The 144179-nt window shown below is 43.6% G+C and overlaps 1 protein-coding gene across 2 annotated transcripts; it reads right to left on the bottom strand.

Annotated features, from left to right (window-relative positions):
- Positions 1–37498: 37498 nt before the first annotated feature.
- Positions 37499–114091, bottom strand: SH2D4B (SH2 domain containing 4B). Of its 2 annotated transcripts, none has more exons than XM_033148773.1 (8): positions 113315–114089; positions 91036–91195; positions 89881–90028; positions 80668–80815; positions 73366–73576; positions 69441–69568; positions 43396–43616; positions 37499–37858 (listed from the first exon to the last, which is right to left on the bottom strand). In XM_033148773.1, the coding sequence occupies exons 1-8, from the start codon at positions 113499–113501 to the stop codon at positions 37766–37768; spliced, it is 1296 nt and encodes a 431-aa protein (XP_033004664.1). In that variant the 5' UTR covers positions 113502–114089; the 3' UTR covers positions 37499–37765. The 2 variants fall into 2 exon arrangements, with proteins under 2 accessions (XP_033004664.1, XP_033004665.1); XM_033148774.1 differs by lacking the exon at positions 37499–37858 and adding an exon at positions 40747–41080 and having other exon boundaries at positions 113315–114091.
- Between the last annotated feature and the right edge of the window lie 30088 nt (positions 114092–144179).

The raw sequence follows: 144179 nt of genomic DNA, 5'->3' as shown, positions 1-144179 counted from the left end.
CTTATATAGGTCCCGCGTTGCTGCTCTTTCTCAGCACCCCATTGGTCAGATTGCACCCCAGCAACACAGGACCCACCTATCAAGGGTTGTGGCTTATCCAAGATTACCCACCCACAACACCGGGTCAGGTGACCAGGTCACACCGCAACACGTGCCCTCTTCTATGGAGGACACGCTTTACCAAAAACGAAAGAGAACCGTGTTGAGGGTGAAGGAAGTCAATTGGAAGAAAAGAAGAAATGAAGTATGGTATATATATTGATGCTGATTTGTTTGTATAAATTTTGTAAGTAGCAATGTTTTAGTTGTATTTCTCAGGGGTTTTTTGTTTTTGTTTTCTGTAAGTTTTAGTCATGATTATGTATGATTATTTTTGTGTTTAATGTGTGTATGTGTGTCGTAAAATAAATTCGGGGGGAGAGAAGAAGAAACAACAAACACTATCTGAGGCCTCCAGCTGGCCACCTCTGACATAAATGGAAACTAAAAATTACACACAGATCAAAATCTGTGTTGGCTCAGAGAGGGGTGGGGAATCCAAAAGCCACAATTACTTCAAAAGTTCAGGGTTATTTTTCTTGGCTTTTGTGGTTCTAAACTAGACCTTTCCTATTATGTACATAATGCCGACTTACAGCTGCAAAACTCAATAATAATCTGCTTGTATGTCAGTCAGTGCAATAATAGATTTTTAGCTACCTTTGTTACTTTCCGGTATGTTTCTGAATGACAAATCCATTTGTCGCTGTCAAATAAATCCAGTATTCCTATTGAAGTATTTAAAGCCACTCAACGAGGAAGGTAAAGAAAGAAATCACATGCAATTGTGGTTTTTTAAATTACTTTTTAGGGGAATTATGCTAACAACCCCAAACTCTATTAGGTAATGGTGTGATATTATAGGACTATAAGGAGCTCCTTCATAGTGTCTTTCCACCTTCTGCCACTTTTAGAACTGGGCATCTTCTATTGGTGTAGATGGCCAATAGAAACAATAGTTTATACTGTGATGCAATGAGTGAGGGGGGTGGCGATAAAGCCCCTATAAATGTTTGGCTAAGCTCCCCTGCTGAGGTAAGCCATCCATAGAAATTCTGTTTTAATAAGGTGATGAAATTTTATTTATTTTAATAGCTCATCTCTGTTGTGAACAATTTTTGTTTAAAGTGAAATTTGAAGTGAATGTTTGATTATGCATTTGGATTCATTGTAACGTGTTTCTCTATCTAAGATGCTGAGGTTTTAACAAACAAATGTTTGCTTTGACCTATCAGAAAACAAATAATGATTAAAAAAATGTTTTCTTGATGGGAAGACTTTATTGGAAACTGGTAATTGACGGTTGAGTGATAGGGGGGGAACCTCATTTTTTTTTCTAAAATTGCTGCTTTGTGTCAATAGTGTGTGTGTGTGTGTGTGTGTGTTCCTCTCAACATCAGTTTTGTAATGTTGTTTATTTTTTGCCACTGCTGCTGGCTTTTGTCATGCAAATACTAATCTTGTAGGGAAATGTCAGCCTATGCATCTTTTATACAGGCTTGATTTATTTCATGTAATAGAGAGTAACATGTCATTCTGTTAAAAATTAAATGTGTTTTTAAGGCAATGCTCAGGCTTATGCAATATTCTTAAAGGAACACATTCCCAATGCAATCCTTTTATGTGTCTACTCTACTCAGAAGTCAGCCCAAGCCATTGAACTAATTACAATTTATTCTCATGAAATTGTGTACAAGATTTCACAGTCACTTTTATTGGATATCTTTCTCTCACAATGCATTTTTCCCAAAGCCAAGTCCTTTCCTGCACCCCTTAATATGTAAGACTCCAGGTCAAAGTGGATAAAGCTTTTGAGAGACTTCTGAGAAAATAACCTCCACCAATGAATGCTGAATGGGTGTGAATAGGATAACAGAGAGACACCCCATTCGTTATTCTTTGTTTTTCTTTTGTAGCCAGTCCCAGACATTGATTCAGATTTTCATTTCTTTCTCGTTACCAAAACAAAATACTTATTTTTATTGTGAAATTGAAAAAAACAGAAAAGGTGAAACGGTCTCTCAATTTCCTCCACCAAAAAAAAAGAGGAAACCTCTTTAGTCTCCATCTCAGTCCACTAGGGGAGTGTGTATTAATCAATAAATAACCATGTGTGTGAGGTGAATTACATGTGACTTCCTCATCCAATCAGCATCACCCACTCCTCAGGAGGGTGCTGATTGGGCAAGAATGACCCAGGTGATTTGCCTTACCTACAGGATTAATTCATGGACAATTCAAGGAGCTCGACCATGAGGAAGGGAGTCCCATGTCAGTGTGTATAGGGAAAGGCAATGGGGTCTTTGTAGAGTTCCTTGTGGAATGATGTTATGATAAAAAAATGTGCTAGCTTGAATTTAGTAAGCCTCAGGTTTTCATAACTCATGTACGTCCACTCTCATGAACCTACTTTTATGTGGAAGTCTAGTCACAAAGTCACATCCTGGTGGAAAATTCTCCGTTAGTTCATCTTTAATAGTAGCCAGATGGGTGTGAATCTTTCCTGTTTCATCTTGCAGCGCTACATACTGCTGGGCAGAGTAAAATAATGAGCATGAAAAATTATTCACCTTCGTGAGTGAGTAAGGGTTCCTGTTCAGGTGCCATATATTCACTTTCAGCCGCATGCCAGGGACACATATGATCTTGTGCAAGGTTGTTGAGAATAAGCATCGCCTTGCATTTCAAAAACCTGGTGAAGCAATCATCACAGCAGCAAGGCTCACTTTCCAGAATCCAGATTTAACCCTCTCCACCGGAGAGATCCATTCCTCACCCACACCTCAATTGATGTGCACTTTCTGGAGCTGTTCGCGCCAAGAGGTGCTGAACTGCAAATAAGGCTTCTAATTCTTCAGAATCAAAGGCTGCCTCAGTAATGACAAAGCAAACACAGGGTAATTTTAGTGGCTGCCAGTCTTGTTAGATGATTTTATACATCGCTTGAAGCCCCTGCATTAGTCTGTTTAGAATGACATGGCAACTTGTGATTAGATAGTAAATTTACTGTTTGAATAGGATGAGCGTCAGGAGGGTAAAAGAAAAAGAAAAAGAGGAAAGAGGCCAACAGTCGAGTTCCAATTTCCAATATAGTCTGGCACGCTCCATTGCTCCTGAACATCTCTGAAGCAAAGCACTATAGTTAAGCTTTTGCCTGGTATGAAGGGCTAAAATTCACAAGAAGAATTGGAAGCGAATTATCACCAGAGGCCCAACTATTCACATTATTTTCAGCTTTGTCCCTTGATGACAAAATATGCTTTTGGTACTTTCTGATAATGGAAGGAAAGGCAGAAACAGAGAAATAATTATTCCTACCTCCTAACTGTAAAAATATTTACATTTCTAAGAATATATTTTTTTAAAAATGTGAATTTTTCAATTTATGTGTTACATTGTTAGTTTTATCCTGCAGCATGTCTAATGGCAGCATGCTTGATGTCTATCCCCAGACTTCTGTTTATCTCACACACAACTCTTGAGAGATAGTGATTTGCTCAAAGTCAACCAGTGAGATTTATGGCTGACCTAAAATTTAAACCTTGTTCTCCCCAATTCAAGTCCAACATTCTCGTCACTGTGCTATTCTGGCTCTTTAATACTTAGGGCCAGATTCAACCAGCTGGTGCCTTAGCAGAAGCCAGTGCAAGGACTCCCATTAGCATAACAGGGCTTCCCCTCTGGAAGGGAAAGAGCTTGGGTAGATTTGAGGGGTTATTTGATTGGTTATTTGGGGTGCATGAGGAGAGGGGAGTGTGGACTTTTCATTTCAACAGGACAAGATGGAATAGGAAGGCAGAATCTTGACTGGAAAGTTGCTTTTATTTTATATTTTACACAACACAATTATTTTTAAGCTGTCAGCATTAGGGGGTGTAAGAAAGTGGTAGGAGAAGCCAAAGAGAAGGAAAGGATAATTGTTTGTGTTATTTTAATATTATTCTATGCTACTTTGAAAATAAGCATCAAGGCAGATTATGCAATAAAAGAATAAAACAAATTTCATAACAGAAAACATTAGCAACTGAAAAAATAAAAAAAATAAAAGAGCAGATTAAAAGCTAGCAGCAATGAGTTTAAACATTTAAGAAGCCTGGAAGAATAAATGTTATTCAGCTGCCACTGAATAAATAGTAATGTAGGTGTCAGGTGAGAATTTCATAAGCAGGTACCACCACAGAGATGAGCCTGTTCCCCTTATTCACCAGCCATGTTACCACCCACCCTGTTCAACAGAGATGTAGCTTGGGCTTCATTTTCAACCTCTGTCTCCTGTGTTCCTCACAATCAACCTTTCAACAAGCAATGTTGCATCTTCCTCCAACGCATTGCAAAGAATATGGCCTTGCATCAGCATGAGCTCCACTCTCATTTAGTCTACTGCAAGTTTCTCCTCCCTTGACTTCCATTTTCTTGCCTTGTTTCCCTTTTGATTTCCCAGCCATCCATCTTCCTCTCATCCCTCTGACCCAAAATAAATCCCTGCATTGGTTTCCTGACTGCTTCTGGATCCAAGTACAACAGAAATCACCAATGAAGGCCTCTAGATGTTGTTGGACTATGACTCCCATAATTCCTGCCCATAGACCATGCTGGCTGGGGCTCATGAGAGTTTGTAATACAACAGCTGGGAGGCACCATGCTGGCTATCCCTGTGGATTTCCTAAACATGGGTCTCCTGCTGTTTTTGGACTACAGCTCCCATCATCCCTAGCTAGCAGGACCAGTTGCCAGGGATGATGGGAACTGTAGTTCAAAAACAGCTGGAGACCAAAGTTTGAGAAATGCTACTATAGTACAAGCTCCTTGTTCTTGCATTCAAAGTCCTCCATACCCCTGTCTCTCATCTCCCCACTCTTATTCTCAATATACCCCTGCCTCTGACCTTCACTCCCTGAACTCTACCACCACCAGTTGCTAAAAGGTCTCCTGCTTCTTCAAAAGACTCTGTTATTTCTCCTTACTACCTTCCCACCCTTCAAAATGATGGGTGTTTTACTAGTAAACATAAAAATTCCACCCATTGGGTGTCTCTCCCCCCCCCATATTTTTGTAGACATTTTTCTTCTGTGTTATTTTTGACAATTGGAAATAGCAGTAAGCCCCAGCTACCCTTTGTCTGCCACAAAGGAGGTCAGGAAGTCTCGGAGAATTCATTGCCCTGCTATTTCTGCTACACGAAGCTGCCAAGCTGGCCCGTTGATTTGTAGTTCTTGACCTAGGTTCTGCATTGAGCTGAGCATTTTTACAACCTGAGCCTTCAGTTAAGCTCATGAGTGGGGCAGCTTCTCTTCAGTAGCCCAGTCATAAATGAGTCAGAAGCAGAGAACTGGGGAGGGAGCATTCGTTTATGTTTTCATTGGTGGTGACAGTGGGGCTTCCAGAGGTCCCACAGTGCCTGACAACATCAAATATACATATTTGCTAGCTGTTCAGAAGTACTGCTTTGCCTCTATGCACAGTTTTTCTTCTTTGTGTGATCTCAGCCAATAAGGGAACACGTTGTGAACAAAGCCCTCTCTCTGAATAAGAGGGGATTACAGGGAACATATTCATCTATGGCTGAAACAACCTTGCTGAAGTGCCTGTATTTCTGCAGTGGTTACAAGGAGTATCAGCCTTGTTTTATTTGGCAGTGAGCCAATGTATTTCCTTCCCTTCCACCATGAAAAATTTTGCACACTGTTCCACACTCCCTCCCAGAAGGAAGTCGCAAAAAGGAGCACCTTTTCAGGGGTCATGCTAACATTTGCAAAGTTGAAACACATCTAGATTGGCACTCTTTGGTTTCCAGAAGCCTTGGAGGCTGACTCTTAAAAGAAACTCAAAAGCACATTTGCTTCATCTTTCTCCTTTGCATGAGCATTTTTTCCCAAAAAGAAAACAGACAAGAAAACTATCATGGGGGCTACACAAGCAATGCCATGAACCTTGCTTGTTCTATTAAGGTGCCACTAAAATATCAAAGGGACAGCTTTGAAGTCATGGCATCTGTGGAGCCCTGGCCACGTTATCTCACCTGCTCTGTTACAAGGGACTTATGAAGCTCCTAGACAAGGTATGAGAAACTTGGGGCCCTTTGGATGTGATTTGGACTCCAACTTGCATCAGCCCCAGCTAGTATACCCAATGGCCTGGGATGATGGGAGTTTTAGTCCAGCAGTGTCTGTAGAGCCACAGATTCTGCACCCTTGTCCTAGACAAACCAGGCCCACTCATTAAATAGAGTGTAATTTTCCTGAGAAATCCTTCCCTGGCTTAGAATGAAAACCAAATTCTAAACATGTGCAAAGAGCTCTGGAAGATGTTTTCCTGGGTACCTAAGTTTTTAAATAGGGATATTGGGCATCCTGGAAGTGCATGTTCCTGGAAACCTTGCATCCAGGACACTGCTATGAGCATGCTCAGCAGTATTCCATACAAACAGAGTCTTCGGTTTCCAGGGTGTCTCAGATTCTTACCAGTACTCAGATGTCCTGGAAAACTACATGACCTGGGATCTCCAGCACCTAGCACCCTGCCATTTCATTTAAACAGGTACCAAAGGGAAAGAGAAGCCTCACACGGAGGCCTCCTGGTTCCATTCACTGCTAGGTATGTTTTGGGTGAAGGTTGCACTGTGAGGACAGAAGCTCAATGGGGTTGAGAGACACATAAAGGACTATCAGTGTTTGAAGACCATGTAAAATGACATTTGCCTGGCACCTGCTTCATATAATATAGGCAGGTGGTTAAAAAACTGTTTTATTTTCTTGGGTTTTAATCAACACATTGTGGATGTTTTTTTGAGCTGCCTTGGAACTGCTATCATTATACTATGTATTACTTTGTGTTGTATTATCTGCTTTATTGAATGTGTACATAGTCATTTCACTGTATTTTTAATTAAGAATGAAAACAAAAGAGACACACATAAAGGTCCCATCGTGCTACCGATAATTTTGTTGAGAACACAACAGAGTTTCTGGATTTTTGAATTGTGCTTGGGGAGAAAACCAGAAACATTTTTCTGTAAGAAAAAAAATTGCATTGCTAAACAATCCCTATACTTGTTCGCTTGGATAACTGTCCCATTGAGCTCAATGCAGTTTGCTGCCTAGTAAGTGCACTCCAGATAAGAGCCTTAAACACCCTTCACACATTAGTCACATGATGAAGGGGAAACAGAGCCACACCACTGCTCCTGCCACTCAAATCATACAGCTTCACTGGCCCTGCCTCCAATGTCTATGTATTGTGAATGTCTGCAAGAGTGAAGATTACAGTAGAGGGCCCCACCTCAGGTGGAAAGTCTATGAGTGTCCTGGAGGTGTGGCCAAAGGAGCAGCATGATTGGTGTGCCCTTGGAGGCAGGGGCAGTGGTGCAGCCCAGATGCCCAATAATCACTTGAAGCCGCCTTTGCATATTTAACATGTAAAAAGAGCTTTAGCTGAGCCCAATTCTGAATCAAACTGAGAGTTTGGCCTTCTGTACCCATTTCAGCTGTATGTAGCCTGATAGTGAAGAGTAAGTGGCAACATAGTCCGGGTGGTTTCTTTTCTTTCTTTGCGCAAACTGGTTTGCTTAGCTGTGGCAGAGGCTTAATGTGTGCAAAATGCCTGGAAGACACAGGCTGTGATTGTCACAGCCATCTTTGGAAATCTCATCTTGCAAGGATCACATCCCTGCTAAGTGCATGATTATTTTTCACCCGCTCGAGAAATCAAGAAATGCTTTAGGCAAAATGACCTTTCATGGGAAACAGAGCTTGCTGGCGTGTATGTGTAGACAGAGAGGTAAAAGCATAGCTGTGGATATTTCCACCTATGTGGTTTTCACAGTGCAGTGATCAAAACGATTGTTGCAGTTTGTATAAGCATCATTATCTGCAGCTGGCTTAATGGCTCATCATCATGCTCCCCTTTCACAAGCACAGACGCTTCCCGCCTAAGAGCTAACGCAAATGAGTGGAAGACCCGTGGATTGTATTTGTTGCTGGGCTGGGCTATTTCTTATACTCAGACCATATTAGTATGGAGGAGAAAAACTAGACAAATACCTTTTCCTCTCAAAGGGAAAAACAGAGATATCTATCAATTGACTTTTCCGTAAGTAAGATGCTCCCTCCACACCCTAAACTAAGAAGGAAAAGTGTTTCAGGCTACAATCCTATAGATTTGACTCAAAGTAGTATACCATGAAAATCAGCGTTATTGTTCTTTATTCAAAAGCACATATCAATCCTTTGGAAGATCAAGCATTACTGGGAAGCATGATCCTGATGGTGTACATCAGGTGTGTATGGGGTGTTAGGGGAGAGATGGTACCTCTGATGAGGGACATGTACTTCTTCTGAGGAAGTTCATCCACCTTTGGTCTCTACCCTGAAATTACCGGTAGCTCTCACCTGTGGCTTCCAGAAGCTGACAGCGTGCAACAGCGGCCACAGTCCAGGAATGGTTTTGACTGGCTGGCTAAACCAGGTGAGGGTAGCCAATGGTCTCAAACCCTTGGTGAGTCAGGGACTTTCCCTGCATGTGAAGACAGGCTCTGATGGATTGAGTGGACAAGGCCAATGGTGGGTCCAATGGTCAAGAAGGCAGTTTCTGCACATGATACAGAGGGTAGTGGGAGGCAGATAGGGCTTGTCAACCTGGGAAGGTAGCCCACCTTGGAGAAGGAATACTCTGCTCCTAAACCTCTGCTGTCTTGTGGGATACCTCCTGGAAAAGAAAACACTAAGGAGTAAACCCTACACAAATCTGGAGTAGAGTGCCTAAGACAGTTGGATGCCGCCTTGTACACCTCCTTCCTCCAGCCAAGCTGGTGCTAAACTACATGAGCGAGATTGAGAACAGGGTCTTGTCATCTAGGCAGCCCAGGACCTCCATAAACACTGCATGGGCTTGTGCCCCAGGGAGGTCATTTCAGTGCTGCAAACACAGCAGTTTTGACTTCACTCCCCGGGTTGCACTCCATTGTTTCTCAAGACAGATGAATGGCTGCAACAACAACAATATCCAGCCACCGCCACTGGTTATTTACAGCATCTCTGTACCTAGCAATAAGAATGCTCAGTGCTTCTGCTGACTATCTGTAGGGACATCTACAAACTTGGTGGGTGAGGACAGCAATAAGGCAGTACGGTCCAAGTTCTGCAGCTCATCCTCAAAAGCAGAGGGCTAGCCCAATACCCATGTGGCATGATTTCGATGGATAGAAGGGAATATATCCCCACTTTCAATCTATTACCAAAGAAATCCTCTAGTGTTGCATGAAGTGAAGAGATGACTGCCTTTTGGATCACTTGCTTTCTTTTTCTTTTTAAAGATTTTTTATTATTTTACAATAAAACAAAGAAAGAAAGAAAACATTGCATAGACATAAACACAATAAAAACACAATACATAATAAACAGTAATCAAAATAGAAATAATCACAATAGCAACAAACAAAAAAGAACATATACAAACCTTAACAAACATCTATCTTTGTACTTTTCTTATTTCTAACTTATCTGTTAGGGGACTTCCCCTGTTCCCTCCACTGCCTTTAAAATCATATATACTCTTTAGGTAGCTTTATATCTTTTTCCAATAACATTTACCAAATCTCTTAATACTCTTTAAAATTATTTAATCTAGTATAAATCATCACTTATAGTCAATATCTTAAAGTGTTCTTGCACCATTAAATCATTCACATCATAAATTTCTTCTGAACAATTTTCCTAATATTAATCTGCTAAAGCCGATTCTTCTAGTTAGTTCTGCTCAAATATTCAAATGTTCAGTTTTACACACTTAAGTAAATAGTCCTTAAATTTCCTGCGACACCTTCTCCTCCCTCTGGTCTCGGATTCTAGCGGTCAGTTCAGCGAGTTCCATAAAATCCATTAACTTCATCTGCCATTCTTCCACTGTTGGAATCTCTTCACCCTTCCAGGTTCTTGCCAATAAAATTCTAGCAGCTGTTGTGGCATACATGAAAAATACTCTATCCTGACTGGGAATCTCTTCATTGGTCATGCTCAAAAGGAATGCCTCTGGTTTCTTACTAAAGGTAATTTTCATTACCTTCTTTAACTCATTATAAATCTTATCCCAGAAAGCATTTACCCCAGGACATGACCACCACATATGAAAAAGGTACCTTTCGTAGATTTACATTTCCAACACACATCAGACATTTTCGAATTCATCTTAGCTATCTTAACTGGTGTCAGATACCATCTATACAACATTTTCATTATATTCTCTCTTAAACTATTACAAGCAGTAAATTTGATACCTTTCTGCCACAATCTCTCCCAGTCATCCATCATGATATTATGACCCACGTCTTTCGCCCAATCTATCATTGTCGATTTAACCAATTCATCTTTCGTATGCCACTCTAGCAACAAGTTGTACATCTTGGAAAGGTTTTTAGAGTTCGATTCGATCAGTTCTGTTTCCAGTTTTGATTTTTCCATTTGAAAACCAATTTTCTTGTCTGATTTAAATGTTTCATGAACCTGATGATATTGCAGCCAGTCGGGGACTTGACTTTTGACTTGATCATAGCTTTTTAACTTAATTGAGTCTCCTTCTCGCTGCAATATATCCACATATCTTAACCAGCTTGCAGACATGTTCGGTCTCTTATAGGCCTTGGCCTCCACTGGTGAAATCCATCTAGGAGTCTTTCTCTCTAACAAATCTTTATACCTAATCCAAACCTGATACAAAGCTTTCCTAACTATATGATTCTTAAAAGTTTTGTGGATTTTTACCTTGTCATACCAAAGGTATGCATGCCAACCAAACATATTGTCATGTCCTTCCAAGTCCAACACGTCCACGTTCTCCAATTTAAACCAATCCTTCAACCAGCAAAAGGCCGCTGCTTCAAAATAAATCTTTAAATCCGGCAGGGCAAAGCCTCCTCTTTCTTTAGAGTCTGTCAGAATCTTAAATTTAATTCTAGGCTTTTTTCCCTGCCATATAAACTTTGATAGGTCCCTTTGCCATATCTTAAAACAATCCAATTTATCCAAAATTGGTATGGCTTGGAATAAAAACAGCATCCTTGGTAGGATCACTTGCTTTCTCCCTAGGGAATACTGATTGTGTTTCTAGAGCTGACTGAAGATGCTTTCTCAACAGCACTTGATGGTTAGGAGATGTTTATTTACAAAGCAAGCCAACTCTGGCCAGGGAATTGTGGGTGAAAGCTGCCATAGGAAGCTATTAGGTGACTGGTCCATCTAGGCTAGTGTCTCTGCACTAACCAGCAGCAACTCAGAGAGGGTCTCTCCAAGCTATACCTGGAGATTGAACCTAGAAGATTCTGCGTGCAAAACAGATGCTCTACCATTGAGTTTCAGCCCTACAACCAGGCTACCCCTGCTGCAAGAAATGTGTGCGCATAGCCCCTCAGCATCACCCCACAATTTAATGGGTTTCTTCTTCTTCTTTTGACTTGTTTAGGTCTGTAGCAGCATGAGGCTCACAGTGGACGCAGGCACTTTCCCTGTCAAGCATTCAGTACCTTGGACAGCTCCTGTGAAACTCCCTGGTAAGTTATCTCTACAAGGAACTAGGGTCAATGGAAGCCTTACACTGATCAGACCTGGACTGTGGTAGTGTGTGTCTCCTTTTCAAAGCTTAACAACCACACATAACTTGATGGGCACTATTACTATGCAATACAGTTCACAAGTCTGTGTACATCAGCAGCTAATACCAGTTCTGCAGAATTTCAGTTGTCATAAGCCACATTTGCACCACACATATAAAGCTCTCATCAGAGGTGGATTTAGGGGAGCACAACTGGTTCAGTCACACTGGGCACAGAGAGTTGTGGGCACCGCAACTGTGATGCAGAAGCAAAGGCGAGGGGGGGGCAAATTTTGGTGTCGCACAGGGTGCTGCTGAAATTTGAGACCCCAAGGTCTGCCACTGCTCTCATATACCACTTTAACAGTCAGGGCTTCCCTAAAGGAATCCTGGGAACTGCAGTTTGTGGGGCTTTTTTAAAAAAAAAATAGAATATTTCAATTGAACAAACTGAAAGTGAAAGTGAATAAACAAAACAAAACCCTGTAATTTGTTGAGTGCCAAATGTTGGTAGGAGACGCCTGTGCCCCTCACTGAGTTTCCAGAGTGGTTTAATAACCATTCCCACTTCACGGGGAACTCTGCAAGGTGCATATGTGGTCCTAGAGTCCCACAAAGAAAGAAGCAAACAGAATTTCAAGCATGCTGAGAATCCTCTGTTGGATATTCTTAACCCACCCCTGAACTACAATTCCCAGAGTTCACTGGGGGGAAGAGAATGATTATTAAACCAGTTTTTATGCAGATATAGTCCCAGAATTTCAGTGGACCCACCCAAACACATCTATGAACCCCAAGCTCAAAATCCATACCTGCTTTGGGAATCAGAAAGAAGTGCTAAGGCGAGGGCTTGTTTTTGATAGTAAAGAAAACATTGCACATACTGCAGCCAAGTACAAAAACTGTGATCTCTATTTAAAAAAACGTTAATCATGGAAAATCCAGGCATAATTCATGTTTGTAAAAGGAGGGGGCAAAACCCAAGAGCTAATGAGAAGCAAATTGGCCAGAGCAAGTTTAGCAGTGGCATTCCCTTTTAATGTTCCAGCTGCCATCCTTTCTTACAGCTGTGCAGCTGTATCAAATAATGACCTGCAATTTGTAATATGGGTGCTTATTATTATTATTTTCTTTCTATGTTTTTCCCCTTAAATTAATAAGGTATCTCTTGTAATAAAACTGGTCTGCTGGGAAGGTTAGCTCAATTGCACCACCCACTGGGACAAAAGCACACAGCGTTATAAACCTTGATCCAATCAGGAAGACATTCATTCTGTGCAGAATGTCTCTCTTTACACTGCCTGTGCAGTTTGCGGCTGTCGTTCCTCTCTCCTTATTCCCACTTTGCATAAGATGCACAAAGGAAAATGTCTCAAGCCACCGCCATCTGTATTCTTCTATAGCTGAAAAAGGCAGGTTAAGACACAGCGTGAAAGGCTGCCTCCTGGATGTATTTGGATTGAGGAATGAAGAAGGAGAGCAGTTCTGCTTTTATCGGAGGGTATATACCCTCCCCCCCTTTCTTCCTCACATAACAATGAAGGGCTTAAGTGATCTAACTGCAGATCATTTTTTATTTATTGGCGAGAAGGCTTCCCTTTCTGGCTTCTGTCATCTCCGATTAGTAAACACCAACGGCTCCAGGAATATGTTGTCTGTTCCATCACCGCAACCCACAGAATCGAGCCATTTGAGAGACAGAGCGAGGGAGCTGTAGCATGGAGGGAGCAGAAGAGAGGAAGGCAAGCAGACACGGATGTTCACCCTGTCAAACTTAGAAAATTGAAAGGACCACAAGGCATGCCTAATGAAAAAATCCTGCTCACTCTACACAGGTGGGATGCTTTCATGTAAAAAGAGGTTGCCCCTCCCAATATGTCTTGCTTCCGGATCATCTTAACACAAGTATATGTAGCATGCATCTGTAATATTACCCTCCCTCCAAAAAAAACAACAACAATGAAAGGCAAGATTTCAAGGTCACAAAGCAGGGAAGAGAAGTGAGCTTTGAAATTAAATCCTACAGTAAGGAGAATGGTTCCTTTTTAGCATCCATGTGTTGCTCTCTGGGTTAGGGATATGGGACTCAGTTTGCATTTAAATGCAAATTGATCTAATATGTGGACCCAAACACAGCTGCCCTTCAAAATTCACGCTTCCCCACGTTTGGGAATGCAGTTATCCCACGAAGTAACGTGCACAAAATGTGTTGTACAGGCAACTTCCCTTTTCCATGGAGGTTGTGTCAAAGCATGCATTGACCAAGTGTGCATAAGCCCATCCTGCCCCATTTCTCCCTCTTCCAGGTCCAAAAGGAGCCACACATTGACAGTTGTATGTCAATCGGACACAACTAAAATGGTTGCCCCCCCCCGTATTAGCATAAAATGCAGATATTCGTGAAAATAACAAACATACATTGTTCTGGGGAAAATGTTTTGCAAAAAAATGTGTATACTGCATACAAAAATCTGTGCATTAGCAGAAACTTACACAAAAATGTTGAAAAAAATCGATTTTTTTAAAAAAAAAATACAAATTGTCATGGAAATATGGAGAATCGTTCTTTAGGGTGGAAAAATGAGAAACTTAAATTGATCGATTTGCCCATCCCTTATCTCAGATACATCACAATAGAAGCCCACTCATCTTCTCAAGAGCTGCATGCACAAGCCCCTATTTATTTATTTTTACTTTTCTTTTTATGTATCTTGTGATTGAAAGGGACCATAGGAAGCGTTGGATCTTCCTCTCTGAGCTTTGAGAGGGAGACCCAATGTTGGATGCTGCATCTCAGCCACTGCAAAAATATCTGTGGCCCCTGCCCTGCTAATGTCAGAGCTCTGGTGTCAGTAAGGCAGAAAAGGGGACATGCTTGGGGCTGGCTACAGAAAAGTATTGGATTCTAAAGTAGGGCCCAAACTATGCCAGTTTCAGCTGGCATCGTTTATTTCCTTCCCATTGAGAACAATGGGAATTATTAAAAAATATATATAGAATGTGGAAAAGGAGAAAGGGACACACAAGTGCTCCTGTGCTCCTACTTCTATGAAAGCCTGGCAGAGTGTTGGATGAGGTGGCTCAATGGCTTTGGTTTCCACCACCACACCCTTTAGGATTGCCTCCATACTCACTTTTCTATTATGAAAAACAGGTTACAGTACAGGAGAGGAGCATAACACTGACCAGGCGAACATCAATAATCAACAGGTCAACATACCACCATCCTACAGTGATACAATGAAGTGATACAATGAAGCTGCCTTTCAGATCAGGCTCTAAATAATAGTGATAGTTTTCCAAAATGACTTGTTAATTATTATTTTTAAAGGATTTCACCTTCTGGGGGGATTGTCTTTTATGACCGCTGGGTGGTGACCCCACTGAGCACGGTAACCCAGTCGGGGGGGGGGGAGAGGCAGATTATGTCTAGAGCACCTTTTCTAGCACTTCCCCCCTTTTGGGGGTAGGCAGTGTGGATCCTAAATAGGGCTGCTCAGTCATGGATACCAAGGTCATCTTTCAAGAGAATGAATTACCAAATCAACACAATCATTGATCCTGATCTTGATTCGCAAAGATGGCGATTAGAGAAGCCATGTTTGGTGGCAGATTTCATGTGCCCTCTTCAATCCCATGTAGGGGCATGCTGAAGTTAATCTGTAATTAACAGAATCTATGGAAGGTATGAAATGAATACAGTTAGGCCCAGGCACAATCATCACCCTGCAGTAAGCCAGCAAGATCACCAGCGTATGTCATGGGATGCAAGCCTCTGAAAAGTCTGTATTTATTTTTTAATTATTCAGTGTTCGATTGCATCTTCCCCATCAATCTCATGAACCCTGCAGAACAATCTGGGGTAGGGAGTGTGGCAAAAATGGTATGCCTGCTGCTTGAAGCTCAGACCACCTGCCAGAACAGGGGAACAATGTTTTCCACTATGCCGAGAGAGTCACATAGAATCTGAGTAGCCTGCACAATGCACATTGGCTGTTGGTTTGTCCAGCCAGCTAGCTCTGAAATGCTATGCATGCCAACTCAGAAGTAAACCCATTGTGTCTGATGGGTAGGTGTGTACAGGTTTGCAACCTAAATGATCTGAGGGTAAGGGAAAGCCAGATATAGGACATACTGTAAATCGGGTCCTCCATTAAAAGAGGGCACATGTTGCGGTGCGACCTGCAACCCGACCCAGTGTTGTGGGGGTAATTGGAAAGTAAGGCCACACCACCTGATAGGTCACTTCCGTGTTGCTGGGGTGAAATTTGGCCAATGGGGCATCGTAAAATACAGCAACGCGAGACCTATATAAGCCCATGTGAGGCTACTGACCTTCCTCTTTGGGGCTATCGCATTGGAACACCAGCCCACCTCTCCCTATATTTAGGGCTTGCGTTTGACCTTGCTATGCTGTCGTGTGTCATCTGTCGTTGGGACAGGAGCAAGGTAGGAATTTTCCCCACTTGGCTGATAGCTGGTGCCATTTGGGTTTCACCTACCGCATAGCAATTAGTCACAACTTGTAAGTTGCGGATAGGCTCTGGTTCAGGTGAAAAGCATGGCACATGATGTGGCCACACCTATGGAAATACAGGATATTCCAGTACAGGAATCCAGGGACTCAATGGTTGTTGGTCCCTGAAGGGGGTCCGGCCAGTGGCCGAGACCCGGGGACATCAGAACAGCTGATTGGTGAACCTTCCATCAGCTGTCCCTGGTGTTCATCCTTGTCTGTCCCACAACGTGGCTCTGGGACAGGGCTGCCTGCACGGGTGCAGGGAGATAGTCGAACCAGAAACTATGCAACCACTCACTTGGTTGTAATCAATAAAGTTGTGGCCTAAATTCTGCCAAAAACCAAACCAAATATTTGAGTCATGTGTGAATTCATTTTGGGGGAAGGTTAAAGGTCTAAACATGCAACTGACCATCAGTGCCTATAAGCAGCCACAGACTGGTCTGCAAATTAATTACGGGTACAAATCTCAGATGATTGCTGCTGTCCCAATTTATACATTGGGTGTATTCTTATCGGTTTGAATATAAGCCCTCCCTGATTCCCTGGGGGGTGTGGGGAGCAGGAAACTAGAGTAATCTCTAAGGAGAAGGATGCTCTTTCTTCAATTAATACAGCAAGCCATTTCTACAGAACTTTGGCAAACTCCTGCCGTGCTGTTGCTCTGATCATAAACACTGAGTGACCTAATGGGGACAGGAAGTATCAGGAAATGCTGTACAAGTCACAGATTTCAGGAGCTTATGCTGATCTCTTGGATTCTAGTATCTTGGGGGGGGGGGGAATTGCAGCAGAGTATTTCTTTTTCTTTTTCGAGTGGTTCATAACACTTTCAAATAAGCCAAAGAGCATTCCTCCCTGATCTGATCATATCCTACCCCTCACATCCCATTTTTCTCCCACCCAAATAAACAATCCATAGTATTAAATAAATATAAAAAAGGGTTGCTAATCTTCTGGCAGCAGAAACACTGAAATACCAATGGAATTGCAAAAGCGATTCTTTCTGTACAAATCCCAACTTGAACGATTATTAAATTCTGCTTACCTATCATTCCTCCTTTAGCTTCAAGGGGAAAACATTATGTTTTTAAATTCTTGGCCTGAAATCTGTTGTGTGGCATTATGGATGCTGGAGCTTACATGTTCAGCATTCTAAGTAGGAAGACAAGTCACTCATAAGCTAGTGTTAAAAACAGAAGTTGCTAGTCCTTTCTTCCCCCTTCTGTTTTGTGCAACACTTTTATCCCAAAATACACTACAGTGCCTGTGTTCTTTTGAAAAGAAAAAAAGTAAACACTCATAGGGTCCTGCTTTAAACACTGCACATTTAGGCTGTTCGCGCACACTGTCCCTTTCGTGTTCCAAGTGGTGTGTTGTAGTGATGGTGGTCCTTCAGATGGAATTAAGCTACAACTGCCATCCTCTCTGCCCACTGGTCATAATGGCTGGAGCTGATGAGGGTGGTTGGAACCCAACAACATCCGGAGGACACAATTCCTGGTTTAACATTTAGAGATCATTTCTAGCTGCCATAGGAAATTTGTGGCAGTGCCAGTGTTCTTCTGGGCCACCTTGCCTAGAATGTTTTGCTCTGAGGGAAGACCCTCTCATGACATCATTATCAGTGGAGGCAAAACTCTTTAAAAGTAAGCAGCACCAGCAATGGGGTGCTGACAGTATCATGTATTGCACCCATTCTGCTGTGTTCAGTGCTGGCCCTCCCAGAGAAAGCCCGCCTTCCTGACATCAAAGACCATTTTCTTTTCCCCAGGCCTTTCAAACCTGACCTGTTTTCAGCCTTGTCTTCCCCATGTGTTTTCAAGCTGCTGTGGTCTAAACCACTGTGCCTAGGGCTTGCCGGTCGTAAGGTCGGCGGTTCGAATCCCCGCGACGGGATGAGCTCCCATTCTTCAGTCCCAGCTGCTGCCCACCTAGCAGTTCGAAAGCACATCAAATTGCAAGTAGATAAATAGGTACCGCTCTGGCGAGAAGGTAAACGGCGTTTCCGTGTGCTGCTCTGCTTCGCCAGAAGCGGCTTAGTCGTGCTGGCCACATGACTCGGAAGCTGTCTGCGGACAAACGCCGGCTCCCTCGGCCTATAGAGCAAGGTGGGCACGCAAGCCCAGAGTCATCCGCAACTGGACCTAATGGTCAGGGGTACCTTTACCTTTACTTTTTATTTCATTGCTAATTTGCTTTATAATGCCGTTGTAAGCTGCCCAGGTAACTTTTTTATTATACGACAGGAGTAAATAAATAGAAGAAAATCCCTAAATAAAATCCACCTTTTCTATGAAAAGTCTGACTTAACGATTAGTCCTCACCCCCATGGTGCAATCCTCTGCATGTTTACTCATAAGTAAATCCAAGTGACTTCAGTTGGCTTGCTCCCAAGCATTGTGCAGCTGCATTCATTTGTATCCCCCCTTTGTCCCCCCTTTTCATGAAAACTCAGGGCAGGGACTTCTTCCACACCCACCAAAATCACAGTAATATATTTCAATGTGGAGTCCAAATACCCATTGCTCCGCTGTAAGGTCTATACTAGTCATTTGCAAACTGTCTAGCTTCAGGAAATCATTTCTATCTCAACTTATCTGCTGTGGAATACCTGCCAGGAGTACTCTGCTTGTTGCAGAGGGCTCTGGGGAACACTCTAGTAGCATGGTTCACACAGTGAGCATTGACCAAACCCATGCTGCAGTGAACAACGGCAAGGGAAGATTGACAGCGGTGGCCCACCTATCCTTGCCTACCATTCTGATCTTCTAATTGAGGAAGCCTATGGAACACAGATTGAAAGCCGTTCCTCTGTGTATTACATGCTTTGATTCCAAGGTTTTACCAGCAACCAAGTCTAGGATAATTCACTGCTTAGCAATGTTTTCATGGTGTACCTCCACAATTTCCCAACTCACTAACCACAGAATTAACCAGAGGTCTGTTGAGCATTATTAGTCTATAGGTATCATTCTGAATGATTACTCATATTGAATGGGTGCTTAGCCAGGTGTAAGAAACAGAATCTAAGAGGCTGCAGCATGCCAAAGCAGAGAACTGCCACTTTTTATATTAATTCAACACCAGGGATTTTATGCACACACCATTTCCCATCTGTATTAAACACTAACATTATCCGCTAGGTTATACATTTCTAACCCCCACCCCCCACCCCCCCGTTAATTTTAAGAATATGAGATACCATTTTCAGCTCAGTTCTCTGGGAATACATTTTCCTGTTCACTACAGGAAAACAATTAATGAGATTCAAGGAATTTATCTATGCACTCACAGAGAAGCCAAATTAACTGTATCTCTAATAATTCATTCTGCTTTTTTTTTAATTGACTGAAGCTGTATCAACAGACTAGACCACTTTTTTGCCAATACTCATATAAGCAGCACTAAAGCAGAGAATTACATCTGATTTACAGCCTCATGCTAGGCATATATCCAAGGTGGCAAGGTCTGGAGCAATTCACCACTGGTAAGCATGCAAAGAGGCGGTGTGATTCGAACTATATACTATAATGGGTTTCATGTCATGTTCCTAACACATGAGATCTTATACCTGTTTCAAAAGAAATATATTTCTGGAGATGTAACACTGCCAATTGCTTAACATGGTTCAACAATGATCTTTCCTTTTTTTATAAGAATTTATTGGATTTTCATAATAAAAATACACAAAATACAAATACATACACTACACAAACTACACAAAATACACACAAACAAAACAATTATTTACTCATCCTTATCTTCTTTATAAACCAACAATGATCTTTCCAATCCCTCTCAGAGAGCATAAATTCTCTGCATTAGATCATTATGTCAGCACTTAGAACTAAACTGGATTACTACTTAGTCAGGGTTTGAAACCATATTCAAATTTATGGGAATTCATAATCCAGGAGGGATGGCATAATCTGGTTTAGGAACATAGGAACCAAGTCAAAGCACTTGTCAATTTAGTGTGATCTTCTACACCAGGCATCCCCAAGCTTGGCCCTCCAGATGTTTTGGGACAACTATTCCCATCATCCCTGACCACTGGTCCTGTTAGCTAGGGATGTTGGGAGTTGTAGTCCCAAAACATCTGGAGGGCCAAGTTTGGGGATGCCTGTTCTACACCAGTGATGGCCAAACTTGGCCCTCCAGCTGCTTTGGGACTACAACTCCCATCATCCCTAGCTAACAGGACCAGTGGTCAGGGATGATGGGAATTGTAGTCCCAAAACAGCTGGAGAGCCAAGTTAGGCCATCACTGTTCTACGCCAACTGAAACTTCCCAGAGTTTCAGCTAGAAGACTTTCCCATCCCTACCTGACAATGCAAGGAATCAAACCACACAATGCATGTTCTCTACCACTGAGCTACAAACCCTCCTGTTAGCAGTGATTAAGCAATCAAGAGTTGAATTTTCACCATCTCCTGTGTCCTGAACACCTGGCCTGCCTGGCAGCAAGTTGGTATGTTAAGTCCCCAGTCCGGGGTCAATCCATGTGTCCAAAGTCCATACAGAAGCAGAGTCTCACAAGCTGAGGGCCATCAACATGGGCAGTTCAACAGAAAGAGAACCTTTGCGCTGCTGCCCTTCTGTACTTTGAATGCCTGTTACAGCATCTCGGCCTGATGAGACATGTGACCCTCACCTGTTCTAAACCTACTCCACCTGAGTTATCACACACCTCCTCCCAGAGCTAGCGAGCCAGCCCCACCTGGCCAGTTAGGGAGCTGGGCTGTGGGCCCTTGCTTGCCTCAAGCTCCTAGAGCACCCCACCCTCTGCTCCCTAAACCGCGGAGCCCACAAGTAAAGTAGGAGATAGTAGTTGCTAGCATTCTGTTTATTTATGTGAGGTTTCTTTTTTTTCATTCATGTTAATCAAGCCTGAGGATGCTGATCTTGTGCAAGTACAACTTTCTCAGTTCCATCGTCATTTTATTCTTTCTGGTTAGTTACCACTGCAATATTTTATCTATTTTTGATGGCAAATTACCGTTTGGGGTGAATATGCTTTCTTACAAACAGCCCAGAGAAGTTAAATATACAACAATAATGGGATTGGCTAACAAGACCTCCAAGCAACATTAATCAATCTCTGCTTTGAACTGATGAGCCTTGTCAATTAAAAAAAAAAAGAGGATTTTGCACCAAAATTACCATTTTTAATGTAATTTTCTAATTGCAATAAAGCATGATTTTTAGTGGGAAATGGTTCAATGTTCTTTATCCTTCAGGCTTTTTGTAGTTGTTGTTCAGTCATTCAGTCGTGTCCGACTCTTCGTGACCCAATGGACCAGAGCACGCCAGGCACGCCTATCCTTCACTGCCTCTCGCAGTTTGGCCAAACTCATGCCAGTCGCTTCGAGAACACTGTCCAACCATCTCATCCTCTGTCGTCCCCTTCTCCTTGTGCCCTCCATCTTTCCCAACATCAGGGTCTTTTCTAGGGAGTCTTCTCTTCTCATGAGGTGGCCAAAGTACTGGAGCCTCAACTTCAGGATCTGTCCTTCTAGTGAGCACTCAGGGCTGATTTCTTTGAGAATGGATAGGTTTGATCTTCTTGCAGTCCATGGGACTCTCAAGAGTCTCCTGCAGCACCATAATTCAAAAGCATCAATTCTTCGGCGATCAGCCTTCTTTATGGTCCAGCTCTTACTTCCGTACATTACTACTGGGAAAACCATAGCTTTAACTATACGGACCTTTGTCGGCAAGGTGATGTCTTTGCTTTTTAAGGTGCTGTCTAGGTTTGTCGTTGCTTTTCTCCCAAGAAGCAGGCGTCTTCTAATTTCGTGACTGCTGTCACCATCTGCATTGATCATGGAACCCAATAAAGTGAAATCTCTCACTGCCTCCATTTCTTCCCCTTCTATTTGCCAGGAGGTGATGGGACCAGTGGCCATGATCTTAGTTTTTTTGATGTTGAGCTTCAGACCATATTTTGCGCTCTCCTCTTTCACCCTCATTAAAAGGTTATTTAATTCCTCCTCACTTTCTGCCATCAAGGTAGTATCATCAGCTTATGAGTCTGAATTAATTAAGCAAAACCATAAATGCTGATTAATCCTTTCATGGTTGACAGGAATATCAGACAAGGCTTGGGAATCTCAGACCCACAGGTCAGATGTGGCCCTTCAGGCCTCTCTCTTTCTGTGGCTTTTGGGACTCTCTGCAGGCCAAATTTCTCCCTCAGCCACTCCCGCTCTTCTCATGCCACACCTAGCTCCCTAGCAGTGGTCACTGAGGAAACAGCCATCAAAAACCAAGCACCTTCAGCTAAGTCTGGAAAGCATCAGGTGACCATTAGTAAGCAACTGACTTGAACAGAAGACAGCTGTCTTTTCACTTGATGCCACAAGACAGCATTTATTTTACAATAAGTGATCAGAATAGCATTAGACCAGATTGTGCATGAGCTCAAATGGCACGAAGGTTACATCTGATTTAGTCCACAGAGGTTGAGGTCAATAACTGTCTGTGTTCCACTGCGAGACACTTTTCACTTCAAAATACATGGGAAACCTAAGGTGGAAGCAGTTTATTCCTTCCTAATGAAGACTTGTTTCCCAAAAAGGGATTTTAATCTCTTTTGTGATGTTTAGACATAAGGAAAGCAAGGAACACCCCAGGCACATTTTCATAGAACTCAATTAAAATCAAGTTCATTTGTGCAAGAGGAGTCCCTGCAACTTAATCATTAATAAAACCCAAGATCCCACATGTATTAGACCTGTGTTTCGCTTGGGTCTGAGGGATTGCTACTGACTAAAATGTTTGATGCGATATGGATTTGCAAGTATCATATATGCCTTTGTGCTGTATATCAATGCCATGATATTGATAATAAGGGATTTGCTGGCTATTTACCACTGACATTTTCAGAAGCTGCTTTGTAATCCACAATGATCTCCCCCTGTATTACATTCCTTTTTGTAAACTAGGCTTCCAGGGTTTTAGAAAGAAAGGCACAGTATTGTACAACCTGACATTTGGATGCTTTCTCAAGAGATATTAAGAACTTAACATCTTTATTCCACACTTCTGCCAGAGTAGATTAAAAACTATAGAAGGACATTTTTTTATTAGAGTCTAGTTAATCTCCAAAAGTTCATGAGTTCATTTATTCACAAAACCATACAGATGCTTCTTGGAAACTTTTCCAAAAACTACAAGCCTCTTCAATCTAGCAAAATTGCTATAAAGACCTACAGAAGAAGTAGGTATTCAGCTGCCATTTTCTGCTTTTACCATTTCTTGTTTGGTCATAAATGTATCTTGAACAACAAAACCAAAAGTGTTTGATTGAACTTGAGCAAATTCAATGGATGGTATCCCACAGCTGCAGAGTCTTCAAATTGAAAATAGAGATTTCATTGGGGTAGAAAACGACTAAATTACGTAAAAACTCAACTATTTTTCATCCAGATCATTGTCACTGTTTCCTATGGCTACTGCTATGACACCATTTCTCCCTGACTGCTGTTGATGCTTTATCCTTCCTGGTTCTGTCACATGAACCCATATTCCAATCAGGATTCACAGAGTGAATGTGATGTCCTCATGGTGCACCGTATCCAGTCAGGTTTAGACTACATGATGATGTCATTGAGAGCAACAGGGTGGCAACTGAGGGAGAATATTGTTGTTTTTATCAGTCACATAGGCAAGTCCAATTAGCTTAAAAAGGGTGTGTGTGTGAAAAATTAAAGCATTTCTTGATAATGGCAATAATTTTCATGAGCAACTTCATCCAAGCCCTGCTTGTATTGAATCAGTGCAGCCTAATTTAAATTTTCCACGCTTCCTCTCATAGTTTTCTTTTGCTCATGAAATGTTAAAATGGAATGGAGGGAGAGAATGGTGTGGGAATTAAAACTTAAAGAGAGAGTTTGATTTGAAGGATACATGAATATAATATTCTTGGCCTGATCTCATTTTTATTGCTAACACACTTCTACCTGTCTATTAGCCCATTAGCAATATTAAAAGCTTACAAAAAAACCTATTCAATGCAACATTTAAATGGCCTTGGCAGACATCAAGAATGTGTTGAATTTAGATGTTTGAGGAGAATCAGAGCATCTTAGGAGTTGGATTTAATTCATAAGAGCACCAGTGCTGGATCAAACCAAAGTTTCATCTAGTCCAACAAGATTCCCTGTGTATTGGCAGTGCAGTTTTTACACCAGAACTAGAATGGACACAAAGGTGATTTGAAAATTATTGTATTGGCCATTGCCCTGTTCGCATTGCTATGACGGCCTTATAGCGTTCAACGCACAACCATACACCACCACTATAAGCATATGGGGTGGGCAGTATAATTCAGATGAGAACATGGAACTATATCTCTCCAACCTCAGATTATGCACACTTAAGAGCTCACAAGGGAGAACTTTAATGACAGGAAACAAGGAGAAAGGGCACTTTGCACAAAGCAGTATGTCTCCACAACAACATTGGGAATTTGAACACTTCTCTGCCTAGAACAGGAGTGGGGAACCTTTTTCAGTCTGAGGGCCACATTCCCTCCTGGCCAACCTTCTGAGAGTCAACATACCATTGGTTGCTGAGGCCAGAGGCAAAAGTGGATGGAGCAATGAATATGAATTTTGCCTTTGTGCAGTAGGCTAGTTTCTTGACACTCAAGACATTTTTTTCTCTCCTCCATTCATGCAAGAAGCATCAGCTGTCAGGAACCGGGTCAGCAATAAACCACCTGGTGTCGGTGAAATTAACTCTTTATTCAAAGAAGCCAAAAACAGCACAGGCCTAGTACTCACAGCAACTTTCCCGGTAGGTCTTGCCCCAATGAGGCAGTTTCAAGGACTGAAGTCCCCTGCCTTCCCACCACTCTCTAAGGCTCCTCTGCTGATTCCTTCCCCATCAGGCTAAGGCTTCGTCATCTTGTCTCTCCTTGCCCTTTTCATTCCTCTGTGTGTTTTGGGAGACCAGGGCACAGGGGAGCTGGTGAAAGCAGGACCAGGAAACTCTGTGACTTCTTCAGCAGCCTGCCTCCTCTCTGCCTCTTGCCCTCCTCCCCCCTCCTCTCCAGCATCCACTTCTGCTTCTGCATCTGGACGTCAACCAGCCTCTTCCTGCTCACTCAACCCTGTTGCCTCTTCAGCTTCTGACACCTCCTCCTCCTCCCAGTCTGCTCCCTCTTCTCCTTCTGATCACTCATTGCCATCCCACCACCAATCCCCTGGTTCTGAGCCTTCCTCCCCTGGGGGTTTCCTTGGGGCTTCCCCAGCTGGTGCCTCCCACCACTCCATTGCATCCAGCCAGTCCATAATATCATCTGAGTTCAGGGACACATTCCAGCCATTCAAAAGAACTCAAGGAAGATGAAAAGCAGGACAGGTGAACAGTGTGGCCTGTGGAGAGTCGTGAGGATCAGAGAGTGGTCTCAAGGGGTATTTAGTCTCCAGGCCTGAAGTTCCCCATCCCTGGACTAGAAACTTAACAGGAAGTCCAACCGTACTCCTACCATCTGAAGACAAGCATGTGAAGGTTCTTTTGCTCCCAGGCTTGGAAGTGTGGGCTTCATAATGAAACAGAGAAAAGGGCATTAATTCAGACTGAAGCTTCACTTGCATCAAAGTTCCATCGATTCACTGTTGATATAAAATGAAACATGCAGGAAATTGATTTCTTTAAAAAAAATTATAAGAGACAATGCAAGTGATCATCAATTACAAAAGAGAGAGAAAAGAATGAAGTGAAAAGTTCCTCAGGCAGGCAGGCAAAGACAGTATTACATTTACAAACTGTACATTAGCCAGCAGGCAAGTTTCTCCTTTATTGTTGTGAACGTCTTTCATTATTAATAGATTGGGAGAGTGGGAGAGAGGGATAGAAAGTATGTCTCTTAATTCATCTGTAAATCGTAACCTACAGATCAAGCAGCCAAGCCTTTCCAATCCACCTTGACTGTCTCCTTGATGGCTAGAATATTTTTAGGCTCTTAGACTCTCAACAAGTTCTGCAAACTGCGGGCTCATGCCCTCAAGTACTGGACCAAATATGTATTCCACATCTCCATCAGCTTGAGAAAGTTCCCCCCCAAAAATATCAAATCATAGTTAAATATACACGTCTTTTAATATTTTTAAAAAAATGAATCACATCATTAAGCTGCATTACAACCATCACTACAATATGACATCCCGGTCTGCAGGCCAAAAAACTTTCTTGACAAATGTGTTTTGCTGCCTTCCCTAAAAACAGTAGGAAATGCTCTATTTTTTTTGGTGATGGTGATATCCGGATCAAGGCTTTTGCAAAAGAGGGCTGTAGCAGAGGATAATTAATTGGGGGGGGCAGGTCCAAGACATATTGGTGCCTGTAACAGAAGCCCCTCCTCATTAAAACATATTGTGATGCAATTCAGATACACATGCCAGCCTTCATCTTTTCCTTCACCTTTGTTGTGTCATCCCAAACAAATCACCTCAACATGGTATGGCCAACCCTGATGTCTATAAAGATGAAGGGCCACAGCCTAGTGATAGGGCACACATTTTGCATGTCCAGGAACCTTTGAGAGCCACTGTCTGTTAATGTCAACAATACAGAGCTAGATGCACCAATAGTGTGACTTGGTATAGTTTCCTGTGTTCCTAAGTAGCTCTTTCAATCCCAGCTGAAATATGGAGCTATATGACCACACCCTATAGCAGGAGTCACCAATGCAGTGCTTGCAGTCACCAGTGTGCCCCCCAGTACCTCGTATAGCACCCATGAAAGTAAATAGGCTAAATATCCACAATGCATGAGTGACTGTTTCTTCCTTCCTGCTCATTTCATGTGAACACTTGCTCAGCTTCTCATATGCACCCCAGAGCATCCATTTTGTGTTACAACACACCTCCACGGAAGCCATTTCATGACTGTTGTCCAAGGCACTTTTTCAAAAATCCAGATGTGCCTACTGGCCCCAAATTTTTGGAACCTGTCCAACTCTACAAGATATATTAATCCAGCAAACTTGTGACCCACCAAGCCAAATGCGCAGCTCATCACCTATGTATGGAGACCACCAGGAGAAGAATTAACTTCCTGTTATTCTGCCTTCCTGGATCTGCAAGAAAAAGAAAAGAAAAAAGAAGCACTTAACAGGCTATACAATGTGTGGCTGATGGTCTATGTTTGGCAATTACACACACACACACACACGGCATTTCAAAGCAATCATGACCGCCAAACATAGCCTAATGTGTATGAGTGCACAGATACTAATTTATTATTATGTTTCATCTGCAAACTAATAATGTAGTTTGTCTAGTCATACTCTGTCAGCTGATATTATTACAGGGAGCCCCAGGGAGAAATTAATTTTGCATACTACAAATGTGTGTGAGTGATCACACATACCACCAATTAAAGTTTCTCAGTGAGCATAGTGACAAACAAGAAAAGAACACGCTCCAGGAATCGTGGCCTTTTGTAAGGATCTGCCATATATTACAATGTGGTGGAAACAGACTTTTGCTCCTGTCTTGTTCCTACTCCTCTGTGTGTGTTTGTGCAAATGGTACAACTAGACTACATCATCAAGAACCCCTAAACTGGGGTTACATGTACAGAACCTACACATGTACAGTTCTTATTACCAGATCTCAAACCATTGAGGAAGCATGTCTTGGAAGTTTCCACAAGGGTCAGGGAATATCACATGGCCTACTCTGGTTTTATGATGCAAGGAGGTCTCTTGAACTATAGCAGATGGTCTCTTTGCAGTTCTCTACAGGGCTTGGTAATGACACTTATGATGAAACCTCACCAGACATCTGTTAAATCGATGACTTGATTCCCCACTCTGGGCTGAAATTCTGACACTCTTGTTGGCATCAGCGAAGCCTACACCCACTTAGTTAGTTGCTGTGGTCTAAACCATTGAGCATCTTGGGCTTGCCGATCAGAAGGTCAGCAGTTTGAATTCACACAATGGGGTGAGCTCTGCCCCAACTCCTGCTAATCTAGCAGTTTGAAAGCACACCAGTGGAAGTAGATAAATAGGTACTGCTGCAGCAGGAAGGTAAACAGCATTTCCATGCGCTCTGACACTCATCACGGTGTTGTGTTGTGCCAGAAGCAGTTTAGTCATGCTGGCCACATGACCTGGAAAGTTGCCTGTGGACAAACACCAGCTCCCTTGGCCTGAAGTGAGATGAGCGCCGCACCCCATAGTTACCTTTGATTAGACTTAACTGTCCAAGGGTCCTTTACTTTTACCTTTTTTACCTACACCCATTTAAATAGCATATGAGAAGCTCAAGGGCAGCTTAAGTCTCATGCAGAAAAAGTCCTATGTAGGGTCTTCTTGATAGCAACACCACAGCTCTGGAATGTGTTGTTCCCTGAGATTAGATAATCACAGACACCAGGTGGGTTCCAACAGTTGGTTCCAACAGGCCTTTGCCTAACAACGCTAGTTTATTTAATTTGAATTGGATATGTTGTTTGTATTTTGTCATTTTATTATTTTAACTGAGTGTGTAACCCATTCTGAGATCATATGGGATATAAATTTTTCTAATACTTTCCCACTCAAAGAATTCTGGGCACTGTAGTTTGTTAAGGCTTGCTGGGAGTTCTAAATCTGTGAGGGATAAACTTTAGTGCCCAGAAATCTTTGGAGGGAGGGATGTGGTTCAAAGGTATAGTGTGTACACGGGACAAAAGAATGTCAAGCTTTTGCAATTCTGGAAACAACAGGTAACAGCCCATGAATAAAATAAGAGGGAGGAAGAGATCATTCTTTGAAAATTAAAGAGAGGCACTTTTCACCTTAACACAAATCTGTGATGCAACAGAATATAAAATCTTAGGAGAGAAGGATTTATTAGGTGAGACTTAAGGCCACAATGATATATGGGGATTCCATTAGAATGTATTACTCTATAAAGGCCTGTGTTTGTATAACAGAAACCATTATCTATAGAGACTCAGTTGATTCAAGCTGAGGTAATTTCAGCTATAAATTAAGGAAGTGTAAGCAAATTTACATCAATTGTGAATGCATCCTTTTATCTTTTTTCTTTGGCTCTATGGCTTTGCTGTTGTGGATCTATTGTCTCCATTTCCAAGTTCTAATCTGGGATATGGACTTTGTCCATGTGGTATTTGTCCACAGGGAGGCTGTTATTTTCCTGTCAACCAGGCTGCCATCACCCAAGCCCTAATGTAGAGGTCACCACTGTGGAGTGCTTCAGACGTAGGACTTCAATTCCCATCTGCCCCATCCAGCATGGCTGAAAGTGAGGGATTATGAGAGTTGTAGTCCATAATATTTGGAGTCCAAATATTGGCTACCCCTGCTCTAGTGTGTTGTTTTCTTATTCAATCAATCAATCAATCAATCATCAATTCATTTAAAATGGGGTGGATCAAAAGCTGCTCATCTGAAACTTTTCCAATGACCCACCATGTGAGTCTCTGTCAGTAGAAGCCAGTCTGTGGAACTCAGTGAAAGACAGTGAGAATTAGGCTGGCTCCTTTCCATACCCTCCAAAAATTTCTCTGATGAAAATAAGGATGTCCTAAGGAAAAATGGGACATTCCAGAATCAAATCAGAAACTGGGATAGCATCTGTAAATCCGGGACAGTCCCTGGAAGATAGGAACACTTGGAGGGTCGGCCTTTCTAAATAGCTCTGCACTCAGTTCTGATTATGGGTTATACTAGATCAGAGTAAGGAACCTCTGGCCTGTAGACCTCATTGCCAGGCCTCCCCATTTGGACCACTATGCCATTTTGTCCAAGCCATGCCTACCTGCCAATATGTAGGCAGGTAAAAAGGCAACTGGGCCGGGCCAAAAGGAGCTTTTGGAGTGCTGCCAATCTTCAAGAGCCCCTTGTGCAATGCTTCTGAAATTCTGATGATCAGCTGGTTGGCAGGACTTTAAAGTGTCATGCCAGCTTACAAAGAGCCTTGCACTGTGTTTTGAAGTCCAACAACTAGGTGATGTCATTGTAATGTTAAGGATTGACAGGTGAGCAGCCCCACCCATCTGTCAAATTTGGCCTGTGGGAGGTAGGGGAAACTGACTTTTATATAGGCTGGTTAGCTGATGAAGCTCAATAGCTATTAATCACACACACATACACACACAAAATGATTTATGTAAGTACAGAGCTTCTCTTCACTCCCTTGCCCAAGCAGGTATTGCCCCACAGATACAAAAGATGCCATAAACATGGATGAGCTGCTAACCACCATCTGCTATAACCCTAGTAAAGAATAACTTGTTGTTGTTGTTGTATTTATATGCTGCCCATCTGAATGGGTTGCCTCCATCTACTCTGGGTGGCTCTCAACAAAATATTGAAATCACATCTCAATAGTGTACATGTCAGTGGGGCAACCCTGGTTTTTATATTTACGAGCTTCCTATTACACACATAAAATTGGAAGTGGATAGTCCGCGCCTATCAGAATTAACAAATTTCCCTTTTTGACTGGGGTCTGTTTTCCAATAAAAATAAAACTACATAAAGTGTCTAGTAATAAGTTCCCAGAGATGTCAGTGACAAGCTCTTTTGGCAGGGAGGCGCCTGTGACGGTAACATGAAGGTGCTGGAGGTGAAATAGTTAAACCAGGTTACCAATCAGAACCCAGAGGGGGTGGAGTCAGAGTGACAGTTAGTTGGCAGTTGAGAGAGGGGGGGAGTTAGTTGTGGGAGTGGGTTGGAATTGGGAGGTTGGTTGGAGTGGGAGTGAGTTAGGAAAGAGTGTGCATAGGTGAAGTTAATGTAACAGGAAAACTGAGTCAAGGCCAGTTAGGAGAATAGAAGCCAAGTAAATAGCTGAGAAGTGGTTAAGTGAGGGAGAGCTAGTAGAGGGAGTTATAGGTCTGGGAAGACACCCATGTTTGACATTGTTGGCAATCGTTTATGAAACCACATGGTTGTTATTCTGTAATAAATAAACATACGTTTGATTTTACAGTTTAACCCTGACTGGACTCAATAGATTTACCAGGTAGGGCCTGGTTGGTGGCAGCGAGAGAGGAGAGCGTGGTGGCACAGGGATCAATCAACCGTGAAACGTCTGGGGACCCTGTGTGCGATCGCCACAGCGCCTAATGGAAATCCACAGAATGCAAAGCCCCTGGAACGCAATGCTAACTATAGCCGGGGTAGTAAATTATGAACATGGATGCATTGGCCATTGCCATAATATTGTAAAACCAGACAATGAAGGAAATGAAACAACAATGAACAGGTAGGCACAAAATTCAATGCAAGGGCGTGGAATTTATGCAAGGATCCCTCGTGAACTGCAGCTGATTCTTTCTGGGCCCTGGTGATGAACTCTTAACTTCTGTGTTTGAAAAACCAAACTTCTGACATCTATGACCCATTGAGGCTCTATTGAAATTTATGACGAACAGCCCAAAGCAAATCCATGGAGTGCAACCACACTTGGGTAACTTTCCCATGTAATCTTCAGAAGCCTTCCACCCCAGAGAGAAAGTAGAACTAGCAGTTATACTCACCAATATGATAAAGAGGGGTGGGAAAGTGGCTTTCTTCCTGGTTGGGGATAAAGGTTGCCAGTAGAGTATACAACTGGGACTGGTGACAAAATGTTGCTTCGTATCTTTGCCCTCCTGTTCAGGACTGCTTTCAGCTATGTCCTCCGCCGGATGCTGTAAGGTTCTGAAGCAGACTAATTATTGATAAAAGTGCCGTGGGTGCCAGTACAAAATGGTACCTCTGTTTACGAATGCCTCGAGTTATGTTTTTTTTGGGGGGGTGGGGGTTATGAACGTTTTTAACCTGGAAGTGAGTGTTCCAAGCTCTTGGAGGCCTCGCCGCTGCCCAGAGCCAACCCAAACATCTGCAGGGCCTATGGAGGCTCCACAGTTCCAGCAGCGGGTTCTCTTGGAGGCCTCCACGATTGCCCAGAGCCAGGCACCAATATCCGCAGGATGCCCAGCAGGTCGCATCCCAGCCCCAAAGTTAGGTAAGGAACACTTACCTAACGAAGACCTAGAGCAGTGAAGATGTTAAGAAAACAAAGATGAGTCTGGGCCGAAAAGCCCTGTACCAACCCTTGCCCCCCCCCCCAGCTGTAACAAGATGGGTGGCATCTAGCCAGGTAAGCCCACCTACCCTGTGGGGTGTGTGGAAAATTTTGGGATTCTGCAAGGGATTTTGGGATTTGTTTATGTGAGTCTGCCCTGTGCCTTTGTCTCTGCTTTGCTCCGTTTGGGGAACGTCTGGGGGACTCTGCCTTCTTCCATTGTTTTGGGGATCGTGTGGAGCCCAGTTCAGCTACAGGTTGATTGTGTGACTGCAGAAATGGATAAAAGCCCCCCATCCAAACAATGACTATCATCAGTGCATGTAAGAGGAAAAAATGTTATTTTTTAAAAAAATCTACAATACTGTCGTATTTATTTTATAGTACAATACATTGATTATTGCCTTCATTTTATGGATCAATGGTCTCGTTAGACAGTAAAATTCATGTTAAATTGCTGTTTTAGGGGGTATTTTTCATCATCTGGAATGGATCAATCATTTTTCCATTACTTTCAATGGGAAAGTGTATTTCAGGTTAAGAATGCTTCAGGTTAAGAACGGACTTCCGTAACCAATTAAGTACTTATCCTGAGGTACCACTGTAAAATAAATAAATAAAGGTATTCCACACAGGTGAGTACCATCACAAAAAGCACTGTGTGTGTTTCTGTTTCTGTGTGTGTGTGTGTGTGTGTGTGTGTGTGCATGTATCTCACAGAGAGACATATCACAAAGTCTCTGGTAAACTCAGGTAAAACTTTGCAAAATCATTTTCCTACCTGTTTACCTCCTACACACTGTTTAGCTTTTAAGGGCTTGTTTGTTTTCTCAGATTCAACAATACACACATATAATCTTAGTAAAATGCACCCCCTTCTAATTTTCTCCCAACCCACCCCCAGAGTATTAGCAGTGGCTCTACATCTTTTCCAAGTAAGGCTTCTGCTGTTTTAAATTCTTCCTTGCTATGATCTCTTTTTGTTTCCTTTGAAATTTATCTTCGGTTAAGTTCCACTTTATTATATGGCTGCTGTTTCTGGTTATATATTGTCGAGGTTTTCCTTTCTGGTACTCTATGAGTTGGCTGGCTGTTTTTCATTAATTCTTTGGGACTCTGGAAAAAAAAAGCAATTCCTTTATTTGAGAATCCTGACATTTATTAGCATAATAAAACTCTCAAGATGAAATTGCAGTTTTCCAGCTGGTAATTTCATTTGCCAGAGAACTTACAAGGAATTTATTTTAAAGCCAGGTAAAACCTAAAATATGAGGCATGCATGAAATGCAGACTGGGGAAAAATGAAAATGGATTACCAAGTGAAAAATCACACTGCTGTCCCATATATGTTCATTAGGAAATGGCAAAGAAGATGGGATGGAGACCAAACTTTCTGCAAGCTGTTCTCTGTTTGGGGGTTACTCTTGACCTCTGCTCTGATCATGGCACGTCAACAAGCATCTCTTGGTAGAGATGCCTTTTACTACCTTCAGTTACCGTATTTTTCGCTCCATAAGACACACTTTTTTCCTCCTAAAAAGTAAGGGGAAATATCTGTGCGTCTTATGGAGCGAATGGTGGTCCCTGGAGCTGAATTGCCCATGGGGGCAAAAGAGGATCATGCTTTTTATTTTACAAAGAGAAAAGGGGGGGTTGAAATGACCCCGCTCAGCAGCTGATCAGCAAGAGATCGGGAGAGAGATAAGAGTCCCAGCTCCCTTTCAGCCCCGCCCTCTTGCCCCGCCCTCCATTGTTGAATGTGCTGCAGAGGGAGGTTGTTTGTTTCTCCAGTGACATGTGACTGGCTAATTAGATTATCTGTCTGGAAAATGTAGAAAAGGCTCCCTTTCCTTTAGAAGCTGCAGAAATGTGAGTTGAACCCCATAAAAACGGGCCTTTTCCTCTTTGCTTTCCCCCCTTTGCAAAAAAGCTGCAAAACTTTTAGCTGATCCTCAAAAAAACAGGGTTTTTCCCTTTGCAAAAAAAACCTGCAAAACTTTTAGCTGATCCTCAAAGAACCAGGGCTTTTCCCTTTGCAAAAAAAGCTTCAAAACTTTTAGCTGATCCTAAAAAAAACCAGGGCTTTTAGAGGAGGAAACGCGAATAAAAAAAAAAACTAACTGGGTTTCCTCCTCTAAAAACCAGGTGCGCCCTATGGTCCGGTGCGCCCTATGGAGCGAAAAATACGGTAAGTGGTCATCAGTGCCCTCTCCTGAAGAATGATTCAGTCACTGTCATGTATCCTTTGGTTTCTTCCTGCTGGAAGTTTTCTACATGAAGCCATCTCTGAAGAGCATCCAGAATGCAGAAGATGCCTAATTATTAACCAGGATTGGCTGCAGGAAGCCTGGAACATCAAGTCTGAAGGAGATCCTCTGCCATCCAGTTGGTTTCTTAGCCCAATGCCAATTGCTCTGGTAAGGTAAAGGTAAAGGGACCCCTGACCATTAGGTCCAGTTGTGCCCGACTCAGGGGTTGTGGTGCTCACCTCGCATTACTGGCCAAGGGAGCTGGCGTACAGCTTCCAGGTCATGTGGCCAGCATGACTAAGCCGCTTCTGGCGAACCAGAGCAGCGCACGGAAACGCCGTTTACCTTCCCGCCGGAGCGGTACCTATTTATCTACTTGCACTTTGACGTGCTTTCGAACTGCTAGGTCGGCAGGAGCAGGGACTGAGCAATGGGAGCTCACCCCATCGTGGGGATTCGAACCGCCGACCTTCTGATCAGCAAGCCCTAGGCTCTGTGGTTTAACCCACAGCGCCACCCCTGCTCTGGTGTTGACCGTCAACTTTCTAAATCAGATTGGCAACCTTTGATTCTCCCGGTGTTGCTGGACTACAACTCCCATTATCTCTCATCATTGGCCATGCTGGCTGGGGCTGAGAGGAATTCATACGCAACAACTTGGTTCCCATTCATGCTCTTGCCTTTCCCCCTTCAATACTTCCCTTCCCATGTACTCAAGCCATCTTATGAGGGAGTGCTCTGAATATCTCAGCCTTCAGAAAGGAGACTCATGCTCAAGGAGGTTTCTTCAGCTGTGGCTTAAGGTGGTGAAAGTCTTTTTATTTGGGGGGATCTTGGGAGTAGCAGAAATTTGATTTGTCCACTTTTCATTATGCTTTTACGGTTTTTGTTAACATCTTGCTGATATTTCTTCTTTTTTAATGCTTTGGTATAAGAGATGCTTGCTTGTTGTTCCTAATGTTATTTTAATGTTTAATGTTTAATGCAGGTCACCTAGGTGGCCTTTATTTAAAACCTAAAGTTGGGATATAAATAATATTTCCCAGTTCGAACAGAAAAAAGCCAAGGATGATGGGAATTATGGTCAAACATATGGAGGGCCACAGGTTCCTCGGCCCTGATTTAGGCTAAATAGAAAGTATTTGGGTTGACATTTAAGACCTAATCAGTTGTAGTGAACCAGTAACTATGGATGGAATTTGCAATCCAGCAGCATCTGAAGGGTCACATATTTCCTATTCCTGCCCTAAATGGCCTGAAACTGGAGAAATATAGACTGCCTTTTCCACCATGAGTTTACAGATTTTGAGATTCTCAAATGGGTTTTTGCTGAAGGTGCATTTCTTGTCCAGATTTATGCTGTGTTGCAGAAGCAGGGTCTTCTTTGTGGTGACCCCTTGTCAAATGCCTTCCCTTGGAAGTCCAAAATGTTAGTTCCTGCTGATAACTTTTTAGAAAACAAGCTAAAGCCCTTTTTCTGCTCTCTTTTAGGCTGCTGTGTCAGTCCTTTCCTTTCTCACTATTTGTGCTGCCAATGTTTTAGTTTTATTATTTTCTCAGTTTTTAATAGTCAGATTGTTCTAACGATTTTTATTGGGTAAATCTGAGGAGGGGAGAAGATGGAAATACTTATATACTTGAGTATAAGCCTAGTTTTTCAGCACATTTTTTGTGCTGAAAAAGCTGCCCTCGGCTTATACTCGAGTGAGGCGGGCGGTGGGGTGGCGAGAAAGAAGCCCTTTCTCTCCTCTCGTGCCACCACCCGCTCTCCCCAGTCAACCATTCCTTAAGAAGTGTACAAGAACGGCGGTTCTTTACTCTCCCCAGGCAACTTGTTTCATTCCTGAACTGCTCGCATAAATGCAAACTTGGCAAAGGAAGAAGAGGAAGGAGCAGCCCAAAGGGCTGCTTTTGGGCTGCTCGTTCCTCCTCCTCCTCCACAGCGGCAAAGGTGAACCGGCTTATACTCGAGTCAATAAGCTTTCCCAGGTTTTTGTAGGAAAATTAGGTACCTCGGTTTATATTCAGGTCGGCTTATGCTCGGGTATATACGGTAAATCAGATCCTTTCATATTCCAATGAAAAACTTACCACAGTCATAATGTTATTTGTCATCATAACTGAGGCTTGGTACAAAATGTAAAAATGCATGAGTATAGTTGCCCACATAGGCTTGTAATTGAAAACGGAGGGACAGAAGGAAGAGATTTTCCTAGCTAAATAAAAACAAAAGCAAAAATATCCATAACACGCCAATGTTTCGCAAGTGTTTATTGCTCCTTATAAAAAGTTGGTAATGAGTGCAACTTAGAAGTTGGTATGTTTTATCCTCCAATATTTGCCAGGTGGCAATATGTACACTTTACACTTGACAATTCAATCCAGCATACAAGTCAAGGCCTGTTATAAGGAAAATCCCTCTTTATAATGGGATGGTAGGCAAGCAGTGTGAGGAAGCCAATCTAGGAAAGGGGAGGAGGGTCTAATGGCTGTAACACCCCTGCCAAAGGACTGTGAAATGTATAAATGTTGGTCTCCCTTTCCACTCTCTGTATAGGCTCAAGGTACATGCAACAGCCACTGCCCCATTGGTTTCAGCCAGGAGCTGCCCCAGGTACTTAACCCCTTCCCCATAGCCTACCTTTGACTCCACCCCCAATACTTTTCTCTTCAACCAAGCTGTGATGCCAGAATTGAGCTTGGCTGGAAGAAAAGTTATGGAAAGAAAAGTGGCGGGTGCAAGGATGGTTTTGCTCTCCTTACTGAGGCACCCCTTTTGGTAAAAATAAAAAAATAAAAATCAGACCCCACCCCACCCCCCACTTTATGCATACCTGGGGATGACGAGGTTTAAGCAAATGGGGCTGCTAACATAATGCATAGTTTGAAGATTAGAAAACACCTATCTCTACCTAGCCATACCACAAATCTGCATCTTTCCCAGTTGCATACATCTAGCTCCTGAATGCTACCATTTTGAGAATTTCATAACTCACTATATGCTAAATAAGTTCCGTTACCAACCATATCTTTTGCTACAACTATTAGGGGAATTTTTTGCGGGGGGGGGGGGTGATTTTTGATCATCATTGGTGGTTTAACCCTATTCTGAAGGACAATTGTAGAGGAATTGTTTTCACGTGCTTCCAGTTTTAAATGGCTAATAAGATAAATAATGGCTGCGAATTAAAAGTTGGATTGCCTATATAAGACTTGTTCTTGGTTAACATTTGCCATTCATTAGCTGGTGATAAGCTGCTGTCTTATATCTTAAGGTGGAGTCATTTCACTAATTATTCCTGCTCTCCAGAAATATTTACTATAGTCTCCACAGTCATTCAAATAAAGGGCTATAATCAGGTGGGTTCTTTGTTTGTCTGCAAGGCTCCAGCAGCAACTCTCCGCCAGAGGATGTGATTATTTCTTCCTAGAAAGATAAAATAAATTGCATCATCAGTGTGAAAAATAATCATGCCGAACATGACTATATGGCTTACTATATACTTCACTTACGAAGTCACATAAGCACATCTAGGTTCATGCTGTAAGATGTTTTAATTCCTTTGATGGTTCATATTAAACCAGTTGACAGGAGACATATTAGCATGGTGTTTAATATTTGGGGTGGGGGGGAGAGGGAGATCTTCGTGATTAATCATCCTGTTCTGCCTTCTAACAGCTCAGCAAGGGATTTTTTTTTCGAAAGAGGAAAGAGTGAACGCACAGACTCACAGCCACATGATCAGCAGACTGATATAATGTATCTATAACTGCAGCAAACTATTTCTGACATAGCAACTGGGTGTCCAAATGCACTCCGATATTAAAATAGATGATAAAAAAGCTCTCTCTACACACGCAGAGCTAGTATGTTGGGGAGAAAGCTTAACTGGCAAGTTTTATGTTGTTGTCATTTTTGAGATGAGGGACCATCCGAGCATTTAATCCCTTCACCTGCAGTTTGAGGTGCTGCAGTTAAGCAAGGGCTGTGTCATTAACGGCCTGCTAATCATGTAGCACAGCTCCTAAGGTTCACGTGAAAACCTCATTACCTCCATGCTAAACAAATAAACATGGGATGCAGGTGGGACCACGGCTAGGATGATTAATCATTCCAGCTCAGCTCAGCTCAGCTCAATGAGAAGAGACTCGCTGATGCTCATTGTACATACTTACCACTGTTTGTTTTCAGTCTGGAAACAGAAGCTATTATCTTTCTCAATCTAGGATGTGGCACTGTCTAATCACGCAGAAGTCGAAGGATGCATTATTCACCCATTCCTATTCATCTCTGCCTTGGATATGAGTTTCTTCTTCCCCACCCTCTGCCAGCCCCCGCCTCCTTTTAAATGCATGTTCTCTTGCCTGCTGCCTGTTTGCAATTGAATCACTTGTATCTGGATCATCTGATGCTTATACATAAACAGCAATCATCTGAAACATTTCTAAAATGAATTTATTTTCGACAGCCCTAGCTTATAGGCCATTACTCATTGAAGATTCACTTTTTGCCATGTCTGGTACATTAAGATGTCTCAAGGGAGCTGAAAAGGTTTTGTCTGTCTGTGTGCGTGTGTGTGTGTGTGCACGGGAGGGGGGTATAGTTTGTTTTGTTCAAATATATATGGTGCATGCACACACAACGAAAGCCAGAGATCAGAAAAAACCTAGTGCTGGATTTATGTATAAGCTAAACAAGCTATAGCTTAGGGCCCCACTCTCTTGGAGGCCCCCCAAAAATGTAAAGGGGGAAAAACTGGATTACTTTGATAAAATACATATTTTGTTATGTGGAAATGGCTTTAGATACCTATTACGTCCACAAATTACCATATAGCATATATTCAACACACACAAAAAAACATCGACAATTTGTTGTCGATAAAGGACAGCTGGACATATAAAGGGCCCCATTACCTTCAGTAACTTAGGGCCTCATCAAACCTAAATCTGGCCCTGGAAAAACCAAAGACAAAAGGGTGCAGCCTATTGAAATCAGTGGCAAAACGGACTTTCATGGGAAAAGAGGCAATCCTATGTCAGGATGTCAAGGGTCTTGTAAAAGAGTTCCTTCTTCTCTAGCATAGTTTCTGGATAACTGGAGTAAAGTTTACATGAATACACTGCGTATGTAATTGTATGGCTGGAAGAGCCACTCTTGACCCTGGCACAATGATCACAGCTGCCTGGTGTAATATGGATCCCTTGCTTGGCTCCATGGTGAAGATATGTCTCTGCAACAGGCCTGGCTAGTCCACAGGCCCCCTCTGGCTGGACAAGCCACAGAAAGTGGCTTGCTAGTCCCCACAGATTAATCTCCTGATCTTAATGCTATGGCACTCAGCAATGATATCAGGAAATAAAGTGCTCTTCCAGCTGCTGAGGAAGACTAAAGGGCAGCATTCCCTCCCCTACCCCAGTGTTGTCGTGGTGGTGGGTTGCCGGAAACACAATCCTTTGCTCTAAAACTGGAATGAGGGACTGAGGGCATGCATTTGCACCACTTACAAACTGGTTTAAGAGCCATTCCCTCTCCCTGCAGAACTCTGGATTGTAGATCTGAGGCAGGCAAAGTACTGGAGTCTCTCGGTTCTGACAATGGCTGCGTACACTCCATACATTTCAAGAACATCTTTTCGCCAAAGAATCCCGGGAAATGTAGCATACGTCTCATAGTGCTACAGTTCCCAGCACTCCTAACAAACCATAGTTCCCTGGATTCCAGGTGGTGGGCGAATGTGCTTTCAGTGTGTGTACACAGCCAGTGATGACCCTAACCACAGCCCTGCTTCTGCAAAGTGCTTTTAGCACACATCTGAAGGATATCCACATACAAAACCAATGTACAGTGGAACCCCGGGTTACGCACACCCTGGATTGCGGAGATTCGAGTTAAGAATGCCCGCAACCCGGAAGAGTTTCGGGAGCGTGTGCGGCCCCCGGATGCGCAGAATGCTTCTGCGCAGAAGCGCTCGAATCGCACTACTTCCGGGTTTTTTCGGAGGGAGGCGCTCGTGTTACACACGCCCGTGTTACGTAGCGTGATCCAGAATGGATCGTGTGCGTAACATGGGGTACCACTGTATCTACAAACCTGCACATCATTGGTTCAGGAGGGCTACCTGTAGCATTTTCTGCATTGTGTTTAAATGTACATGAACTTGACTTTTGGGTCTTTATAAACTCCCTCCCCCCCCTCTCTCTCTATATATATATGTATGAGATTTAATAATAGCAAGTAGACTGGATGGTGCCTGTATACCATTGCATTTTTCTGCCATTACCACAGCTGGCTCTGACTTTCCCCCCGTATTTATTGTTAGAGTGCACTCAGATGAAAAGGGCACCGGAGTTAGTGGCTGGGGAGATAAGGAAAGGGGCAACATCCCAAGACGGCGCTGTTAAATCTCTTTCCCATTTGACCACAGACAATTAAGCGAGACTTGCCTGCTCACTTCAGGGGCCAAGCAAGTCCTCTAACAAGCTTGTCATAGCTGCAGTCATTGATTTTTCTCATCGGGGGACATCCCAATCTATTTTATTTTGAATGTCAGAGGCTAATGGACGTTTTGCTTTTGACAGGTGTCCCTGTGCTTCCTCCCTAGATGGATGGGCTTTTCTTGTGCTCTTATTGCCTATGATGAGCAAGCTGGGAGGAAGAGAAATACAAAAGTTTTCGTGCAAGTTTGACTCTAGGGAAAGAAGGTGGATACTGAAGTTGCAGCAGTCCCTATATCTGAAGTTTGTAGGACTTTTTGTCACTGGTTCTGTAACTATGCCCAGGGTTGTGGTGTGCATGCTGTGATTCTACAAGTAGCAGTGGGAGAGAAAATTCAGTTCCCATTTTAAGGTTAGCACACCTAATATGCACTTTTTGAAGCAATACTCAAACTGAACGACTGTTCTCTTTTGAAATTCACTCTTCTCTGAATTTTGCAATTCAGTTCGCCCGCCAAGATGGAGTAAAATAATAAAATTGTATACTACGGTAAATTGTGCATAGAAATGCATATATTAGTGAAAATGGCATACCAAAATGCATTACTTTAAGGTAAACTGCTCTGCAAAAATAGGAATTAGGCAAGATTGCAAAGAAAGGCGTGTACATTTGGAGAAATTCACACTGGTGAATTTTCATGAGAACTTTAAAAAATCGCAAACCAACAGAAATGTGTAGAACTTAAAATTCAGACTGGAGAAATGAGAAACTAAGATAAACCAAAATGGGTAGATTTGCGCATCCCTATCTGGAAGCTTGCAGAAAGTGAGACTGGGTGCACAATCAGCTTCCCGACTATCTCAGCTGTCTTTTATTTTATTCTAGACCCATGACCCTTCAGATGTTGTTGGACTACAACTCCCATCAGCCCCGAGCAATGCGAAGGCTGAATGTAGCTGACAGTAACAGGACGGTCCCAGACTTCCCATCTTTGTTCTAGCTTTTGTGGCTGCAAACATAAGCTTGAAAGTATGTGGGCAACACCAGCTGAAATTTTAGGGCCAAGCTGACACTGATGTCATTACATATGCATTGCAAGTTTTTTTAAAAAAAACAAACAGACAAACAAATAACAAAACCAATTGCTAGTGCAGGTGACCCATCCCTTCCACTGCAAAAACAGGTGTAGGGCAAAGAGAACTTTAACCATTTAAGTCTGCCGTGGTACAAACTGGAATCACAAACCAGAAGCCTGCTATTTGCAATGGAACCAAAGTTTCCAATGGTGCTTGTGTCAGCTTTCCTCCCATTTCAAATAGCAGGCACATAGGGAAGACTGGTTCTGAATGGGGGACACACGCCACCCCCAACCCTTGATTGGTTGGTTAGTCTTTTTAAAAACAAACAAACAAACAAACACATATCTAGTTGGGTTCTCAGAAATCAAAGGAGGGTGTCTAACTGAGACTACCAACCTTTGGGTGTAGGGTAAGGGCACTCATAATCCTTGCCCCTGCTTGCTAATGAAGGGGGAAAGAATGCCAAATAATAAATTATGGGGAAATAAAGAAATCACACAAAGTCAATAAACTTGCATCATCTGTTTTGATGAACTGAGCTTTTCCTGATATGGGACTCAGATTGCCTTGGCACAGAACTTTAATAAGGATGGGCTCTTCCCCTCCCCATTTTTGCACAAAATACACAGGTCCCTTGCTATATCATGTATACTACCAGTTCCCCATCTTCTTTCTCCCAGAAGCATTACATCAGAATGAAAAATAGCTCTACCGGCACTGCCTGACGATGTGCTTTGCATTCACAAAGCCTCTGACTCAGGCGCCAACAGCTCCAGTTAAAAGGCACGCAGGTAGCAGGGCTGTGCAAAACCTTGATGAGAGGAATTGGGGAGCAGCTGAGAATGAGCCAATAGTCTGATTTAGTATGTATATGGAGACTGTGAAAGAATTAAGCTGGTTCCCCTATTTCACATGCTCCCAAGTGACAGGAGCTGCATGGGTTCGGCTGCACTGCATTTGTCAACAGTTTAGTGCACATTTACCTAAAATATACGCATTTTTACAATTTCCCTTAATAGAATGGTTGTTTTGCATTTTATTGTCCCTTTCATTGGCATTTATATGCATTTCTCCCTAATATGTAGAACCTGCAGTCGTGTGTGTGTGTGTTTTCAAGCGGGGGGGGGGGGGGGCGTTCAGCACTTGGACCAGCTCTGGACAGTTGAATCCAACTGCTATACTGATTTCCCACAATGCCCTTGACACAACACCATTGAGGCATTATGGGAAATTAAAATGGTAGCTAGACTCAGCCATCTGGTGCTTCAGATAATGCTCCACCATAGTCACCATGCCCAGAGATAGCCTTCACTCCCCAAACCTAGAGCCAGCCCTGTCTGTAAAGACTAATTCTGTATAAGACCTAGGCTCACCCTGCTTCTTCCTTTTGAAACATTCATCAATCAAGTTCAGTTTTTCATATTCAATGCACATAGCAAGTAATACCTTGTGGAAATCAATAAGGTCTGTGAGTGTGGCATGACGGTTGGGATCCACCCCTAAGAAGCTGTAGAAGTCTCCGGAAGCATCCACCAGGAAATGTTTGAATCCACTCTGATGGCGATAGGACAGGGCATATCCCCAGATTTTCTCACTGACCCGCACTAGGAATGCTCCCTCAGACTTGTTCATCAGCAGCTCTTCTGCCTCCTGGCGACTAATAATGCCTGCCCAAAACAGAGCCAAAAAAAAACCTGTATCAAGCAACTAGTATTCCCTAGAGCAGGCTTCCTCAAACTCGGCCCTCCAGATGTTTTTGGCCTACAACTCCCATGATCCCCAGTTAGCAGAACCAGTCAGGGATGATGGGAATTGTAGTCTCAAAACATCTGGAGGGCTGAGTTTGAGAAAGCCTGCCCTAGAGGTCTGGAAACATATGCATAGTGCATTAAATAAAGGTATTCAGACGTCAGGTGAAGCAGGCTGTTTCATATAAAATCTTATAATGCATCAAATAGCTTAGTTTTTAAGAGAGGGATGGGGAACCTGTGACCTCCAGATGTTGAACTACAGCTTCCACCTTCCCTTCCCTTCCCACAGACCATGCTGTGGTGGGGCTATTGTTGGCATTCAACAACATCTGGAGGTATAATATAAATTGTGAGATTGAGGAATTTTTAAATGTCCAAATGATGAATCTACACTATCAGGCAAACATTTTGGAGCCTCTGGGAAAGTGTACATATGTAAATTACAGCATTGTGGTATGAAGCACTTGATTAGTTTAAATTGGGCTTTTTTTTTCTTCAGGAAGGAAAGACAACAGTCAGTCTTCATCATGGCATGTGAATACAGTAGACAATTACATCCCCCGGCTGTGAGTTGTGAAGGCCGCTCCCTGCAAGGCCCTTTCCACCTGGCCTAGGGGGCGGGGCCCAGACTCACAAAAGAGGTTCCTCATGAAGCCGGAGGAACATCGCCCGGCTATTGTTTTATTGATTTATTAATTTAATATGCTGTAAACCGCTTTGAGGTTTTTTATTTAAAAAAATATAAAATGGTATAGAAATTTAGAAAATACATAAATAATAATAAATAGATGAAGAGCCACCAAAGCCGTCAATTGTTAAACATTCCAGAATTGCACAAGTACCACCCAGATCTGTGTAATTCTGGTTACGCATTTGCAAGCAAGGCAGGGGGACACAGGCTGATAGATGGAACCCCCATGTGACACACAGATTGTCTGAAGCAGCATCATTCGATTCTAATACAATGTGCCATGTGCTAAAGAGAATCATACTGGAAATAAGAGCTCTGTTTGCATAGGTAAGGTTTCACATCTCTGCCTTCCTGGCATTCTCTGAATATGCAAATGGAAGGTCTGGCAGTGCTTATAGAGTACCTCCTTTTACTGGTGGTTACCACCTCAATTTAAACACCACAAAGATAGATCAGGCATGTTTGTCCTCAGTTCACAGAGAGCTGTTGGGGTTTTTGAAGTGGTTGGCTTTCTAGTTGACAACTTTGTGATTCTCTAATGGTGATGGTCTCATCAGGGAGCCTTTACTTGTCCACGAGGCAAATTGTGTTAAAGCAGCGTGCACCGCTGCCCATACAGGGCAAATGTCAAACAGCTCTTCGAATCACAGATATTACAGAGGGCTGAACTGGCCCCAGTGGCTCCTTTCTACCGTTTCCCATATCACGCAATTTAACAGCTGGCTGGCTGCACCAAAATATAGCTACTGAATTCTAGCCTGCAGTTAGCTAGAATCCTGCCTCCAAACCAGGAGTGTATGTATGTGAGTGTATGTATAAATTAGCTGGTTGTACAAGGTAAAGGGACGCAGGTGGCACTGTGGTCTAAATCACTGAGCCTAGGGCTTGCCGATTGGAAGGTCAGCGGTTCGAATCCCCACGACGGGGTGAGCTCCCGTTGCTCAGTCCCAGCTCCTGCCAACCTCGCAGTTCGAAAGCACGTCAAAGTGCAAGTAGATAAATAGGTACCGCTGCGGAGGCAAGGTAAACAGCGTTTCCGTGCGCTGCTCTGGTTCATCAGAAGCGGCTTAGTCATGCTGGCCACATGACCCGGAAAAACTGTCTGCAGACAAACGTCGGCTCCCTCGGCCAGTAAAGCGAGATGAGCGTTGCAACCCCAGAGTCGTTCGCAACTGGACTTAACTGTCAGGGGTCCTTTACCTTTACCTTTTACAAGGTAAAATTTACATCCGTTGTGCCACCCAATTCTGCTTCTGCCCCCCGCCCATCAACTCTGGCATGTGACCCCCAGAAAGTTGTCCAGAAGGGAATGTGGTCCATGAATTGAAAAGGGTTGCCTGTGCCTAGGGTAGACAGAGCTAAGCAATGCTCACTCAATGATAACTGAAATCCGGAAAGCATAGCTGGACCTATAGGGAGGCAGCCAACTCAGAGTGTGCATGAATACATACAGAGTGGCAAGCTCAAGAAGACTATATTGTAAAGAGAAATATTAAAGCTGATCCTCAGGTTCTGAAGTATACTTCCCTGCTGTGCACCTCACTTTTAAATATATATATATCCCATCTAAAGCTTGAGAGGATGCAACGTGCAAATCTATGCACATATATTCCACATATTTAATTTCAGAGCTGTGCCAAATATTCTCCAGTTTCAATATTCAATTAAAAAATAGCACATGCGTTACAAATTGCAGACAAATTCTCACGTCACCAAACACATGTGCTGTTTCGACACTGTTTGGTGTCCCCTAGTTCATCTGGCTATTGCATCTTTTCCCCTTTTTTCTGCTCCCGTTGCCTTTGGCTTCATTTGCTCAACCTGCTGTATCATCCCAAAGTCTGTGTTGACCCACATGATTTTGTTCATGAATGTCCAAGGTGTTGTCATTTGAGATGTACCATCGTGATGTCATTGACAACTCCCCCTCCCAAACCCCCACATAGGAGATGAAAGGGTGGCAAGGACAATGCAACTATGACAGGGTCTTCTAACTTAAGATGCATTTTATTTGTTATACCTCTGTCTTGCCCTTCCTCCAAGGAACCCAGGTGTTTCCCAATTTATTGCCACAACAATTCTAAGAGCGGGGTTAGGCGGGTGGACAGTGACCAGACCAAAATAATTTTGTGAGATTTATGGCTGAATAGAGTTTGAACCTGGCCCTATTCCTGCTCAAATCCAAGACCATACACACACCACACCAGCTCTCTGATTTTATCATCTTAGCAGCATCACTCTTCTGAGGCTGCCCACTGAGATTGACATGAGCTGAGCAATCCATTCCAGCTGGACGGCAGATTGGACCCTGCATATACAATAGAAATACTGAGCTGACAGCCATCCAGCATTTCACTGGCCATCATTATCAGACACACACCACCAAATGTGGTCGTTTTCAACAAGCTGTTCACCTCCCCCCCAAACCCACCACTGGAAGGAAAACATAGCAGGCTTCCACATTACCTTTTCTCCTGCCAGGGCATACCTTTGTTCTGAGGCACGGGTGTTATTTCATGGGTATAAAATTTTAGCTAGCTTAGGGCAACACTCAAATTTGTTTTAGTTCTCTCTCTCCCCTCCCCCCCCCAAAAAAGCTGGAAAGAATTCTCAGGAAGCTTTCTTGTTATTTCTGTGTTTGATTTTCTGATACCATCAAGAGCTGTAGAGATTGCCTTCTCCTTTCAGCTCTCCCAAACCTCTTTATTTTAGTTACAGGTAGGTAGCCATGTTGGTCTGCCATAGTCAAAACAAAATTAAAAATTAAAAAAATTCATCCCAGTAGCACCTTTGTTGTTGTTCAGTTGTTCAGTCGTGTCCGACTCTTCGTGACCCCATGGACCAGAGCACCTTAGAGACCAACTAAGTTTGTCCTTGGTATGAGCTTTCGTGTGCATGCAAACTTCTTCAGATACAGATTTCTCTTTATTTTAGTTTGCATCTAACTAGTCATTTGCCAAGTGTGTGTTAATCAGAGAAATGGAAGCCCTCGTCCTTTCTGCTTTTAATAAATATATATACTGTACTGTTCTCATGACAACAAGAAAGCAAACAGAGAAGGGTGGGGGCTTACAGAAGTATCACCACTCACTTCGGACAGTTATTGGAAAACAAACAACATCTGTAGAAAACCAGCTGTAACAGTCTGAATTTAAGTCAAGTGGTCTGGCATCCCATCTTGTCCTCCTGTTTTGAATAACTGATGCCTTTATTAATGTGATTTGAGATATTATGTTATCTGCAGAGATCCACAGCACTGACCTCTCCCCTTCCATTGTCCCCACTTATTTCCTCTTTTCTTTCGTTTCAAAAAAGGTACATACAAGACCAGGTATGCAATTGGTTGGGGGGGGGGGGTGACAGCAAGATTGTGTTCATATCAAAAGCTGAGCAGAAAGCATTTGTAGTTTTATTTGCACTCTTGTGGCCAAAATATATCTCCATCCTGGTGTGCTTTCGAATGCTGCCTCCCACCTCTGAAATTTTGTTTATTCTTTGCTGAAGTCCTGAACACTAGAAATATATGTTCAATAGACTGGTTTTTAAGGCTCTGGAGAACTCTGTAGACTTTGAGCTACTGGCCCACAGGACATGGTTAAGAGAAGCACCAGCACTTTGGGAGATATTCCTGAGCTGGTCATAACAAACTTGGCAATTTCAGATTGTTAAGAGGGGGAATTATATGGTCGAATGTGCAACGAAAACCTTCCTAAGCATACAGAACTAACATACCAGCAAAGAGAGTTTCTATTCATTCTTGTCCCTGCAAGGATTTGTTTTGTACATGCAGAGGTGTGGCATCACGGTCTTTAATATGGTGAAGATTTCAAACGTGCATCCCTCCACTTGTCCGCTGGAATGGTACAACCCAGCAAAAACTGCCCTCCCCTCAATTGTGCAGCTCTGAGCACCATGGATGAGGCAACTTGAACCCAGGTCTCCCTGATCCAGGTGTAGCGCACTATGAATGGCTATGATTGCAAATATTACAGTTCTTCCATTGTTTAACTGGGAGCATTATTTAATATATATTGAAATTCAGTGCAAAGTGAATCAAAAGACAGCTGGACCTAGAAACTAAACTGCTGGAGGGATTCACCATCTGCTGGTATCGCAGGCTGAATTCACAGACTCGCTCGCAAGAAATAGCACCAGACGTGCTTGTACTGCTGGTAGCAAAAGCGCAATTTTGCAGCTGGGAACAAGCAATAAGGATTTAACTGACATGAATAAAAGGTAAAAGAAAACAAATCTTCCCAGGTGGGGGAATATATAAATTAGAGAGTGATTCCCGGCGAAAAAGTTGCTATATTTCAAGGATAACTTCAATGGTGTTCAAAATGTGAATCACCCTAGGTGTGGGCAGTTCCTTGGAGATTAAGCAGTAATTTAATTCCTCCTGCACAATACAAGTTGAAAGGCTCAAGCACAGAACATATGAGACAATACATTAAATGCCATGGTTGCATTTAATGTTTCTTGATTCCCTTTTAGATTAACAGCTTTGAGGCAAGGGGTGAAAAATAGATCTGAGACCACACCACAGTTATTTCCTCCCTCTTCGCCCACCCCCCACCTGCTGTTGTCCCACCAAAAATACCCCTTCTGAAGATCCTATTTGCCCCAGAAGAGAAGATGCCATTGCTGCCAATAGAGCTTTCCATCAAAGAGAAGAGCAGCTTCGGGGGTGAGATCTTTGTCAGGACTACAAAGGCCACACAACCCAGAAAGCATTCTGTGGACAAACGCCAGCTCCTTCGGCCTGAAAAGCAAGATGAGCGCCGCAACCCCATAGTCGCCTTTGACTGGACTTAACCATCCAGGAGTGTGCTGGACTTAACCTTTTACCTACCTGTTGAAAGAGCCCTGTAGCTCTGCCCATGCTTTGTTGCTCAAGATTTCTGAAACAGAAACCTCTGCAGAATTATCTGCCCAAATAATATTGAAGTGTCAGGAGGAATTAAACACCAGAATCTCTCTGAAATGAATTCTGTAGCTCAGGAATGAATTCCCTAGCAGTTCATGTGGGATGTGCTACACCCACTGCTGTAACTCGTGGTTAATACTCTCATTGTCTCCCCCTGCCTCTTCCTGAATGCAAGCTCTCAAGTACTGTAAACCTTTTTCAGATTGCTGTCAAAATATTTTCCCCACGTTCACTAACAAGCTCCGTGCCGCACAAGAAAGGTGGGCCACAGTATTACTCTTCACAGCACACTGCTTGTAATGCAGAGCCACAAATGAATGCTTCTTTGAACTGTGCTGTTGCGTCCTTTCATGTCCCCTCTCCTCTGTCTTTCATTTCAGTTTGCACAAAAAGATTTCATGATCTCACGAGCCGTAATTTATTTCACAATCCAGATAAGAAAAACAGGGAACACAGCTCTCTCTTTTTTACACTTCTGAATTTATCTTGTTGTTGTTGTTCAGTCGTTCAGTTGTGTCCGACTCTTTGTGACCCCATGGACCAGAGCACGCCAGGCACGCCTATCCTTCACTGCCTCTCGCAGTTTGGCCAAACTCATGTTAGTAGCTTCGAGGACACTGTCCACCCATCTCATCCTCTGTCGTCCCCTTCTCCTTGTGCCCTCCATCTTTCCCAACATCAGGGTCTTTTCCAGGGAGTCTTCTCTTCTCATGAGGTGGCCAAAGTACTGGAGCCTCAACTTCAGGATCTGTCCTTCTAGTGAATTTATCTACCATGAATATATTTACCTGCCCCCCTTTTGCAGTTATTGTTGTTTTTACTACTAGTACTAGTGCTACTTACATTTCTCATGGCTGAGTGGAGATTTGAACCTTTGTCTCCCAGCTCTGAGTCTAACAATCTAACAACAAACAACAAACAACAACAACAACAACAACAACAGCTACCCGTCTGACTGGGTTGCCCCAGCCACTCTGGACAGCTCCCAACAAAATATTAAACCACTACACTACATTCCCTTTTTCAGTTCTCTTATTGCTTCTGATGGTGACTGCTGTCTTGTCTCGGCAATGGGTCTCCCCATTCTGCCCTCTCAAAACACTTCTGTCTCTGCTCAGCTCCACTGCCCACCTTTTGCCCTGATCTCTTAACTCTCCCTACCAGTGCTATTTTTCTAGAAAAAGAGGTGCCAGAACTCACCATGAACGCCTCCCTTGTTCTCTTATAATGGCAATGGCACCAAGCTGAGAGGTGCCAGAACTGAGTTCCGGTGAGTTCCGGCTGAAAAAAAAAGTCCTGCTACTGAAGCAGCCAACTCGTATTAGGGTATCGCTGCATTTGATATGTCCTATATATTTCAAGACCACCTCCAAATTGTAAACTAAAGACCTGAACTCATTTGCATGCAGAGCTCCAAATGAAATGGGACTCTGATCAAAAGTGCAGCCGCTAGATGTTACCGCAATATAAATATGATGAAATGGTGGCCTTGTTCCAGTAGTATCATAAAGCGCTGCTACCCTTTCATCATTCCAGGAAAAAAAATCTAATTACTAACACACCAAAAACCTAATCTCATTTATTCAGCTCTTTCTTAAGCACCTATGCATTTCATCAGCATTCATAGGAAGCTGCCTATCTATTTGGATCTGCACTGTTACCGGGAGAAAATGGTCTGGAAAAGGAAAAAGAAAAATGGAAGTCGTTGCAAAATTCAAAAAGAAAGAAGCAATAAGATGACATTTGCCTACATCTTATACAATCATTTTAAAACTTTAACAAATGGTTGTCATGATAATTTTGGATGTTCCCTTATTGTAGAAAAATTGCTCATAATTTGTGTCAAAATTAAATTCCCCTGGAATAATGGAGCGCAAGTATCGTGTAATCTTATGAGCTGGAAAACAAATGCATTTTCCATGCTGGAGGTATATGTCTCCTAAAACACTGGGCACAATCCACTGGGGATTTGTGAAAACAGGAACTACAGTATACTTTGAATATACTCCACCCTTTTCATGTCTCTACTGGTTCTGGGAGACAGAGGAGGGGAGCTCGTCACAGAAAGAAGGGGGAGCCTAACTCTTCAACAGCCTGAGTCACCCCTGCCTCTTGGCCTCCCTCATCCCACTCTCCTGCTTCAGATTCTGCCCCTGATTCTGGACTTCTCTCTGCCACAGACTCTCCCGGCTCACTAAGCCATGGTACCCCTTCAGTTTCCAACACCTCCTCCTCCCAGTCTTTTCCCTCTGACCACTCATCATCATCCCACCACCACTCCCTGGGGTCTGGGCTTTCTTCTCTTGGTGGCTTCCCAACTAGTTCCTGTCGCGGTCACTCTCTCAGACCTGAGCAGCACCCCCGGACGTTAACTGTCTATTGGTAACTGCCCCAACGACATATGGAATATCCGCTGCCACCAGCCAGTATTCACTCTGGCAATGAATAACTCACTTCGGATTCGGATTGTAGTAAAAATAAAACATAAGTTTCTTTATTGTTTGTACAACGCGTATTGGTTTCAAATGACTTGGTAAAACGTTTAATATAACAGTATGGTTATTCAGATAAGTAATTTTTGACTCTCTACCTAGTATTCCAATAACTATCCCTAATGCCTCCTGTTAATTATTTAACCTGCTCTAGCTCTGCTCATTAGCTCTATCTCCCTCTAACTCTGACTCAACTGCCCAACTTCCAACCTCTAACTGCCTTTTCTGTCCTCTCTAACTGCCATCCTTCCACACTCTAATTGCCTGGAGAGCTCCCTTTGGTCAATCTCCTCCCTGCCAAGTTAACCCTTGGAGAACCTTTAGGGGTGAAACACCACAGTTCCCCCCACCATTCTTCTGCATCTAACCAGTCCATGACAGCCTCTAGGGGGTGTCTATCAGCAAAAGATGTTTGTGAATATAAATGTCATCTATATAAAAAGAAAAGGGGGGGGGGGAATGACCTCTGGTTGGTAGCCTGAGAACATAATCTAGCCATGAGGCAATGTTATTTGGCCCCACCAAATTTCAATCAGGATTTGTTCAATATTGTCTCAGGGCTTGTCCACACTTCCACTTGCTCTGTGCCTAGAAAGCACAGGTCTGAGCTCTTTTGCCTTTGCCACATTGCTTTCCCTTGGAAAACCCACACTTTAGCGTTAAATCAGAGCAAAAGCCATTCAGGTTTTCTCCAGGTTGACATCTGCTCCAACTCAGCTGTAAACAGGAATGAAAGTGCCATGGCAAGCCCTCAGTTTCACTCATATAGAACAGACCATTGTTGAGAGAGAGAGAGAGAGAGAGAGAGAGAGAGAGAGAGAGAGAGAGAGAGAGAGAGAGATGGTGTTCATTCACAACTCTTTCCTAAGTGTGAAACCAGTTATTAACCTAAAACATGTGGCCCATTGTTCATATTGTGTTGTGCATGCTTGCAAAGAAAGATATGTAATTTGTGGTGCTGCCTTTATTATGCTTTGTGGGAAGCTGTGAGTCTTTGTTCCAGCTAATTAGTTTGTGAAGAGGAAAGGCAGTCTTTTTGCTTCCTCAGCTTCCCTTCAGATGCTCATACATTAGGAGCAAATGCAGTAGACTTTGCTGTGCTAATCTGCACATAACCTAAAAGCAGCTGGTCCGTACCTTGATTGTCATATAGGGTATATTCATACCAGCAGTGTTTCAAGTCACATTTACACACTGTTGTTCACATCAGAGAGGGAGCGGGGATCTCTTCACTTGACACATGAACTGTTTGGTTTCCCACCCACTGCAACACACACAGAGAGAAGCTGTCATATGCACATGTGTGGCAGCTGTCTCAAATGTTCACATTACCACTTACTCCACATCCATTTTGAATTGAAGCTGGTTTGAGGGGAAATGCATCAAAAAGCAGTATTTGTCAAGAAACTACAGGATCGATATGGGCTGTGGCTAAATGAGGCTTCAAAAACTAGCAGTGGGTGTGCACTGGATGCAGAATAAGCGGTATTGTGAACATACCCAAACTCTATCTCAGGGAGGGAGAACCTATGGACCTTCTTATGCTGCTGGACTACAATTCCCATAAGCCCTGGCCATGCTGATGGAACCTGGAGTCCAACACATCTGGAAGGCCACAAGTTCCCCATCTCGGCTCTAGGAAAAGCAGAACTCTGTATCTCCTTGTTTCTGATGCTCTGTGCATTGCATCTGCCACCACAATCCAGCCTTTACACAACTCTACTTGATTATAATTATATTAATGGTTTGCTGTTTTTGAGGGCTCACTCTACCTGTTGTAGATATAATTGGGTGTCTCAACTGCAACACACTTTCTTACTTCATGCACAGGCAAAGGTAATGAGCTTGGTCTGAACAGAAGTCTTTAGAAAGTCTATCTAAATCTAGAACTTCATTACCAGTCTGCCATAACTACATCAGTTACATAGTCAATAGCTAGAAGAAAACGAAAATGCCTCCCGATTGGCCGATACTGTCATTATGACATCACTGGTCTGTTTGTCCAACTACATTTACAGAGGTTCCTATACTGAGCTGGACTTTGGCTGCCTTTATTGATAGATCAGCTGCCATACTGCAAACTTGTCTCTATACAGCAGGCCTTTGTGGGTGGAGAAATGTTCTTCATGTCTCCCTAATGTACCTGTGGACTCTAGGGATGCATAAGAAGAGGTAAGCTGGTGGGGAGCAGCAGCAGGTGGGGTGAAAATCTGTGAGGGAAGGATGGCTGGATTTGTGTGAAAGATGCAGTCGTGGGTGGTGTTGAAACTGACATTATGTCTGGATGCAAATGGAATCTCCCTGGGGTGGAGGAGCCAAGAGATGGGAGTAGATCAGAGCAGGGTTGTGGATGGATTGATGCTGGCTCAGTTCTGATAGTTTCAGCCTAACTGATGCGTGCTTCAATCAGAATCCAAAAGAGGCACCAGATTAATGTGAGGAGATGCTTGATGTCTTAGGTAGCATTTATTGTTTCTCAACTGGGCGTTGTCAGCTGCTTTAGTATCCCTGCTCTTTAACCCTAAGTGTGTGGACATGCTGCATTTTTTTCCTCCAAGGCATGGGGTAGATCTAGTCCAGGCTTCCTCAACCTCAGCCCTCCAGATGTTTTTGGCCTACAACTCCCATGATCCCTAGCTAGCAGGACCAGTGTTCAGGGATGATGGGAATTGTAGTCTCAAAACATCTGGAGAGCCGAGGTTGAGGAAGCCTGATCTAGTAGATCTTCTTGGATCTGGACTGAATTTCCCCTGACTCGCCATTTGCTAGCCCTCACCTCACAAGTAACTATTAATAGATAAAACCTAAAGAGACATTGTAAGACAACTGGAAATTTGAAATTGTGTGTCCATGTATCGGCACCCCCACACCCCTTGGGGCTTGTTTTCAATAGTTCTCTTCATATGAATGCTCCAGGTCTGGATTATAAACATCACCCATCAGGTCAAACTATATACAAATGCAATTGGTCCTCTCGTTATCACCAGACGCCTCAAAATATTACCGTGCACTGTGATGAACGACAGTCTCCTCCACCGTGAACCAAACGCATACAAACCACAGCCTTAACTCTCAAAAACTCTGAGAAGTATCATCTAGAAAACCCTGCTGAGCACAATACACTTCATGGGGGGGGGGATCCTCTGGGACATATTAAAGTATTACGAATGTATGTCACAGCAACTGTCTCCTAACACTACAGGGTTGTGTTATTGCTCAGCAGTGCTGCACCATGATGGATTAACTCACAAGAACTATGAATTTTGTTATATAGGCTGAGTCATCGCATATTGACTCATTGATATTTTCGTCTACAAGGCCTTCATTGGAATTTGAGAGAATCCCCAAGGGGGTCTCACCAATTTTGCTCTCTGAGTTTTGACCCTTTCCCAGTAGTTACTAGTAGGTTGTGCAATTTTGAATTAATAACACTCTGTTTAGATGTCTGTTCAGCATTCTGTTTTAATCTGCACCAAATGCCTTTTGATTGAACTGGTTCGCAGGTTGAAATGTTTTGAAAGTTAGGATAAATGAGAAGTCCTAAGGGGGGGGGGGATCCCATCTCTTGGACCTAGATCTGCCATAAATAAATTCAGTGGGTTGTTTTTTTCTAAAAAAATAAAAAATAGGGGTACTCTCATTTTCCTACTCATATTGAAATACTGCCCCTCAATGAGGCCAAACTTAGATTCAGAAAATGTTTAGGGGTATGTATACCCCTGCGTCCCCCCAGAAAAAGCACTGCATAAATTTAATCCCTTTTCAAAAGCTGTTGAAGCAAGAGGCCATCAACACTTCTTGCATGTAATGATTCCATATGTTAGAAACACTTTACGTGAAGCAGTCTTTCCTTTTGTTGGTCTTCAACCAATGACCACAATCAATAATCAACAAGTATTGAAGGGCTTTTATTGATTTGATTGGCTTCATTTCATCTCCATCTCGAGTTCACCATCAACAGAGCGTAAATGTTTTGTCAACAACTTCAGTTCTTCATTGATACAGCATCTTTGACATGATTTCAATTATTTAATGATGGACGAGTAAAATGATTGGTCCGGCTTTTGTGTATTGAATAGTTAAAAAGGTTAATTGGGCAGCCTGAAAGAAGACTGAACGTTGTATTACTGTCATTGAGAAGTTACTAATTTACTAGATATGCTGATCTCACTCTACTTCTCTCTCTCCTTCTCTCTCTCTCTCTCTCTCTCTTACCCTTCATTGCTTTCCTTTTGGAGGTAACTCATATTGAACTGTGTCTCGCCTGCCTTAATTGCAATTTGTTGCTAATGTGAAAATAACTGTTTGCTGTAGAAGCCAGTTAAAGCTAGGCTCGACCTGCATGTCCGAGAGATGGCAAATGAGCTCAAATACTGAAGGCAGTAAGAAAGACAGAACATTTTTTATGTATGCCACTACAGCTGCTAGGATTTTGATAGCTAAGAATTGGAAAACTGAAGAATTACCAACAGTGGAAGATTGGCAGATGAAGTTGATTGAATATATGGAACTCGCAGAACTGACCGCGAAACTCCGAGACCAGAGGGAAGAAACGGTGCAGCAGGATTGGAAGAAATTTAAAGACTATTTGAAGCAACGTGAAAAGATAGACATTTGAAATTGAAATCAGAGGATATTTAAGGCAACAGTATTGACAGAGGTTAGATAAAGATAGGATATAAGAAGTAGTTAGAAATATATTATGTTTATTTTTATTAGGATTAAGATTATAGTTATGATTATTGATTATAAGATTAAGATTAGATGAGAATGAGGATTTTACAATGTTACAAAGTTACTAAAGAGGATTAGAAATGAACGCAGAAGAGAGGATGTGAGGAGGTCCCAATATAATGATATGAATTAGATAAGGATAGTTAGATTTTTGTAGTTTTGTAGTTTTGTAGTTTTGTAGTTTGTTTTGTTGTTGTTTGGTTGTATTTTGTATTGTATGTTTTATTGGTAAAATTTAATAAATTTCTTATTAAAAGAAACAAATACTGAAGGCAGGACATAGACAGCAGCAACTGGAAATCCTTTAAAATAAAAACAGGACATAAAGAGCCATCTCAGATATTCAGGAAAAACGTATAGGGCAGCTCCTTTGGAATGGTACTACTGCAGAATACATGAGAAGAGGGTTAAGCTAAAATCCTCCTTTTTCATACAACATGTAAAATGCCATAAGAACTGGGCAGCACGATAAAACAGAACCATCTCAGTCTGTCAAAGGCCTGGGGGAACAGGTAAGACTTTACCAGCACTGAAAAGATGTCACTGAAAACACCAGGTGATCCTCACTGGGGAGAGCCAGATGGGGAGCCACAACTGAGAAGGCCACCTCCCCTTGCCATCAGCCTCCAAGCCTACTCTCAGAGGAGAGAGCTGGAGAAAGGACCTCAGATGAAGGTTAGATAGCCTTGTGTCAAGCAATCACTATCCCGCACTATCTGGTACATTTCCCCACCGTTTTCCTTATTGCATAAAGCGGGGGGGGGGGGCAAGAGGACCAAATCAACTTTAATTGTGCAACCTGAATTTGCCAGTATGTGACTGATTCTCACCCCCCAAAAAATTTCAACGGTCTGGAAGCCCTCTGAGGCTGCTGCAGTAACAAACGAAAGAGATTAGTAACCAACTCATTTCTCGGAGTTGCTCCCAGGCTGCCTGTCTCCACTTCCCTGTTTGCCTGCCCACCTGCTTCTCAGTTGGCCATCATCCCTGATGGCCAAGGAACCAGCCTTTTCCAACAATGCATCCGAATCGGAACTGGTTTCCTAATTTCTTCCAACAGATTTCTGATCATAGCTCAGATTCAAAGCACCTCGTCTAGTGCCCGTGAACCACTTAATCTGAATTATTTAATTTCAGCGACACTGCTGCAAAAGAAAACAGTTGTTTAAAATAGGGTATTAATTTTGTATGCTGCCCAGCTTGGCCGGGGGGGGGGGGCAGGCGGATATCATTCTTTGCAGCTTACTGAGCAGCATTACTAAAATATATATTTACGGCACATTGTAAATTACAATCTATACTTAACTACAAAGCCAAGGAATAAGAGGACTTTGAAACCAGAACAAATTAAAATCACAATTCTCTTTAAAGCCATCCTAAGAAGCAAAGCCTTAGGTCTCAGTGCTACAGTAGTCACAGTGTAGAAAGTACAATCAACAGGAAACTGCCGCCAAACCTAACCAAATGTCAGTGCACTTCTACTAATTCTTTGTGATATATGAATTCATATTTGCCACATACAAATACATGGTATCTCTTTTTGGGTCAGTTGCTTTGTATAAATGAAGCAGGTCCAAAATCCACCACAAAGTGAATGTTATACCCTTCACAGAGGGGTCCCCCTTCTGCCCAAATATGCACATTAAAAGCACACAAATTAGAAATATTTTTTTCCCTTAGAAACCACATTTCAATTAAAGATGAAATAGCTCCAGGGAATTTGACCGGTTCCCTCCCCCCTCCCTCCTAAATTGCTTAAGCTCAAGTGAGAACTTTCTAATTAACAAAGTGAACTTAATATTTGTCCAGTTGCTTCTGATGCATTTATATATTGATTTTATTTAATGGGTGCTAGAATAAAGGTTTGTCTTTTCAACACTAAGGAAGTGGTAACTAGGCACTGTAATGCTGGGAGAAGGAAAGCTGATAGCAAAGGAATATACTCTTTCAAGTCTCAGGACCCACTTCCCATGATTCACCTTGTTTCCCCCCAGGAAGGTAGGCCACGTGTCACTTTTATTCCCAGGTTGTGGACCCAAGTGAAGACCACAGGTGCGGTTGGGTCTGCCCCCCGGGAGCATCCTGCCCCCTTGCCCACTCACAATTGGCCAATTATGTGAGTGGCTAGAATCCCCTGCCACAGGCAGCAAGCTGAACCCCACCACCCAAAGGGGACCTGCTGTTAGCAATTTCACTCATCCGATTCTGCAGATGAGATTGTTGTAAATCACAAGCCTGTCTGGGAAGAGTGTGGGAAACGGAAGACAGTCTTATTTCTTCCGCCGTAATGTACTTTCACTTTTACTTGTTCTGTTTCTTCTCTCGGAGCTGGAGAGAACGGACGCCATTATGCTTTTGTCTGTACATAGTGTGTAAATAAATAGTACTGGTAGATTAGATCTACGATGTCTTACTCTTCTTGCTGTGCTATGCCAGAAGATTAGTATGCATATACCAGCTGGTATATGTCGCTGGGCGCACTGGAGACGAGGAGAAATGCCTTTTCCAGAGCTGCGCATACCGGAGGACACTCAGAATTTCGGGGGCTTGCAGGCACCCCAAGGGCATTTTCCCAACACCTCCATCACCAGATCACAGTGGGCAGGGAGGGGCGCCAGCCCACAAAAGCACCAACTGAAGAGATTGGGCAGACTTTTGGCACTGAAACTCTCTCAGTCACTCTGGAAGACAACCTATGCTAGAAGACAAGGGATCAGTGACCCTGTTGTTTCTCCTATACCTCTCAGCAGCTTCTGATACCATGGGATTCTTCTGGACTACTTTTACAGGTTAGGTGGGGAGGGGGACACACCAGTGCTCTGGAATTTGTCTCTGCACATCCCATGGTGGTGGATTTGTCTCTGCGTGGTTGGTGGTGGAGGAGCTTGAAATTCCCTGCATCTGCATAATCTACATCCTTCAGAACTGTATGCACCTGGGAATGTATGTGGGTTAATAATAATAATAATAATAATAATAATAATAATAATAATAGAGAGATAGCTTGTGTCATATGAGCTTTTACTGCAGGTAAACATGCAAGACATATAATTGCTAAGGATGGAAATGGGGCTAAAGTCTTTCTCAAGCTTCTGAGAGAGGCAACAAAGAAAGTGCCTTAATTTATATTCACCACAGGCTTACGTTTTTCTTAACCGACCCCTTTGGTCCACATAAATAAACTCACATTTTTTATGTGTGTACAGAACAGCTAATAGAAACCTACCCCCCAAAGCCTGCTTTTTATTTTCTAATAATCCTTCTGCTATTTCTCCATTGAAATGTCAGTAGGTTAAGTATTGTCTCCCACTGCTTCCTGAGTGACAACATTTTGCAGTCTGATCTCTCTACATATTTCTGTGTATTCACGTGCTTTCCCTTGGCATGATTGCAGAGTGCAAGCAACCCCACTGAGAGCCCGTTCGTGAGCATAATTTTGCTTTGTCGAGCCTTAAAAATATTGTGGTTCCAAAAGAAACTTCAGATTGACAGCTTCAGCAACTTCCATCTAGAGGCTGAAATCGATAAGGATGTAGTCTTATGGAGGTAGGTCAGTAGGAAGGTCGTCTGCAAAAAAAAGTTACCTGTAGAGTCAGTACTTTTACCATTATATTTGCAGTATTGCTCTTCAATTTCTTTATTTCGTTTATGAATGGCTTCCCATGAGGCATCACAAAACAATTTGCAATATAATGACACATATAAAAGAGTTATATGCGAACTTCCAAAGCACCCCAAATGACTTTTAAAACCCCTATTTCAATTTGTGGTGCTTTGGAGCACTCCGGCTCAGACAAGACCCAAATCTATCCAAAGTGGATCCACCTGGTTCCTAATTTGGGATCAATTCTTTTGCACACCTCTATGAAGGACATTCCCCAAGACAGGAGAGTGAGATGGAGAAAGCCAAGTCATTTTTCCAAGTTCTGTTCACATGTTAGACTTAAAATGTGTGCTGTGGAATCTATTTTCAGCAAGCATTGTGTCCAATTCCATTAGTAGTTTTATGCAAACACTGAGCTTGAGCCAAAATCTATGTAAGAAATATTTAATATGAGTGAGAGTCAAAACATTGGATTAATTATCAGATAGTCATCTACTAACCCATTTAAAGTTATTTTGAAATAGCTCTTAAATGGAATTTGTCTTTATCTACATTGGCCAGAAAATGAATTTATAAATGCTTTATTGTTAATTCACTTCAGAATATTTCACAGGAAGTGATTCATAAAATAAATAAATAGTATGAAACATGAAATTCATCTAAAGAAGGAAGTGTTCTTTAGGCTGAAACTGTAGCACTCAATGGGATTTTCTGAGTACACATGCATAGCAGGGATGAGGGACCTGCAGCCCTCCTGATATTGGAGTCCAGCTGTCATCAGCCCCAGCCAGCATGACCAATGGTAAGGGATGCTGAGAGCTGCAGTTCAGAGACATAAGTTCCCAGAGATATAGGTTTGCCCTGCTAGGGTATGTTGGGAAAAGGTATTGAAAGCTGTCCCAGGATAACTATAAATAATATTAAGCATCATACAGCAATCTTGATGACATGAAAGCATTGGATAATCAAGCTGTTGTTGGCCTCCGTCTGTCTCAAGAGACAATGGAGTGTGCATCCAGGGGTGAAGCCAAAACACTGTGTTAGCAGCACTGAAGTGACTTCCCTGGGGCACACGCCTGGGCAGTGTGTATGGAGGTCCTGGGCTGCCAGACAACAAGACCCCCTCCTTGGCCTTGCTGATGGGTCCAAAGGAAAGCAGAGCAATATACCTGGCACCAGTGTGGCTGCAGGTGTTGCCAAAAGGCACCATCCAACCATCTTAGGGAGTCCACTCCTGATTTTTGTAGGGTTTACTCTTTAGTCTTTTCTTCTCCTAAGGATACCCTACAAGGCAGCAGACATTTAGGATCAGAGTTTTCCTTCTCCTAGATGGGCTACCTTCCCAGGTTGATGAGCCCCATCTGCCCCTCACCTCCCTCTACAGCAGGTGCAGAAAACACCTTCTTGACCTTTGGACCCACTATTGGTTTGGCCACTCAATCCACTGAAAACTGTCTTCACGTGCAGGAGAAGAAATCATAACCGAGCAATGGAGCTTAAAATGAAAGGAAAGAAGCTCTTATGAATGGTCTAGCCCTCATGGCCAAGCAGCAGTGGTGGTAAGCAGAGCTCCGGATTTGTGCCCCTGAACTTACTTACATCATCTTTAATTATGCCAGTACCATTCCGTATGGATGCATTTCAGTGGCAGCATTGAGGATAGTGCCAGTGAGTGTAGTTATCTGTGTCACCGCTGGACTGGTGAGTGGAGCTTTTTGTTGTTAAAAACTCACCCACCTCATCTTGAAAGATATACCCACATCCCACCCCTTGAAAGCCACCAACACACACCCTTTTGGGGAGAGATAAGTCAGCCTAGGGCTTGCTGATCAGAAGGTCAGCGATTCGAATCCTCGCGACGTGGTGAGCTCCCGTTGCTCAGTCCCAGCTCCTGCCCACCTAGCAGTTCGAAAGCACGTCAAAGTGCAAGTAGATAAATAGGTACCACTCCAGCGGGAATGTAAACGGCATTTCCATGTGCTGCTCTGGTTCACCAGAAGCAGCTTAGTCATGCTGGGCACATTACCCAGAAGCTGTACGCCGGCTCCCTCAGCCAGTAATGCGAGATGAGCGCTGCAACCCCAGAGTCGGACATGACTGGACCTAATGTTCAGGGGTCCCTTTACCTTTACCTTTAAGTGGTCGTGCAAAAGTATACTTGTAGGATTTTGACTTGGCCTGACTTTTGCTATCATGCTCCACTCATCAGACTCAGAAATGTCTGGAAATCCCTCCCCCCCCCCAAAAAAAAACCTTAACTAGGCCACAGTAGAGTAGTCCATGACTGGCTATTGCTGCGTTCCATTTCTGTACATAAAGAGAAGTTCTTGGACACGTTAATTAGCAGTTGCTAGGATTCACCAACAGTCAGATGAGAGAAAAATAGGTATAAAAAGCAAAAACACCCGCAAATCCACATGCCCTGGCATTGGTGCACATACTTAATTAGTGACATGGATGGTCTTTCATTGCTTAAGCCTCAAGATTAGATTAAAATTTTGCATTAATACCGAGCACTGTCATGCCCAGGGCAACTCGTATCCAAAGTACGGGGGGGGGGGGCTGCTTCTATTTCTTAAGCATTCATCATGCTTCAGCAAGCAAGTCTGTTTCCACATCTGTGCTAGCACCTGATGTAATCACATTCCCCCCGCCCTCTTTTGAATGAGTAGCAGCTCTCCAATAAAGCAATCTTTTTTCCATCCATCATCTACAGCCTTGGTGCATAAGCACTTGCCTCCCAGTTAAACACAAAGGAAAGATGTTCAGTGCAAGGCCTATTTCCACGTTGACAATTAGACCGTCGGCATGAATTATTCAGCCCTCTGGCTCTCCGGTTTCAGAGCAACAGCAGTGCTGGCCTTTTTCGCTTCCTTTCTCCTTGCCATATGCCCCAGATCACGTTACCTCTCTTAGATACTCTCCTTTCTTCCTCCAGGAGGCCACGGCTCTAAAACATTTATCGTGTTTGCTAATAACGTCTTGGCGCAGACACTTCTCAACTACAATGGCCCTAGAATGACAATCACAAGGCCTTCAAAAGGACAGACAGCCTTCTCAACAATTATTAAAAACTAAAGTGAGGTGACATGTTGTACGAAGGATCAAATTATTTGTGAGAACAAAAGAGAGAAATAACCACCACAGTGGCTTCCCAGGGGAGGTGAATTGGAGTCAACAAGGCAATCAGCTTTTTTTCCCCCCCTTGGTCCTGCTGAAGACTGACTGACCTTGAAAAACAGCCATAATCACCTGGAGACAGTCCTGTACACCACCAAACATTAATGGAAGTATTCTACAACCACAGAGGCACCGATTACAAATGTGTGCTGGAACCCTCGACCAAATGCTTCCATATTTTTGTCTAATCGTTCACCTGAAGAGTACTGCAGCTACGGCGTAGCTGAACCTGTTTACTTCATTTCACTTACATTTTCCTAAGTGTCCAAAAGTGCCTCACTTTTTCTTCATGGCACACACTGAAAGTACATTTGCGCAGTTTCAGTTATGCGGCCGTTAATGTCAGGTTTGTTTCCTCTTTGCCCTCACCATCAAGTCGTCAGCCTCATTTCCCCCACACTGATGTTTAATCCAATTGTCTGACACAGCTGATGTGATTTGTCCATGATTTTGCAACGCCGCATCTGGGATGCTGAGAAACAAAATTACATAACACAGCCAGATTCCCCAAATCCCTCATTCAGAAAGGCACTAAGTTGTGACAAAACATAATTTCAGAGACATCTGTGGTGAACACAGTGGCCCATGTGGCCACCTTAAAACAGCCAGAGAAAAGCAAGAAAAGAAACAGCCACTGCAGTTTTTCCAGTAAGCCCTCAGCCCCCAAGCACTGCTTGATTTTCTCATGCCCTCTGCAGATTGCCTCATTTTTCTTCTCCCACTCCTGACCCCCTGATTGGCACCAGAAACGTTCTCATCCCATTTACTGTGGCAGCAAATACATTCCCTGTTTCTGCTGGGTCCCATTTCTCTCTATATATTATTTTTTAACTCAGCAGCTCCAGAATGTAAGAAGAGTCCTGCTAGATCAAAGCAATGGCCCATCAAGTCTAGCATTCGGCTCTCACACGACTGGAGGCAAAACCAGTGAGAGCAAGGAAGCATTGCCCTCGTTCTGCTTCAGCTTTATGATGATGCAACACAATGGTCCTTAAGGAAATAACACCCCAACTGTTCTAGAATGTCTAGCATGTGTGATATTCTTCCAGGATTCTAAATCTCCATGGGTACAGGAGGCTCTGTCCTACAAACGTTTGTCCTACAACTCACAGAGATGGAGATAGGAACTTAGTTCACTCGTATCTGATCCCCCTGCTCATGGTTAGGTTGTACACATGAGTAATGCCTGAAGAAGGCTAGACTGAGCTTTAGTTGACTCCACTTATATTTCACTCTTCCTCTGAACGGAATGGCTTACGTATGATTCTTAGGTGATCCCCTGCCCATGAAACGTCTTATCATTGTTTATTAATTAAATTTCTATGCTGACCTTCATTCAAGGATCACAGGGCAATTTACAATATAAAGACACAAAAATACATAACTTAGTAACAAACAATAGCAATATCCTGAGAGAGAGAGAGAGAGAGAGAGAGAGAGAGAGAGAGAGAGAGAGAGAGAGAGATTAAAGGCCATCTTGTTTTATTAGCCAAAGGCTTGGGAGGAGAAGAGAAACATTTTCTCCTGGCGCCTATAGATATGTAATGAAGGCGCCAGGTGGGCCTCCTTAGGGAGAGCATTCCACAAATAGGGAGCCACTACAGCAAAGGCCTGTTCTCATGTTGCCACCCTCTGGACCTCTCATGGAGGAGGCACATGAAGAAGGCCCTGATGATGCTTGCAGGGTATGGGTTCATATGGAGAGAGGCAGTCCTTGAAGTACTGAAGGCCTGAACCAACACTTTGAACTGGACCAGGAAACTAACTGGCAGCCAGTGCAGTTGGGCCAGTATATGCTCAAAGCACCTTGCCCCGTGGGCAGCCTGGCCACTGAATTCTGCACCAGCTGAAGTTTCTGAACTAACTTCAGAACCAGCTTCACATATAACACATTGCAGTAATCTAGCATAGAAGTTACCAGAGCACTGAAGGGAGAAGTTAGGCCTTCCAGACAGGGATGTAGTTGGTCCACTAGTGAAAAGTGATAGAAGGCAGCCCACGCCACCTAAGTGATAGCAACATATTCAGAAGTACCCCCCAAGCTGTGTAGCCGCTCCTTCAGAGGGAGTGTAACTCCATCAAGAACAGCAACCTCCCATCCATCGAGTCTAGGGAACTACCCACTAAGAGTGCCTCAGTCTTATCTGGGACCAAAAAGCGCTCACTCCCCCAAGCATCACCCTCTGGAAATGACCATCCAAGTAAGAGCAGAACCACCGCAAAGCGGTGCCACCCACTCCTAACTCGGACAGCGGCTCCAGAAGGATACCATGGCTGATGGTATCAAAAGTTGCTGAGAGGTAAAGGAGGATTAACAGTGACACATTTCGCCCATCTCTCCCCCAACAGAGGTCGTCATACAAGGTGACCAAAGCACTTTCTGTGCCAAACTAGGTCTAAACCCCGACTGAGATGGATCTTGAAAATCATTTTCCTTCGTTGTCCAAGCAGCAGAGCAAGACCCATAGGAAGTTATCCCACGGTATCCTCACAACAAACCTGAGAGAGAGGTTAAGTTAGAAGACTGCAGTTGGGTCATGGTCACTCTTCATGAGCTTGTTGGCCAGGATTTGAATTCATGTGTCCCTGTTCCAACACTGAATCCACTCCACCAGTACTCTAAATGTGTCCTTGGACAATTGCAGCATCTCACTCATGACACTGGGCATTTAAGGTATAACCCACTGAGAACTTCTCCTGTGCAAATCTATTTCAGTGAGTAGGACCTCTACACCTTGATAGGGCTTATGGAAAGAAAGGGGGAAAATCCTTATGTCAAACAATCCCTTCCCAATTTTTTAAAAAATTGCATGTTTTAGCCAACCCCGCTAAATATTATTTCAAGTTTAGGAAGCGTGTTCTGCCTCCATTCATTTTATCATAACAATACAGCCCTTTTATCTGTACTATCCACTCTGTGTAATGACTAGCTTGAATTTAAATCACATAGAAATTGACTTTCTTTGGCATCTTGTAAACACTCAGACCTCTTCTATTTTCCTTTTCCTTTACACACACCCAGATACATGGAGGTGAACATTCATCTATTTTATTTTATCAAAGATATGTCAGCGATTTGTGACACCACACAAAGGGGCTTTTGATTCAAGTATTTCCTGCTGTTCACCAGTTCAGTCAGCCTCCATTCAAAGCCCCTCCAGGTCAGCTGGAACAATCCTACTGATTCCCGTTGGCCCTGCAATAATATCTTCCCCCTTGCAATCAAGGTTTACAAGCACGCACAAACCACAATTTCCATCCCCACAGTGAACAGAGCTTTGCCATTCGCACCATCTTGAGCTCCTTTGGAGAAAAAATCAGAATCATAGAATTGTTGAGTTGGAAGGGACCCCCGAGGGTCATCTAGTCCAACTCCCTGCAACACAGGAACATGCAGGTGTCCCAAATGGGGATTGGAGCCACTACCTTGGCATTGTCAGCTTCACACTCTAACCAACTGAGCTGCCTATAAATGCAATGAATAAATAAAATAAATTCAATGCATGCAGCATATACCTCAGAAAGCACTTTGCATGTGAGTGTGAGCAGGTTTACCATTATTTCTAATACAACAACCTATTGATTTAATAGTTCATCCATTATATATACTAAAATCTTGCTTTTCTGCGGGGCGGGGGGTGGGAAGGGGCAAAGAGACTCCAAGAGCACTATTCAACTACACTTTCCTCACCAACGTAGGCGTGGCTCCAAAGGGCTTCATTTCAGCCAGAACGCAGCAGCGGCCAGATTCAGTCCTTGTATTAAGGAATTTCTCACGCTTTGCTGAGACAAAGGGGGGAAAGTGATGTGCAGTCGATGGCGGCTGAGCAGCTCAAGTGGTCATCAGAAGCAGCTGATATTTTAAGTCAAGTGTTCTACAGATCGTCTCAGACCACTCAGCAGTTTCATGAGCAAAGGGATTTCACCCAGGCCCTGTTGTCAGTGTTTTCTGCCTGTCAGTAGGCCTGACCCTACACAGTCTGCACAGATCTGTCCTCAAATCCAATAAAACTACAAGAAAGCTAAAACTACTCATCTTTTGTTCCTGTTATTTGCTTATTGGTGTTCTGACTTTTCCTTGCACAATCACTTGCTATCAACGATGGCATCAGATAGGCAAATCTGACTGGCCGCATAGAGTAGAGACATTTCCTTGTTTACGTTGTGATCCTTGGACGGGCGGGATTACCAAAGGGAGGAAGAAGAAGCCTCTGACCAGCCCAAGACAAGATGATACCCCTTTCCCCATTGCACACACAGAAGCCCACCAGACTGGCAGCTAAATCTTCACTTTAAGACTGCTGACAGGTGTTGCATCCTCTACCACATCTGAGGCAGCAGACCAGAATAGGGGGCTTAGGGACAAGCTGGGCAGATTTAAAAGTGAATGCTGCTGCCCCCCCCCCCGATCTGCCACCTGAGGCAGTTGCCCCATGCCTAATGGTAGGGATGGCCCTGCCTACCATGCGAAGAAGGCAATCAAAGCAACAACCACCAAGCTGCAAAGATATCACTGAAAAGAACTGAAAGGGGTAATTATTTGCACAACCCAAGTATTTTTTTAATAGAAAATTTCTACCGTATCAAAATTGTTTGATACTGCTTGAAAAGTGAAGCTGATAAATATCTGGCACAGTTCTAAATAAGACTAAACGTTTTAGGGTAGATTTTTAGGAGACCAGAATTAATAGCATTCTGAAAGTATTTATGATTCATTAAAATATATTTTTTTTCTCAGATTTCTTCAGTTCAATTTGAGGCAGGTTATGATTCCTTCCACCAAAAGGCTGGCTTGCATGGACCTTTGTCACTGGAACCAATGCAGTAATTAATCAAGACAGCAACAAAATGCAAGAGCCACAGCACTGCGAGCTACAATATTAGGGAGAAATAAAAGCAACAGAACAATCATATAATAACAGTCCTTCTTAGTACTTTGTGACTATTGAATATTTAACCTTTAACATCTTAGTAATACAACAACCTTGTAAGGCAGGCCAGTGATATCATTATCATTATTATGAGCAGACCAGAGGGCTAAGACAATGACAGAAAATGGCAAGCCCAAGATCACCTAGAGAGCTTATAGCTAAAGCGAGATTAAAAACCAGAGAGCTGTCAGCTTCCAAGCTCAGGTGTCAACCCATTGCTCACTGGGCTATACTACCTAAGACTGCAGGTGAAAGTTCGCATGCCTGAAATCTCCTTGATATAAATAGTCCCTGCACAAGGAACTTTAGATGTCAGGGAGAAAGGATTTAGCCTAGATTTCTCCCTAACATGCTAGTTTTCTATGTGCAGTACAGTAAGGGCAACTCCCCATTTAGGCGTGGGCCACATTCCAAAGCACCGCACGTTTAAGTGAAATCGCATATTTTGGGAACACCATTGAAAAAGCCTGCAAACACCTTCTAAGCCCCTGGAAGCCCTTGAAAAACACTTTAAAAAACCAAAACCCCATGACAATCCCTCCCTTCAGCCCTCCTTGTTCAACTTTCCACAGGCCTCAAAGTTGGTGCTTGTACTTGCAAAGGCTCATGGGATTGCTGGATGCTATTTTTGTGCCATTTTTGCACCCTTTCGTGCCACTTCCAGGTTAGCAGCAGTGTGCACACGCATGTGCACATGTTCCTCAAACACACATAAATGGGGAGCTGCCTGTACAGGACAGCATTAATTCATATGTGTTTGCACATTCTGAAGTGGTACATGGAATGCCTATGGAGAAGACACAATAGAACACCTAGCCTCCTGTCAGCCATATTGCTGGGCTTACCAGCAGAGAAAGGTGATGGAGCGGTGTGGACACAACAGTGGGAGCACTGGACTGGCTCCACTGATGTACTTGCCCCATGCCTATTTTGGCCAGAGCACTGCACCAGCTAATAAACGTCAACGATGTTAACGAAATACTGTTTCGAGAGAGATGTAGCTGTTCCCTTTTTTGATTTCTAAAAAGGCACCTGTGTTTTGGGGCTCAGGCTGAGCACATCTCATATGCTATAGCTTCCTCCAGGAAACAAACAAACCTCTCGAGCATCCCACCCCCGCCACTATAAGCTTCCCGGAAAAGCACTTCAGCCTTAAGAACGCCAACAAATAACAGTTTTACCATGAAACCAAGGCGCCACAGTATTAGCGTTCCTCTCGAATCCAGCACGGCGTGGAAGCTGCTCTTCTTTGAACCACTGAATAATAACTTCTCTGGAGAAAGGCCTCAGAGGCCGTTCCCAGGCTTTACTGTATTAAATGAAAAGGGGAAAAAAGAAGAAGGTTAAAATCACACGGAGATTGCTGTGCTGAAATGAAATTGCACATTATGGAATAAAAGGGATTTCTTTTCTAACCAGTCAATGAGGCAATTATGGTTTGGAAAATGCTATTTCCCACTTTCTATAGTACTCTTCGGGCTAATTAAACATGAAGTTTAATTACTTAAACATGGGGGTTTGCATAAAGACGGCACCAGGCATGTCTTTTTGCCAAAGCTATTTCAAAACCTGGGGGCTGCCGCCCAAAAGTCCATAGCAGCCACCCAACCAGGGTTCAAGAAGACGAAGAGACGAAGCAAAGAGTAATTTTCAGTGTTCAATGAAGCAGCACACTAAAATGGTTTCAAGGCTTTTCTCCCAGTTCCTGAAAAGTGATAAGAAACCTGAGTCTATGGAAAAACCAGGTCTGGTTTGTTTTGTTGGCTTTCATCCTGGAGGTGGAACAGAACCTCATCTTTTGCCCACCTTCTCCATCCAAAGCTCCTGATGTGGGAGGGCACTGTTTGCACCATTTGTTTGCATCCATGCGTCTACCGCAGCGAAGAGGAACATTTTCAGTCTGAGAGTCGCATTGCCTAAAGGGGCAACCTTCTTGGGCCTGGATGCTAGGGGTGGGTGGGGCAACGGATGCAAGTCCAACCATGACAAAAATTGAAGTCTGTACATGTATAAGCTAAAGGTATCCTGACAGTTCAATGAAACATTCCAGCCTGTGGGAAAAATGGAGCAGTGCCAATTATCAGTGTGATTGAGGGGAGTCCTTGGGGCCAGATAAAGATGCCTGGTTGACCACATTTGTCCACCCCACCCCACCCCAAGGATTTGGTTTCCTACTGCTGCTCTAGAGTATGTTCTCTCATTCTTCCAAAGTCAACATTGGATCATTGGCTAAAGCTGCCCAGAGTGCCTGGGGCAACCCAGTCGGATGGGTGGGGTACAAGTAATAAATTGTTGTTGTTGTTCCAACCCTCCTTAACCAGCCCACTGCATTTACATGGAGGGGCGGGACATTGCTCAGCCACCTGCATAGAATTCCTTGTCACCTGTGGTGACCAAGCAAGTTGTCAAATCCAAGGCGATTCAGAGAGCCCAAGCCAGAATGGTATGGCATGTGGGGAAAGGTGATCCACACATTGATATGCCTTACAGAAATTATAGTGTGGAACCATCCCCGTGTAAACATAATTCATCCATTTGACTGAACATGCTCACAAGGCTTCCTGTGGTGGGAAATCCTGCATTACCAGGGCTCCTGGTAGCAAAGATGCTTGTAGGCATGTTCAGCTGGACATGCTGTCGACCCCCTTCCATATCTTCCCACGCAATATGGAGAAGTTGAAGTGGGTGGAGTGGGCACAACCCATTGCATGTGGGGGCATAAGGGCAGGGACAGCATGCATGTGCCTGCTCCCCCTCCCCAAACCCTCTCACTTTCTTCTGAACCCACAAATAAGGCTACTGTAATGATACAGGAGATATTGCCTGGCAATCCTCAGATTCCACTAAGATGATCTTTAAGATCTGATTCAAGTGTATTTCCCTGTGAGCATCAACTTTCTAGCTCTCCGCAAGGATGAGGATAGCAAGGCAACCTGACTCTTTGATCATACAATAATATCACCTAAGAGATGGATAAACAGCTTTGAGTAAGTACGGAATAATTGGCATAGCCTTGTAAGGATCTTCTTGGTCTCACTTGAGAATTAAGAAAGCATTCGCATCTAAATGATTGCTGAATTCCCCACACTAAACAGTTGCACTTTAGAACTTAAAAGGCTTAAAACTCAAAGCTGAATAATATTTAATAGCCCTTCACAATTATTGCTTTTCTTAATATTCTTATGACTTTATTTTGGAAGAGCCTCCTTCATCTTAAGTGGCTTGGAATAACAAAAATAACAAAAGTATCACTACAAGAAGCAACTCACCAGCAAAACATAGAGAATTCACTGCCTTTCGGAGGCTACATTTTTTTATTCCCTAATCAAGCTGGGAATGCCAGCAACCATTAGAGGCACAATTCTATATCAAAACACAGCAAGACAAAGGGATTGCTTGTCAAAGCGGAACGCAAAATGCCGAGTAGGAAGGGACTAAGGTTCCTTTTGCCCTGCTGAGCTGCCAGACTTCACAGGAGCAAAGACTGACAATTGAGAGTCTCGGCATTAAAAATGAAAATACAAATCGACGCAGAGAGACTTGCACTTACTTAGTGGAACTTTTGGTGTACGCCATTGCACATTATATAAAAAAAACTAACAGCATGTTCGGGTTTCCACTCGCTTGTTCGTAACACCAAGACTAATTAATAATATCATATGGTGCCGTGTAAACCCAAGAGGAGCCACTGATAAAACTTTGCCTAACTCCATCTGCTATGTCGGATTGTTTTTCACTGCTGGAAACCCACAGAACTTACCAGACAGGCAAGGGATCGATAAAAACACAATCAGAGAAGGCATTAATTTGGCTGAAAGAAAACTCACAACTAAGTTGAAATGGATTTTGTGAAGAAATTCTCAACCACAATCTGACAGTTCTAACTTGCTTCATTTGCTGCATTCTTGAAGATTTTTAATATTATTTTTTAGTTTTAGAGAAAAGTGGTGCAAAAGTACTGAACTGTACAAGGGCCTTCAGAAAGGGACTCTGTCCATGAAACCCAGGTGCCTTACAACCTGTACTGGCAAAGCTACGTTTGGCTGTGATCCACTCCTGATGCTCAGCTTGCTTAGTGATGGGGTGGAGTATGTGAACTACTGTATGCATAGCAAACACGGCAGCTATGGAGTAGAAGCAAACTTTACTCAAGTAACTCTGGATCGTGGTTTAAGCAGGCATGGATGTCTTTCTTTAAGCGTACAAAAGTCTCTCTGCCTGGAATGTGAGAAGCAGAAATGATAAGGCCTTAGTTGGAAATTCCCCTGCTTTAAAAAATTGAGGCAGTGACTATTGATGACATTGTCATAGCTGGAGGTAACACAATGTGCCAACATGAAGAATATATAGAGCTTCTTAATGTTAAGCAGATCCCTCTGCTTAAAAATAAATAAAAATAAACAAGGTGCCAGTTTGTTGATGACATTGGTATAGTCATTAGGTAAAGGTAAAGGGACCCCTGACCATTAGGTCCAGTCGTGTCCGACTCTGGGGTTGCGGCGCTCATCTCGCGTTACTGTCTGAGGGAGCCGGCGTACAGCTTCCGCGTCATGTGGCAGCATGACAAAACCGCTTCTGGTGAACCACAGCAGCGCACAGAAGCACCGTTTACCTTCCCGCCGGAGCAGTACCTATTTATCTACTTGCACTTTGACGTGCTTTCGAACTGCTAGGTGGGCAGGAGCTGGGACCGAGCAACAGGAGCTCACCCTGTCGCGGGGATTCGAACCACCGACCTTCTGATCAGCAAGCCCTAGGCTCTGTAGTTTAACCCACAGCGCCACCTGCGTCATTTAGAGGCGTCTAAAAGGAATCCATATAACATTATGCCATAATACCCAAGAATGATTGTTTATGCTGTGACATATGGACATGATTAACCCTCTGCAAAAAGTAACCACAACCTTAAAATGCACTGATCTTTAAAATTGTTGGATTGTTTGCCATTTAATTCTGAATGCATTCCAGAGCAATCTTGTCAAGAATCTTGCTCCCCCCGCTGCCTCTTCCCATGGGGAAACCAGAAAAGGCATCATTGCAACAGCCTCCATATAGGAGTCATAACATGTCAATCAGGCCCGGGTCGCCTTATTAATACAAACAAACCTGGTTGATACCGTCATGGTGAATGCTGGAATGGGACAGGCGTCATTCAGCTTTGCTTCTGGCTCGATATTCAGACCAGCTGCCTGGAACAGGTTACTGAGACCAGCCACTTTCCCTTTCTGGATTGCCCGCAAGGATTGCCGCCGATACTCATCTCGGGCCCGGCGTGCTTTATGGCTCCTTTCCTCATCCGCAGCTTTCGAGCGACGTACTGTAGGGATGAGGAAGGAGAGACTCATCAGGGTGTCTTTGCTTTTTCAGCAAGCCAGAACATGGCGTTCTAAGTTGAGAGGTACCATGTTAGCAACATGGAAAGCCATCCAATCCCAACACATCAAGGTGAGGCTGGAAGACCTTCTGTACCTAATAGAAAAATAACACATAACATTCCACAAATAAGGCACCAAGGGTCCAACTCTATATTGTTTGGCTAAGCCACAATGACATGCTCACCTCGCCTTACCAGCTTGCTTGTTTTTCCCCGTACAGAGACTTTTTAATATAACTGTGGGTTTGAGCTGGACCATAAAGACTGATCACCGATTAATTGATGCTTTTGAATTATGGTGCTGGAGGAGACTCTTGAGAGTCCTGTGGACTGCAAAAAGATCAAACTTATCTATCCTTAAAGAAATCAGCCCTGAGTGCTAACTGGAAGGACAGATCCAGAAGTTGAGGCTCCAGTACTCTGGCCACCTCATGAGAAGAGAAGACTCCCTGGAAAAGACTCTGATGTTGGGAAAGATGGAGGGCACAAGGAGAAGGGGACGACAGAGGATGAAATGGTTGGACAGTGTTCTCGAAGCGACTAGCATGAGTTTGGCCAAACTGCGGGAGGCAGTGGAGGATAGGGGTGTCTGGCGTGCTCTGGTCCATGGGGTCACGAAGAGTCGGACATGACTGAACGACTGAACAACAATTAGAGCAGGAATTGCCAACACAGTGCAGGTGGGCACCATGAAGACCTTCATTGGCACCCATGGGCAGCTGCTCCAGAATCTGTGCTTTCATTTTCAAAAATGTAAGCCACTAGCCCTCCTAAAAATAACGTTATGGAACCAAAATGTGCAAGCACCTTTCTAAATGATTTCTGTGAAATGAGCCAGCCGAGCTGCTTCTACCTGTGTTTTCAGCCAATGAGTCAGAAACTGTGATTCACAAGTGAGTTGTTTTAATGCCAGGCAGCAGGAATCCCTGAGGTCAGTAGCATAGCAGGCGGGGCCAAGGGGGCCATGGCCCCAGACGCAAAATTCTGAGGGGACACAACCAGGTGCCCCCATGCAGGTACCGGTTTCTGCAGGGATCCCCATCCCACCGTGGCAAAGGCAGCAGAGCAGCCCAGGTTCACGGTGAGTGGGCATGGACAGAGGAAGGAAGGCAAGGGGGAAACCCAGCCCAGCGCTCCTCTCTGTGGGCATTGGAGGGATTCGCCCACCAAGGGCCACAGCGACTGGCTGGGGTCCTCCCAGGACAAACAGCCCCCCGCTTGGCTCTGGTGGGGGGGGGCACTTTGGGGATATCAGCAGCTTGCCTGCCCTGGACACCAGCAACACATGCTACATCACTGCCTGAGGTGCTAAAGTGCTGCATCTTCACTCCCCTTTAGTACATTTTTCCTGCATCTGTGTTATTTTATAGTGTTTGGAATCACCATAGTTTGTCCTTCCTTTTCCCCTAGCAACCAGGATGCATCTTTCCTATGGGGGGGAATGAGGGGTCTGTTTTCAATTCAATATGAACCTGCCTAATTCACATGTCTCAAACTAACACACAAACCCAATTTCAGCTCTGCTTTGAAACGGGCACTTCTTTGAATTTTGCTATCAGCTCCTGAAGGGACCATCAGTCAGCCTGAGAGGATTCTGTTGCTGTATATTTTATCCCAAATATTTGCTTTGGTATTTTATAATTACAAACCACCTTGGGTGCCTTGGCAGAAAAGCACTGTATGAATGCAATAAATGAGTAAATGAGGCAAAATTTCATTGAAATAAAAATGTAGACAGAAATTGGGGCTAGGGTCTAAAATGGAGAATGCATTACCAGCACGGGAAAAACAAGTGCAGAATAATCATAACAGCAAAACATATTGGCTGCTCTGATAGGATTTCTAACCGCAAGTTCTTTGATAAAGATGTCAACGAATTCCTACTGTGTTGGGAATGAACTTGAGCAAGCCGCATCATTTGGGACAGATTAGGAGATCTCCATATTTTATGGCCTCCTTTGCTTTTCTGAAGAGCAGTGAGTCACAGGGCTAGGCTTGGATGTATATTATAAGAATGTCGCATGAATATGCATCACATTTTTTTAATGATTTGCTCCAGCTGCTCTCTTGTTAATAGTCCCTGGTCTGTAGCTAATTTGGGAACAACTCACAATAAATATTCAAGATAGAAATGGTATTTGACTGCAAACATTGCATGGTATGTTTCTGTTCTTCAGTTGAATGGGGGTGGGGATAATTTTTGGAAAACAGGAAAACACGCAAGCTGAGATCACATCAATGAAAATTCAAGTAGTGCATGCCTGTTATCCGTGCACTGGCAAAATGCCCATCATTGTGACAGGTGCCGTTTGTGCAGAGGGAAGAAATGGCACACCACAGTGCATTTCTGTGCGATCTTCGAACAGACACATCTCTCCAGGAGCGCAAATGAGAGCCAAAGTCAGGTGTGAGGACAGGTCTTGCCCCGATCACACCAGCGTGTTCACAAGTGTAATGTTTTGCTTTTCTCCAAAGAAGCATAAGGCAGCCATTTATGGCCAGGGGGCCATCTCGCCCTCAGGATTGTGGGCTTGGATTTCATCTCTAAGCTCCCTACCGGGGTCAAGAGGGAAGCCATCACCACCATGTCCTACTTGTGAGAACCAGAGGAATCTGGCTGGGTGAATGTTATCATGCCAGACCTTGCTTTGACCCAGCAATGAAATGAAGCACTGGTATCCACGTTTGAGAAATGCCCATGTAACATAGTTTGGGTTTTTTTTTTTTTTTAGCACTAACAGGCTATATATTTCAATTACCTATAGAAGAATGGTGTTGATCTTTGTTTGGCTCGACGAAAGGAACCACAGCAGTGAATTAAGCCGAACACTAAAATTAGTAACGCTTTGCCTATTGACTTGGCAATAAATAGCAATGGGATGATGAGATGAATCCCCATTCTGTTGGAAATTCCATCTACTAAATAAATTAGTAGTGTCATCAATATCATTGCAACGTTCACCCTCCACAGCAGCTGCGCTACCAATGCTCCTCTTCGACCCCCCGACCCCTGGCACTGCTGAGCACAGCCGCTGACTTGGTGGTGGCAAGACATGATGGGACCTGGCGCTGCTCCTAATGGATAATTTGGCTCCTGCAGTCGGCACATAATAGCAAAACGACGCAAACACTGACATCGCTGCATCTTCCTGGCCTCTGATGCTGGTGGACAGAAGCCAAGCTGGCATTGCCATACAGTTGAGGGGTAACAACAGGGCATGATTATGATCTTGGATCATATGAAGGCACAAGCCTGAGATACAAGCAAGGACCAGAGGTGTCATTTCAGTAAATGGGGCAAGACTGCTCACGGCATAAGTTAAAACACAATAAATATATTAAAAAGAAAACAGGTGTGACCCAAGTAAAAACAGCATTGAAAACATGGGTGGAAGATTGAGATAAAATGGTGATGGAGAACTATAGATAGATATAATTGTGTTTTATGAGGATCATGAATATTGTATTTTGTATTTTCTTTTTTTCTATATTACTCTTTGGTTTTGATATAATTCCTTTTATTATCTTTATATAAGAGAGTTTGGATTTTATTTCCTAATATGTTAAAAACTTCTAATAAAATTCTGCAGTGGTACCTTGGTTCTCAAACTTAATCCGTTCCAGAAGTCTATTCCAAAACCAAAGCGTTCCGAAACCAAGGCACGCTTTGCCACAGAAAGTAATGCAAAATGGATTAATGCTTTCCAGACTTTTAAAAACAACCCCTAAAACAGCAATTTAACATGAATTTTATTATCTAACGAGACCATTGATCTATAAAATGAAAGCAGTAAACAATGCACTGCAGTCACACAATCAATCAATCAATCAGTAGCTGAACTGGGCTCCACACAGTCACAAAAACAAAACAAAAGAGCCTCAAAAAAACAAAATAAATAGCAAAACCGGACAAACCTTAGCATAACACTCAAAACGGAGCACGTTTGGATTTCAAAAAAAGTCCGCAAACCGGAACACTTACTTGCAGGTTTGCAGTGTTTGGGTTCCAAGTTGTTTGAGTACCAAAGCAATTGAGAACCAAGGTACCACTGTACTACAAAACACAAAAGCATACACACAAACAAAAATACAACACCCACCCTCAGAAGACTCTGCCAGTTAGTTGCCAATGCCTGTCAGAACAAAACAGTCTTTGCCTGCTATTGAAAGCAAACCAGAGCGCTACCAGCTTACCCACCGTGGAAGGGAGTTCCACGATCTGGGAGCAGCCTCCAAGAAGGCCATCTTCCTTTCTTAGGAGGGAGAAATGGGTCAGTGGTCTCTCATTTAGGTCTAGACCTCTCCTTTCAGTGGTGAAAAGGTTACCACTTCTCTCAAGTAATGAGATAAGGCTTTTTACTATTATTGAAGATATATTTTTATTTTACAATTACCAAGTTCCTGTCTCCCCGCTCCCCCATATATCCACACAGGATCACTTATAAAAGGGCAGAAATCATGTGACACTAGGATATAGCTCAGTTGCCAGAGCATGAGACTCCTTATCTGAGGGTCATAGGTTTGAGCCCCACGTTGGGCAAAAGATTTTTGAATTTCAGAGGGTTGGCCTAATTGACCCTTGTGGTCCCTCCCAACTCTATGATTCTGTATACAGTCGTACCTCGGGTTACGTACGCTTCGGGTTGCATACTTTTCGGGCTACGAACTCCGCTAATCCGGACGCGCAACCCGAAGTGTGTGCGATTCACACATGCGCAGAATCGTTTTTGCTGTTTGCGCATGCACAGAAGCGTTTTCACGGTCTGCGCAGAAGCGATTTTTCAGGTTTTTTCGGTCAGTGCATGCGCAGAACAAATTATTCAGGTTACATCCTTTTCGGGTTACGTACTGTAACCCGGAATGAATTAAGGACATAACCCGGGGTACCACTGTAACCCCAATGACAGACAATCCCAATACTAAGGTCCCTTCCAAGTCTGCTACAAAGAGACAATATCTCCTTTTCAGCAACAGGGCTTAGAACGATTCCTGAAATAATCAGTATTCCTCCCCGCCCCCCTTTCATTGATTAGAAGCCAGGTACAATCATAGTTAATGGGAATATCATTTGTCACATGCAAATTTAATTTGGTTCAAAGTGACCTGATCCCATATGAATGGCAGGTCACAGTCCTTAGGTAACTGACATTCAATAAATTATTCCAAATTCTATGAATAAGGTTGTATTCATAGATAATGTGGCCCCTGCTTTAACACAACTGAGATCCACAACGGCACCCAACGCAAGGCAGCGTTACTTTGCTTGTTACTTTGTAAAGTGCTTAACATTTAACCAGATCACAGCAGAAAGTTAAAACAAATCACAAGCCCGTGCCCAAAGGTTTGCAATCTAAACAAATATGACACAAAGGGAATCAGAAGGACGACAACATTATATATATATATATTGGGAATGCCAGTTTGAACTTGTTAAGCACATAAAAGAGATCAAGTTGGCATTTTGCATTTTGCCCTGAATATGGCAACTGACTGCATCTATAGCAAGGTCAGATCCAACCTACCCACTGAAGTGGGTGTTCGAAGTACAACTATTGGGAGGGACGGTGGGAGATCCAGAAAAGGTATGCAGTGGTCCCACTTTTATTCCCGGGGTCAATAAGGCAGCCAATCCATTGGCCAATCTGGCAGGGAGGCTCACCTGGAATCTTTCCAGCCAAAGGGAAAGGCCTGTTATATCTCCCTCTGGTGGGAAGACCCAGCACAGGGACTGCTTTGGCAGTGGGCTGGCCCTATTCCTCAACACCACACTATTGTGGAGGTAGGCGAAATTATTAAACCACTCTGGGATTTATAGCACAGTGAGTGGAGTAGGGGTCTCTTAACACCTCTCATCCCCCTTAAGAAACTACAGCTCCTAGGATTCCTCAAGACAGGCTTCCTCAAACTCGGCCCCCCAGATGTTTTGAGACTACAATTCCCATCATCCCTGACCACTGGTCCTGCTAGCTAGGGATCATAGGAATTGTAGGCCAAAAACATCTGGAGGGCCGAGGTTGAGGAAGCCTGCCGCAAGAGAAGCCACTGTACAAAGTGGGATGGTACTGCTTTAAATTTATATTGTGCAGATGGGACCTTGGATACAGACAACTCAGAAATACTAAGAATAAAGTGCAGGATTAATATTTTTTTACATGTTCTCTCAACCATGTGAACTGTACCTGCAGTCTGAAGTGGTACAACCCCTGGAAAAGTTTGCTCATCTTCTTTTTTTTAAATAATTAGGCCGGAGTCTGAAGTTTAAAGCCAGTAAACTCCACTTATCACTATTAGTTTCACTGTCCTTGACTAGGATTCTCAACACACCAATATATTTCTCTTCCAGGACTAAAGTAGGGAATACAGTGATGATGCAGATAAAATTCACTTTCATATTGCTTTTTTTCTGGTGCTTTTTATTAGCATTCTTCATAAACCAAAAAAATGAAAATGAAATGAGATAAGGTGGTTATGCATTTTATTGGGCCAACTAATTTGTTTTGTATTCTTTGAGACCCAGTAAGTAGCAATAAGCTAGCACAAGATTCATAAACAAGAACTCACCAAGGAAAATGGAAAATACGCAGAAAAATCACGTCAGTCCAGCAAAAACAATGCTGAAAGCTCAAATACTGGAGCAAAGTGTTTGTGTTAAAATCCCTGTAAGATCAACAGGAGAGGTGTTGCTCCTACAAACCCACACTCCTCTTGTTGTCTGACTCCAGATTCCCATCAGCTTCAGCTAGCATGACCATTGGTGTTAAGGTCAAGGTGGTGGGAAATGCAGTTATCAGCATTTGTAGGGCCACGGGTTCCCCATCCCTGGTGTAAGCTATCAAAGCTCTTTCTTCCTGTTGAGCCATTTAGAAAGGCACCAATGTTTTTGTCCTTTGTAATCCTACCAGTTCTTCCGGATCGCAATGCTTTCCGTTCAAGGCCCGGCTCACAAATCGTTTGGCATAACACTGCCTTTTGCTCAGGCTAAAACCAAGATCTCGGCATCATTTAAAAACCCCTGTCGATTAAAATTTACTCACATTGTTCTTCCCATTCATGGTCTTCCTTTTCATTCTGCAGGCTATACTGCTGGGCTTGCTTGAGGCTCAGGTACAGCTCTTGAGCCCTGCGTTCCTCCTGTTGCCGTATCTGCTCTTCACCTCTTTGCCTCTCTTCTTCCTCTCTTTTCTAAAAAATAAAAAAAAGGATGGAGGGTATCAAACAGCAAATAAGGAAACTTCCTGTGTCGTGTACTACGACTCCCTGAAGCATTTCATGGGCAGGATTCTTGACAATTATACTGTGGGAAGCCGAACCATCCTGCTCTATGATTGGTGACACATTAGATTTTTTTAAAAAAACAAAAAATAAAGATTGTTGTTACTCTGATCAAGTGTGAGTGGCTAACCAATTTTACAGCATGTCTGGTCCCTAGTTCACCCACAGTTAACTCATTAGGTTGACTGTATCTGAAGAAGTGTGCATGCACACAAAAGCTTACACCCAGAACAAACTTAGTTGGTCGCTGTCAAGATCTTCTCCAGTGCTGCTCATGAGTATCAACAAAGCCTCTTTTGAAAAACTAAAGCTATTTGTTAAGCATAGCTATTTACAAGCGGAGCTAGTCAAAAACATGACCGTTCAATCACTATCGGAATCTGGAAATACATTCCTTCGGCTCCCCGCCCAACACCTGGGTCCTCTAGCCCCCCTGCGCTGTGCCTGTGTTGGAAGCTGTGGGCTTCTGTCCAATCTTGTCTGGCTGGTGGTGCTGGCTCTTTCAGCAGTGTCACAGAGCCCTTGCTCCACTCCCTCATTTGGAGACAATTCCTGTGATAAGCTGGGTGAGGAGGAGGAGGAGGAGGAGTCCATTTGCAAAAGGGGCTCGGGTTCCCTATAGCTTCGTGAGCTTTCTTCCCTTGAAAAGCAGCTCTCCCTGCCCTGCTCCTGAGCAGGGCTTCCTGTCTCCCTCTCCTCATGAGTAGCTGGGCTACTCCTGACAGTCTCTAAGGTGCTACTGGACAATTTTTTCATTTTTCATTAGGTTGTCTGAAATATATACCTTGGTAACTTCCACATTGGATTACTATAATGCTCTCTGTATGAGATTGCCTTTGAAGAACATCTAGAAACTTTTAACTGGTTCAAAGTGCCCACTACAGTAAGGTTACCAGATTTTTTTCAATAAATCCGGGGACACCATACATACATACATACATACATACATACATACATACTACATGTTCGGGACATTGATGCTGCAGCGATGGCAGTGGCAGAGGGAAGGGGGGTTTCACACTGCCTTTTGGAGCAGCCTCATCCCAACTCCTACTTGCGTGTAAGCAGGAGGAGGCGGGGATCCCTCAGCTGGGAAGGGAGGCTTCCCGTTGCCTAACTGTGAGATCCCTGCCCTCTCCTGCTTGCACGCAAGTAGGAGTTGGGAGGCTGCTCCAATAGGCAGCGTGAAGCCTCCCTTCACAGCTTAGTTGATGGGGTCAGGGAAGCTGGAGACAGCCCAGAAGCTGCATCTTAGAGCCCCTGCACCAACATCATATGGGGACTTCCGAGCAGCTCCTGAATTCAGCCAGAGCCAACTGTTCCGGGCTACTGAGACTGCTGCTGCTGCGTTTCCCGGGGAAATTAGATGAAATCTGGGGACATTCTGGGGATGGAATTTGCCTGGGGACTTATGGACAAATCCAGGGACTGTCCCTGGGAAATGGGGACGTCTGGTAACCCTACACTATACCCAATAAAACCCTAAATCAAAAATGGATAGCCTGTGGTCCATTACCGTCAGCCAGCATGACCAATTGCCAGGGATGGTGGAAGCTCACCAATTCCCCATCCCTGCCCTAAATGTTGTCAGTCCAGAATGCTGCCCATAGCTCCATAGCAGAGCTCTTGGTTTGCATGCCAAAAATCCCATTTTCAACCATTTGCTTAAAAGACCTGCAATAGCAGGACTGGGGAAAGTCCCAGTTTAAGATACTGGAGACCTGCTGCCTGTGAGACAAAATAATATGGGATGTAATGCAGCTTCGTATTATTATGGGTAGAATTTGCTCTGGTATGAGTCCCCATCAACAGGGTTCCATGGGCTTCCCCTTGCTTGTCCCCAAAATAACATTGGCTAGCTGCGTGTCAGGAATTTCTACGGTTAGTAGTTGGTAGCATACCAATCTAGTCCTGTTGAGAGAAAAAATGAGAACGAAGAGCAAAGAAATAAATACTGGAAAGGAAGCCTGCAGCCTCTCACTTCTCTAATTGTCCGAGACTTTCCGGAGACAAAGCAATCCTATTGTTTGGAAATTAAGTCCCATTGAACAAGATGGGGGCATGCCATCGAGTAAAGGCAAGACAGACACTGGGCTCCCGGGTCCTTGCTTCAAACAAGGACAAATAAATGAGCTACATTTATCTCTGTGCAAGTGTAATGTCAGGAGTGTGCCCTAACTCTTTATGCAGTTTGTCATAAAAGTTTCCGCTAATTGCTGTAGCCACACGCAAACCAGATGAGCTGTTGACAGCAGAGACATCCAAGAGGCTGCGCAGGAGACTTAAGAAATCGCTTTGTTTCCATGAACAGCGTTGCCTTTTCGTTTCTTAACAGCTTGGTACTCAGCGCTGTTGCACCTTGAGAGATGCCAGGTGCGTAGTGGGAGTTTTAGCACTGTCAACATTCAAAGATCTTTCAAAAGAAGATCCTACACTGTTTCTTCGTGACCTTTAAAATACCAGCAAGTGCTCAGGTTGCTTCACTGCTCAGAGACAAGCATTTTTATTTATTTAAGAATACGGTTAAGGAGAGTTGGCACTTTCTATTAGTAAGGAGAGGGGAAGAAAATCAACCAAGACAGGTTATCTTGGACTTCACAAGGATGGTTTCTCTAGATGGTTTCTGTCCAATGACATCTCAAAAATGACTGGAATAAAGTAAGCAATTTGCTAATTATAGGCAATTATGATATTCAAGGAATATAAAATTGGAAAGAGTGCCACTTTCTACCTTTGGGAAGTAATCAATGTGTTTTTCCAGGTGGTCTGAATACCGTTATAAGGGCGACATCTCGTTCAGCTTCAGTTATGCAGGTATCATGAATTTTCGTACCTGCCGTTTATATCAGCTGGGAACTCAGCAACTTGTTTTACAGAGGATGTTGGTGCACGATGAGACCCATGAAAGTTAACAAGACTCTGCAGAGTTTCCAGTTCCAACCCCTAAGAGGGTCTCTCTCCCTTTAAGGTAGCTGTTCCTCAACCTTTTTATGCCCAGGAAAAAAAAAATATTTGAGGCATACTCGACACAATGCAAAACTTAGGTAGCTTCTTTATCATCTCTAAGAATAATAGGTAGACGTCCTTCTCACAATTCTGGGATAGCCCAGTTCATTGCCCTCAGCCTTCCAGTCAGTCATGGTCCAGAGACAACCTGCACTTTCTGGGCAACAGCCATAGAACAGGTTGCGTAAGGAAGCCTGCAGAACATCCTTCCTAGAGGTTACATCTCTTCCCTCCCCTAACATTGGACAGTGGTTGCTGCATGTGGCTTATCTGCTCCTACAGATATAGTGGCACTCAACAGGGGCAGATTTAGACGCTAAGCCAAGAACTTGCTGTCTCAAAGCCGGGTAAGCAAGGCACTGGACTTTGAGAAGGAGGCGTGAGGCTCTGACAGGGTCCTATAGTCCTCCCCTCCCAAAACCTCATTAGCACTTTCCCAGCTTTGAGAAGGAAGTAGGAGGGTGCTAGGATCCTGCCAGAGCCCTCATGCATCCTTCCCAAAGCCGGGTGCCTCTTTACCCACCTTTGGGAAGGCAGCGTGAGGGCTGAATGGGGCACCAAATTTTGGCCTTGCACAGGGTGCCATAATACCTAAGTCCGCCCTCTTAGACAACATGGCAGTTTCATTTTGAAAAATTTCAGTTCCCCTAGCTTGTTGTTGTTCAGTCGTTCAGTCATGTCCGACTCTTCGTGACCCCTAACTAGTGTGCCCTGAATACAGTTTAGAAATCACTGCTATTCTATTCTACACAAGTCTGAAAGGGAACAATGGTGTGGACTTTTCCATGGCCCTGGAGCTGGAAACCATACATTTGTGTTAACGGAACTTTTTCATTACTGAGGTTCCACTGAGACATTGTTACTCAAACAGTGAGAACATTACACCCATTTTACAGTCATAAAACAGATGCCATCTACCGCAGATGGTAATGGGACCTGTCACATAATAGACGCCTCTCTACAGGATCCTCTTATATTTGTTATGTTAATCAAGTAACGGCATACCAGCAAAAACTACGGTGGAGCCCTGAGAGGGCTGGAAGAGAATTATTTCCTAGTAAGAAAACTGTTTGCCTTCTTCAAGCATGGAGAGAGTTTTAATTAAAGTCAAAGGAGATATGTGCATAATAATAATAAAAAGTTGTCCTTTATAATGCACAGCTCAGTTCCGATGCTACAAGAAGTAATTTCCTGTTCCTCCTCTAGCCTTCCTACCAAAACCAGGGTTGAAATCAACCCCCAGGTTCACTTTTCATTACAGAATTTACACAGAAGTAGACCTACAGTATAGTCCTTCTAGAATAGTGTCACCTGCATAGTATTAAACAATATCCCCACACTTCAGCCACCTACGATTTACAGTTTTCCTTCTATAAACAAAAAGTGCAGAGGCAAAAAATAGTTAATGAACTCTGTTGATTTTTGGGGGGTGCTTTTGGGGGGTAGCAGTTAAAGTTAATACATTGAGGTAAAAAATGTCCCATGTAATTTTTTCAAGCAAAAAAAAGTTGGGGCGCATGGAAGCAGGTAAGTGCTTTTTCTCTGACAAAACACGCATGAATTTGTTATGGAACATTTTACCACCCTGAGACACACTGGAATTCAGAACAAAATATAAAATAAAAAAAAATAAAAAAAATCCTTCCAGTAGCACCTTAGAGACCAACTAAGTTTGTTCTTGGTATGAGCTTTCGTGTGCATGCACACTTCTTCAGATACTGGAATTTAGCTTTGGGTAGCAAAATACCATATTAAATTGTCTGTGCCAGTTCCTTCATTTCTGTCTATGAAAGCTAGTACGTATAGCAGAGAAACATTGAACATGCAATCCATTGGTGTTTGTTTGATGTCTTGCCACAAACAGCACACTCCGAATTCACCCCCAAAATGACCCAAAACTGTCCTGAGACATCCCAAAAGTGAATTATTACATCATCTCATGCTTTTTTAGTAGAGTCCATTCATAGACTCATCTTGCAGCCATCAGCATTACAATATTGCCAAGAGGAAGAAGGATTCCCTATTCACCCTGGTAAGTGAAGATAAAAATTTTCTCATCTGGCCAACTTTGGGATCTTGATATATAGCAGAAGGAATAAAAGTGATCTTTTAAAAGAGGGGTCAGATAATACTGTGTGGTTAATGGTTAGACACCTTCTCACAACAGACAGCACACTTTCATTTCCCAAATCAGAATGCTTCCGGATGATGAAACTTTAATGGAGTTCATGGTTTTTGTTCTCTCTCTTCTGAAAATTGTTTCAGATATTACCAGGGTCATTTTTCCAGGAAAAAAAATATATATTAATGATGTATTAAATATTTTAAGCACGGTAAAATGAGCATGTTAACTGGTCTGCAACTATTCCACCCCTGCTGAACCATTCATTAAAGTTTCGTTTCTTCATTTCTTCAAGCATGAACAGATTTTTAACCGAAGCAGCCATGTGCATCCTTGTAGTAGCATTTGTTCCTGTAGAGGAAAGAAAGATCTGGGGGTGCTTTGGGCACCAGCCAGTCATCTCTCTCCCACTGTATGCTGCATGTGGAACTGCAAATGACTCTTCATGTGTCAGGAAGTATAGCAGTTTTTGTGTCTGTACATCCAGCCAAGTTAGGCATGCCATAGTCATGTGGACAGGAGAAAGACAATTGGGTATAGGGCGGTACATAAATTCCAACAACAACAACAACAACAACAACAACAACAACAACACCCAAACATATTATTTTGGAGCACACATTCTTTTTTAAATCAAACTTTATATATGTGCTAAACATTTTCTTACTTAAGTGCTACTGCAAAATTTCATTTTACTTTTTTAAAAGGCAAAAAGGCATTTTTTGTCACAAATTAAAAAGTTTTTTTAAAAAATAAACACTGCTAATAAGGTAATAGTGAAGATGTGTGCATACATGGCAATATGCTCATATGCTCAAAACGTCACTGCACGCATCAAAACCATGACTCTTTAAAAAAAAGATGGAAATGTCTACACTTGCAGACCCCACACTGCTCTTTCCAAAACATCACCTTTTGTAAGCTCTCAAAATAGACAGAGGAAGCATGGGAAAACACAGGAGAACAACAGATTGATGATCACACCATGTAGATTCCTGTAAAAAAGTGAACAAACAAACAGTGGTAGTTCTGGAGTACTCAGAACACCTAGCATGGTGGTTCCTTGTATGTGGAACTTCCTCCCTACTAAGGTGCATCTGATCTCACCTCTTTATAATTTTAGGTGACTAGCTGCATCCTTCTTGGCCTTTGAAGGAGAGACCTGACTGCTGCTGCTATTATTTTTCTTTTTTTTCTTTTTTTTCTTTTTTTGAAGGAGGAGTTCATGATTTGTTTTAAGAGTTGCATTATTTTACAAATTTTTAACAACCTATTTGCTTGTTGTAAACCACCCGGTGATTTGCACAAAGGGCAGTGAATAGAGTATCTTTAAAAACTGGCACTTTGTACCAGCATTATCTCAAACGGCAAATCCACTGTTTTGTAAAGTAACCAGACCTGACCTCAATCATTTGTACTCTGGTCAACTCCTGCTAAAGGGGGAGAGGCAGGCAGGGAGTAGAAATCATAGAGAACAAAAAAGAAAGAAAGAAAAGAAAAGAAAGAAACAAAAAAAACCCTGATTTTTATTTTATTTTATTTTCAAATTCTGCTTTGGTTTTCTTTGTCTGAATCCTGTATAGAAGAAGCCCAACAAACAAGTCTGCACATGGACATTTGAAACTGGGGGTTGCAAAATACCAGCAAGGCTAATGACCCCCAGAGAGGAGAGGTAACTCCCTTGATTCAGAAGCTATACTGATGTTAGCGGAGGTGGCATTTGACCCATCCACTTTAGCAGCCAAGGAAGCTGTCGTGAGGTTTTTCTGCTGGACCTCTTACAGCTTGTCCGTATGGATCACTACGTATGAAATGTTTCCACCCATTGCGCTTGTGGAAAGTGCCGTTTGATTCTAGAACACAAGCTGAGCAGCTGTTTTTGAGGGTAGATGGGTCATCCAAGGTCAAGAGGCCTTTGCACTTTAGGGGGCAGAGGTGTATTATAACTGCTCATTAAATCTGGAGTACAGTCTCAACAAAGCCACTCGTATTGAGGGGAGGGATGCTGCTATTTGCTCCCTTACAAAAGAAAAAAGGGGGCGAAGTTGCAGAGCACCACATTTCATGAAGCACAGGAAGACTAATTGTAAATCTGCTAAAAAAAAAAGAGTTGTACACAAGGGAACAGATAAAGAAACTGTTGTTCTGCTTGTGTCTTCCACCAACCAGACTCCAGTTTTGTATTTTGTTGAATTCTAGGAAACAGGAGAAAAACGGCTTCCATCTACTACTAGGGTTGCTAGGTTGCACACTTGTACCTCTAAATCTCTGACTTAATTGGGAGATAAGGCAGTTCCGGCTTCACCTGCATGTGTTCCTCCCCCCACCCCCATTTTTTTCATCCACATCTCATCTCTGCAAGCTATAGCAAACAGGGCTCTGGTTATGTCAAACCACAGGCAGGGTGGAGGAAGAGGAGGTGGGAGAGAATCACATCAAAGGGAAGAGGAGCAGGAGAAATGCCTGCTTCATCTTCTGGTCGAGTGGCAGATTAAAAAGTTCCAAGGGAAGTATCCAGTACCCAGATCCAACCTGGCGGCCCTTCCATTTCCCACATTATCCTTGCAGCCACTTCCGCCCGTCCCTGCACCAAGATCCCCCGCCATCTGCCTACAAAATCCACAGCTTTGCTGCAGTAAAGAAGAGCCCAAATCCAAATCTTTCAAAAGAAGCTGTAGAAAACACACTAAATACAGATGCCCTGAGTGGCTGGGGAAACTCAGCCAGATGGGCGGGGTATATAATAATAATAATAATAATAATAATAATAATAATAATAATAATAATAATAATAATAAGTGAAATGCATTCCTTTGGAGCCAACTAGAAAATGCACACAAGTACATTTTTTTCACACACTTCAGATTCAGTAGGAATTGAATAGAATACAAGACATGGAGCACAAACAGCATCAACTTTGGGGGCCCCCACCCCCTCTAATATCTTATTGGAGGGGGAGAAGGGATCTTGGTCCCTAGGAATTGGTTCCTATAATAAGAACTTTTTAGGATCATACAAATCTGGAACTTGTAGGTTGGGGTTCATGCTACCAATAGTTTTCAATAGTTTTCAAATGACGCCAATATTTCTACACACACACACACACACACGTAGAAAAACATCTCAGTGTTGGGTGGTCTTGCTCAGAAATTGACCAAAAGGGAAATATTTAAGTGCTCTCTTCCCCATTGCCAGTTCTCCTATCAAATCTGCACTTCTGCCATGTGACATCAGTCCCTAACGTGCGTTAATTTTCAATTATGGATATATTCTGTGCATTAAACTAGATGTGATGTTTGATGCATGTCCCCCTAATTTCTGAAACATTTAGTCAATAGGTCCTGTTAGGTAGAGTGAGGCAGATGCCTCAAGCTGCAAATGAGGAATGGCAGCGAGAGGTTGAAGAACATGCCACATGATCTGTCTGTGTCCACCTCAGCTAGTCTGCTACCATTGAGTGACTGGGTCCAGTCCTGTAATGATGAAATCCTCAGCTGCCAGTCCAGTCAGCTTCTATAAGTGGAATGGAGAAGGGTGGACATTTGTCCTTCAACTACAACAGCAAAATGTATTGGGTCATCTCTGGTCACATCACTGGGTGGCTGCTATTGGCAGGGGAAAAAAACTTTGGGAAGTGTCACAGGTAAATCTGGGGGGAAATAAGGTGCAGAATATTACATAGGGCTGCTCTTTTCAGCTACCACAGATCCCAAGGGCCAACTCCATTTGTACATATCATCTCAAAGAGAACCATGAGTGAAAGTGCCACGATATTCCAAGGGAGTCTTGCCATCCCAGGAAGATCAATGGCAGAATGCAAACATATAAGTTAAGGGAGTCAACAAACCTTTAATTCCTCCTGGATTTTCTCCTCCATCATTTTGGCTGCTTTGCGATCTTCTGTCTCTATCTTCCACTTCTCTGCCACTATTCGAGCTTTCTCCTTCGCCATAGCGTCTCGAAACTTCTTTGTGATTTCCGCTTCTTTTTGCTTCCTTTAAAAAGGGGAGCAGGTGGGCAAGTGAAAAAAAAAGTAAAAACAGCAAAGAGGATTGTGATTCCTTAAAAGCTCAAAGGTTTCTTTTGGGGTATACGAGAGATTAGGAAACACTTACTTGGTGGTACAGATCTTTACCTCCCCACCCACCTGTCAAAGCTTGCCTGAAGGATGGACAGAGATAATGACCAAGCAAGATTGAATTACACACTCATGAACTGATGTGCAGGGAGTTTAGTCCTGCTTTCCAGCTGCAGGATCCAGCCACACCTCTGCCTGCCCCACATATGACATCTGCTATGGGCCCAATGGGAAGACCTAGTGATCCAAATTTGGCCTGCAAGCTAGCGATTCCCCAACTCAGACATAAGCTTTTGCAGGCTGTTTACAATTCCCTCCTCCCCTCTATACCTGCCAACCAAGAATAACATTTCACTCCCAATAGGTTGCCTGTGGTGTCATGGGAGTTGGGGCAGGATCTCAGACTGTGATTCACAGTAAGATCTCACCGAGACTGGTAATTATTGGCATCCTTTCAAGCAACCACCCTACTGAGAGACGAACCTCAGAACTGAAAACTAAAACTCCATGGATTCAGATGTTTCCCAACAACAATGGAAACACAGAGGTCCATGTGTTTACAAGCTCTTCATCCATATAGAGGTCTTTGTGGGTATCAAAGATCATGGGGGAAAAACTGGAAAGGATTCCTGATTGAAGCAAGAGACATAATATTCTTAAGCATTTTAAAAACTTAAATGCAAATTGATTAGGTTTTGTGGCTTTGTTTGTTGGTTGGGTTTTTGTTTTTTGTTTTTGTTTAGCACTAATGTCACATCTGACCCAAGCAAAGATGGATATACTTGATATTTTAGATTAAAAACTGAAAACAGTTTTGAAATGAAAGCATTGTCCTATACTTTGAGGAAACAGTGTTCTAGAAATGTGAGCCTCTTTATCCAACACCACAGACATGAGTAACTTTGGTTTTTGCAAAATGCTCACCATAATTCTTCTGCTTCCTTCTGGGCTTGTTGCCTGGCTCTTTCTGCAATAAGTTCCTCTGTAAGCTGCTCATAAGGCTTGTCTCCAGGAGCTTCTCCCATAATCCAGACCCAGACCTCGCCATCAGTCCCGCAGAGCCACTGCACTCGTTTGTCATTACCTGCAACAGCCATCAAAACACACAACAAAAGGCTTTGTGACAAGGGAATGATGTTCTCAGAGTCAATAACACACTGTCGGCACAAGGATCAAAATACAAATCATGGACCTAAGCACATGAGCTGTTTCACAGAAGTGAAGCCAACCTTAATATGTTGCACCAACCCTGTGCTTATTTGTGGCAACACTCTGAGTGAACATCAGGACCAGGAACTAACCTCCTGGGAGCTAAGATGCAGGCCTCAATTTCTGAGCCATCACTTCTCTTTTGGTAAAAAGAAAAGAAAAGGAAGAAAGCGGCAGACTCCAATCAGCTTCACCAGTTTGTTTTACTCACCTCCTTGCTTTTCCCTGCTCCCATATACAGTGGTGCCTTGCAAGACAAAATTAATTTGTTCCGCGAGTCGTTTTGTATTGTGAAAATTTCGTCTTGTGAAGCGCGGTTTCCCATAGGAATGCATTGTGCAGGGGGGGGAGCACAAAACGTTTTCGTCTTGCGGAGCACGACCATAGAAAAATTCGTCTTGCGAGTCACCTAAAAAACCGCAAAACCCTTTCGTCTAGCGAGTTTTTCGTTGCGCGAGGCATTGGTCTTGCGAGGTACCACTGTAAACTTCCTTTTCCTGCTATCGCACTTGGTTTTGTGCAACAAAGCAGTTCACTGCTGACTTCATAATGCTGACTGTTGATCACTCAAGATGACATCACAATACATCACCAGAGGTCAAAAATATAACCTTTTGAAGTGTGAAATCTTTCTGTAAATGCAGAACTGTGTGAAGGAGGCTACCCATAACCTTTCCCATAGTCTGTTACAACAAGGCTACCCAGGAAGAACAAGACACACCAAACCTATCAGACATAATTGTGTTAGAAGTTAAAATTACGTTTTGAGTTCCTGAGCAAGAATCATGTGATATGAATATAGATTTTCAATATAAACCTCAAAGGATCCCAGAAGTTTCCACAGCTGTGGTCATTAACATTATGGAGTCAATCTTGTCTGAAAAACATACTTAGGCCTCTTACATGGAAACTGTTTCCTTGTCCAGCTATGTGCAGAAATTAATTGATTTTATTTTATTTAGAGAGCGTGAGACAATGGCACTGCACATGTGTGATGGCACACTTTCCTAGATAAGTGTGGCACAAGTTCTATTTTGATGGAAACAGCAAGGTTAAAAGTTACAGCCCTATGAAGTGAAAATGTCACTACAGCAGCCACTGAATAGTCAGAACTGAATGAAAAAAAGAAAAATCAGACTCTGGAAAAATTAAACAGAAATATCATAAAAAGCAGGGTGGCCAGTCGGTGGGGGGGGGGGTAGTTGATAGCAGCTCCTACTTTGAAGAAACAGAAAAGCTACCAAATCAAAAAGTTAATATAATTAACACGAAGGGATGTTTCCATACATATACAAAAAAGGCAGTGAAAAGAAAGAAAAAAGCTGTTCAGTTTATGTCAAGCGAGAGAAAAATGATAAAAGTCCCAAAGCAGATAGACAGAAAACAATCTTTAGGTGTGGGGAATAAAAAAAAACGACTAAAACTCTCCCCACACACACACACACCCCCACACACTTTTTCACAGAAGTGAATGAAAATTGCAGGCATACAAGCCCCTCCAGAGTGGATTAAGCCTGCCAAATCATGGGCAGACACATTCCAGAGTTTCAAAGCCAGAAACCTTTGAATTTTGTTCTTTAATTGTTATTATTTTTGATACCTGTATCTTGTTTTCCGCCAGAAATGGATGCATGATCAGCCCTGTTGAAAGGATGGAGCCTGCCAAATTTCAGAATTATAAGTGCAGTGATTCTTCTTCGAGGACATACATTTTTTGAGGGGGAGGGGTTACAATAGAAATCATAGGGTGACCAGGATACCGAAGTAATTAGTATAGATCCCAAAGAAATTCTGAAGTGGGGAAAGTATTACCCACCTGCCAGGCACCCAGAAAAAGACCCTGTTGCCACAAAGTTTGTTGGTACTGTGGGCTTCTGCCCTCCCCCTGGAATTTTTTGGGGATATAGCCTCTTCTCCCAGGGAGAGAGACATCTGCCCATTGACCTTCACAAGGGAAAGGGTGGTGGTAGGAAAAAACAGAATAGATCAGTGTGAAAAACAAACACCTTTTAATATTTTGCTCAACACCTCTCCCACAAATTACCGTGTTTTGAGTGCCATGGGATAATTAACTGTGGCGCTGTGGGTTAAACCACAGAGCCTTGGGCTTGCTGATCAGAAGGTCGGTGGTTTAAATCCCCGCGACGGGGTGAGCTCCTGTTGCTCAGTCCCTGCTCCTGCCCACCTAGCAGTTTGAAAGCACGTCAAAGTGCAAGTAGATAAATAGGTACCGCTCCGGCGGGAAGGTAAACGGCGTTTCCGTGCACTGCTCTGGTTTGCCAGAAGCGGCTTAGTCATGCTGGCCACATGACCCAGAAGCTGTACTCCGGCTCCCTCAGCCAGTAACATGAGATGAGTGCCGCAACCCCAGAGTCGGACACGACTGGACCTAATGGTCAGGGATCCCTTTACCTTTACCTAGAACCTAGACAAAAGATTCCCTGCATCTTTCCACCACTTAAATTCAGGATGTTTTGCTTATCAGCTTCATTTTGCTTTTACTGTATTTTATTTTATTTTAACACAGTGATAGCTTTGAAAATGCTGGGGTGGGGGTGGGGTGGGCACCTGACTTCACAGAGTAACTTGGGGCTTTAGGGAGCCCCTTATCTGGCTCAAAAAATCTTGTTAAACAGCGCGCTCCAACTCAGGCATGTGGAAACCTTGTCCATATCGCTCCTATCTGCCTCATAATTCAGGAAGTAAATGAAGTTCACACACACCCCTACCAGGAACCAAGTAGAGGGGTTCACACAGTAAAGCGACAAGAAGCAGAAGCAGTATAAATATAACATCAAAAAATTGGGAGAAATTCACAAGTCAGCAAAGTATAAACAAAGTTGTTTATGTGTCTCCCTAAAGGCAGGAACAATAGGGCAAAGACAGTGATAACAGTGCACTTTTTTGTGGAAACCAATTTTAAAACTCCACACAGACATGGAGTATAATGTTTTCATATACAGGAAACAGTATGTCATAACAGCAAACCTGTATCCTGAAGAATAGCTTGTGAGTGGTTTTAGATATATTAGAACCAACTGATTTATGAATACAACGAGCAAAAAATCAAAAAATGTTTTAACCTTTCTCATCAAACGAATGAATTCAGGTGCATTTATTTGTGCGAGAATGTTGTATTTAGACCTAGAATAATTAAAGTAATCCCAGGAATATTCCATCAGCCATGAAGAGAGGAGGCATAACAACACTTCTCAAACTGGAAAAGGTTTCTGAAGCGTATGATTGTACACAGGCAATACGGAAGCATTATTTCATATACCCTACAACTAGGGCTTTTTTTCAGCCAGAACTTGCCGGAACTTGGTTATGGCACGTCTCAGGTGGGCGCCATTGCCATTAAAAGAGAACAAGGGGGGGTGTCTGGTGCGTTGTGGCACCTCTTTTTCTAGAAAAAATTAGCAACCTAATACATTTTCACCCACATAAATGTTGGAGTGTGTTCAAATGCTGCTTTTCATGAAACAAAATTTTGAAGGAGTGCAAGGCATATGATTTTGCAAATCTAGCACATTTGGAAGACAGTGTCCAACATTATGATGAATCAACAACTTACATTTCTGCTAGGTATATATTGGGCCTAATGAAGTTATGTGGTACCTTGGGTTACAGATGCTTCATGTTCAGATGCTTCAGGTTACAGACTCCGCTAACCCAGAAATAGTACCTCGGGTTAAGAACTTTGCTTCAGGATGAGAACAGAAATTGTGCAGTGGCGGCGCGGCAGCAGCGGGGGGGGGGGCATTAGCTAAAGTGGTGCCTCAGGTTAAGAACAGTTTCAGGTTAAGAACGGACCTCCGGAACGAATTAAGTTCTTAACCCAAGATATTACTGTACTTTTTTAAATGGAAACATTTATAACCCACCCTTTGGTCCCAGTTGGCATAGATTCCAATAATTTAAAATAATAATAAAAAAAATCTGATGGAGCAGATTGAGGTACTTTCATATATTCCTGCAACATGCACACCAATAAAAGACGGAAGGAATCTGAAACACGGGACATTTACATTTAAAGTAAGGTGAACTTTAATGCTTGGTCGTGTTCTCTTAGGATCCTGAATTCAGCAACACAGTAGAGGCTATGGTAAGTAAGCAGTATATAAATTGTTTAAAATAATAAATAAAACAGACTTTCGTGAGCTGCACTTGACTTGTTTTATGAACAAATGCTGAGGTAAATTTATCCTGATGTACCTCTGGAAAATGGCTGTTTTGCATCGGCACACATCAACAGCAAGGCTCCTATCAAATAAGAGTTTGTGGACATTTTATTCTCATTATTCACTACTGTGATGTGAATGATGGATGGTAAGAGGCAACACTTCAAATCGCAGTTCATTCTCTTGTGTTAATGGACACTATGTAAAACACTGCTTCTGGCTAAGCAAGGTTTATAGTTTCTCCATTCCCCGTTACTATAGCAGATGAGTGTACAGCAACTATCAACAAACCAGTGGTTTTCAACCAGTGTGCCATGGCACGCAGAGGTGCCTTGAATGATCGTCTGGGGTGCCGCAGGCAACACTGGCCTCTGTCCCTCTTACCTTCCCTCCATCCTCTGATGCCCTCTTGCATCTCTGCCTACCAAAGGCTTGCACAGGTGTTTGTTGCAGCAACCCTGGCTACAGGCTCCCCAGGTGAATGGTGTGTCTGGGGCTGGCCAGAGGGGTCCTTCCTAGGCCCCTGTGGAGCAGTGTGTGAAGGCACCTCTCTTTGGGGCAGGGGAGCAGCTCAGAGACCAGGGGTGCCAGCAGTGGCTGCCCAGAGGACTCCCAAGAAGAGGGGAGAGGAGGCTGAGGGAGCCTCCCACAAGGGAGGGTGTTTGAAAAGCGGTGAGAGACTACCGTCTCTGCAGGCAAGGGGTGACATAACTGGGTTCCTGAGCCCCACAAGGGTGCCACAGAAAGGATGTAGTTGGTCAAGGGAGCCATGGACCCAAAAAGGTTGAAAGCCTCTGCCATGCTGTAAACCAGGGGTAGGCAACCTAAGGCCCAGGGGCTGGATGCAGCCCAATTGCCTTCTCAATCTGGCCCGCGGTCCAGGAATCAGCGTGTATTTACATGAGTAGAATGTATTTTATTTAAAATGCATCTCTGGGTTATTTGTGGGGCCTGCCTGGTGTTTTTACATGAGTAGAATGTGTGCTTTTATTTAAAATGCATCTCTGGGTTATTTGTGGGGCATAGGAATTCGTTCATTTATTTATTTTTTTCAAAATGGTCTGAGGGACGGTGGACCGGCCCATGGCTGAAAAAGGTTGCTGACCCCTGCCGTAAACACTTAATTCCGTTGGCTTCCTACATGAGAAATACGTTTAGACTGGCAGAGTTGGATGTTTCTCAGCCACATGCAGTGGCAGACCTACATTCTGGGGGCCTTGAAGCTTGAACTGTCATGGGGGCCCCTTTGCAACCAGCAACTAAGTCAGGGTAACCACTGTTATCCTCTTGGGATTCTTCCATGACAGATCACCGCACCTCTCAAACTTTGGGACAGCTTTCTGTAAATTCAGGACTGTCCCTGGAAAATATGGACATGTGGAGAGTCTGAGCTTCATTAGTTTCATAGCAGATCTGCCCTTGCCCACTTGTATGCATGTGACTGCTGGCCTTCTGCAGTGCACTCTTCTGTGCAGAGCATGCGCATCCGGACTTAAATAGAGGTCTTTCTAACTGAGAACGTAGCACTGCAGCAAACACAAACTCAAGAGCAGAAGCAGAAACTGTTTTCTTCCTTTGCCTTAGATCCAAGAACGGGCATCACTTTTATAAGCAGGAACGTTTCTTTTCCACCCAGAGTGTCACTGTTCCCTGAATAATGAAATCCAGGCTAGGAATCTCTCTAAAAACAAGTTAAGATAAATCTCAATAAATAGGTCATATGGAGGCAGCCTGGTACCCTCCGATTGACTAAAAAATATCCTATTTCCCCTGATATTTGGAGCACTGGGGGCAGGACAGATAGTTATCAAGTCCATCTGAGAGAGCCAATGTGGTGTAGTGGTTAAGAGTGGTAGACGCGTAATCTGGGGAACCGGGTTCGCGTCTCCGCTCCTCCACATGCAGCTGCTGGGTGACCTTGGGCTAGTCACACTTCTTTGAAGTCTCTCAGCCCAACTCACCTCACAGAGTGTTTGTTGTGGGGGAGGAAGGGAAAGGAGAATGTGAGCCGCTTTGAGACTCCTTCGGGTAGTGATAAAGCGGGATATCAAATCCAAACTCTTCTTCTCTTCTATTTTGGAGAGTTCACGCATCTCTGGCCCTTTGGCTTCACGTGTGCTAAGGAAACCAGCATCCCTAAGAATTTTTCGGATTACATCCTCAGCACATATCATTCTAGGCTGCATCCGTGTGGTAAGTACACAGCACATTCTCTTTATGCAGTGCCAGTGACTTACCATGGCAGCCTTCCAGGAGGCAGGAGGCTGTGACTAATATAACATTGAAAATGTATACTCACTATTGCTCGTAAACACAAGCAGCGCTAGCCCTAGAACCATAATATTTGCTTGTCCTTTTCCAGTGCCTTCCATGACAGATAAATAGAAACCACTTCTGGCTGAACTTCACAGCAATGAACTCGGGAAACAAGGCCTTAGAGAGCAATACGGAGCTTAGGACTCTGGCCTATAAGAATCATTAGTCTCCAATGAACTGCACTGCCAGTCTAATATATGCCATGGTCTGGGAGTGACTGTTCCGAGCCTCATGCTCGCAAAAGGCCAACAAAACTAAAAGAAAAAAGAAGTTTCAGAACATTAAGGGGGGGGGAGAAGCAGAGGAAGAACCTTCCACAATACAACAGGCAGTAAGAATTTTATGAAGAAGACCCTCTGACCTGCAAAACTATGAACTAAATAGAAAACAATTTCATGGCAATGATGCTTGCCTGCAGCAGCATTCATGGAGAGTGCTACCCCCAAAACACACACACACACACACACACACACAAAGTTAGCATCCCCACTTACGGGACCCTGTGATTAGCTGGAGGTACTTTTCACACTTTCTCAGAGTTTTCATTATCACCATCTACTCACTTCTATCCATCGGTTACAGAAAGGGGATAGGGAAGAGAGCTTTTGGAGTGGAAGGGATCTGAGAGTTTCCCTTCCGAGCCACTGACATGTTGCTCTCCCCCTTCCTTTTGTGAGGGAAGATCAGCTTACGTGCCAACTTTTTCCATCCCAAATCCCGGACACCCAACCCCCATCGGGTCTGCTTGACTGATCAGCAATCTGAGGGCTCATCCATAATTGCCCTTGTCCTTGAAAAAAAAGCAGGTGTCAGAGTAGTTTTCGCCTTGTCCCACACTTTCTAGCATGGGTAAGAGCAGTTTTGACCTTGCCCTGCTGCTTTCCCCCAGAAAACACAGTCTTTAACTATAAATTGGAGCAAGCATCAATCCTGAGAAAACCCAATCAATGTTTTGCTCCAATTCAGTGGTAAAGAGTGGGTTTCCTCAATGGAGCAATGGCAAGTCTGGCTAAACCTTCAGAGCATAGCTGTCAACTTTTCCCTTTTCTTGCGAGGAATCCTATTCGGAATAAGGGAATTTCCCTTTTTAAAAAAGGGAAAAGTTGACAGCTATGCTTCAGAGTCCCTTGGCACCTAAGAACCTGGCTCCAAGATTCCCTGTGATAACCTGTAATACAGTTTTGGGGATCCATCAATAATGGCTACCGGAATTAAGATGCCACACACCCATATTATATTCACCCATTTTTAACAAACCTAAGAACATATTAAGAAAATCTTCTCCAGCCCCAGCAGAAGTCAGGCAGGTACAGAAAGATCTACATCTCTCATTTGAGGCCCCAAGTCATTTGCATTCATGCTACTAATTAAAAGCCATTTAAAATAACTGGGGCTGCAGTTGATGGGATATTGCTAGAATCAGCTCATTGCATGCAGGCTCATTTATCATTGTTTTTAGCAATTATGGCATCCTTGACAATTCCCCATTGTTCGCCATCTCCACAGCCTTTTGAAATTGATTCATTTTTGTGTGGAAAGTCCATTGCAAACCCAATTGGATATCAAATCTCAGAGAAATACCATTAGTTAGACAAGGGTTGCAGCACTCAGCCAAACGAAATATTCAGGTACTTCAGTCACTCTGTTGTGTGGCAGATTAATTGCTAATTAAATTATCGTTTTAGTGGATCATTGCCTTGGAACCTTAGCAACATTAAGGTACTTCCAAACCCTGCTTGCTGCTGACTACAATTTCCTGTTTAATCCCTTTGTTTCTATCACATGTTCCTCAAAACTAAAGCTCCCTAGATGCAGTAAACTAGTATAACAGAAAATGGACTGCACTAAACTTGTCTTCCTAAGTTTGTTTCATGTGGAGGGTTGGTTAATATGGGGAAGAATTTAAAAAAACATAAGACAAACACCTGCTGTGGCACAGTCCAGATTTCTACCATTTTGTCTTGTGTGGTGCGTGTATTAGCATTTTGCAGTTCATCCACAGCTATGGCTCTCCCCATCCTGGACTCTCATTCAGAAGCACAGGATTCTATTTTGGCTGCCATGGCAACCAAGGTTCTTAACTGGAGACCCATTGGATGTTTGAAAGTACCATCAAGTGGTTGGCTATACCAGTTGACTAAGCCCTTTTAGCAACTCTGTGGCAGTCCCAGGTTTTTCGCCCGCTAGCCCCTCCTGAGGGAACTCTAAGACACAAACTATCTCCTTTCAGAATAGTTTTGCCCTTTTCCTGACTTCCCCTCCTCAAGAGCTTATATAACCTGCTGGACCAAAAGAACGACGACTTGGCTCAAAAACAAGAGATCTTTATTTAGTACAAAGCATGGCGGTTTCAGTATAGGTTCATAAGCTTAGTTTGTTATCAGTGTATATTCTTCGTTTCATCAACATAAACACAAACACATCTTTAACGTTCCTAACCTAACCTAAACCTAACCTCGCCCCACACCCTCCTTCTTCAGTCACCACTCTCCAACCCCCTCACACACCCATCAACCAACCAACCCTAACGGCTGCTCCCTCCTTTTAAACAGTGGAATGTCCCGCCTCCTAAGGGTGTCTGTCACTCTAACTGGGGATTCCATTAACCCTTAAAACTCCATGGGTCTCTAAACAGCCCCTAACTATGACCTGATTCATCACACCTGGCTACATCCCTTTCCAGCTGGCTTTGGCCCAGCTTTTCCTGGTTCCTTTGCCTCCTCCTCATACTGTTCAACTGTAGTCCACCTCTGTAGCCATGCTGGAAGAAAAGAGCTGACTTTGTGACATCAGCTGCCATTGAACCAATCTCCCCTGCTCTCTCTCTCTCTCAGAACAATTTATCCCATCTCTAAACTACTATGCTTTATGAGGCATGCAATTTACATTTGAACCGAAGGTGGAGATTTGTGCAATAGCTGCTGATGTCACAAAGACCCTGGGCTATCCCCTGCTAAAGCAAGAGGAACCAGTCCTGTCCCTGTTTAGAGCCCTTTGAGGGAAGAAGCAGTCGGGGTCCTCCTAAGAGAAAGATCGTAAGTTCCTCAAATAAAAGCTTAGTACTTTCCTCCTCCTCCTTAGCTACCAAAGGAATTCAGGAGCGAAGCTTGAGACATGCAATTGCAGAGATGTGGGACACGTGTCATCTGTTAAAAATAATGCATTTTCATCACTTTCCTGAAGTCAAAGCGTTATTTGGCTATTGTATGTTTATTTGAACTGCTTGTTTATTGATCCCTTAGGTCATGCATCCCCAGGGCTCAGGACATGTTATTTGAAACACACAAAAAATCACCTGACCTTACATTTAGAAAGTTTTGTTCTCATCCTTGCTGCTTAAAAGATTTCATACTTATTTGTTTCCTTTCTGCTGTATTCTGCTGCAGCTGTTTTGCACATTTCAAATATGCTCCATCAGCATTCAGTGATCCACCATAGACCTAATCATTCTTCTTTGTAGTTTCTGAGACAAGCTTTTGAAGGCTTGTTTTCTCTCCCTCCCTCCCTCCCACCACGTATTTTGAAGCCTAGTGCATCCTAATGTACTGAATGGTTTAGCACAGGGGATGGGCAATGAAATTAACTAACGCTTACATTTTTCATCAATGCTCACTGTTGATGAATTGTCACATGTTCTGATATGGATTCGTCAAATCTGCAGCATAAATACTATTCAGTTTCATAATCAATGGGCTAATAATGCCCTTATAATAGCCGCATTGGAGGACATGACTAGAGCATATTTGAGCTCTTTGCCCACATTTCTGGGTTTAGATGTAGGATATTCTCATGATGACTCAATAGTAATATTCAAAAGTAATATTCATGATACCTGCTTAGGCCACTGATAACCACACTAGCTTTGTCTTGTTTCCATGCCTCTGTTTTCTCACTGTAGCTTATTTATTATCTTCCCCTACGCTTCCCAGATGCACTGGTACATACAGTATTGTTAAGAATTGTATGTGCTGTTCTCCGTTTTCGGTTGCCAAAAATGCAAATAATTGATGGGCAGCTTTGAATTTTAAAAAATCTCACTCTCCATTAAGCTCAAGCCGAGACGCCATAGGCAAAAATAGTCGCTCCTTATCTGAGTGCTGTGAAACAAGCCTTCATCCTCCTTGCTGCTATGGGAAGCAGCAGTGCCCCTGATAGCCACTTATATGCCCTCTACCATAAACCAAGTTCATGAGTGTTGCTGCTGAGATGACACATTCTCACTGCTGAGCAGCTGCAACTAGCATGGTAAGGCTATGCTGCTCACGTGACCTTTGATCAGCTGAATAATAATAATAATAATAATAATAATAATAATAATAATAATAATAATAACAATAATAATAATAAAAAATTTATTTCTACCCTGCCCATCTGGCTGGGTTTCCCCAGCCACTTTGGGTGGCTTTCAACAGAACATTAAAAAACAGAATAAAACTTCAAACATTAAAAACCTCCCTAAACAGGGCTGCCTTCAGATGTCTTCAAAAAGTCAGATAGTTGTTTATTTCCTTGACATCTGATGGGAGGGCATTCCACAGGACGGGCACCACTACTAAAAAGGCCCTGTAACCTCACTTCTCGCAGTGAGGGAACCACCAGAAGGCCCTCGGCACTAGACCTCAGTGTGCAGGATGAACGATGGGGGTGGAGACGGTCCTTCAGGTATACTCCTTCAGTTGCTGCATCGTACTGGGAAAGGGAGGGGAAAGAGCATAGCAGGCAGGTCAGTGTGGTGCAAACACACTGGCGGCAGCACCAGATTGGATCTGCTCGTGAACTTGCACCATGCCAACCTCACCACTGTGTCCCTCCCCATCCCAGTGTGCTGCAGTAACTCAGCCAGACAGAGATCAGGTGAGCGGGTTAGCTCCACCATACCATCCACTGTTAAAGATGAGGTATTTCCTCTGTGGAGGCACAAAATCTGTTAGTTGAGGCTTCCAGTGCTGCACGTCTGATGTTCTCATCACCACCTGTAGTTTCTTTTTTCAGTAGCAGGACACAATTTATAGTTTTAAGGTCCAGGTATAGAGTCAATCAGAAGTTGCAATGGTGCCATTCCATCTGGTCTGCTACCCTCACCAACCATACTGATATCTGTCTTTCCATCCTGAAAACATTGCACGACTGACCATTATTTTACTCCAGTGTTGATGGTGTAATATTTGTTGCCAATTTTGAACCTTGTCCAGGTTGTATCCATCCCAGTTATACTAGTGAGAAGTCATATATTCTCATTCGTCCTTGCTGAAAATTCAGTCAGTTTTCGCTCGTGATTCAAAATGCCTTTCCTGTTCTTATAAAACTGGCTGATAACTCTTGCTCAGCCTCTAGTTCATTAAAGCCTGTAAAAAATAAAATTCTTTCAATAGGAATCATTTATGAATACTTGCAAAATCATCCAATTAGAGCCTCTGGAACTTTGGGAGTTGGGGTTGCTAGGTGACTTGTATTTTAAAAGGCATATCTTAGGGCCAATTCATTTTTATTTTCCCTGTTGGGGAACCTGTTTCTGAGTACAAAGTACACACAGCATTATTGATGAATGGCTCAGCTCGCACATGTATAAATCATGGCCTTTTCTGGCAAACTCCCTGCAAGCAGTGCCCCATTAAGGACCCAGGTCCTGCTTACAAGCATTTCCCAGCAAATATTGCGGGTAATAGACATGCATGCCATCAGCATGTTTGGCAATAGGTTCCAAAACAATGTATGAAATGGCACTACAGTGTGTTGGCCTCACTGATTTACAAAGTCGAATCAATGTCATTAACTCCAAATTAATGCAGGCACAGAATGATAACCATATGCCTGCATTAACTTCTTGGTGCTCTGTTTTAATAGATAGCACAGAAACATTAAGAAAATACCCAGCCTAATAATGTAATTTTGCTTTCTACCACCACCACCACCACTCAAAAACTTGCTCCAAGCATTTAAAACAACAACAACAGTTGCAGACCCTCCAAGTGTCCCTATTTTCCGGGGACAGTCCTGGATTTAAAGAAGCTGCCCTGGTTTCTGATTTGATCCTGGAATGTCCTGCTTTTCCTTAGGATTTTCCTGTTTTTACTGGGAAAACATTGGAGGGTATGGAGTTAGAATCATAGAATCATAGAGTTGGAAGAGACCACAAGGGCCATCCAGTCCAACCCCCTGCCAAGCAGGAAACACCATCAAAGCATTCCTGCCAGATGGCTGTCAAGCCTCTGCTTAAAGACCTCCAAAGAAGGAGACTCCACCACACTCCTTGGTAGCAAATTCCACTGCCGAACAGCTCTCACTGTCAGGAAGTTCTTCCTAATGTTTAGGTGGAATCTTCTTTCTTGTAGTATGAATCCATTGCCCCGTGTCCGCTTCTCTGGAGCAGCAGAAAACAACCTTTCACCCTCCTCTATATGACATCCTTTGATATATTTGAACATGGCTATCATATCACCCCTTAACCTTCTCTTCTCCAGGCTAAACATACCCAGCTCCCTAAGCCGTTCCTCATAAGGCATTGTTTCCAGGCCTTTGACCATTTTGGTTGCCCTCTTCTGGACACGTTCCAGCTTGTCAGTATCCTTCTTGAACTGTGGTGCCCAGAACTGAACACAGTATTCCAGGTGAGGTCTGACCAGAGCAGAATATAGTGGTACTATTACCTACCTTGATCTAGACGCTATACTCCTATTGATGCAGCCCAGAATTGCATTGGCTTTTTTAGCTGCTGCATCACACTGTTGACTCATGTCAAGTTAGTAGTTACTTATCTCCCAAGCCAAGGAGAAAAGTAACTACAGTGGACTCTTGGGTTACGTTGCCTTCAGGTAACGTAACTTTCGGGTTGTGAACGTGGCAAACCCGGAAGTATACACGCCGCACACGCATGCGCAGAAGTGGCCCTCATGTTACGGACTTTTCAGGGTACGTAAGAACCCCCGGAACGAATTAAGTTCATATCCAGAGGCTCCACTGTACACAACTTTTGGAAGACATCTGAAGGCAGCCATGTAAAGGATTTTTTTTTAAAAAAATGTTTAATGTGTTATTATGTTTTTATGTATGTTAGAAGTCACCCAGAGTGGCTGGGGCAAGCCAACCAGATGGGCAGGGTATAAATGGTGTTTGTGGAATGCGATGTCCCTATTTTCATTGGAGAAATGTTGGAGGGTATGCAGTTCTTACAGAAGTCAAGCCGTGGGATAGTCATCACTGCTTTAGACTGCTATTTAGTGTAGTTGACCAGCTCCACTCCATCCGGAAAAAGCCATTGTGTTTAAATGCGTCTTGATTTTGCAAGCGTTGGCTTGGATTTCATTGGCCGATGGGAAGCAACAGGAAAGAAACAGAGAGGGGTGTTTTGTGAGTTTAAAAGGCAATCATGAGGAGAGGAAGCAACAAGATGGCAGACAGGATAAAGAACTAGGGAGGCAATTGGGAACAACAATGAAACAGAGGGAAAGCTAACTTACACCAAATGAAGGGTGCAGGAACTAAATGCTATCGAAAGAGCTACCTATAGATATACAGAAGATATAGGTAAAGGGACCCCTGACCATTAAGTCCAGTCGCGGATGACTCTGGGGTTGCGGCGTTCATCTCGCTTTACAGGCCGAGGAGCCGGCGTACAGCTTCCAGGTCATGTGGCCAGCATGACTAAGCCTCTTCTGGCGAACCCAGAGCAGCGCACGGAAACGCCGTTTACCTTTCTGCCGGAGCGGTACCTATTTATCTACTTGCACTTTGATGTGCTTTCAAACTGCTAGGTGGGCAGGAGCAGGGACTGAGCAACAGGAGTACACCCCGTCACGGGGATTCGAACCACCAACCTGCTGATCGACAAGCCCTAGGCTCTGTGGTTTAACCCACAGCGCCATAGAGGGAGGCAAATGCTGCTAAGAAAGCTAATACCCACACCAGATGGAGGCGGGAAACCAAATCCCACTCACTAAAGAAAAAAGGCAATGCCAAAGAGAACACCTAACCCCTTCCACAACTGTGTCACACTCTTATGCTGAAACAGCACCACACATTCTCAGCTGACGCACAACCAAAGCTCTATGGGTGGAAGTAGAGTTCAGCACCTTATCTGTTTTGCTGCCAGGGGATGCTGAATGTTGGGTTCAGTAAAGCTCAAAGTGTAGCAGGTGGGCAGGTTAGCAACTTCCTCCAAACACCCTCCCACACATTTGACACCCAGTTTAAGGGTGTTAATAGGGACCCAGGTGGTGCTGTGGGTTAAACCACAGAGTCTAGGGCTTGCTGATCAGAAGGTCGACGGTTCGAATCCCTACCATGGGGTGAGCTCCCATTGCTTGGTCCCAGCTCCTTCCCACCTAGCAGTTCGAAAGCACGTCGAAGTGCAAGTAGATAAATAGGGACCGCTCCAGCGGGAAGGTAAACGGCGTTTCTGTGCGCTGTTCTGGTTCGCCAGAAGCGGCTTTGTCGTGCTGGCCACATGACCCGGAAGCTGTCTGTGGACAAACGCTGGCTCCCTCAGCCTATAGAGCGAGATGAGCGCCGCAACCCCAGAGTCGGACACGACTGGACCTGATGGTCAGGGGTCCCTTAAGGATGTTAACAAGGTCACGGCCAATGCTCTGTCTGCATTCTTTCCACTGCTGTGTCTTCATGCTGCAACTACCATTCCTATCTCCTGACAGCTGCTCCTCCTGGGCTGACTGCAGGATGAGAACCCTTCTGGTCTCCCTCAAAGACTTGCCCTCTTGACAAGGTGCAAGAGTCACAGCCCCTGGGAGGAAGGGAAATGAAACAGCCTTGATCAGGAGTCCCAGGTGAACAAGAGCTCTCACTGCCTTTTCAAGTGGGCAGCTCTCCAAGTGATCACCCACTGAGAATGGTCAGGAAAAGGAACCAAAACTTTGCGAAGGGGTATGCTCAAGAAGGGGAGAGCTGCTTTGCTGCATGAGTTATTGGATGAAACAAATCACATGGGCATATTTCAGACTGGATTCAGGCCTGGTTCGGAGACAGAAGCAGCCTTGGTTGCCCTAAGGGATTTTCAGGGAGTATGGTCCAGTGGCTTTTTCTTCCTTCTATTTGGCTTTTGATACCATCAAGACTGGATCATCTCCATGGGTTGGACCTAGTGGTCATAGTGCTGCAGTGCTTCAACTCCCAAAATTTCCAATACGAAGCGGCCCAAAACCAGGATGCCATTTTTCAGGGCTGCATGTGAATCATGTGGCTCACACAAGATTGTGCCCCCCCCAAAAAGCCTTTTTTCAGGGCAGTGATCTTTCAGGGCAAGTATGCATTTGGGCGCACTGTGATTTTTTTTTTAAAGGGGTCTTGTGGAACAGCCAGCCACATGAAATATGCCTCCTTATCCATGTGCTTACTTCTCCAGCAAGTTGTTGCATTTTGTTTATTCTTATCGTTATCATTATTGGACAGCCTTTTATAATAAAATTGCTGGAAGGCTGAGTTGAGGATGGTTTTATATAGGTGTTTTTATGGCTGCAGGTTATAAACTCTTGCTAGTTTTAAGTTATGCTTGTCTTTAACAGATACGCTGTTTAAATTATTTGTTTTATTGTGCAACAGTTTGGGCATTTTGTGGAGAAGAGGCCAACAAGCTTTATATATAAAAACAGATAAGAGGCTTGGGAGAAGATAGCACTGTCAAGTAGAATATTAGCATCACAGCAGATTTCAAATGAGGGTGAAATGACCCATTTCCTTCTATTACTAATTAGGCTGCTTTAAAAGTACGTGGTAATTTTTTCTAATTGGATTCTCCTGGCATACTACAAACAACAACACACACAAAATCAGACAGACAAAAAAAATCCACCATTGGTTCCCACTAAAATTATATACTATACTAAACTGGACACTGTACTTTGCCTGGAGAGACATGACATATCCACTTAGCCGTGGAGCTTTCTATTTATTTATTTAATTGAATATTTCTTCACTTTTCAGTAGTGGTCAATTCTCTGTGCAGATTGTCACTTACAAGCTGATAGGCAGAAGAGACAAACGCCACAACTTATTCCAGAATTATAAGTGGTTCCTAAGGCAAAATATTTCAATGGAAACATTGTTTGAAAATGGTGCCACCATGACCATAGTGGAAAAGTTGTCTGGTTGAAAGATGTTCTCTTAGACAGGCTCCACCTTCCACATAATCAAAAGGGACAGAGCCAGATGCTGTTGAATTTTCCAGAACAGCAGGTTTTTTCCCCTCATCAGTAAAGGTGCTTTGATCATCCTGGAAGGGAGTCTTATCACCATTCGGGGTCAGATTTTTTTTTTAAAGACGGAAAAAACCCCTGCAGATTTGTCATTCTATAATTGATGAAGGAAGGCATTATCCATAATTGATTAACACAAATGCTTTGTTGACAAAAGACGTGGGTGGTTAATAAATGGCATATTCAGGCTGTTATCTGGATTTTGCTATTTTAGGACAAGCCCCCAAGTCAGTAACAATCAAATGGCATATAAGGAACCTTAGTGAAAGGCTCACGCTCAGTGATTTTCGAGTAGTTGTTTCATGTCCCAGTTGGTTAGAGCATGGTGCTGATAACACCAAGGTTGCAGGTTCGATTCCCGTACGGGACAGCTGCATATTCCTGCATTGCAGGGGGTTGGACTAGATCAGGGGTGGCCAACTCCCAAGAGACTGTGATCTACTTACAGAGTTAAAAACTGGCAGTGATATACCCCCTTTTGGGGGGTTCAGGTCAAAGTTGTTGGGGGTTTTTTTAGGGAGAAGGAAATCCCTGTTTTGGGGGGGCGCAGGACAAATAATTGAGCTTTTTTTTAGGGGAGCCAAAGTTGTTGAGCTTCTTTGGGGGAGCCAGTGATCTTCCAGTGATCTACCACAGACGTCCAGTGATCTACCGGTAGATCACGATATACCTGTTGGACGTGCCTGGACTAGATGATCCTCAGGGTCCCTTCCAACTCTATGATTCTATGTATGGTAGGTATGTGGCTGAGAAGCAGGTGCTGCTAGTTCGGACTGCATGCTGGGAACAGCACAGAGGCTGCACCTGTGGCTTTGATCAATGATCTTCACTTAGCAATCACTAAGGGAAAATGAGATGGCCCTATTGATCCTACTTTTTCTCTCAGCAACCTTTGATCACAGGGTATAGACACCTGCCGAACTTGTTCTTCTCATTTTTGTCAGGGAGGCCCCCAGGGAGGGGTAATGGACAATTCCCCTTTGGTGGGTGGCCTGAAGTGGAGGTCCTTGGAAGCAGAGAGCTATTCTAGCCTCCTACTCTGAGTAAATGGAAAAGTGATACAGCTTTGCAAGATCATGTCGAAGAGTAACTCCCATATTGTGCGCCAAGATACACTTAACTGTGCGCTGGGAGAAAGAGAAACAGAAAGGAAATAATTTTAAGCTTTCTTGAGCCCAAGGTACTCAAGAGATTTCCTACTCCATTTCTGTATGGTTTAACCAGTCTGCGGACATTAACGCACACTTTTTAAGTGTATCCAGTGTGGAGCAAAGAAAGGGCAGGGGTGGTTTTCCGGTTTATTTAGAATCTGTGGAACTTGGTTTTGCTGTTATGAATGAAACCAAGCTCCCATTCATAACAACTAAAACTATCCTGACAGCTATGCAAAGAGCTGATGGAGGCAGGAGCCCAAGCTAAGGCACATCTGTTACTACAAGTCTTGTTTAATCGTTTAGCTCTTAAGTAAAAGAAGCCAGATTTATGCTCAACAAGGGAGCCCAGCATTAGGCAGAAAAATTCTGTTTCTACACAAGTGCCTACCTAGCAACCCTACTAAGGTAACCTATTATGAATGACTTTGGGGCTTGAACGGAGAACCTCCGGGTTCAAGGCTGGGACTGAGGGTACGCAGGTCTCAGACCCTTCTACAAACACAGAAGGGAATCGTGGGTGTGAGCTTCAGCCCCTGTGATTGACAGGCAAGATTAAGCCTCTGGATTAACCTAGTGAAGGTATGAACCTCTGGCCACCAGACAAATTGGTCCTATTTTGCCCTTTGAGGACATTTTTGCCAAGCCATGTTCACCTGCCCCACAACTTGACATCATGTAATTTCAGGTGTGGGGCTAAGTATAGTTGATTTAATTCACACTGAAATGAAAATGTATGCATAAAAAGGCTTAAAATAGAAAATGGCTAAATATGTATTTCTCAAGCTTATGATCTGAGATGAGAGGTATGTGCTGAAGAAACACCACATATCTTAGGGCATAGAGAGACTTGCATCCTTCTATGGAATGATCTTTCTAGTGAAATTTTGCAGTAAAGTATTGCTTCTCCATTTGAAGTAAGAATCCTCCTTTCAGAGAGCAAGGGAGAGAGAATATATGCAATTAAAAATTTCAGATTCACATGGTATAATGTACAGGCTAGGGTTGCAATCCCTGGCACACTCCGTTGGAGATATATATCCAACTAAGCATTGTGGGTCCTCATTCTCGCTAAAGAAGCACCGAATGATGCTTTAAAAAAGAAAGCTATGGAAGACCACCTGGGACAAAAACTCATTCTCAGCCTTATTAGAGATCCCTAGCACTGTCACAGATCACAGCTCCCAGGGTTCCAAGACCGGGAGCAAGGCAAGTACGTGTTTCTGAAGTGGGCTGAAATCTGGATGTCAGGTGGTGGATAGCTCCATCGGCAGAGCCTGAGACTTAATCTCAGGGTTGTGGGTTAAAGCCCCACGTTGGGCAATAAGATTTGTGCATTGCAAGGGGATGGACTAGATGACCCTTGCAGTCCCTTCCAACTCTACAATTCTAGGATTGTATGACTCTAGACATATAGAAGCCCTAGGAGGCAAGTGAGAATCAAAGGGCTTAGCCACACCTCCGTTTGCCTTGCTGCTTTATTGTGGAAACCGGATCTTTAGCACTGAATCGGAACAAATGGCAATCAGGTTTTCTGCGGCTTGACGCTTGTTCTGATTTAGTGCCAAGGAGCGGGTTTTCCAGAGGGAATCAGCAACGCCATTTGAACCCGTGCTTTCTAGGCATGGGGCAAACGGGAATGTGCATGAGGCCAAAGTTTTGTCTGGGGTGTTTAAGCTCAAACATGCAAGTAAGCTGCGGCCAGAAAACATGGAAAAATGTGCACCAGCCCTGTGACATGCCTGAAACTCTAGGTAATTTGAGATATTTTTAATTATCTTTATATTTCCACAGCTCATGCTTGAGGGGTGCAGATAGTTCTCTCCAGCTCCCTTTTCACCCTCACAACAAAGGTAACTTAGTCACCAAGTGAGAGTTACACAGCTGAGTGTGGCTTTGAGCCAGGGTCTCCCCAATCTGAATCAAAGCACTCTAACCACTATAGCACACTGTCTGGCATAGGGCTTTCTGTGGAACACAGGGCTGTGAGACTCCTTCTCACCATGCAAGCTGTAGTGCCAATTCAAAGTCACCCATGTAAGTTTTTTCAGCTTCCCCTACTGGCATAACCTTGGTCTCCATTGTACTCCAACTCAGTTCAGAATTGATCAGGCTGCCTTTGTTCCCATTTAAGGTGAAAAACATTGTCCTTCTCTTTTATGAAGGATGGAAACAACTTTCGCCAGTCACTCTGCCCCAATTCCGCCACACACACACACACACACACACACACACACCCCACACACAAAAATTGCAGCTAAAGACACGGGCAAGTCATTTGGAAGGAGCAAAGTGTCATAAAACATTGAGCATAGGTGAGGCGCATGCATGCAGAGATAGAAAGACAGTATAAAGTTTCCTGTGGTCGTTTTCTCCTCTTTTTCATCATTCTTTGTAAACCAGAAAATTAATTACCCGGAAAACAATTCTGTGCACTAAAAAGCAGAATAGGTTTAATGTATAATTTATATATGGAAATGCAGCTGTCAACACTGTGACAAATTACTATATAAAAATGTTGCAGTTACATTTTTTGGTGTTAGCGTGCATTATGTTCATCTTCTGTGCAAGACAATCTTCATCCTCTTAATGTTGTTTTGGCGCACAGAGCCGAGCTGCATTCTGAACCCCCCTACTCCCAGCAAACGACAGATCAATCAAACTGAACAGGCTTTTATTTGCACATGGGAGGGAACTGCAAGAATGCAAGAATGCTCTTGAAGGTCTCCCGATGAGATACCCTTCACACCATGTTTAAAAACAGTGGGAATTAGACAAGCGAATCAGAGATAATAAAGTCTTGGGCACTTCAATTCGTATGCTGTGCCCGCAAAAGACCTCTGACTGACGTGTGTCTATGTTTCTGGCCCTAGATGACTATAGCACACAATTATTTCATAGTCTTTGCTTTGTTTACAGGAAAAAACTATATAAATAAAATAATAATAATAAAATTATTATTATTATTATTATTATTATTATTATTATTACTACTACTACTACTACTACTACTATTTATACCCTGCCCATCTGGGTGGGTTTCCCCAGCCACCATTACATACCCTACAACATTTCTCCAATGAAAATAGAGATGTCCTATTCCATAATAATAATTTTATTATTTATACGCTACTCATCTGACTGGGTTGCCCCAGCTACTCTGGGAGGCTTCCAACTTATATAAAAGCATTTTTTAAAAAATTAAAAAAAACTTCCCTATACAGGGCTGCCCTCAGATGTCTTCAAAAACTTGTATAGTTACTTATCTCCTTGACTCGGGGGCCGAATAAATCCATACTGCCCAACATTTCTCCAATGAAAATAGGGGTGCCCTAAGGAAAAGTGGGACATTCAGGATCACATCAGAAACTGGGACGGATTCTGTAAATCCAGGACTGTCCCTGGAAAATAGGGAAACTTGGAGGGTGTGCCATGAATTAATGCAGGCATAGGCAAACTCGGCCCTCCATATGTTTTGAGACTACAATTCCCATCATCTCTGACCACTGGTCCTGTTAGCTAAGGGTGATGGGAGTTGTAGTCCCAAAACATCTGGAGGGCCGAGTTTGCCTATGCCTGAATTAATGTATAATCCTGTCCTCGTGAGGCATTCAGAGGGCAATTTGGAGAGGGAGGGTATTGCTCACCACCCCACTCTAGCCCATTCACACCCCAGTAGGGGGACTGGTGGTGCCAGTAGGCCCTATATTTCTTGTCTGCTAGTTTTCAACACTGTTGAGCATTATACAGAAACAATGAGTCTATGGATTAGGTGTGCAAGTCGAAAGGCACAAATCCCCACACATAAAGAGAAACAAAGAGTTGTGCTTAATCCATAGAGGAGAAAATTTTCAGAGCTGACTTAATCCCCTTTCATTTCAATGCGACTGAAGTGCAACTAACGTATTCTGCACTGGAGCCATTGTGACTTATTGAGCAGAGTTCTAGGCCTGAACTTGGACCGCCTAGGTTCAAGACCAATACACCCGGCAGTTGCCTGGGTTAGGTCTCAGTTTCCATCTTCTTGGGATTTCCTTCACAGGGCAACTGCCAGAGCAGACAATATGAGGAATACACAGACACTGAGGCATTCAACTCCCCACAGAAATGACGGGTGATCAGAAAAGCTGTCAAATCTTACTCTGCTTGAGTCTCACTGTCCTTTGCAGCACAGCCGAGTCTCCCTCCTGGGTGCCTTCCTCTCTCTCCCTCCATCTCCTGACCTGCTCTTCCCTCATCTTGTAGAAGAGGACATGCTTCTGTTCTTCGTTCAGTTCGGCCAGTAGCTCCGGATCGATGTACATATCCCGCAAAATTTGCTGCAGCATGGCAAGCCGGTCAATAAAGCAACGCGTGTACGGTTGCCAGGTGGAAAAGACAAAATTCAAAACCGAAGGAAAAATACCCTGCCCAGGCCAGCCAACTTAACGCCTTTAGCACTTCCTCAAAAACAACTTGAAATGAAAGTGCTGGCCCTTCCTGAGAGGGATTGGGTTCTCTTTCATGCTCCGATCGCTTTCCGTTAATCGCCACAATAATAGCTTGTGTCACCTATCAACAGGTGTCCAACGGGGGGGGGAGATGGAACAGGAGATTGGCAGGGCAAAGGCGTACAAACAAGGATGAGCCACTTGGATGGTATTAAAAGGCTCCCAAAAAGGGGAGAGAGGATAACTCCTGACAGCTGCCACTTAAATACCTGGAAACAGTTCAGTATTTTACAAAAGTGATCCGATTATGGCACGGTGTCCCAGGTTTCTTGCTTCTCATTCCCACGGTGGTGTGTTCCCCTTGATGTAGTGCTGGGGATTTGTGCCTCGGGGTTTATTTTTAAATCTATGATGTCATGGTTAAAAGTAACAACTACACCGGTGATATCTATGTCATTCCAGCGCCTTATGGGAACTGATCCCTTCCGATAAAAGGCAACACACATTTACACATTATCTCTAGCGCTGCTTACTCTCCCTGGTCGCTGGAGCACACACCTGGCTCTGTCTAGGGTCATGTTTACTTACTGCCAACAGACATGGTGATTCAGCACTAATGGATTAAAAAGCGTTTTGTTTTTTCCCCCTTTCAAACTTGCAGAAAGGAATGGAAGAGCAAAACTTGCAAGGCAGCTAATTAATATTAATTAAGCCAAAGTCTGGCCTTGGCAGTTCAAGCACGCTGCGTTAACCCTCCTGCCATCGGTGTGTTTTCCATTCTGTGGTGGGAAAGATAGAGATGAGATTGCTTTTTAAGCAAATGGTGACCTTTTGCTGTTTACTGGCATTTTCCTGCTCTCCGTGAAATACTATTGTTAGCTCCTCGGGGTTTCTATTACAATAATTTATATGCAACTAATCATAGCCCCGTCCAACCTCTAAGGTCCAAGATGTGTAATAATAGATTTTAAAGCATAATAGACGATGGTAAAATTCTGTTAAAATCCCATTTGAAACAGCTAAATGCATAACGAAACTGCCAACCAGCTGAACTCAGGCCACCAAAAGGCCATGGAGATGTTAATAGTCTAACAAGATGCTCAGGCTTCTTTGAATTATTCAGATATCATCAAAATAGTTTTGTAAGACATCTGCTCTTCCCCCCCCCTTGCTTTTTAGGAAAGGTAACTAATTTTCTTGGATCATCAGAATGTAAGAGTCCTGCTGGATTAGAGCCAAAGGTCAAGCAGGATGCTAAGGGAAGGCAGTCTCTCTGGAACATCAAGAGAACCATTAATTCAAAAGGCTACATGACCTTAACATTAGCTCTCTGACTTCAGATCTTCATCGGCTGAGAGTCACATCCTTGGCCAACTTGTATCGGATTCCTCTATGCCCGTCTTAGGTGGAGTAACACCTTAACTGCATCGTAGCATTTAGACTGGAACAATTCCAGTGCCTCTAAGGAAGGTATCGTCATACTCGAGAGAACCGAGTAGTATAAAAAAGGCTTTTCAAAAGAAAACCTAAAAGAACCATCAAAAAACAGCCTGGTGAATACTAGGCATGCTCAGTAGCTGCAGAAAGTTGGGGATGAGAAGCAAATGGATCTCCTGTTTTGGAGCCCCTTACACTTTATACTACCCCAGAGGAGGACTTATCTGGCTAGCTAGTAACCGGTACCCTGAATAGGAACATTTCTCTTAGAATACAACATTTTGTTGCAAGTCTCGGTTATAATTCAACTTCCATCTACGGTCAAATCCACATCATAAATCCAAAGCACATGGATTCCCCCAAAGAATCCTGGGAGCTGTAGTTTACCCTTACAGAGATGCAATTCCCAGCACCCTTAACAAACTACAGTTCCCAGGATTCTTGCATAAAGCTATGTGCTCTACATGTATAACATGAATGTGACCTACAAACCTCTGCTCCATTTTCAGCAAAAGAAAACTGCTAAGTGCAGCTATTTTAACCCATAAACTGGCCAAAATATCTGCCATAGGCAACACAATGCACAGAGTAGTGATATAATAACAAAATGCAAAGAAATATTGCATTTTGCTATCATATCACTACTCTGTGTATTGTGTTGCCCTTGGTGAAATACTTTTTTGTGTGGCTTTTTGCATAGGCAACATAAGACATTGTGGAAAGAGTTTCCACTCTGTTCTTTTTTCCCACTACTCGGCATTCATATGCATATATTGCTGCTGGACTTGGAGGTTCCATTTAACTATCATAGCTGGTAGCTGCTGATAGAACTATCCCCCATAACGGGAGGTTTCCTAGCTTCTCACATATATTTTCCCCAACGTCAGTGAGAATGATGTAAATCAAACAACTTGTTTGTTTTAAGAGGTGGACGTTTACTGATAATGATTCAAGGTAACAGAAAAGGGCAAAATTCTCAAATGATTATTCTGGTCAAAGTCTTTCTTTTTTTCTTTCTGACAAAAGCTTCCTTGGCAAAATTCAACAGTCAGTATACACCATCCAAAAAGCTTTGTGTTAATTGTCAGAGCAGTTCAGCATCGGAATGAGTGGATCACTCTCTGTCAGGTTCACAGGTGTTCATTTGTAATTCTGTCCTATTCCATTTCTTTTTTTAACACTTTATTAATTTTCCAATAGAAAACAGCCAATTAACATATCCATCAAATCATAATAATCCAATTAAAAACAATAAACTAAAATAAAAAACAGCCAAATCACAATCAAATTATTAATTATTAATTTCTCTGGGGCTCCCCATAGTCTGGACCTTGAAGCGTCTCTGATATCTTCTTCCTGCTTTGTTGTTATTCTCAAATTTTCCACATTCTGATCTTGACACTTTGTAGTTCATAGTTCTCCGTCCCTGGGTGTGCGATTCTCAATCATGTCAGAAATCATAAATCCTTTCATCCATCATGCACAGTTTTATTTGTATATATTCCACTGTCTGTTTGCCTGCTCACTTTTTCCTGACTCCATTCCATTCTTCCAGTTGAAGCTGTAGTCCAAATCTGTCCTCTGAAGTCCGAATCTATCCTTTGAAATTTAATGACGCAGCATCAGGGCTGTTATCCAAGCCTTAAGATTTATTGACAAAATAATTTCCACCTTGTTTCTTAGGCAAACTGTCTGCAATATTGCAATATAAATGAACTGTATTCCACAAATATAAATCATTGGGCAATCGATCAGCTTTTCTGGAGACCACGCAGTCCCCCCCCTCCGGGCCCTAGAGCAGGAGCTGCTAGACATCCATTAAGCCTTCTCTCTCACTCATAATGAAGAAATTCTGCAAACAGCTGTGCTATGTGTTGTCCAAAATTATTATCTCAAATCATTATAAAGTCAGCCAATGAGTATTTCCCACTTCTCTCAAAGAAGGGAGGCATTCTTATTATTCGGTGCTGCGTCATCTACAATCGCCATCTTGCTTCTTCTTTTGTCCTTATCAAGTCTTTCAAGTCTAAGAAAAGCTGCGCAGTTAAATACTTAATTTTAAATAGAAGTCCATCTGTACTTTCCAAAAAAAACCTATTGGTTCCTTAATGAGGCTTGGCATAGAAAACAACTGTAGATATCAAGAAGAAAACAAAGAATGTACCAGTCTCCTCTGTAAATCATCATGTTGAGAATCTCTTTGTAGTCCAAGCTTAAACACCAGGGATTGTACAGTTCTGCAGGTTTTTTCCTCAATCTTTTTCGGTCCAGACTATGTCTGTTTATTGTCCAAATCTAATTATTTTATCAAACAGATATTCCCGGCTATAGGAGTGACTTCGGAGAGTGTGTCCTATTCCATCTCTGCTTTAATCTGTTATTTTCTTTTTTTAAAAAAAAACTCATGAAAATTTGTATTTACATTTGGTGACAAAATATACATTTCTAAACAATTTTTCTCTGAAATTAGGCATTTCTAAAATTGATTTTTTTCTAGAATACACATTATTATAGGCATTTTGGTACATTTCATAGAATCATAGAATTGTAGAACTGGAAGGGACCCCAAGGGTCATCTAGTCCTGTAATGCGAGGATCTCAACTAAAGCATCCATGACAGATGGCCATCCAACTTCTGCTTAAAAACCTCCAAGGAAGGAGACTCCACCACCTCTTGAAGGAGTCCATGCCACTGTCAACAGCTTTTACTGTCAGAAAGTTATTTCTGGTGTTTAGTCTCCTATTTTGTAATGCAAAGCCATTGGTTTTGCCCCTACTATCTAGAGGAGAAAACAAGCTTGCTCCATCTTCCATGTGACACCCTTCAGATACTTGAAGATGGCAATCATATCTCCTCAGTTGCCTCTTTTCTAGGCTAAACTACCCTTCAACTGTTCCTCATAGGGCTTGGTTTCAGCTCCTTCAACCATTCCTCATAGGGCTTGGTTTGCAGATCCCTGAGCATCTTGGTCACCCTACTCTGCACATGTTCCAGCTTGTCAATATCCTTCTTAAATTATGGAACTCAGAACTGGACACAGTACTCCAGGTGTGGTTTGACCAAGGCAGAATAGAGCAGTATTACTACTTCCCATGATTGGAACACTAGACTTCTGCTTCTAATGCTTGTTGGCAGCATGAGGACACCCACTGGTGGAGTATTTTCTTCTTTTTAGTTGCAAACATATACACATGTCTATTTTCGTACACTTTGTTCCAGTTTGATTGTGGGCAGCAAAGTCCCTGTTGGCTCCTCTTGCTCATCAACTCCATTGAGTGGAGTGGAGTTTGGGTAGACTCACCACAACCTCTTTGCTAGAGAATGGTGGTGACTTCCTTGAACAGGGAAGCTCCATGGGTTGTTCCCAGAGCCAGCTCCATTGACAGGAACTGGAGGGGTGTAAAGAGAGAAGATAAAAGAAAGAAACATCTTCCCTTCTTGCCTCACCCCTCTCCTCCCCACGTCCTTTGATTTTTTGGGGGGGGTACATGCTTGTCTGAGATGAATTCAACAGAATGATTTTATGTTAGTTGTGGTGGTTACAGTACAGAAGTTTCTGATAGGGATTGGATGAGCGATCCTAATGTCACAGGTTGGAAAGGTAGGCAGAAGTGTATCCAGCTATCATTGCCTGGACTGCTTAATCCTACAGAAAAGCAAGGCAGGAAGAATGAACAGAAGAAGCAGGCGTATCTGGGGAAAGAGAGTGTTCTGCAAAATTGCAGCAGCCTAGATTAGAAAATTGAAAGGAAAATCTACACAGCTGCTGTCAGGGCAAGACATTGGGGTAGATGCCCAGTGCTGCACTCAATAAAATGAGTAGGATGGGGCCACCAAACATGAGTAGGATGGGGCCACCAAACATTACAGCAGGAGGGGGTCCCTCCGAGACTATTAAATGAAGACTATTAAATGAAGGCTATTAAATGAAGAGTCTGAAATTAACTAAGCACACAACTGGAAAACAATTTCAGAGGAAAGAAGGAAAGCTGAAAGAGAGTGGGGGCAGAAAACAGACCTGCACAAGCCTAGGGATCTGTAGAAGGGATGAAAGATGAAGCTCACATATTGATTTGAAATAGCCAGCCAAATCTTTGACTTAAAGGTCTCTTGTTACCTGCTGCTTTAATGTTGTCACTCAGCATTTGGTAAACTTGGTGTCTAGGCCTTTACTTTATAATCCCCCTTTCTTCAAATAAGAGCAGAGCTGTCGTCGTTTTCTAGAGCAAAAGTTTAGACTGCACTACTATTCGCGTGGTCGCTATCATTGCATAGCGCATTAAGTTTCATCAGACCAGCTGTTTATATACCACTTTCACAGACTGGAGGCTAAGCCCTTGGGACTCTGTCCATATACAAAAATTACCTATTGAATTCAGGAAATAGCGTACAGGTGCCCTATTTATTTCTGACAGTCAAATGTTAGAGAAGCCTGTATAAATCCTCTAAACTCATTGTGCTTTTGTAATAAATTATATTATTATTATTATTAAGCAGATCTGTTGCATATAGGTGAACAATGCAGCCTTCAAGCTGGACACAGCATAGTTGTATAGCCAAGTGCAACTGTCTCAAGTGAAAGTTGATGTAACATAGCAACTGAAGGTATGTGTGTCAGTTTGCTCTTATCAGGCAAGAAGCCACTAGGCAGCCTTAGACAGTAAAGCATGTAAATGTCATTGGAGAAGATCTATGATACAGGACCTTCAAGCATGGGGGTGGGGGGGGGTTAGCATCTGAAAGACACAAAATAGCTACCTAGCCAATATATTCTCCAAGTCATCCAAAAGTCAATGGGCCAGATCTAGACTAAGTTATATGCAACAGGACAACTTAGTTATGACTTGTGCTTTGAAATCCATGGAATCTCAGTGCAACTAAATTAGTCTGGATTCAACCCAATGTATTGGTGACCCTCAGCAGGGGCAGCTTGCCCAGTGGGGCACAGCCAAAGCAGTAGCCACTCAGCAGCAGTGTCACTGCCACTTACTGGGAGGGGAAACGGGAAAGTGGTGGCCAAGTTGGGGTTGCGTGGGCAGACTGGTGGTGCCAATCCAGTGCTCCCAATGGGGAGCCCACACAGCTCCATTGTTGCTGCTGTCTCACCCCTCTCCTAAGTGCTAGTGACATTGCAGCCTGGAGATTACTGATGTGACTTCACTCCACCGAGCAAGTGGCTTCTGACCCCTCTCTAAAGATCACCTGGGAGCCATTGTAGAACCGCAGGTAGATTCTACCTACTGTGAACTTTCATGTAGTTTATTCGTTGGTGATACAGACTTCTGTATATACAAAGAGGAGGAAGAGGAGGAGGAGGAGGAGGAGGAGGAGGAAGAAGAAGAAGAAGAAGAAGAAGAAGAAGAAGAAGAAGAAGAAGAAGAAGAAGAAGAAGAAGAAGAAGAAGAAGAAGAAGAAGAAGATAGCATACTATGACCTCTGCCTTTAGCCAAGGAATCCTTGGAAGTCTGCTCCTGCCATCCAGCTTACAGATACCATGGCAACCTGACCCCATTCATTGGGAGGAGCTGTCTTGATTCCAACAACACTTGACTCCAACTGCCAGTTGCCCACCTCTGGAACAGCAACCAACTGCTATTAAAGCCACCAACTGCTATTCAAGCAAGAACATCACAAGGGAAATTCAGCCTGGATGCAACTGGACATTAACTCCCATGTAATTCACCATTTTGTTCTGGCCTTGAAAGACTGACCACTCTCCTCTACCTCTTCTCTTCCTTTGTGTCTCTTTATATAACCCTTGGGCAGTACCCTTCTCTCTCTCTTTCAATTGATGAGAGTCATTTTGAGAGACTGTCATTGTCTGAAAAGTAGGAGAAAAATATAGTATTTTTTTCATTTAATTTCCATAACAAGCCCATGAAGAAGAACACCTCAATTCCCATTTTACAGATGAGCACAGCTGATGATTAGGGAAAATAACTTATACAAGATGACACTTCTGGACGTCAGGTCAATGCCCTAACCAATTGATTGTACTGACTTTTATGACAACTCCTTACGCAGCAAGGTACTTGAGTTGCCAATGTACTTTTGTCCTCACATCTCCAGATCGTCCACCCAGCAAAAGGTTAGTATCTGATGTGCAGTTGCCTTTAACCTTGAGATATAGATAGACCAACAGACAGACAGGTGCATTCTATTTCCTTCCAATTGCTTTGAAAATTGTATTGGGGGTGGATTCTGGGGTCCATAGCTTTCATCAGATTCCCAAAGGTTCCCGTGAGCCAATAAAAGGTTAAGAAGCACTGCTTTAACTGGTAATCTACCTTATTCGTTCACCTTGATTTTATATTATCACATAACTTCCTTTCTCTAAACTAAACAGCTCTCTGGCTAAAACGCAAGAATGCTGAAGCAGCACAAAAAGAATTTTATTCAGAGTTTATGACATAGCCCAGTGATGGCGAACCTTTTTGAGCCCGAGTGCCCAAACTGCAGCGGAAAACCAACTTTTTTATTTCAAAGTGCCAACACTGCAATTAAACCTGAATATCGAGGTTTTTAGTTAGAAAAAACTCCTACAGTTGTCCAGACATCTGCAATCTTAAAAGTAAAACACAATAACAAAGTTTTCAATGTTACAGTTTTTTATTTAAAAAAACATAAACTCTACATGTGCATGTATTTTAGACAAAGGGATACTCAACTTGTAATAATGATTATATGCCAGAACAACACCTGAAGGCTGACGTGTGGGGCTGGTATATACCAGGTTTCCCTGCCCCTCTGAGCCACTGGGAGTCAGGGAATCATTCACTCCAAGAATAGTATTGAAAATAGCAAATACAATCCTTCAAGGTGGTGGTGGTTTTTTTTGGGGGGGGGTTAATGTTCTCAAGCCACACTATTCTTTTAGAATCAAATTCTCTGCTTTCGGATGACTAAGCTCTGAATACAGCCTTGGGTGTATGTAACTTCTGTTTTAGATGCAAAAGTCAGAAGAGTTTTCAAAGGAAAAAAATCACTTGAAGCTTAAAAATAAAATGCCATGTTAATGACAGTATATTAAAACACACTTTTTTAAAAGCACCCTAGGTTCTTTAGGCTGCAATCCTTACCTGGGAGCAAGTCCCACTGATGTTAATGGGGCTTACTTTTGAGTAGAGCTGTATTGGCTTTCCCTGTTACTGTTGTTTTTAACACTTGCTTCCTTCTCCCTTGCCATTAAAGAAGAGAACAAGATCTCGGCAGTAGTGCCTAAGATTAATCACACAAGTCAGGGGAAAGGGAGACCCACACAATACATTGGGGGGGGCTTGCCTGCATGGGCTTCCTTTGCTTTTATTTTGAAATGGGGCCTGAGCCCAAACAGTGGCTGGAAATCCCTTTTCCTTGAACTGCAGCCACCCTTCTCTCTACCGAACAACCCCTCCTCAGCCATTAAAACAGACATATAGATGTTCTGTAGAGCGATCCCAGCACAATCACTGTTTTTTTAAGGAACAACACGATTCTCAACACGATTCTCCTTTATGGGGTCTCCGTTTGCGCCATTCTTTGTGCAAAGCTCTCAGCAGCAGCTCCATACCCAAACAAGACCAAAATAGGGCGTTTGGGGAGAGAAAAAGAAATGTATGGCCATTGCATTAAAGGCATTTATTCTGTTGATTGCTCCTGCTTCCCCCCCCCCCCCCGGAGAAAACCTTAATCCTTGTCTCCCCTCAGGCTGTCAGCAAGGAATCAAGGAATCCCCGGGTTTTGGCTGTGAAAGGGAGCGCCCTGCACGCTTCTTGCAGGAGCCCTTGCCGGCTAGCCTCCCTCCTGATCCCCGTGCAAAAGCCGCTACGGTGAGGGGGTGGGGTGGAAGGAGAGTTTGGAAAGCGGCAGGCAAAAGCGACAAGTGGGCAGGCAGCTTCTTCCCAGGAGAGAAGCCAAGGAAACACTCTTGCGGGGCCGGTCGGGGGCTTCTGGAGAGCGGAGCGCAGCAGCCGCCGGGCACAGTGTGTCCCGGGGCACAGCAGGTGAGGCTGGGGATGCCAAGCGCTCCCGTGGGCGAGACTAGTCCTCCTCCTCCTCCTCCTCCTCGCTTCAAGCACCGCTGCTGGGAAACCTCGTCGCTGCCGTTACCTCGTCCTCGTCGCTCGCGTCGAATCCGCAGCAGCAGCCAGCAGCAGCAGCCCAACACCACTGGGACAGGCGCCAAGGAGGGAAACTGCTGCTGTCTGCTGCTGCGCCTGCGCTGGCAGAAACGAGGCACGACGCATGAGCACAGCAGCAGCGCCCTCAGCCTCCGGAGGGCGGGCCGCCGGCCAGCTGGAGAAGTGGACGGGCGCAGGCGGGCCACGGGCGCTGCACGGTGCAGCGCAGCGCAGCGGCGCCCCCACCATTTCCCCGCCCCTGGCGTGCCGGCAGAGAGAGCTCTGCGTGCCAGCTGTGGCACGCGTGCCACGGGTTCGCCATCACTGACATAGCCAAACCCCACCTCGGCTGTGACATTTATATGCACTGCATATATGGAAAGGAAGATGGAGGGGAGACCTTCTTAAATAGAGAGAATGTTAGGCTGGAAGAAATAAAAACCTTAATCCTGGACCAAGTGCCATGACATATACAAGATCATGACATTTCATTCTGGATTAATTGGCCTGGAGTTGCTACCACTGCTGTATTTACAATTAGTGATCTGTATTAAAATTTTAACCCCACATATTGCAATGTTTTGCCATTTTAGGGAATTAGGCAGTTATGCTAGCTATGGCACTGAATTTTCAGAATTCCGGATTTTCAGAGGCTTTCCTTCTTAAAGCTTGCTCTTTTTGCAGGTGGGGGGGGAGGGCTGAAACCTTTATCAAACCTTCTGAAATGGTTGATGTTTGAATTGATACCTCTTGGTGTCATTCTTAGGCAACAGTTCTCATTAGGTTCTATGTTTATCGTGGGGTGTACAAGTCACTCAGGTACTAGATACCAGATGGATATCATTATGTTATCACACCGACATATCCTGTTCTGAAAGGGGTGAATCAGATGCCAATGGGAAGCTTGCAAACAGGACATCACTGAGGATGAGTAAATAAATTTATTTTTTTAAATCACATGGTAGAACCAATCACATATCATACAGAAAGGGTGGTGGTTTTACATATTGAACTATGATATGATGACATCAGAATACTGACTATAGCGGACATAGGCAAACTCGGCCCTCCAGATCTTTTGGGACTACAACTCCCATCATCCCTAGCTAACAAGACCAGTGGTCAGGGATGATGGGAACTGTAATCTCAAAACATCTGGAGGGCCGAGTTTGCCTATGCCTGGACTGTAGGGTAATGCAAATCAAATATTTACTGACAGTGAGCAATCATTCTAACCAGAATTCTGAGAAACAAAAAGGAACAAAGAAGTGGGTGAGTAGTTCTGACTTAACTAGTGCTAATTATGCCAGTTTGGTCTCTGATCAGTTTGAATTCTGCACCCTACATCAGGGGTAGGGAAATGGCCTTCAAAATTTTCTGGAGTGGCCCACCAGCCCTCTACCCAATTTATCAGTGGCATCAGTTGCAGTATCAGCAACAGCAATTGTAAAACACCCTGTGACCCTTGGATGAAGCAGCGGTATATAAATTTAATAAATAAAATAACCTGGGTGGTGAGGAATGTACATGAGAACTTTTCATTTAAATAAGAGAACTCTATTTAAATAGATACACTCAATTTATATAAACAGTGTAGTCCAAAGAAAAATACTCTACCATCTTTATGTAGCTTCCAAGCCATTGCTAACCTTGAAGAAGTATGTACTTCTAAATGCATCACTATTTGAAACAATAAAATACTCTGAGCAATTTTTCTCAGTGCTCTCTCTAGCAAAGAACCACCCACCTACCAGATAAAGAGATTGGCTTTAGAAAGCCAGGTGGGCAAAGTGGCACCAGCAGTGTTGGTGGATATAGGGTGGCATTCCACTCAGTTTTACTCAGTGCAAACCCATTGAAATTAGTAGACTTAATGTAGCCATGGCCATTAATTTCAATGGGTCCACTTTGCATAAAACTTAGTTGAGTACCGCCTTCAGAAAGGTTCATCATGGAGTGCTGCCATCATTTCAGCCCTTGGAACATGACAGCTGTTGCTCCTACCTGCCACTACTAGGTAAGGAAAGGGGCACCAAGGTGGGAGGCCCACCTGAGAACCCACTCACACCCAGAACCAGAGCTGTTCAGGTGAAATAATAGGTCCCACGATCCTCTGCAGCTCACAGGGGTTCCTTAATAGACAAGGTGGAAAGAGTTCCTTGCAGGTGGAAACAGGTGGGTGGCGAATAAACCCTAATGCACAGCTAGGTTCAGATGGGGTGGGGTGCCTGATCACTACAGCACAAGCATCTAGTGAATTCTGGTTCCCAGGCTTTCCTACCATGGCCAAAAAGCTGTTGCATACAATTTAGTATAAAGCTTCACATCTCTCTCAAGTATACTAATGTCCCGCCCAGATTTTTCCCACAAAGGGCTTCCAACATGTGGCCAGGAAAAAAGCAGGCAAAATGTAAAACAGAAATGGGCTCTCATAAAATGTACACTCTGAGTATGAAAGTGCAGCAATAAAACTGCTAGCACATTTGCAAAGCGAAGCAGGGTCTGGTACGGTTTCAAATTGGATGGGAGACCTCATGTTGAGATACCTGCAATGCAGGGGGCTGGACTGGATGACCCTCGCAATCTCTTCCAACTCTACAATTCTATGATTCCATGAGAAAGGGAGGGAAAACACAAGCTTCTATCTAATTAAATTTCAAATTATAAGCCTGTGTCAACCAGGCTAGCCAAAGTGTGTTAAGGAATAACAAAAGTCATATTATCTCTTGATTATGCACCCATAAATACTGTTTGCATGTGACATATTAGAGGTGCACAGCATTTATTATTTTGTGAACCTTGGAAACGTAATAGTTGTGTCACCATAGACCATGGAATCTGGGATCAAGCAGCAGGAGAAGCAAACTGACAGCCTGAGAAGGGGTGAGGGCGATAATGTTTTATTTGTGGCTGTCTTCCCACGCAGGGAAGCGTCAATGAGAAAAGAAAATGCAAGGGAACACTCACCCAAACAAATCTTCCCTGCCTCCGATCTACCCAAACACTACTGTCAATTCTTAAAAATGAAATACCTAAACCCTGCTTTCTCCCTACCCTGCTTTAATTATGGATGGTTTGTTTGTCTCCTTTCATTTTCTATTTCGTTTTCCCTTTCAAAGGACATAGTTAAGTCTATGGTGCCCTCTCATGGCCAGCCTACACGGTGCTTTCAAATAGGGGGAAGGGAGAGTCTTGCTAACTACGGCTCCACTTATCTGTTGTAAACTGCCTTGGAAAATGTGACTGCATACCCTCCAGCACCTTGAAGACAAAATCCAGGATGCCATCTTTCTGGGCACCATCTTCCCATTTTTATCACGAGAGAACGGCAACCATCTTGGTTGCCATGATCTTGTGCAGTTATGCGCCGTGGTCTCTCTCTCTCTCTCTCTCTCTCCCCCCCCCCCCCCGGAAAAAGTGCTTTTCCAGGCATAGTGCCCAAAAACACACATTTTGGGTATGCCATGCAGGATCGCAACCCGAAAAACACTTTTTATGGGGGAAAGCATGCCACAAAATCGTGTCATATCAGGCCAGCTAAAATGGCTGCCATTCTTTCATGATAAAAAAAATGGAATGTCCTGGTTTTTCCAGGACACTTGCAGGGTATGTGGTTGTGAAAGGATGAGTGTCAATATTGTAAGTGAACTAATGTACCACAATATTCCCAATTACAAACCCACCATGTAAGCCAAAGTGAGTAGCACCTTCCTGTTATAGGGATTCAGCCTACTAGAAAGATACTACGTATGTTTTCTGAGGCATAAGTTCCATGGGATTCTACTGGACTTGCTCCCTACTGAGTGTGCTTAAGATTGCAGTGCCTTCAAATCCACAATAATTTGATATGGTTAAAGTTATCTGGTTGTATGAATGAAATTAATTACGGTCCCAGACCAAATTCACATACCGTACTAAGTGAACATAAAACACAATAGAATTAAGTTTGAATTAACAACTGAATATGACAATAAACAATACGAATATGACAGCCATTAGAAATGTGGTTTAGGTCTTTGTTGTTGTTGTTCAGTCGTTCAGTCGTGTCCAACTCTTCGTGACCCCATGGACCAGAGCACGCCAGGCAGCCCTATCCTCCACTGCCTCCCGCAGTTTGGCCAAACTCATGTTGGTAGCTTCAAGAACACTGTCCAACCATCTCATTCTCTGTCGTCCCCTTCTCCTTGTGCCCTCCATCTTTCCCAACATCAGGGTCTTTTCTAGGGAGTCTTCTCTTCTCATGAGGTGGCCAAAGTACTGGAGCCTCAACTTCAGGATCTGTCCTTCTAGTGAGCACTCAGGGCCGATTTCCTTGAGAATGGATAGGTTTGATCTTCTTGCAGTCCATAGGACTCTCAAGAGTCTCCTCCAGCACCATAATTCAAAAGCATCAATTCTTCGGCGATCAGTCTTCTTTATGGTCCAGCTCTCACTTACATACATCACTACTGGGAAAACCATAGCTTTAACTATACGGACCTTTGTCGGCAAGGTGACGTCTCTGCTTTTTAAGATGCTGTCTAGGTTTGTCATTGCTTTCCTCCCAAGAAGCAGGCGTCTTTTAAGGTCTTAGTCTCTAAAATATTATCTAGAGTTTGCATCTGAGGCCTTAGTCTTTGTAATAGCACAGTTTGTTCCCTGAGTTTTATCTGGTTGTGGCTGAAAACAGATCCTTCCTTTTGGCATTTTGGAAATCAGCCATACTGTATACCGTATATAATTTTGGGATTTGTTGGTGTATCAGCACAAAAACAGAAGTGGAAATAAAATACCTCACTGTCACGTGAGCTTGGAATGGTCAGAGCAGCAGTGGGAGCAGCAGTACTCAGTTTTACAGGTGAAAAAGAATTGGAGGGGTGAAAGGAAGGCAGCTCACACTCAGGGGAGACATTGGCATGGCATGAGTGGCAAGTGTGGTTGCCATGTTAATTTGGAGCAAGCGCCAGAGATGCTCTGCTGCATCCCTGAATAATTAAGCCGAGGAGGAGCCACTCTACATCTGGGAACTGGGAAGGGAGAGGAGGCCATCAGGCTCAGTTTTGCGTGTCGAGGTCCCAAGACAATCCCCCAATAATTCACACTTCACACATCAATTTAAGTTTAAGGTTTTTGGCATTATTTTTGGCCACAACTTTTTATTTAAATACAGCCAATGTGAGTGGTTGCTTAGGCATTGGTTCCGACTATCTGTCCCCCGCCCTGGGACAGAACTGACATCCGCTAGCCATCTAGCGAAGTCAGTAAGGGTAAACACTTCCTGAGAGAGGATAGAGCTGAGTGCCAGACACTCACCTCTCCTCCATGCTCCCAGGGGCTCTTGCATGGCCCTAGCCCCTTGCGGGGGTACAGACAAAAGCATGTCGAGCCCCTGGATTCCTTTAACGGAATACCCTCGCAGCAGCAGCATTTGTAGGGGCAGGCACAGCCAATTCCTTACCCCTGCCCAACCAATTTAACCAATGCCTAACCGCAACCTTACAAGTTGTGACAATTTGCTACGCAGTAAGCAAAGAACAAATGGCACCAGCCAATCAGCCAAATGGACAAAATTCCTACCAGGCCCCTGCTCCAAAGCAGATGACCCCATGACAGGCATAGCAATGTCAATCACAAAAAAGGCCCTGAAAACAGGGAGGGCGGGCAGGAGATCCGTTGCACGCAGCCAAAGTGAAAGTGCAAGCTGCGTGCAGGAATTTAAATGGCTATGGCTGTTAATCATTAACTTGCAACATACCTTTTCCCCCAGCAACCTAAAGAGCCCAATCCCAACTGTGGGCATCCAAACTAACCCTCCCAGCAATCATTTGGTGTTGTCTTGTTAACCCTTCCGCAACACGTGCTCTCCATGAGTGGAGAACCCGTTTTGTCACTCCATTGCTGATATAATGGTGGGGGGCACTACAGCATCGTGCCTGTGTGAGATACAGCTCTGGCACCAAACAGAGCCCACATCGCTTCCATGGCTGGTTGTCTGCTAAGGTCAGGGTTTACAGTTGAGCGCCTTGAATGGGAAATCAGACTACTTTAGCCTCAATGAACAGGAGAAAAGTGCAAGCCAACATCCGAAAAAGCACCTTCCTCCATCACATGAGCCGCCCTCAACATATGGCTGAAGTCTTCTTTAACGACAGAATCGAGGCAACTCATTTTCTTTGCTGAAGCCAGAAGGGTATGCTTTCCTCAATGGCAATGAAGAAAATGAAAGCAGGAGGAAGTGCCTGGGCTAGGAGGATGCCCAGAACCACATTCTGATTTCTGATGGTCAGTTGGTCAGTCATTAGGAAGAGCTCAGAAGCTATTGCTTTGAGATTCTCTTTGGCCAAGTGGAAGATGCCATCACACCTGGGGAAGGCAACATACTGTCACATGTGTTCAGTAAAGCTCAGCTGTTAAAAAGTACTAGGCGGAAGGACTGCATACAGTGCAGGACATGAACATGGCAGTGCAAAGAAGAAAGGCAGGACAAGCAGTGTAGGAAGGTATCATCAACCGTTATCATCTCATGGACCACTCCTCTCACCAGGTGTACCTGTGCCTCTTTTTCAGACCACACTAGACAGGCTGGCATTATTGAATGAAGCACACACAACATCTATACACAAGGGAGGTGTGGGCTCCCTCTGGCACAATAGAATTTGGCATTGTTGTTGTTGTTGTTGTTGTTGTTATTTATTGAATTTATATACCATCCCATACCCGAAGGTCTAGAATGATTAAACATTCTACTTTCATTCTTCAATTGTTGTAGCTTTCAGCCAATGCAGGATGGGCTACTTTGGAGCCAGCAAATGCAATATACAGCTAGCAGTGATTTCAGGGCAGGACTTCAGGGTAAAAATCCAGTGCCCCATTCAGCATATGCGGCAAGGCTGGCTTAGCCCATGTGGAAGCAAAACACATTAACTTCTAACAAGGGGAATCCTCATAAGACCATTAAGTTTAGGCTGAGTCTAAAATTACCTAAGTATACTACTGTGCACAGCAGTAATGAGCCTTCACCAATACATACAGAAATTCCTTGGGAAATGTGTTTTTATTTTTAGATCCTGGAACATAACAGAACTAGATGAAAATGTGAGACAATGAGCTCTGAACATTATATATACTATGTGGCTATAATGGACCTAAATTATTGTTGGTAGATGTGATACGCTGTCTTTTGTTCGATTTGTCTGTGTTTACGTTTTTATATTCTGGTTTTGTTTTTTAGACAGGGAGGCAGGAAGGCATTCAGGCAGCGATCTTTGGCATGAGGTAGAGGAACTACAAGCACGCAGCAACATCCCTGGGCTTTGTCTACAAAGTGTTTGAGGGGCATGTCATTTATTTTCAGCGTAAGAGTTCGTTCTCCAACGCTGCGTTTTCTACTAATCCGTTTGTCTCTCCTCCACTCTGCGACCAACTCCACAAGAAAGACTCAGTCAGCATGATTACAGTTCTGTAAACATTAAACTAGCATTGTGGGATGGACCTACAGCACTGCGCCTCCCACCACCCCAGACTAATGTTTTAAAGGGCATTGTGGTTTCATCTTCCAGCCTGACACCTGAGCCACACGGAACACTTTCTCAGTTTGTCTATTCGTGTCCCTTGGTGCCCTTGTAGTACATATGATTACTTTTGAGTCTGGCAAAGGCCTGCATAGTTCAGCAGAATTTCTTAAAGCTTTGACAAGCTGGTCAGAGAGGGCATGACTCCAATTTTTGTTTCAATTGGTGGATGGTGTTTGAAAATCTGACCCGCATTTACAAAGGGCGGAGGCTAATACAACTGGGTGAACTTTCCTAACTGTAGTTTATCCAGTTCCAGTAATTTTCTCTTTTTCTATAGCAGGATAGATGGGCTCCACTTTAATTTTATATATTAGACACACTTCGCTATTAGGCTTATTCATTGTTGTTCGGTGGGTTTATATTTCAGGTAGTTTGGAATGCATGTTTCTTTTTTTCCTGTAATAAAGCAACTTCTTAAGGACTACTTGGGCTTTATCCAAGAGACTGCACATGGGCAGTTGTTTTGTGGGGTTTGCAGGGGAGTGCTGGGGGAAAGCAGACTCCCGTGTTACTTTGCAGACTTCTTTGTGAAACCTTTGCAAGGGTTCAAAAGCTGCTGCACATTTCAAAAGCATTTGTACACCCCTACATTCACAGAGCTGGACGGGCAGCTCTCTGGGGTGCTTCCATGATCTGGTAACCATGTTGCACTAAAGAACTTGGCTAAACAATAAGTAGGTTTTTTTTCCCCAGACACTATGCAACATAGCTGCTCATGTGGTAGACAAATGCAATAATGCCACACATTTTTGTATCGTGCTGAATAGAAGAAACGGGGGAGGGGGCGTTGTAATACATTGTGGCGTTTGCCCATTCCTGGGGAACATATGAATGTGCAGGAGTAAGAAAAGGGTTAATTGACTGTGTGATAGGCTGACCAATGAAAAGCCAGAGGAGGAGCTTAGGGGCTTTGAAACCCAGCATAGAAGGAGGGAGTTAGTCAGTTGGTTACAGGCAGTTGGTTACAGGCAGTTGACCGAGACGGTTGGTTGGTGGTTGGTGATTGTGAGGGTTGGTGGTGAGGTATAGTGGTGAGCGTAGGATCAAGACAGGGCTGAGATAAGAATAAATATATACCAATGTAACTAATATCTTAAGTTTGTTGATGTTTAAAATAAACACTTATTATTTTGTTCAATTCCAAACCCTGACTGTGACAGTGATTACCGGGGAGGGGGGGATCCTGGTTGGTGGCAGTGAAGCGCTGTGGTGGCACAGGGATCAATAGACTGTGAAAGGTCCGGGGACCCTGTGTGATCGCCACATACATCTATTTTTGTAAGCACGTGTTAAATTCCCAGACACTCCCAATTTCACTGCTCAGTTTTGAAGTAAATTTTGCACTCAACGTTTGAATTTGTTCTGAACGTGACATCTTACTTCAAAATCCACCATGCAAATAAAGCCATATGATGTAAGATAATAAACAACATTGCATGGTGAATATCAAATACAGTCAAAACACTAAATACTAAATGCACGCCAGCTTTCCATTACTACCAAAATGAAATAGCATATCAGCAACACTGAGCTGTGGGAGAGTGAGTTTTGGGATAAGAACAAGTTGTAAAACATCTGTGAGAGGACTAGAGCTCTATATTTTCTCCTGCACGTGGAATGCCTTCGAGTTTTTGTGGTTTTTTTTCTCTAGTCATGTTTTGATTTCCTTGTTCCCTCTATCACAGTCTAGTCCCAAAAATGGAATCAAAGCAAAACTATTAACATAAAATTGGGCTCAGTTATTAGTAGCTCTGATTACCGGTAAATTCTGATTAAATTCATTTTCCCCCGTCCTGCCACCCTAATGCTGAGTGGTCTAGTTTCCATTAACAGCTCTGCAAAATAGTGATCCTTTGTCTCAGTCTTGTGCTGAGCAATGAGTGAGCTCGGGGGAATGGGAGGCCAGGCAACCAACAGTCTCAGACATGGGCAGAGGGGGGACTTCCGGCGAGGACGCCATTGCGGGCGGCTGAGGGTCGTTTCGGCAGCGAAACGACCCTGGCCAGCCTTGGGGGTAGGAGCTCCGCTACCGCACAGCGGGCTCCGCAAAACCGCGGGTCGAGCGTCCCGTGGCATGGGCTCTCCAGCGAGCCCACTATGGCACTGAACCCTTCTCCCATTCCCTTTGTAAAAGGGGCGCGGGAGTGAAGGGACAACGGCGCCGGGCTGTGGGGGTATGCCCCAACCAGGCTGGTGAAGCGGCGGCCGCCACCTGCACTGAGCGAGTTCGTTCTACCTGATTTGGAAGAAAAAAGAAGAAACCCGCAGGCCGTGAGTACGGAAATAATTGGATCTAAATTTTTTGACATTTGGCGCTCCGGGAGGTACGTTAAAAAAGAAGCCCGTTCCTCCCTTTGTTTAAAGAAGAAAATAACATTGTTTCTGACTGTGACTGCTGCTGCAGCAGTGGATACAAAGTTTCGATGGAGTTTTTCTGTTGACAAGTGAGACTGGCTGAATCCCTTTTAGGGGAATTAAGTTGTTTGAAATATCTCTTCTGGAAGTTGTTGGAATGCAATCTTTTCACCCTGACTCCGGGGGAAAATGGCGGCTGAAACTTATGGTTAAAGATGGAAAAATACTGAAACTTGATACCCTATGCCCACTTCTACCATGCTTGGTTTCGTTTTTAAACTGGCTCTAGACTCAGGACTGACCCATGAACAAAGGATTATTCTTTTGAAGTTAGAACTGCTAAATCAGAAATTAAACCTGTTGAACCAGGATGTCGAGGAAAAGTTATATCCCACAGGAAAGACTCTTGAGAACTTTGTTAAACTGGAAGAAAACCTTGGTAGGGAACTTGAGGAGATCTTTGAGAAGCAAAGTACAGTGTCTATGCAACTGCGAGAAGATGGAAAATCCTGTTGGTGTGAGAGACCCAGGGTTAGAAGACAATTTATATCCAATTTCTGGGGTGAGAGCCCAGAAATGAAGGGAAGAAGATTTGTGAATCTACAATTAGAAGATGATTGGAACTTTGAAACGGAGATGCTGGAAGGTGATGATTTGTGTATCCTGAAGCTCCCTGCAAGGACATTTATGGACTGCGTCTGGACCTGTGGATTTACAGAAAAAGAAAAAGAGGACATTCTGGACAATGGTGTTGGAGGGAGATGGAGAAATGTCTGGGGGGAGACCCCGAGATGGCGAAGGAAAATGGTCAGAAAAGGGATAGGGTGAGAATATTTAAAATATAATTAGGATGGCTTATTATGGTACCCTGAAGTCAGTGTGTTAAGAATTTAAGATTTTGAACTAGTGAAGAGATATGTTAATTTTTTTTTATTAGCAGCAGTTTAAGTGAAATAAGATGTATGATTTGAGTTAAGAAGTAATAGGTTATTTTGAAGTAAAAATAAATATTAAGAAGTCTGTTTAGATTTTTTGGATGATTTAAACTTAAGAGATGAGAAGTTATTAAAGTAAATTAGAATCGGAACCAAAGGAGAGAAAACGGGAGAAGTCACCCAGTACAGATTCAAACAAGATTTTTTTGTTGTTGTTGTTCTAAACAAGAAAAAGAATTATTGGTGTTTTAGTGGTGGTTTGTATTTGTTTTTCATTATATTTTGATTGTTGTGTTTGTGTTGTTGTATGTGTTTTGTTGTTCTTTGTTTTGTAAAAAACCAATAAAATTCTTATAAAAAAAAGACATGGGCAGAGGGGGCAGCTGCCCCCCCATCAAGTAAATAAATAAAAATACTTAAATGTAACAGACCAATTGTGTCACAGATAACTTGGTTCTGCCCCCCCCCTAAAATAAATCCTGGCTATATCCTTACTTTCAGAGGTGCACTTGCCTATAGGCAGAATTTGTATCCAAAGTTAGGTCCAGTCCTAGGGTCAAGCAACCAGCAATTCACATGGTCAGAGGGTCCAGGGAATCTGATTATCAAAGGTCAAGAGGTGCAAGAAACAGCAAAGTTGGGCCAGAAACTTGTTGTTTCCAGCATCTGCCTGAGGCTGGAAACCCTGCTTAAGAAGCTAGTTGGTTCTCATCAGCACCTTCTCCTCTGAATCCTTGAAGGCTGATCAGCTGCAGACGGAGTCACCCTGCCTTCTCCCCCTTCAGGCTGCTGTTCAGCAGACAAAGCTGACTCCTGGCCCATGGCATATTTCCTCTGTCCTTTGTCCCTTCCCAGCATCATGAAAGGCATTCTGCTAATTTCTAGGATACTGTCTGAGATGTCTCCAAATCTGTCCATCTCATCTTCCTCCTACACTAGTGGGGGGGGGAGAGAGAATAACTTCTGTAACAGAAAAAGAGAGGTAGAGGAGGTATTAAGATTGTGTTTGGAGCATAGCTGTCAAGTATCACGTATTTCCCGGGATTCTCACGTTTTTTAACACGTTTCCCGCTGCAATCCCGGGTTAATCAAAAACCCGTATATTCCCGTATATTCCCTTCCTTCCCCATCTCCCCCGTTCTTTGCCTGATGTCACTAAGAGCCAGACTATCTGCAGACAGGCAGCAGCCAGAGAAGGGGGGAGGAGGAGGAGGAGGGGAAAGGAGGAGGAGGAGGAGGGGAAAGGAGGAGGAGGACTTGGAAGCGCCAAGGGGAGGAACTCGCAGCCTCGCTCCGTCCTTCTTCTTTCTTTGCACGCAGGCTCCACGCGCTCCATGGGACTCGGCTGAGGTGGGCGTGGTGCTGCCGCTGCCGGTATTTTCTTCTTCCTCCTCCTCCTCCTCCTGGGGGTGCTGGGGGAGCAGTTCTCCTCAGCTGCCTCTCGCTCGCTCGCTCTCCTCAGGAGCTTCGCCAGCTTTTAAAAAGCGGATAAGCCTCACCGCCAGGCAAAACGGAGTCGGGAGTCCCGAGTGAGATTGGTGAAGAGGAGTGTCTGAGCAGCGCCCTTCTAGTCTCTCCCTTCCTGAAAACACGCAGACACATTTACCTCAGCTCTGAATGGGGCGGATCGAGCGGGCCCTGCTCTCCTCTCCCCTCCCCAAATCCTGCGCTGGGCAGGAGGGGTGGGCGGGGGGAGTGTCGGAGGAGAGAGAGAGAGAGGCAGGCGAGGGGACTGTTGCCAGCTCTGCCTCTTTGGTGGCTCTCGGGCAGCCGGAACCGCATGCGGCTGCGGCGGCAGCTGCTGCGGCGGCGGTGGGAAGTGAGCCCGGAGTGGAGGGATGTGGGGCTTGGGGTGAGGCAGGATCTTCAGTGTCTTCTCCGCTCCGGTCCTGGTGGCCGTGGTCTGCTGCACCCAGAGTGGAGCCTCGGCATATTTTCCCAATGGCTCCGCCCACTTTTGCTTCTGGCCCCACCCACCACTGCCACGTGACTATCATAGGTGAGGCTGCTGATCCCTTATTTTGAAATCCGAACGTTGACAGCTATGGTTTGGAGAACTGATGGCCTCACAACCTGGGTGGAAAAAAGACACCCTTCTTCAAATGCTATGTCCCCCTTGTAAAGGAAAAGGCTGCCTCCGCACACAATTAAAATGAGTTGTGATTTCCTTATATTCCTCTGTCCTCCTGTTGGCAGGCTTGGGAATTCTGACATCACAATGGTAACCTGGGCGATACTGCATATTTCAAACATTTCCACCATGGGGCAAATATCCCATTAATGAATTGGGGAAATTTCCTTTATTGGGTATGGAGATACTGTATAGTTTTTCCTTCTGCCTCTAAATGCAGCAAAATATGTTATGCCCGCAATAATTTTTTTAGTGCACTCTCCAGCACCATTTAGCAACATTATGTATAATGCATCAGTTGACCTCACATCATGTTAGGAGGCCGAATTAATTGCTGGTGTGATTAGAGGCCACCGGTAGGAGAGGAAGTTAATCAACATGACCTAGTTGCTTTATGGAAGACATTGACTGAATTAGTCATGTCCCCAGCTACATTTCTGGGAGTCAGATTTTCTTTGCCTAAGCTATCATAGCCTCTTCCTTGCCAATGAAAAGACCTAGTTATGAGTGGGGTAGGCAGATCTTCATCATACTCTTGCTCTTGAAGAGTAAATTCTTTTAAGGTTGAAATGGGGACAATGTCTCTGAAAGTAACACCCTTCCTCCTTGCCCTTATTTCCTATAATACCCTTGCCTCAAGCTATTTCCTCCTCCAATTCGATCACCCTCAATCACCCCAAAGTCAGGGCTGTGTACATAATAATTCAGTAACATGGTTATTTCAGCAGCTCCCATTTCTTTTAGTTTTAATGTTTCTAGTCCTTAGGCTAGAAATATACAGTCATACCTCATGTTACCGATGCTTCAGGTTACGCGTTTTTGGGTTGCGGACCCCGAGAAACCCAGAAGTATGGGAACAGGTTACTTCCGGGTTTCACCACTCGCCCATGCGCAGAAGCACTAAATCGCGCCGGCGCCGGCACAGACACGGTGCTTCGGGATGCGAATGCTGTGGGTTACGTCCGCAACCCGAGGTTCCACTGTACTTGGAAGTGGGTATGGCACAAGTAGCTAACTTGCAACCCATATTGAGGTCTCCAAGTGATAGCTGGTGGCCTCTGCATCCATCTGTTCTCCCCCCCCCAAAAAAAAAAAATATTGCTGCATATTGCCAGCAGGTGGTACTTCTGTGACCCCTACTGTTACAGAAAAGTCCCCACTAATATGATAAGCAAAGGACAGTCATGGGATGCTCAGATTATATAGCCCATAGCTACTAGCCACCCTCATTTGTGTGAACTGCTTAAAATATTATTATATTAAGCAGTATACATTTTTATAAATAAATAGTTATTCTGCACAAGCCCCATTGAAATGAATGGGGGTCATGTTCTCCAACAGACCCATACAATCTTATTCATTCGTTTTCCTCAGCTGCCTCATCACACACCTTTATTTTATTTGTTTATATGGACATCTATAGACCGCTTATTTGTAAAAGTGTCCAACACAAAAACCACACTAAACAGTATGTGGAATGTCTTCATTATACTGTGTCGACCACAGGAAAAAGTAACAACTGTTCCATTGGGGGGGGAAAGCACGATTCAATAGAAACATCTATTTATGTTACAAGATCTGCCTCTCCTCATGACATCACAATTGGTTGCTTGGGGTATGAATTGTGCAAGCTCAGTCATAAGTCCCTGAAGTAACTGAAACTTATCCAGGGCTTGATATTCCAGCCAACTAAAGTGTTGCTATAGCATTTATATATATCCGCTCTAACCTAATATCACACGCTCCCGCCAAAGCAAGGCAGGCTGCTTTCAAACAAAGATGTCACCAAACACAGTTGCCAACACTTAAAGGCAAATAACTGCCAAGGGGGATGGAGATAATACAATAGTCTTGGGCTGGTAATTTTATTTAGTTTTTATTTTAGTCTCATAAAATGATAAGAATTGTCATCGTAATATCAGTTATAGGAATGGAAACAAAGCAGTTTACGGTCCCCGTTTACGATTCATCAGATTTGCTTGCAGATTAGTCAGCATCAGCGAATTCTTTTTTTCCCCCTTCTCCTTCTGTCACAGTCAGAGAATAAAATAACATGCGCTACAGAATACAGGTCAGCTCTCCTCATATTGAGCTCAGAGCATTCTTTGTTATTTTGCAACACCAACAAGAATCTGAGCAACCAAGTCATTAAGAATGTAATGGATTTGACACAGACTTAGGGTGCAGTCCTCGCCCTTGATATGTCAGGATGGACAAGTTGGGATGTGGTGGGTCTCTGGCTTAGCTGGTGGGTTCCCATCTCAGCGGGGATATGCTGGCGTAATCCCCCAGCCCCATTTCAGCTGAAGATACACTGGCATAACTCCCCTATCCTGGCTCAGCTAGGGCCCAGCCAGCTAAGCTGAGCTTGACAAAATTTACACAGGTATAAATTTTGCACTGTGGCACTGTGGGTTAAACCACAGAGCCTAGGGCTTGCTGATCAGAAGGTTGGCGGTTCGAATCCCCATGACGGGGTGAGCTCCCGTTGCTCGGTCCCAGCTCCTGCCCACCTAGCAGTTCGAAAGCACGTCAAAGTGCAAGTAGATAAATAGGTACCGCTCCGGCGGGAAGGTAAACGGCGTTTCCGTGTGCTTCTCTGGTTCGCCAGAAGCGGCTTAATCATGCTGGCCACATGACCTGGAAGCTGTACACCGCAAGATGAGCACCGCAACCTCAGAGTCAGACACGACTGGACCTAATGGTCAGGGGTCCCTTTACCTTTACCTTTAAGCTGTGAAAGATGGGTGCTCCAGGGGAGTGGCTGGAGCAAGACCAGGCGGGGGGGGGGGGGGCTTACCGTGTTGCAGGGCTGGCACAAAGTATTTTGGTATCTGAGGCATACCATAAAAATTCCCCCCCCCCCGCTAGCCAGGGAAGGAAGGGTGGACGAAGATCTACCTCAGGAACCAGGGGTGCTAGCTAGGGGGGCTGGTGGACTTTGTTCTCTCCCCTCCAAAAAAGTCAATGACAGGGCCAGGATCCCTCAATATCCCACTGCAACAAACCAGTGTACCTGTTAGGTACATCAAGAATAAGGGGTGGGGAGACCAGTAACACCTCCTATTCACCAAGAGGCCACTGTAGAGGTGGCAAGGGGTGGGCAGATCTGTTCTCCAAGGAGTGTGCCACAGCTGTTGCTTGGAGGTAATGCTTGGAGGCTGGATCTGCTGCCCCTGTGAATCCTGCCGCCTGAGGTCTCTGCCTCATCTTGCCTCATGTGTGGGCTGGCCCTGCTCTGTTAGATCCAAATTCTGTTCCCCTTGGTCATGTGACCTGGCAACCCAGTGTAAAGTATGCTGGCCCAAATAGTGGTGTATGCAAATGTCTGTTTTATAGGCTGGCTGTAGCTCCATTCCTGAACAGAGTCTGGATCTGTCATATTTTACACCGTCTTAAATTGCACCAGCATAATTTATCCTGTTTTGTCGCAACCGTGATACACAATCTGTGTGAATAGAAGAGGAAAGACAATACCACAAGTGATCTCTCTTTGAAGAAGAAAAGCATAGTAGGAAGAAATGTAGGTGGTTGGTGTGTTTTTTCCCCTCTCCAAAAATGTAATTAATAGATTACATACAGGACACCTAATCGTGAAAAAGAATCTTTGGAGAGACATAGTAATAAATTGAATCTGACATCCAGAGTGCCAAGCCCGACTCTGAAGAACCTGATAGAGATAAATGGGGACCAATAGAAACAGACATCTGTGCTGCCACTTCCCCCTTGAGCTGTAAGTGGGCTAATTGCCAAGAAGCTGAATTTATCTTATTTTTTTCTGATAATGCTTGCTGCTACACTCAGATGCATTCGGGAATAGAATTCAGCAAAGCTCCCTGCAGTGCCTTGCTCCAGAATACCTTTTATCTTAACCCTTTCAGTCCTCAGCCTAAATACATTTGACTGCATTTACTCATGTTGTTTCCCTATCAGCCTTCAGCCAGCTCCACTGTTGCGACCAACCCTCATCCACATGTATTATACTTTTCAAGTACACAGGATAAACAAGTGTTTCCGGGTCTTTAACTCAAGAGTGACAGTATGCCAGAAGTAAATGACATATTCAGGGGGCCTCAGCAATGAGATGGCAAGCAAAGCTTAGAATCAGAAAGTGTACAGTTTACTACAAAAGAGAAATATTAATATGCAGATAGAAGGTTGTTTATGGAGGCAATGTATTTACAGACACCATAGCAGAATGCACACAGAGAGTAGGGTTCAAATAGAAATGAACGTTGCTTCAATGCAACATGGGTGCCTGTGTAAAAGCTGGAAAAGGAAGGTGGAGAGAGAAATATAAGCATGGATATCCCAAGGTGGGAGGAACGGAGAGCAATTCTTCTCCAGGGAGTAACAGTAAATCAGTTTGTCCTAAGCACCAGGCCACTAGGTATTACTTAGGCCAGTGATGGCCAAACTTGGCCCTCCAGCTGTTTTGGGACTACAAATCCCATCATCCCTAGCTAAGAGGACCAGTGGCCAGGGGTGATGGGAACTGTAGTCCCAAAAGAGCTGGAGGGCCAAGTTTGGCCATCACTCACTTAGGCAGTACCTGACCAGGTCTTAGAGGTCGAACGCCTTGACTCCTTGCCAACAAACAACCAGAGGAAGCTAACAATGGGACAGCGAGCGCATGTCAAACATCCAGAGACTCCCTTTGTGGGTCTGCACTTTCTGGAACTACCACTGTGGTGACTACTGGAGAAGGAGGTGACTACTGAAGGAGCCTACAGTACTTCCTGTTCCTCTCTCCTCTCTCTCTTTCTCTTTCTTGGGGCAGCAATGGATGCAGACATGCCTCTGTTTGCTCCGGCTCCAGGTGCATGCCTGAAGCTGGTTATACTGTAAATATACCCGGTAAGTATTTTGCCTGCATAGTTTTTACTGCTATGGTTTTCCCAGTAGTAATGTACGGAAGTGAGAGCTGGACCATAAAGAAGGCTGATCGCCGAAGAAGAATTGATGCTTTTGAATTATGGTGCTGGAGGAGACTCTTGAGAGTCCCATGGACTGCAAGAAGATCAAACCTATCCATTCTCAAATAAATCAGCCCTGAGTGCTCACTAGAAGGACAGATCCTGAAGTTGAGGCTCCAGTACTTTGGCCACCTCATGAGAAGAGAAGACTCCCTAGAAAAGACCCTGATGTTGGGAAAGATGGAGGGCACAAGGAGAAGGGGACGACAGAGGATGAGATGGTTGGACAGTGTCCTCGAAGCTACTAACATGAGTTTGGCCAAACTGCGAGAGGCAGTGAAGGATAGGCGTGCCTGGCGTGCTCTGGTCCATGGGGTCATGAAGAGTCGGACACGACTGAACGACTGAACAACAACAAGTTTTTACTGATGTCATTGCTGTGAGCCAAGGCAAGAGTAAGTAAATCATATTTTAAAACTTACTTCGCAAGTTGGTGCCTGGTACTTTGTTAAGTGGGGTAAGAAAGGGGAGCCAGCTTCCTTCACAGCTGGACTTGCTCAAAGTAAGCTCTTCAGCCTAATTCCTATGCTTTTAATTTTTGCTGGGTGGGATTTTTAAACTCAGTTCAGCCCACACGCATGGGTACGTGGAGGGATTAAAAGTGCAATTAATACGTCCTCTCCTACCTACTAAATCCCATCCTGCACAGTGGAGGGTTCTAATCCTTAAGTGATGCTAATGAGTGGTTCTGTGACTACCAGTAGGGCAGTTCCTTATTACTCTGATTTGTCTTGGATAGTTTGATTAGCTTACAGTTCAGGCAGGAAGGAAGACATTTGCATTTTCAAGGGAACTCAAGCACTAATGCATAGCCAGTGTGAGGTCTTCCTATTGATTTACAAAGTTAGAGGTCAGCCGGCATGCACAGCAACTTTCTTGCCTCATCATATACATAAAGTTCTTACTTTGCATACTTTCCCAGCAAACTCGAGATTTCAGAGTCAAGGAGGTGCTAAAGAAATAATTAAAACAACAACAAGGTCAGCTTCTTGGCAACAACACCATCTATAACATGCAGATCAAACACAAGCCTACCATACAGAGCAATAGCAAGTATTATTGGGATTATGCGCAAATAATGTAAAATGTGACATAATATTTATTCATCATAATATTTCTTGCCTATACAGTGGTACCTTGGTTCTCAAACTTAATCCGTTCCAGAAATCCATTCCAAAGCCAAAGCGTTCCAAAACCAAGACACACTTTCCCATAGAAAGTAATGCAATACGGATTAATCTGTTTCAGACTTTTAAAAACAGCCCCTAAAACAGCAATTTAACATGAGTTTTGCTATCTAACGAGACCATTGATCCATAAAATGAAAGCAATAATCAATGTACTGTACTATAAAATAAATAAGACAGTATTGTAGATGATAAAAATTAAAATTAATTTTTTTTTCTTACCTGTACTGATGATAGTCATTGTTTGGATGGGGGGCTTTTATCCATTTCTGCAGTCACATAAATCCATCAGTAGCTGAACTGGGTTCCACACAGTCACAAAAATAAATTAACCGAAAAAGCCTCAAAAATAAAAATGCCAAATAAATAGCAAAAGCACCAAACTTAATCCATTCCGGAAGTCCGTTTGACTTCCAAAATGTTTGAAAACCAAGGTGCAGCTTCTGATTGGTGTAGGTTCCCTGGAAACAATAGCTGACAGCCGCATCGAATGTTCAGCTTCCGAAAAATGTTTGAAAACCAGAACACTTACTTCTGGGTTTTCAGTGTTTGGGGACCAAGGCGTTTGAGATCCAAGGTATCACTGTATTCTCAACACAGAACATGGATCCAAGCTAGGCTATTAGAATGTGATTATTAATAGTTACATCCTGTCTTTTTTCCATCACAGAATTTAAGGCATCATACATGGACCTTCCTGTGGTCTGCCAACCAGGCACTGACCCAACTCAGGTCTGTTTAGGTTCAACCAGGTGGCTGTGCCCTGAGACCATAGACTACTCAGCCACTGCCCAGTGGTTTCCTTAGACAAATGTACACTAGCAAGCAATCGGCAAGACATCTGTTAACATCCCTTTAATTTGTCATGCTTCACCCAAATGCCACTGGGGATCTGACCTATAACATGTTGCAATGACAAGATATGGGAATTGGTGTCGGTCTGGTGTAGCACAGCTACACTGCCCTGGGAACTGTGCTTGGTATGCTGTCAACTTTACATTCTGCAAATTGCAGCATTGCTAGAATGCATGTCAAGGGAAATTTTCCAAATCCAAGACTTCAGCTACCACTTGGACAATCAATTCTTGCTCACTCCCCAAAATATATGAACCACAGTCTGGCACTGAATGTGCAACACTGAAAGCAATGGGAGACGATTCAGCAACAATGAATTTAAGTGCTATAAAAGTAAGGCTGGTCTATATACAACACAGATCATGCGGTAAAAGTTGCCCCTGGCAACTTCTCCTTTCAGGTGTTAGGTGAAGGAAATTCCATTGAATTCCTCTGTTTATTTATTTAATGCATTTGTATCCCACCTTTCCACTAAGAAGCTCAAGGTGGTGTTCCTGGTTTTCACCACCTTCACAACAACCCTGTGAGCTTCATGGCTGAGGGGCGATTTGAACCCTGATCTTCTCTGATCTCCTCTAACCACTACATCACACTGCACATGCACACACCCTCCACATCAAGCTTCCCCAGGGTGCTGGGGATGGTGGGAGATGTCATCCAAACCATCTAGGGGGCAGTAGACTGGGGAAGGCTGCTCCACATCAAAAAATACAATACATCAGAGAGGATTCATCATTATGCTCTTCTTTCCAAGGAGGAGAATTCAAAAATGCCACACATACACACAAAAACCTGAAGAGTTTGTTGTCTGAAGGGGCACAGTCAACATAAGAAAAGTATGCTTGCTGCATCAGTCCCAAAGCCCTTAGAACAGCATCCTGTTTCTCCTACTGGACTCCCGGATGCAGCGGAGGAGCATGTTTTCATGGTGCCCAGGGCACTCACACCGGGGAAGCAGGGTGCAGAGAGTGAACAGGGCCTGTCACACACCAGCCCAGCTGCGCTTGCTGCTGATGCCACCAGAGCGGCGCCAGCCCTGAGCCACTT

Source organism: Lacerta agilis, chromosome 5 (genome assembly GCF_009819535.1).
Source record: "Lacerta agilis isolate rLacAgi1 chromosome 5, rLacAgi1.pri, whole genome shotgun sequence".
In the NCBI taxonomy this organism is placed as follows: Eukaryota; Metazoa; Chordata; class Lepidosauria; order Squamata; family Lacertidae; genus Lacerta; species Lacerta agilis.
The sequence above is the reverse complement of the archived record's forward strand: the minus strand, read 5'-3'. Positions and strand labels throughout refer to the sequence as shown.

Bases quoted from the DNA above. Each gene is read 5' to 3' on its own strand.
- SH2D4B (XM_033148773.1), bottom strand. From the start codon at position 113,501: ATGCTGCAGCAAATTTTGCGGGATATGTACATCGATCCGGAGCTACTG. The intron at 91,196-113,314 runs GTAAGATTTGAC...TGGCTGTTGCAG, and splicing joins GACAGTGAGACTCAAGCAGA to GTAATGACAAACGAGTGCAG. The intron at 80,816-89,880 runs GTTTGTTGACTC...TTTATTTTTTAG, and splicing joins AAATCCAGGAGGAATTAAAG to AAAAGAGAGGAAGAAGAGAG.